Raw genomic sequence first — 144,179 nt, 5'->3', positions numbered from 1 at the left:
AGATGGTATATTGGAGTTGTGGCTGTGTTGAACATTCCCACTTGTGGCCATGCCAGGCGATCTGGTGAAGCAAGAGTTGTTCATGTTTGAACATATGCATTTATAAGCACTAGGTATGCTCCCATGCCTTTTAAAAACATGCTTGACAAGATTTGTGTGCTAATAAATGTAATCTGCATGATAACACATTTAAAATATTTTCTCTAAAGCCAGAGTGGCAATTTAATTTCTGAAGAAATAATAATCTTTCTAAACCCAGAACATGGACCTAAAGCATCTGCCTAGCTTGCTGTGGGAAGAGGACAAGGCCACTGCTCTGATGGCACCACCTCCCATTGCTTCACTGAAACGAGAGGGGACTATGAAGCACGCACTGCTTCTCAACCAATGAGAAGGGTCACAGACCTTGCACGCAGACCTTGCCTGGCTTTATATGGGTATGGACCTGGCTGATCATAGATCTAATCAGACTGTACCTACCAGGCATGTGTAAAATAAGGTGAAGTTGGCTGTGTATAAAGACTTTACATATTCATCCAATGAATGGGTGCTCTTAATGTGTGACTTTATGCTGGTGTGGCTTGATCTATCTGATTAGTAAAACATGAGTAAATATAAAGGGGCCCATTAAAAAGACTGGTTCAGCTGGGAACAAGAGTGTCTCATTTATTTAGTGTATTGGGAACATACAATGTAAGTAATGATCCTGTTTGTTTGTATTTCATCCCATACTTGCCATAACAGTACTTATGAACTGGTAACTCAGATCAAGGTGGTCTCTAGGACATATGGACAGTGTATATAAATCTAGAGGGGGATATATGCAGTGGAGAAAAGTGGAGGAAAGAAAAAAAAGTGTTACTTACACCTTCCTGTGAATGCAGGCCTTGGCTTTTTCTAAGAATAAGTTACATATGAACCATCCTTTCCTCCCATTAGTGTGTGGAGTGTGATGTATTTTCTGACAAACGTGAAACAAACTCATTTTTATTTAAGCGTTAGTTTCCTAATCCCAGCCCCAAACTCTGCTTATGGAAGTCCTTCTACAGACTGCAGGTCAGACTCCAAAAGAGGCAACTGCACTCCTGATAGCACAACTTGGTTGTCGTTATCTGCTAACAACAAACACTTCCCCCATGTTCCTTTAAGTCATTTTTCTGTGGTGAGGGCTAGTACTTTACTTATCCTGTGTCTGGACTTTTTTGCTGTTCTGCCTCATCCAGACCATTTGTCACATCTTAGTATTTTTGGTCAGACAAGCCAAGCCTCTTGTCATTAAGGGCTACAGTGCCAACTTTCTTCTAGTTTGGCCTAACCAAGAGAAGAAACCTCTTCAGCTTTGAAGAGGATTTTGCACCAACACTCAGCAATATTTCAACCCCCTCCCCCCCCCCCCAATTTATGTGGATGTATTTCCTCCTCAACCCTTGATTGTTATAGCAACCTATGGGTCAGAAATGAGGGACGGTTGGAAGACAGCATGAAGCAGTGTGCAGAAAGCTCCAGGCTCACTTTGTCTTAAACAAGGCCAAAAGAATTCATTTTAAAACCTTTACATGTTTATTCAACTTCACCTCCCCCAAAACAGAGAATTATTTACAGAAGTTATCCTGCTTCTTGTGAGAAAACCACACACTTATTCAGGACAAGGGTAAAGCCTAAATCTTTTCAGAAGATGATTCTCTCAATATGGGGATTATGTGCATGATTAACAGTTGATTAATTTCAACCATTAATCAATTTAATCGTTAATGGTGTAAGTAGTAGGAGGGGCAATATATTAGGACTATATTCTGAAGGAGAAGGAGTTAGGAGGGTAAGTAAGGGAAGAATGAGCAATGTATTCTTTCATTGTATGGTTAAATCAAAACCAAGCCTGTTTAGCTCTCTAAAATTTCAATCAAACTTTTTAAAAATATTTAGTCTATAAGAAACAATCATCCAATTATCTGCAAGACTCAATATAATATGTTCACAGGAGAAAAACTGGTGGAATTTGTATGAAGAATATTTCATCTTCAAGGGCTACCAATCGTTATTTGGTGAGAAGAATTTTCCCTTTTTTCCTTTAATGTCAGTACTGACTGCGACTTATTAAGCTACATTTCCTGGATAATGTGCTGAGATGCTGATTTTGTTGAAAGACCACAGTCAAAATTGCACCGAAATTTAATGCAGCAAGGGAATTATCACAATCAGAACTTCACCACTGAAGTCTAGGAACAATTTTGCAGAGGGTCATGTTGCGTCTTGTCAAGGGCTTTCACAAATTAAAAATCTATTTATATATGAATTTTAAATCAAAGCACAAGTATTCTGTGCTTTGATTTAAAGCACTTACATTTTTCTCTTCACCTCAAACATGGACTGTGTTCAGCATTCTCATTTGAATGTGCACCAGCATAAGTCCTGGGAAAGACGCTTCTTCAGCAATCAAAAAGCTCTCTATTCACGCTGCTAGATTTCTGACATGAGAAACCAGATAAGATGTGAGGATGGCAAAGTGGCAAATTGTTGCCATTGTAATTGCTGCTAGAGGGAACCAAGGCAGTCTGGGACTGAAGAATTTGGTTCTGGTTGATTTGTATCTCAGAAACACTAAAATCACTCATTTTATTTTTTCAGGCCCACTAAGCAAGTTGGTTTGCAAGCACCCTTGATGGTAAGTGGGGCTGTGCACTGCAACAGCCTGTGCAATTTCTTTGCTTATAAAGCCAAGATGCATCATTTCATTTGGGAACTCTGACCAGTGGCACGTTGAATGTTATCCAGGTGTTGCAGTCTTGAGTAACAATCTCATTAACTGCTCATTTATAGTGCTCATTAGCCTGAAGGTAGCAAGGGAAAGGACAGAGTGAGTGGTTGCCCTTGTAGCTCAGGAGCCTCTTTTGGCATGTATGAATCTGTTCTGGCTTGGGTCCTACTCAGTCCTGAAAACTATGTGGTCTTATTGTCACCGTTTCTTTAATATAAAAATATGTATGAATATGACTTCCAGATCTTTTCTGGAGAATTTTAGAATCGTTATTCAAATTTTATAGATATAGGAACCTTGTTTGTGGCTTATCCCCAGCAATGAATTAATTATTCCAGAATCTCAAGATATTGGGTCTCCTGCCTTGATTCCTTTCTCTTTTCAAATACTTATCTTATTTGGTAGCCAACTGGCTGTACTCTGGAAATTTGTGCTGGGCTGCATGTCTATAGACCCAACATACCCTCTTTGCATGCCTTCTTTACTCCCTGATTCAATTCTGAGAACAGTAATGACCTTCATTTCAACAGTGAATGTAGTCTTGGGACCAAATTCAACATCTGTAGATAAAGCAACGGTCAGGAAAAGTACTACTGTATTGACAGATTTCCACAGTTATCCATCAGCAGGGTCCAGTGCAGAGTTTAGCACTTACAAAGGAAGTAATTCCTATCTATAATGAGACAAAAGTCACCCATGAATAGAGAAATAATATGAAAAATTTGTATCAGTAGGTAGACTCAAAGTTTATGGCTTTCCTACGTATCTATCGTGTCAGAGCTCATCAGATTTGGTACCTTCATAGCATTCTGGCATGAGCTAATGTTTAACTGAACAGCCTTTCTGATGCTGTGGATGCTAGGAAAGCTTATTGATATTCGATGATACATTATATTAGTAATATATATTTGTATGTGAATGTGTTGTGATGTTGCTCAGCAGAAGGGCTGTTTGGGTAAAAGGAGAGGTAAGACTAATTTCTAACTTTTTTTTTTTTTTTTAGTGCCTCTGCCAAACTTCCATAACTGGCTCACTCTGACTGGGTAGGATTTGTTATTTTGTAGAGCAGTGGCTGCCTGGAGAAATGCTGTAACAGGGAGCTTAACCTGTGTGTCTACAAGCAGCCTTTATTAATTGCAGCAGTGGGTGGAAAATGCATTAGCCTCATATATTACTGTTGGGAGGGTTGGCAGGATCCACTCTCCCAGGGTTGCTACATATTTCTAAAACTATATCTATATGGTATTAGAAGCACTTCATACTCTTTTTCCTTGCTTTCTCTTGAGACGTTCAGCATTGCATGTGGTACACTCATTCCCTGCATCTTGTTAGCAAAGGTAGGGGATGGCAGAGCCCTGGCAGCAGCCTGAAGTCCTTCACGATGCAACTGAGCGGAGGGCTAGAGCTTTTCTGTACTTGTTCAGCTACACTTTTCTGGTTTCAGGAAAAAAATGAAGGAAAAAAATATATAGTAAGAAGAAAACATTATTCTCAACAGAATATTCTCAGAGCTTTCCACCTTTCATCATCTTGCCCTCCTCTGAGATGTCTAGAAACCTCTCATTTTCAGTCCTGCCTGAGCAATTCTGCAGAGGTGTCTGCTCACAGCAGATGTGGGAAACAGCATAACCTGCCAGTACCTTTCTTATGTAGTTGCCTATATCTACCCTGAGCAGAAATGTTGGTGGCCAATGTGTGCTAGCATTCTCCTGGGGACTGCAAATGTGACTGCGCAGGTGATGCTGTGTTGGAGGGAGGGGTAGGAGAAGGAGTAATTTAAAGAAATAATTTGGGCAGCCCCAGCTGGCTGTGTGGTAAAGCCTGCTGCTCCAGCACAGCTCCCCTGGCAGGGTGGGAACCAGCCTCATAAGAGCAATGCTCAGCACTAACGTCCCAGGGGAGAAGCCATTTACTCTAGATACCTGTGAGGCGTTCGTACAGCACCATCCTGTGCATAGGACGTCCTCCTGCTGCCTGGTGCTCTCAGTAACAGGGAAATACTGACATAGGCATACTGCGGGCAAGATCACACCCTACTGGATTTGAAGGCAAAAATGTCCTCTGCTCTGCCATGTGTAAGCCTGCAAAGATGGTGTGTCAAGATGTATAGCTGAGCTCGTATTGCCTTTGCAGGTAAGGACCAACATTTTTATTCATTATCTCCAAAAACCCACAGGGATAACACCAGGACCCACAAAACATGCAAAGCTGAAGAAGCTTTGCCTCAGTGTCTTTAGCAGTTCTCCAGACTACAACAAATTTGCAACAACCAGCACTCTCCCTGCAAGCATAGGTAGCTGTTGTGTTTGAGGGGCAGATCGTAACTTCTGCATGCAAGCAAACTGAAAAAATTTCTAGTGTTTCTTGTTTGGAAGAGAAAACTGAACATGTCAGTTTTAAGCTTCTAAGTTCTGGGAGAGAATTCCCAAATTATTAATTGTGAAATCTTACAACTTCCACATCTGTCTCATGAGGGAACTGTGCATGGATTGTCAATAAAACTTTCAAATCAAAAACATGCACAATGTGCATAATTTGAAAACATATCCTTCCTCTTTAGATGTTGGACTCTGATGTGAACTGATACAATAATTCTGGTAAAGAAAGAGTCCCCTTCAGTCAATATGGGGAAGTGTTTGCAGAGCATTAGTTTGTAGCTTGAGAACCCAAATAATATCTAGCCTTACTTTCAGTGGTGCTATGTGTTGTTTTTTTTAAACATAAGAGGAAGCCTAATTCAGGCCTTATCTTCAGAGGCTTAATCAGGAATTTGGTCTAAGAGAAGACTGTGCAGGTTCCCTTGCCAGCTTTATTTGCTCTGTTTTATGAGTGCATGTGATGACCTGTGTGTCTTCATAGGGGCTGTTTACAGCATGATTGCAAAGATAAATGGAATATGGTTAATGCTGCTAAATTCCTGTATCCCCTCATTGCACAGTAAGTCATGAACTCTACTGGAGGAAATAGATTTGGAAAGAGAAGTGATCTAAAATGCATCCCTTCTAATAAGGGAATATCATAATTTCAAGACACATTTTCCGTTATGAGCTTATGGTACTACGTCAGTTTATGAAAACTGAACTGAAACTGCGAATCACTATAAATGCTAACTGAAACAAGATGGCTCAGTTTTAAACATTTATGGCTTCTGTCTCATTGGGTTTCAGATCATCGAAAGCTTTATTTCATGAGATTGAGAATTAAAGTAAAACAAAAACAAAAAACAACAACAAAAAACAAAACAAAACCCTCCTCTAAAACTTCTTTTTCATATCTCTGTCCCTTAGTTTTGGGAAAGGAAACTCAGCAAACTGAATCTCAGATCAGGAAAGGGAGGTATTAGCAAACTTGCTGTGCCAAAGGAGAACACAAAAGGCAAAATGTAGCATCATCCAGAAGACACTGGCCTCAGTCACACTGGAGAAGCTCCTCTGAATGGTGCAGTGCTCCTCCAGATCACAGCAGTGTAACTGGATGCACAGCACTTGGACCAGAGCAGCAATTATTAGGAACTTTTACAGGAGAGCATTTAAAAAACTGCCAATATGAAATGTTCTCTTTGTAACAAAGCATCAGTGGGTGGAGTATTTCCTTTGCGTTTTCACAGAAAAAGTATTTGTTTCTTGTGGTGACTCACTCTGATATTAGCATCTCAACAACTGAGCCAAGGTGAAAGGGTTTGTTCTGCCTTTTCTCATTCATCTGCTAAACATGTTTGTTGCTAGACAATTTACACACTGAGTAGCATTTACTGTACTTTATTACTATATTTTACTTGTTGGTCGTCTTTTTTTTAGCTCAGCCACTGGCAAGTGTTTTAAAAGTTTTAAGTGACACCTAATGCTCTGTTAAGCTGTTATGTCCAGCAATAGCATCTGGAAGTGATATGTCTCTTTAGGTAGACTCTTGGAAGAGAATATTTAACTGCAACTCCACCTTTACCTTTCTTCACAGGTTTTTGTCCCTTCCCCCAAAAGTTAACAGGGAGAAATAAAGACAAGGTGAGGTATAATTGATACAAAACCTGTGAACATGCAGATCAAGGTTACGGCATATGAAAGGCAGAAAAAAACAAAACTGGAACAGTACTAGGAGTCAAGTGATGGGAAATCTGGAAGGTTTTTGTTCCATCTTGCATTTGAAGCATGGAATGAGAAAATTGCCAGTATCAAGGTTTTTATCACCTGCAATGAGAATCGGTAATGTACAGCTCTGGAGAGAAGAGCCAGACTGAAACTGGTGAATAATTTTACTGCCTTGAAAGGAGGTTAACTTGATTAACATGATAGAGACAAAGGTTATTACAGCTAGCATGGGTCAATCTATAGACAAAAGCTTCACAAGGAGTTAATCGTATACAAAAGACATGCATAAATCTTAGCATTAAAATAACACTTCCATTTTTATACTTAAGAGTTCTCATTAAAGGTTGTCAATGTGTTTTGCATGGGTTGGGAATAATTTTTGCAAGACTGTTATAGTCTAGCTGGGAAAAAAAATAGTGCTTCTAATGTGAGTTTTGTCATTTTTAGACTTACACAACTGAGACTGTCTGGAGAAATTATTAGCTGTAGATAGCTATATTTGGTCATTTGGGCTGGTTAAGAAAAGGTTTAATAATTCATATTTTCTTTGTAATATATTTGCTATACATTAAGCACACACAAAGGTAGAACAGCTGACATGGCTGGAAGCCATTTGGATTCCAGCTCTGGAGCTGGGGTAAGGATCTGTACCTAATCTCCCACATTCTAAACAGAAAACATATGACTTCAAATCGGGACTTGGGTCAGCTGCTCCCTGGTCACTGTGGAGGAAGCTGGTGCATAATGGTGTTTGAGTATTTTGTTGTGATGTTGCAGGGAACAAGTCCAGGCTGCTTTCAACTTCTTGCTCTGTATCCAAATTGTCCTTCAGTCTTACAGCCTGCCCTGTCTAACTACAGGGAGTGTAAAATACCAAACAAGCAGACCCCAGTATTAGCATAGCCAAACTCCATGTAAAAACTCAAAGTAAATCAGCCTCACCGCAGCCAAACCACATGTAAAAGCAAGCTGTGAAATGCTCAATGTTGCCAAGCCACATGTAAAAGCATGCTGAAAACCACCCTCTGCACAGCCAAATTCTATATAAATCAGTGATGGAGAACAGTTGAGGTCTGTATGTTTACTGGAATAACTCAAGGCCACCGAGAAGCGCGTCGCACAATTCGCCCTCTGTCCCGCCCAAATGTCCAAACAGCTCCATCAAACAACGCACCAGATGACAGATAGACCCGCTCCCAAGTGCTTAGTCATCAGGTAGGAAAACTGGTTCCGGTAGGAATAAATCCAGCATGCTGGATTCTGGATCAACCCGCTCCATATTTGAAAGTAGTGAGCAAAAGAATCAAGCCCAGAAACAGCAAAGGGATTATTTTCTTGTCTGATTTGGACAGAACTGATATTGCTGCATTATTCCCACTAATACATCCTATTAAGCTTACTGACCACATAGGGAGAGTAAGTCATTCAATCATCCGGCTCTTGTGATTAATCTTCCCTGCTAGAAATGAAGGGGTGAGATACAATTAGTTACCCCACTTTCAGTTGTCCTAACTTCAAAAAGTTGTCTTAGAAGTTTTATTAGAGAAGAGAAAAATGTAAGAATTTAGCTTCCAGTTCACTAATACTGGAAGTAGTAGTGACCATAAGCTGAAACATAGATTTTTAAATGGCTTTTAGTTGCACATATCTCGTGCAGTATTATCATTGCAGTTAGTTATCAATGAAATAGTATTGGGGTTTTTACAGCCTTTTTCTTGCAGTAGATCTCAAAGTACTTTAAAAAGGAGCTCCATATCATTAGCTCCATTATACAGATGTAGAAACTGTAACAGGGCAACTTGAAATGACTTGCCCAGCACTGCCCGGGAGGTCAGCAGCAGCCCTCAGAGGAGAACCCGGTTCTTCCGAATCCACGTTTCCAGCTACTGAATATTATTCTCAGTTATCTGTTGTAGCAGGTAGTCCTGGTAATGACTGATGTTTCTTGCTCTATTAACAGAAAGCTGGCAAATAAACACAGTTCCTAGTACCATGTTTGTTATATTGGTGTGAGACAATTCTCTGAGATATGAAGGAGGCTTACATTGGAAAAGGCTGCTTACAGGAGCTGGTAGAAATGCATTTAAGGGTGTGTTCAACCAACGAGACTTGTAGTTTTGCTTTTCTTTTGCACTGTTTTGTTTGAACATGATGATGTTTAATATGCCATTAGGGAGTTTGGAAACTGACTTCTGTGAGATAACGCAGGATTCCTGGCCTTTGACAGGCAGTGCAGTTGCTGAAATTGGGGGCTGCAACTTTCCGCTGGTGTAAAGCAGGAAGGCTTGACTGACCTAAGAGGAGAAATTTCAGTATATGTCAGCTGAGGATTTACCTAAGGGACCAAACTCAGATTCAGTGCAAGTAGGCCTTAATATATTAATGCCAGACTTGCATTTAAAAATTAAATTACTTGATTAATAGATTTTTTTTTCTGTTTTAGGCACCCAAGTTGAATAGTCTGTGACGATATCACTACCATAACTTTACACATTCTATTAAGTTCTCTAAATAGCACACTGGATGAGTTGTTTTTCCTCTGTTACTCATTCCAGGCTCATCTTCACAGTCGTGCCAGCTTGAACATTACCAACAAATACGGAAGGGTGGAGCTGGACTGGTACAGAGCAGTAGTGGGTTATGGCAGGTTGCATGGTTTCTTGCCCACTGCATGGTCATGACTGATACTCACCCTGCTCTAGTCCCAAATGTTAGCTATTGCCAGGTGAAAAGGGCCAAAGGGCCTCGGGAGCAGGTCTTTTGGCATGTTTAGCTCTGTCCTCTACATGGCTGGCTTTTTAGCTGATGCCTTTTAGCTCAGCTCAGAGGATATATGATGTGCTTGGGAGGAGAGGTGAGCATAGGACAGTTGTTGAAGAACTGTGCTGGACTGCAAGAGGCTGGGCCAACTAACCACAGCTTGGCTTCAGTCTACAACTGATTTGTGCATGTGTGTGATTGGTCGGGGATCTGTGAGTCCAGACTTCATAACAGGTTCAGGCCTGTCAGTGGCTGACAGACTGACTATACCCTTATGTTCCCAGCTGATGTTATTTAGCTTATGTCCCTCTTTCAGTCCTTAATGCAATGACCAAAATGGCAGCAGCCACTTTGTCAGGTGTGGACCCAGTCAGTGTTACCTGGGTGTCTCCCATGGAGCAATACCACGCCAAAGGAGAAGAAGACACAACTGTGGTGGAGTCAGCTCTCTACACTGCATCTCTTCAGCAGCAGAAGCTGGTGCACTCAGGGACCTGAGTGTCTAACTGTCATTAATAGATGAATCACAGACTCTTAAAAGCAGAACATAAATTTTCTGCAATATGTTAAAAAGTTCAATATTGCCCCTAAGAAGTGCCAGCTGGTGTATTTACGGCTGAGTACTGGCTACCCCTAACATGCAGCATACTGGCACAAAAAATTTTTCCCAGGAAAACACTGATTATGATGATAGTGAAAATGTACCTAGTAATACATGCCATAGAACAGCCCCAGGTCTCAGTAGTGATCTTACAAAGTTCAGTGACATTACAGTCATTTAGCACAGCAGCAAGTCTGTCTAGAGGAAAGAAAGAGAACAGAGCAACAAATGAGAGGACCTACTGCTATACAGAATGGAGATCCAGGGTAAAATCCTGTATGGGAGTTTTGCCATTGATTTGCATTGATTTTTAATTTTTAAGAGCAAGAATAAATGAATAGATAAAGAGGAAAAAAATGCACAAAAATGTTAAATGCAGTGTGTGGAAGGCTTGCTTTTGCTATCTGGGATTATGCATTTATATTCTGTTCATTGCTTCTAGGCTCTGCTGCTCCCTAATGTTATATCCCTATATATGGTTTTACATCTCATTATCTGATGTACTTTTACAAAATATGTGAAGCTAAGAACACGAAGCCAAACAAAGCCCACATTTTCTCATGCCAAATCTTATCTCTTTAAGATAGAAGGTTAATCGTGCACACAATTTGGAAATCTATGCACACACACCAGTGTGGTTTAAAAATATTCCCTCTGTCTCTGTGAAAATTATACTTATAATCAGCTTTTAACTAGCTCCACCACCACCAAATCAAAATGTATATGTGTATTCTTGTTTATAAAGCTAGAGGCTCTGCAGATCATGAGGTAGATTCATATCTTCCTAAATACTTGTCATTTCAATACTGCATCAAATCACTGTGGATAGAATTAGTTTTTCCCACTTGGAATTCAGTGGGAAAATCTTTCCTGGATCTCAGCAAATGCTCTAAGCCAGGGACTAATTTGGCAAGGTCAGACTGAAAACATCTCTCCACACTTAAAGTAAGGCATGGCTCAAAACCTGCTTTGTCCAGCTGTCAAAAGTCTGAAGTGGGAAGTTAGTTCAGCCACAGAGAAATGGAGATTGATTAACTAGAAAAATATCCATCGGAACTTAGGAACTGAGTCTTGAGATCCTTTTTTCTAGACTTTTCAGCAACCATCCCTGCCAAAAACATAGCAAACACCCCTTCTTTTGCGAGGCCCCTTGGTATCTATACCCCCCTTGGTATAAGACTAGGTTTGACAGCTCCAGCTTCTGGATTCCTCCTGCAGCAGCCTACTCCTGCTTGTACGCTCTTAAGATAGGAGTCAGTGGGGGCAGGACCCATGTCATGCAGGGACACTGAGAGAAATGAGTTCAGAAATGTTTCGTCTTCACTGGGAGCTGGGAAAGAAAACTTAATTGAACTACTCTACCCCTCTCATGAGGCCATGAAAGAAAACCCGTGAGGATTATTTACAGCATCAGAGCCAGATAATTGAGGAGTTCAGAGCCTCTATGTCTGTGAAAGAGCAAGGCCACTTCTGCCCTGCTCACCTTTAACAGACTCTGTAATTAAGCCCAAACCCCTGAATCCTCCATGGTGGGAGTGAAGTCTGAAGCAGAAGGAACACAGCTTCATCTTCTGTGCTTGGGCAGGATTTGTAGAGCCAGCACTGAGGAAATCACATCTTCTGATTTGTGAGCTGGAAAGATATGAGGTAGGGATAAAATAATATAGGAAACCCCATGAAAACCTTTATGTGGGCAATTTTCTAACCAGTTGCAGGAGGCTATCAAAATGAGAGTGATTTCCCATTTCCATCTAGCTCCTCCTAAAACCTACAAGCTCTAGCATAATTCAGACCTCTGTTTAGTGGAGAGACTTGCCGAATTTGTCCTGTTTTGAATCAGGCACTAGAAAAAGTTGCAAAACACTTAGTCAGTATCCCCTCCTCCCCCCAATTTAAAGTATCCTAACCTCAACAATGACCTTGATACGGAGAATTTCTTTCACCTTGAGCCCGCCAGTTTCTCAGTCAGTCATTAATCCTTAGGATGTGCCCTTTGCCTTCGTCCTTATTTCTTAGACAGTCCAACCTCTTTCTGCCTGCCTTTGGGGCAGATAACCTCAAAATATTTAGCATTCAGGAAAATCAGATGGATTGCTTCAAGAAGGGAAGATACTTAAATAAAAAAAGTGCTTATTTAATGTACTAACTTTAATTACCTCATTTCTTTTTTGAATGTTTTCCATTGTTTCATATTGAATTATCACATTTCCAGAAATATTTAACGACCTTATTCTTATTCTTGAATAGCTTTATCTCTAGGTCCATAATTTGCATTCTGGGCACTTCTGAAAACAATTGGACCCCAGGCTACCGGTTCCTTGGAGAGTGCTTGTTTTGTGTGCCTTACCATCATATATTCTGGAAAGATCACCACTGGACCCATGATAGATAGGGGAAGGCTTGGAAGTAGTACTTCATAGTGGTAATTTTATAGTATTCCCCAGTGTTTTTTTCTTTCTTTTTTTTTCATCTGTAAAAAAGTAATAAAATTTACATCAATCAAAGCAGCTAATCAGAACAAAGTGCTGTTTTTTCTCTCCTGTTCTGTTTCTTTCTGGATGGAGTATAGTTGCTGATATGTATGCTAGTCTTCTAATCCTTTAATGGGGGCACAGGCTTTTGAAGACTCCCTCTCAGAGGTGCTATTACCAAATATATGCTTCTAATTTAACTTCTCAAGCCATATTACAGTAGCCTGAAGCAATTGTAGGTGTTGGGTTTGTGAGAAAAGCCCAATGCTGATGTTTATCAGATGACCTTTTAAAGAATAATGTGGGGGTTATCCACTGGCATGATTAAGACCACATGTAGGTCACTTTTCCCAGGCACTTCTTACCGCTTTTCCAAATCCCATTTACTTTTACCCATATACAGCCAGGTACCTTTCATCTCTGGTATGTTTGTGGGCATTACAATATTGGACCCAACCGAAATGTTTACTCCTTTGGAATTGTTCCCATTTGAAAATTCAAGAAAACTTGCATGCATAAATATATAGCGTCAACTCATTGCTATTGCAGATACAAAAACATGAGTGCTTTCTTTTATTTTTGAACATTTTAAATGCATACAGCAGTTTGTTCTTTTTCCTGTCCCCTCAGTTCTCTCTCCAGACCAGCAAGTGTTTGAAGGAGACCCTGTCCCTCCAGAAGATGGGCTTAATGGGTAGGGAATGTGCTGAGCACCTGATGTGACTGGGTCCTGTTTGACTGCCAGATGCATCAGGGCCTGGCAGATGCTGGGTGCTTGGGGTGCCCGTAGGCATGCAGTGAGCTGCAGGGTCTTCACCCTGCTGCTGCCTTCTGCAGAAATCTTCTCATCAGCAGCTTTTTAGTAAGAATGTTTCTTCTGCACAGTCCCTGTTCTAATTATATGTTTTACGAGTTAAGAAAGAAATTAGTATCAGTAGATGAAAGTGAGGATGGGGAAAACTAATCAGAGCTGTTTGTTGGTCTTTCTCAGATGTGAATATGGAAGCAGTGTAGTTCCTCAGAGTATTTAGTCATCTTATTGATTATATTTATACTATTTTTTACTGAAGGTACCTATTCCTTGAAGCATCTTTCTTCTACACCAGGACATGCTTGGGGGATGTTAGCAGTAAAATGTTAATTATGTCTACTGTTATACTTCCCGTTAACAGACAGTTATGGCTTTACAGCGTCACCCAAACATAGCCTCCCATGGATTGGTCTTGTTCCCTAGGAAAACAGATGAAGGACCTGCTCCAATGTTGTGACTGTGAAATTATCTCTGAGCCTTTTTGGCTGCCTTGGAAATTCAATATTTCCCTGGATAGGAAATAATATTATTATACTAAATATTTTTTCTGTCCTTTTGTTTTTTCAGGCATAAGTGTATGAGCATAAGATCTTTGTGTTAGTGGGTCACTGCACCATTAAGTAGGGATGAAGAAAGAAATGGCTTGGTAAGTTTTACCGCAAAGCAGAGTTCGATACAGGCAGAGACATAAAACCCAATATGGTGCTTAGAGGTAGCCCAAGGAAGTAGGCAGTGAGGCGGGCATTGTTCACAATAACTATGAATCTTTTTTGAAGAGGAAATGTTGCAAGTACATCATGAAGTCTTTGGGAGTAAAGACTAGACTTTAACAGACCTTTTCAGTGGATTGTGACCTTACTTAAGTAAGTATTTGTTATGACCCAGTATTTTAAGGTAAGTTTGTAGCATTAATTCCTGCTTGTCTAAAATATGTGCACCTCAGTGTTAGTAATATTGAGCATCTGGTGATGTTCTAATTTTTTTTTTATGCCTCAGATCTGTAGTTCATTACTGGGAAGACCTGCCATCAGCCTTCCTAGTGTTGTGACAGGTTTAGGAGATACAGGAGAGCATGAGCTGAAGAAATTCTGATCCAAAGTTTGTGTATGTGCTGCCATCACTAAAGAATTAAGGGAGAAGCAGGTACCACCACAGCTACCACAGAAGGAGAAAAGCTTTTCATTCTGTTGGCTTATTTCAGATTTTTTTCTAAGTATCAGATGCTTTTTAAAGCTTGGTTTATATGAAGGTGTATTAGAGTCAGACTCGAATTAGTGGACTCAATATGAGGATACACAGTGAAATGTTTGGCCTGTGACATAAGGTGTCGGAATAAGGAGAGCTTGTGGCTCACGTTTGACTATGAACTGGTGATGTCTTTACACCCCAAAATTAAGCATTTGTTTCACAGGATTAAGATACCTGTGTTGGGCACACTCACACACACACACACACACACACACACACACAGGAGCAGTTCCCACAGCTCAGCCAACCTGCACTTATGAATTAAGCCACAGGAATCTGACTGCAAAGAAGAGCTTTTCATTGGCATCTACTGCAAAGGCGAAGTGCTGCCCCCACTGAAGGTAGTAGCAAAACTCCTGCTGGCTTTGCTACAGCCAATGTTTCGCCCCTCTCAGTCTGCAAGCCTGGGGGCAGATGTCTGCTGAAGATGCAGCTTGATTTCCTCAGTCCGGAGAAATGGGGAACTTGAAGATTTTTCAAGACTTTGTGGCAGTGCAATAACCATGGAAGCCAGCAGTCACTTCAATGTTTCTGCGTTTTCCATTGCAGTCACAATAGCTACTTATTTTAGAAAGTGTTGCAAACGTAGGGTGTTTTACTGGAGAACATTTATGGTTTCCCTTTACTCCAAATGTATGAATTATGCCCAAATAGCATGGGAATAGGCTGTCCATAAATTCTAGTAATAACAGCCATGAATAATATCATACAGCCAGTTTTGCTGTGCTCTCTGCTTTAGTTCCCCAGTAGCTTGCAAAAGCAATCAATGTGAAATTTAGGGTGGGATTTATCAAGGGGATTTGGACTTCTTAATGTGAAAAACAGCTTTGAAAAACTCAGTTTTAGCAAACAACAGCTAATAATAATGATAATAAAGACAAGCTGATTCATATCTCCCCCCAAAATATTTATATAATAATTAGTTAATTGTATTTTATCTCCTTCTGATGGGTGGGTTACTAGCCTTTGCATCGCAGCAGACCCAGGGGAGCTCTTGCGTAGTCTGATGCCAAGAAAATGTGTTATTTCATATTCTGTTATTTGCTTTGAGTTTAATGTGGTGAGAGAAAATTTCCCTGCAATCAGCCATAAGTGGTTTTGCAGTGAGCAAGTCTTTCACTGTATGAACATCTCTCATTAAAGGTTAAAAAAAAAAAAATCCTTTATCATCTGCTTTTTGTAATTTAGTTATTTACCATATATCTAGATGGAAGCATTTGAAAGAAAAAAAAACAACAGACCAAACATTAGAGCTTACAAGAATTAATTCCTGTGCCATTTTATCTGCCTAATTGGGCCTAAAAATAGCCTGTGGGAAGGAGGACCAGAAGCCTTGAGTGTCTGAGGCAATTTGTATCAATCGTTTCCCAATGCACCAGTCACGAGTCAGAACCCTTCCCGAGTGACTTCATCAGCCAGGTGTCGGGGTGCACTCTGTTTTCATTTCGGGCTTTCTGCTGGGAACAGGGTGTGTGTGCAGAAAAGTGCTGAGGAGGAGCAGAGGCCATGGCCGCTCCCGGAGGCTGCCCGGAGTGTGGCTCCGCCAGCGGAGTTGGTGCCTTCACATCTCCATCGTCGCCAGGCCCCGGGAGCAATCACCACCCACCAGCCGTTCCTCGAGATAAGGCTGAGCCAGCTGGGAGGGGAAAGCCTTTGATATTTCCCTGCCTCGCTGAGTAAGTATGCCATAACAATAATACTTTGAACTTTTACAGCACCTTTTCATACCAGGGTCTGAGTGCTCTACAAACATTCATTCCCAAAGCCTCATACCACCCATTTGAGGAAGGAATTTTTTATTGTGTCACCCTTACAGCCCAGATGCTCCAAAGAGCTCTGGAGCCCGTGTGCTTACACTAAGGAACTTGCTTTCTTTGAGTGCAGGAACTTCAGTATCTAGGTCACCACTTTAGACACCCCGAGGTCTGCATAGCCCCTGCCCAGATATGTCCTGAATTTCTGCTGATGTGCACATCCAAAGGCCCAAACACTTATAAACTGCTTGTCTCCTGCTTGTAAACCACAGGGACCCTCTGGAGCCCCAGTGAGAATTTTTTCTGACAAAGCAAAGTTTTATCTAAACAACACAAGTTTTAGAGTCAGAAATGTTTCATATAGGAGGTCTTTCTGTTATGTAACCATGTTATTGGCTAACGTTAAATTTTACATGTAAAGTAGAGATATTTGTTTTGTTCATCATCAGAACTATTTTCTGTGATGCTGTTGTATCTGGCAACAGAGCAGCAATGTACTCCTCACAGTTACATACAAGCATACAGTAGGTAGATTAATAAAAGGAGAGATGCTAGATCCCAGATACGCACTGTATTTTGCTTTACAGAGCAGGCAACAGGATTCAGCTTTGATATTCATCTCCTGCCTGCTTTCTCAGTGAAATAAATACAGTCAAGGCCAGTTTCTGGAGTTGATCTACCCATATGGAAAGTTGTTTTCAAAGTGCTACCAAGTGTCACTGAAGAGTCACAGTTAAGGAATCGCACCAATAACAACACTATCTCATCAGGAGGGTGGGCTAAGAGTGCACCCTGCAGCCCAGAGGACATTATACATGGCTTTGAGGTACTGATCCCTTCAGGGAGTATGCACATTTTCATTCCTACAAGGTCACCATCTATATTGCACTCACGCTTCAGTCCTACCCCTACCACATGGCTTGCCAAAGCATCCAGAGCAGAAAGCATTCGAAACTTTACATCGATTTACATTGGATTGAGCATTTGAGTCCTGCTCTGTGAGAACAACAACCCACTGATGCCTTCAGCTCTCATTTCTCCTTATGCTCCTGAAAACTGATGAACTCCCTTTGACTGTTTAATTTTAGGGCAAGGTAACTATGTTGGTTGCTCCAGGGAAATGCAGTTGTCAGCTGTTCCTATGGCTGAGGAATGTCAAAGCCTTCGGTCATTCAAATCCCATGCACTCAAGGCACACAATTCATGTGCTTCTTGCAGTGAACCTAATATCTTAAAATTGAAGAGTAAACTTCAAACATACAGTTGCATATCCAAGCCAAACTTCTAGTTTTTTGAGATTTGCCCACTGCAAGTCATAAGTGCAGAGCTACAAAAAGGGGAAATTCAGAGTAATAGAGCCAAGCTAAAACTTGTCAAGTATGTTATCTCTTCAAGTAAGGCTGGACTAGAATGGAAAACAGGAGACAGGCTGATGACTTGTAGAACTTCCTTTAATGTGTGCTTCTGCGAAAGGAGAAGGAGACACCAAAGACTGATAGAAAACAGTATTAAAACTGTTCGAACTGCTTTGACCTGAAAGACTCAAAGAGCTGCTGGAAAGATGTGCCCTCCAAATCACTTTCTTACCTTTTCCTTTGATTCAACACCTACATTTCTCACAGCTCATGTCTCAGAGTGGACCAGCAAAGGTGCCTAAGCAGATAAGAATAACACTGGACAAGAAGGTATGCATGCAAGATGCTAATCTTTTGCCATGTGTTTAGGCATGCAACCACTTAGCAGATAATAGTCTCTCATTTTGAAAAGACAGTCTTCCATTTTACAACAACGTAAATGTAACAACAACAAAGTAAAAGTAAATGAAGCTCTGACCAGTTTACCGTCTAGTTCTAGCTCTCAAAAGAAACCCCCTTAATTAAGATGAAAGGTGCTCAACTCATGTAAATCAGCATGACCCCAGCTTCCCTGAAACTCAGGCTGCAGCTGAGCATGAGGTACTCAAGGATACGTGAATCAGCTTTGTCTAACTGAGCTTCCCTGCCACTGCATCAATAAGGCAGCTGAAGGTGAAATGATATAAATCATTTGCCCTTCATTAGCGAGAGGAATAGAAGTATGCCAGGGAGAGGCATCAATGAGAGGGTGGGGAGATGTGTTAAGGACTGATTAAAAGAGGGGTTGAAGGGAGAAGTTAATACTTTTTCAGATATTTAGAATAAACTTTAAAGTATTTTGGATAACAATGTCTCACGTGAACAGTGTTAACATACATTCTGAGTATACACACCTCCAGATAAAACAAGTTCAGAGAGGATTTCTCATGACAGATGCTTAGGCAAGGCAGGTGCTTTTATGATTTTAGAAACTTGGTAAAAAAAAATTTAAAATAATAACCATACATATTTCATATAATGAGCATCTGAGTATATAGCTGTACAGAAATTGAGCCCACTAAGCATGCACAGTCATACTTTTTGTTATATACATAAATATATGTGTTTTCATACTCTGTTGCATGCAGATATATGCAAGCACGCACAAATAGCATGTATATAATTGCATGAGAGCAGTTTACAAGTACTTATTTACCTTTTTACTCCTAGCTAACATCTTCCCATATTTCTAGTTCAAACTGCTTGCTAGGAACAAAAAGTGATTTATCTATAAGCATAAATAAAAAGAGACAAGGAAAATTTTCTCTCCAGCCACAAAGAAGTATGTTATTGAAGTAGTTCTGGAACAGCTAGTGTGGACACCAGAAACAGGATGGCTGTGCTGAGGAACCACTTTTCTTAGGCGAAGCACATTGCATTTTTCAAAACACAAATATGGCGCTGCTGCTTCTGGGACATGGGCCAGCTCATTTAAAAGCTGTGTTCAAGAGATGGAGAAAAGGCAATTTGCCACAACACCTTTTCCATCTTGCTGCCTAGCTCACTGATGCTAGCAGTTACAGATGGCCAACATAAACATTTCTCTTGCAAAATACAGACTTTTATATAAAAAGTATTTACTGCTGCAAAATATTTCTCTTGAATTTAATTTTTCATTGTGTTTCAATTTTTAGAAAATGTTTTGAAATTTCAGATGTTGTTTTTTCTTCTTTTTTTGTCACCTTCCTTCTGTCTTACACTCTGCTTCTGAATACAGTAGGAAGTATGCCAAAGTTAGAGGATTCTGGGGGGTTTCATTTTCTCTTTTCTGCACTTCATAATTATTTAAAGTTTCACCTATACATTTAGTAGACTGCATTCAGACTTTGACCAACAGAGGCTCTCATCCTCCTGACACAACTCACCATGAAATAAGTACTCGGCAATTAAATGGTTACGTTTGAATCAGCTTCTTTTTCATTTACCTGTTCTGTGAAGCTTGCAAAATTACAAAATGGATGTAAATATAACATGAACAAAAGGTAAGTATTTCTTAAATTTGGGCACTGGGTTTTTTCTGGCGTTCAATGGCATATGGAATGACTAGCAGGAAAGAAACATAAGTGACGAATTTTACAAATATTTTGGGCAAAAGAATACATTTTGTCCCAGTTTGAACTCTGTGAAATATAAACGACTTCAAAATGCAATGATTCCTTAGAAGACTCCGCTAATTATCTCTGTGCCTCGGACATGCAAGTTGAGAGCTGGGTCTTAACAGGCTCTGGCTGAAAAGCAGGGTTTCAAGTTCACAAGAAACCTTGTCTTTTCACAGTTGGGTTACATCCTGAGTCAGATTAAAATGAATAGCTTTCAAATTCCCTGTGAACTAGAAATTCTAAGAATATTTTATTATTGATACACCAGAACGTGTTGCTTCTAAAACAAAGTATGTTTCCTGGGAGCTCCAGATTCCTAGGCCTGCAGCAGTCTCAAAGAATCAAAATGTAAACGTTTTGCTGTTAAATATATTTGAGATGTACCAGTTCATTTTTTGATCGAATTCATTGCCAGGTTCAGTAGCAGCATATAGAATTCAAGATGATGAGCTCATTCAGCAAAGTAAATCAGTAGTTTACAGTTTAACTTTGCTTTCTCAGAAAATGCTAGTTCACATGTCCTAGAGTGGCTGGACTGTGCTCCTTTCCACTTAGCAAAGCAATTTGTTTTCAAAGACAGTATTGGAATTTTTGATTAATTGCAAGACTTGCAATGGAACCTAGATGTCTCCTGTGCTTTTGCTTCTTGTGAGGGTTCATTATTGTATAGTGACACAAACTAGTTCATGTCCTGCAGAGATACTGTGAGAAAAAAGATTTATGCCGTGTGTCCTTCCAGAAGGTCAGTAATATTTAGGAAAAGCCTTGCTAATAGAGAAAGAGCTTGCATCTGATGACAAATATTTATTCCAATCAGTAGATTTTCAGAAAAGTGCATCAGCTGTTTAGCCACACAAGTAAAGGTCAGGTTTTTATATAGGTATCACTACGACACTTATGAATAAAGAGATCTGAGCTGAGAGCACTTCTAGAAAACTGGTCTTGCATTTCTTAGCATCCGAATGATAGCTATGCACCCTGTACAAGGTGCCTAACAACTGCATATGACAGGTTTTTATGATTTGCAGCTCTTATAAGCAACTGCCACTTTCCTGGCCATACGTGCTGCTCTGCGAAAGGCGACTTGACCCTTTCCACGGTTACACACAGCTATCCGAGAGTGCGCCTGGGCTTTGCGCCGGTTTGGTTACAAGCGCGGGGTGGCCGACCTGCCTGGGGTGCCGGCAGCAGGCTCGCCGCGGGGCTGCGCCGGAGGAAGTGCAGAACAATCGGCAGGAAAATACAACCCAAAATAACACGCTGGCCTCCACAAAAAAAGGTCACTGCTTGAAAGCCGCTATTTGAGAGGTGGGGAGGGGGGGAAAGAGTGAGCAAGCGAGGAAGACTCAATGCCTCTGTGGTTCCAAAGAATTCCTTTTTGTAAGCAAAACAATGCAAGAGAACAATACAAATACTCGCAGTGCTTTCGAGGCAGTAGATTAATTTTTTTTCTTATAGAAAGTAAATTGGTACTGCTTCCATAAACAATAGGCATTGGCTGCAGAAGAAAGTGTGAGCTTTTGCAGAGATTTAAAAATAACCCAAAGTAAGGAGCATATTGGCAAAGTGTTCTGTTTTCTTAGAATAGTAGAGAAAATGCAATGCAGCCTCAACACTTGAGGAAGAAAAAGGCTAAGAAAGCAGATTGGGAGACATAATGTGGTAAACTTCAAACATGCCAGATTTTGTTTTAGAAGGCAGTGTTTGATGATAGGTTACCTCATGATGAGAACAGTGAGATGGATCGCAGGCTTTGCCAGCTCTTTTCTCAAATATTTAAAATCGTTCAAAATATTGTTCTCCAGCAGACCACTTTATTCCAACTAATTATACTGACATGTATTATGTCCCAATTCAGTTTGGTGCTTAAAGCTGCCCATAACTGAATATTCACAAAATTTCAGGTAGAAATCACTGTTTGCTCTGTGTTCACACAGCACCTGGCACAAGGTGGAAGAGCACAGCACTAATATAAGCAATAAGAATAATAACTAATGCATCAACCCCAGCAGCTTTAACTTTTTAAAGGCATGTACTTTGCTTCTTCTAACGCTAGGGAAGTTATCTTGGTGGTGTTACCTGATTCTTGACCTCTCTAATTACACTGGTACTAACGTTACCGCAGCTGCAGGTCTGTTGCTGCAGAGGGTTCTTGTATTGACTTAGCATTTTCAATTTTCTGAGTGAAAATAAGCTGCTCCAGTCTGCCCCAATACATAGCAGTAGAACTCTGGTCACAGTAAAAGAGGATTTGGTGCTTTAAAGCAAAAATTTTTTTAGCATAGGCGAGTCTCCGATGAGGTAATAGCCACAAAAATGTCAATGTTAACGGCCAAAAGGCCTTTATCAGATATATGTTGAGAAATAAGACACTGATATTTCTGTGCTGGCTATCTGATGTGATATATTCGTGTTTAATTACTACATACAGGCTTCATTTGGAATGAGTGGCTGTATGTTTCTTTCATTCTCCCACTAGAAATGCAACATTGAGAAAACCACTGAACTTTATTATTGAATATTAGTGTTCCCCTTTCTGTTACTTGCTTTTTCGCATCAATATGTGTATCTTAGTTTTTCTTTGGCTTTTGAAGCTGAACTTCTCTGAATCCTAGAACAACTTTTTGGATATGTTTTTTTTGTTTTGTAAAGTTCCCTGGCAAACCACTACTCTGCACCAACAAAACCTCACTGTAACTAGCCACTTAACCCTATCAAGTGTTAACCAGAACAGGGAAGACTGTAACTAGGTTTCTTTAACTCAAGCATCAGGGAACCTTCTCCCTCCGAAGGTATGTTTACATGGTCTGACCAACATGGGTCCCGGGCCAGGCCCCGCCTGGTTGCTACAGCTGTACCCATGCACACAGCCTGCCTCCTTGGGGAAGAGCTGAGAGGCTGGACCACATTGCTGTTAGCAGACTTGCACCTGTGGCCTTTGGGTACAATTCCTGTGTCAAAATTGAGGATTCAAGTGCAGACTTCAGCGGCAATGCAAACGCAGTGTAAATGGTCCACTCAAATCAGTCCCAGGTTGGTGTGGTGTCAAAGACGCCCCTTGCTGGTGGATGGATATGTGCAAGCCTCTACGGACCAGGATGGTGGTACCAGCCCAGAATCAAGATGAGTGTCTTTTTACAGTTTTGATGGAGACTGGACCAGCTCCCAGTCCATGGAAATGCCCTCTCCAGCTTCACAGTGAGGTAAACTGGCCAGAAGCTAGTGGGCTTGACATAATCAAAAGGCTTTCAAGCCTTTAGGACAAACAGTCTTGCACCTTCAGAGATATAATACAACTCAACCTTTTTCTCAGAGATATTACAGTATCTCAAACAGACAACATACCTCTTAGACATCCCTGTCCTGCTATGCCATGTGCATTAGAAGATCTAGCACATAATCAGTAGATTTGAATAGGGCTGGAAGTAGCTAGTCATCAAGAGAGCATGAAGGTTGCAATTGTTTCTAAAGTCTGAGGAATGGAAAGGGGTCCCTGCTCTGAGCTAAACAAAAGCCAGCACAGTTACAGACACCTTGCTGTTACAACTTAAGTACCTTTGGTGATTAACTGTAAAAGCGGGGAACAGAGTACTGTGTAGGAGATAAATAAGTCTATATGTGAGATGTGACCCAGGGCACCTTGCCAGACTATCACTGCCAGATCTGGAAGTATTCAGTGTTTTATATGCCATGATGGAAACTTCTGAGGAATAGGTTCCCTCCTCAGTACATGTGAGTGACACCTGGCAATTTGTATACTGTTGTCATATTAACCCCTACTTCTTTCCTTTCCCAACTACTTCTCTCCTTTCCTCCCTACTTCTGTGTGCATGACTCCTTCACTGAAACAGCAGTACGGGCAAGCTGGTTTGTCCCAGGGGAGGTCTGGCAGCTTGCATGGATATCCCAGCAACCAGACGGAAGCTCTTACAGAAGTCAAGGTCTGTATGCACCGGACTGTTGGACAGAGCCTCTCAAAAATATGTGCTGTGATGATTAAGACCTAAGGACCCAGCAGTGTCGGCTTTGAGAACAGCAGTAATTTTCAAGGATCTGTTCTGTCTGCAGTTCCAATGCCCAATCAAGCTAATTACTTCTGGGTTCTTGCCCATTGAGTTATGAAATGCTTCAGAGATTAAAAAAAATAATAATCAAACCATAGTGTAAACCTCAGGAGGAAGAAGGCATCTGTCAGGACAAGCTCTTAACGGGAATGGTGTAAAGAATCCTTGTTTACTAAAACTTTCAAGTCTGTAACTAGTTCAAAGACACCTCACAGTCCTCCTCATTAGGAGAGCAAGAGAACTCCTGAAAAGCCCTCAGTTTAACTAATTAAAAGCAGTAACTTTGTGTGCTGTGTGGCACACATTAGTACGTTTCGAATTTTTTGCACCTACCAATAGTAGGAGGGAGTTCCTTCCAAGGTGACAATTCTGCCCCCATAATGAAATGTGAGCGAAGGGAAATGTTCTCCATTGGGTTTGGATTTACTCCCATCATTTGTAAACAGTGTTAACATAAAGATAATTCATGACACATTCACCTACTACATGTGTTACCGTGAGTGATAAATGATCTTAAGAGCTCCTGGAAGTCAGTTTGATCTTCAACATAATGCAATTTCTTGAAAGTATATTCTTGAAGAGTGTGTGAGGGTAGAAGAGATAAAATGGCATTGCAGTCCCTTGTACATGAATAGCAAATACACAAGGAAATGAAACAGCTGAATTGTGGCATTGGCCTGCAACGCAACTGAGAGTGTCAGTAAAGTGAGGAGGAAGGAGCATTATGGCAGCTCTTGCCTTTAGCAAACAAGGTAATACCTTAAAACCTACAGGAGCCCATATCACCCTTTTCTTGAGAACAAGATGGGAGAACTGCTGAGAACTGAGATAAGATGGGAGACAATAGCCTGCTGGTTGCCAAGCAGGGGCTTGACATTTCTTAAAGCCATGTGTTCTCCTGAGCCAGAGCTGATCTGATGCCTACACAGGGATGGCTCTCTGCTCATCGATTTTGATGAAAAATGAATTATGTACTACTGTATTGCAAAATTGCTAGCTTAGATCCCACTGAAGCATAGTTTTTGCTATTGCTCTCAGGCCTTTCTCTTACCTCCCCCCACCTTGTAAAATCTCCACAGGAGATTCCTTGCAAATTAATTCTTTCCACTTCTTTATTCCCAAAGAATATCAGTTGACATGCACAGCCATTTACAGCCTCTCCTGTGCTCTGCAAGCTTCATATTACTCCCAAACGGTCATTTTCACCTGAATCTGGCCTGTGCTTCAGCATAAAGAAAAACCTAAAGCCTGGAGCCTTCAGCTATCAATTTTTCTTGCGTTGTTTCTCTTCAAGGTCCATTCATATTCTACTTTGCAAATGCAAAGAACAGCACTGCTATTTATTAAAAACAATAGCGCTCTTATGATTTTTATTGAAAAACAATGGCACAGAGATGATTATTCCTAAATATAACTCCCACGTGTTCCCAAGGGCCTGGGCAGAGCGAGGTGGAGCTCAGCGGTGGAATCTCTGTGTCATCGTCTCCCTGATCCATCTGTGGATATCAGCATCGGCAGCACCTGCGAGCCACTGCAAAACGCTTTCCTCCAGAGGCCAAGAGCTGAGTCTACAGTTTCAAGTCGAGTAATTACCTTTCAGAGGCAATAACAAGCACTTCCTAAGAGCAGCTGTTTCGGATGGCTCAGAAGCAATGAAAAGAATGTGGTTAAAGCTTGGCCCACATGTCCGGGTTTGCTCATTGCTGGGAAGAGCTGCTTTTTGATAAAACGCTGGCCAGTCGCTCCATATTTCGCGGGATCTGTGTTTATGGCATTCCAAATCCAATTGCCCCTTGCACTGTTTTTTCTTTTTTTTTTTTTCCCCAGTAGGAAATATTGTAGTTAAGCTATGCTCATTTGGAGAAAGCTGTATATTTAAAGATTTTAAATTGCAGAGGATATGTTTTAATGCCTGAAAACAATCAGATCAGAAACTGAGAGCTCTAGTGTTTGCACTGCAGTTGTCTGCAGCGCTGATTTCTTCTGTGTTTGTGGCTGCGGTGAACTGTGTGCGAAGGTGCTAAGCTGGCACGTTGCAGGGATGGCACAAGGACATCCAAGGAAAGTGTCCTGAGCGCGGCACAACACAGCGTGGCAAGGGCTTCTCCAGCAAATGCTCCCCTTGCGATACAGACCGGTCTGCTGTTGCCATCTGCTGGATAAATCCTCAGGTATTTAAGTCCGATGAGAAGGAACTTGTCTGTTCTTGTGGAGGACATACACGTGCCTTTTCGTGCTTTGTAAGACAGGCTTTTTCACTGCAGGTTCTGGGTGATCTGTCAAAGCAGTGAACACACACGTGGCACTTCTGGCCCATTTCATTTATTGCGTGCTCTTACTGCTAACTGCTGTAGCCAAGCCCAAAGTAAAATCAGCAACATTCCTCCCTGAAGTGCCCGCCTCCACAAAATTAAAAAATCATCCTTCCCTCTGTGCTGTCCTGCACCTACAGGCCTGTTACCAGGGCTGTAATGTCCATTCTGCTTGTGTTCACGCAAGGGCCAGAACAAGCACTTTCACACAAGCAGGAGACCCAAGGACCCTATCCATCCCGAGCAGTAAGTCTAGAATTTATTTCTATTTCTACATTACATATAAAATATATATAAATATATTGCATATATTTACAATATATATGCAATATATATTATAGATATATCTGTGTTATATACATACATTACACACACACATATAATATAAATATATTGCATGTATTTATTTCTAAACTATCATGCCTGGCAAAATATATCTGCAGTCCTCTAGTCCAGGATTTTAAGAGGTATTGGATATAATTTTCCTCTTCCTTGGGTAGCTTTTACTCACAGTAAGAGTCTTTTCAAAAATCATTCCTTTTCTTAAAAACTCTGTGGCTAATCATTTTATAAAAGGTAAGAGCACACAATATTGTGGGACAGGCTAAAACTCTTCTTGTTTACAACACTGGGAGCCTTAAGACAGACAGGTTGCTGGTTGCCACAGGCATTTTTAACACTGTGTCTTCAGGCCCCAATCTAATCTACAAGATGTAATTGCCATGGTGTTAAATCCCTTGCTGGTAGCTGATCACCTCTAGCTTGCAAGACTGTTAACGTGAACCTGAGCTGGTGGTACCAATGGCAGGAAGGTTTTAACAAATGTCTCTGCTGTTGACAGGGCTTTAAAATCTTGTACTCAAAGTAGAAGTCAATGGGGTGTGAATCCACCCATCCCACAGCTGAGAATAACAGGACCCATAACTGCTCTCTCTTTAAACTCCACTTACACTACATATAAACAGTCCTGTAATGCGCCTTTGAGTGCCAGAACAAGAGACATCCACAGTTTGTAACCTTGTCAGAGGTGATGTGGCCTTTTCTGGATGATACAGGGAATTGTCACTGCCGCTTTCCTGTCAGAGAAGTTATTTACTCTCCTGATCCCCAGCTCAGAAGACTGCTACAACTAGGAGGCTCCTTCTGCTCTGTGCAGACTGGCCAGGCGGAGGAGGTACGAAGGCAAGGTTTATTAGCCCAGACTCAAGCCAGCACTGACTATGTTCATTGGCCTCTAGCTGGCTCAGCATGGGGCAGAGGGAGCTCCTGTCTCCTCCCAGGCTATTAATTAAACACCCTCTATTAACCTGTGTGCTGAGTTTCACTGGCAGAGCTAAGTGTCTTTAATTAAGCTGATCCACTGATTTCAAACTAGCACAGACAGACCCCCAAGCAGCTACTGTGGCTTGTAGAACTTCTTGTATGAAACAGCAGAGACTGCAACCTCTCTGTGTCTTGCCCTTCTTTTGATCCCCATTCCCTTTTTCTCTTTTGCTGCTACTTTTCCTATAGATATCAAACACTGCATCAACACTTTTGTTATTTGATCCTGCCAAGAAATCTAATGAATGGGTACTCGCTGCTCAGTTCAGAAGAACCTCCTGTGACCTGCTTTTGCCCTCCGTGCAAGGACTATTTTAATCAATTATCCAGTCAAAGAGCTCTTGAACTACATCTTCAGGGCATACGTATTTCTCCTCAGATGCCTATCTTGACATAGCTAAGATGCATAGGGAATGCTTAGAAGTATCAGTCTGTCTGCTGTTTTCCACCTCCTACTTTGTGCTGGGATAGCAATGTGTTCAAATGGATTCTGACAGGCTTTCAAACATCATCTCTCCAAGCAGGTCCTTTTCTTCTGGTTAAAGGTTAAAGAAAGCTTTCAACAGTACTCCCAGCACAGAGTTACTTAAAAGTTTAAGTGGAAAGTGGCCTGACAGCTTCTATGAGTGGAAAGTCTCTCTGGAGTTCATTGTACCTCTCTTTTAAATCTTGGTGCTGCTGTGTTTGCTGAATATGAATAGGCAGTCTAAAAATGTGCTTAAAGCTAATTGAGTCCCTGCTTTGATACATCAGAATGTTACTGCAATGATGTTAGGGGGTACAAAGCTACAAGAGCAAATTAATGCTGGACAGACTTTAGAAGGACTAATTCTTTCCCAGGCACTGTTTTCTATGCTGATTTATCCACCTACATTTTTGTCATATAGATAAACTTCACCTGGCGTTTTGATTCCTTTACAGCAAATCTAACTGTTCTTGTGCATAACCAACAGCAGTAAATCCATAGGTGAGGATTTAGGTGTGCAATCAAATATCTTTTCCACTATCCAAGATTTAGCTGTTTCATCAAGCAAGCTGTCCAGAGAGAGAGAGACTGCAGAGCCAAATAAAAAATTTCACATAAGATGTTCAGTGGGTCTGCACTTTAAGCATGCTGTTTTTATTGCCTGGTATACTTCCATCCTTGTTGTGACGGAAAGAGCTTCTGCATGCACGATTTCCAACAAATCTACCTATCTCTAGTCTTAGCACTGATTAGTTGTTTTGGCTGTCTCAAGATGACCTCTGAGGAGATATAATCTTTGTACCTTTGTTTGATTCTCTACAAAAGACATCTATCATCTAAAAGATGAGTATGTTAAAGGAAAAATAATTCTAGTTTTGTTTCTCTACATGTCCCCCTCCCAGCCCCTCAAACAAAATCCTACTTTCCAGCCTGGCAGTGCTGCCCAGCTAAATGAAAGAGCTGCAGACCCCACGTTTCTTGAGGTTCTCATTTCCTTCAGATTCTTACACTGGAAGTCTTGGTGGTTGAAGTGTGCAGGCGTAAAACAACTTGGCAAAGGGTCAGTAAACAGTTGTAAGACCGCATTTCCTTCTAGGATTTGATCCAAAACCCACTGACTACATGAAAATGCCATTGTCCAAGACAACTGTGATTCAAGTGTGATAAGCAATACACAGCTAAATAAAACATCTGACATGTTTTTATTCTTTGGCTCTTTTTAAAATATTCAACTAATTTATTTTGTATTTTATGTTACTGAATTTCTATATTCATATGCCTTATCTGGAATCTCAGTCAGGCTCTATTCACTCTCAGGGTCCAATTTCCCTGTCCAGATTATGTCTCCAATAATACACCCAAAATCTGGTGACTCTTGTTATGTACCTGATCAGACAGGAAATCCACATTGTATATATACAGGAATATATATATATAGGAATATAACTTTCCATGGAATCTGCCCCACTGAAAAGTGCAGGGACAGGTCACCTTTTTTTACCCTCTTTGTCCTTCCTTAGTCTCTGATGTAGAGGACATTCAGCAATGTCGGCCAAATACTTTGGTCCTGTCCTGTTCTGTTTAAGCTTTTGATTGCCATGTTGTAAGATCTGGACAACTTATCTGTTGTTCTGTGTAATGTTTTTTAAGGTTATTACATGATGCGAAAGTTGCATTGCATTCTTAAGGCATGTCCTCTGTGTGTCTCTTATTATCTTGCCATTCACAATGCCTGAGGTTGGTTTGTCCTAGTTAGATTTCTGATGTAGAAGAGCTGAATTGCCGGCTCATATGGAAGTTGACACTCACTTTGGAGTGACTTTTCTTATCAAATTGCTGTTGTAGGTTTCCATATCTTGGCTGAATATAGAGAGACTGACATGGCTCTATCATTGGCAGCTCTTATTTTTACATGAGCAAAAAAATACTACTCTTTTAAACTTTGAAAGGTATTTAAAATCATTTATTTGGTTTTGGTGTTTTGCTGCTTGATATTCATTGCTTCATAGTCATTCCAGCCCAGTATTATCGCAGTATTTCTCACTGCGTAAATAAGAGCATGGTGGAAGGTGAGAACAGCCACAGTGGGTCACATCAAAGGTCCACCTAACCCAGAGCCTTGTTTACAACACTAGCCATAAGCAGGTGCCTGAAGGAGAGAAAGAAAAGGACAAATATAGATGATACTGCTCCTCCTCTGACTCTACAATTATTTTCAGTTCAGGGTTTTCCTGATCTGGATGCAGTTTATATGTTTATTGACCTTTAGTGGGTTTCTTTTCCATGTACTTCCAGTCTCCCTCGAACCTGTGCAAACTGTTAGCATCGTCCAGCAATGAGTGCCACAGGCCTATGACCCATTTCATGACAAACTGTCTCCTTTCGTTGTTTTGAACTCTAATACCCTAATTTGCTACCCCTTGTTCTTGCGTTAGCAATGATGGTGGATCTATTCACTTTCTTGTTTCTTCCTTTATTCAGCAGGTTACTTCTAGGGCAATATAATCACCCATTTTGTCTTCTCATTGATGATGAAACCAGCCTGTTACAATATATCTGTGGAAAGCTTAACATTGTGTTGTTGAGCAGAGCTAATTCTTTCAACAGTGTTTTACCATTTGTCCTTGAAATTTGCCAGGTCTCTTCTGTGGTATTTTTTCCTATGTTCTTGCCAATGTCCGATGGAGCCAGCCAATGCCCTATCCAAGGAAAGGTGGTGGATTAATGCTCTACCTTAATTTGGCCTTAGCCAGTATGCCTTTGATACTCTGATTTCCTTTGCTGATATTTTGTAGCATACCATTACCATTGGAAAATTATTGCAATGAAAAAAATCTTCTGTCAAATGTTTGCACCTCTACAAAGCAAAGATTAAAAAAGAAATAACAATGCACCTATCTCCCAAAGGTGACCTCCTGTCATTTACAGTGAAAGAGAGAGAGGTGAAAATGTGTTTGTGTGTCCAGCTCTATTGGGGTCCAGTGGGAGCTGAGACGGGTGTCTAAATGCCATGCAAAAACTGGATGTAAGCCGTGAGTGACAGTGATGGCTGCTCCCCAGAATGTGTGCAGTGGCCAGCACAGGGAAGCAGGGATTTCCTTTGGGACAGCCAAGCCCCAGTGGGAGAAGAAACCACTCCCCAGTTGGAAAGTAGGCTGCTGTAGCTTATGAAACCTGTCACATAGCGTTTGAGGCGGGAAGGGCCTTTCCATCAAAGGGCAAACGGCTCTGCAAGAGCCTTTGCAGGAAAACTGGAACAATGGAAAAGCAAAGCAACCTTGGTTCTCCAGGCAGATTCGGGGACGAAACAGAGGAGGAGCAGTGCTGGCTCACTGCCACATCCTCTGCATGCAGTAGAGATGGAGAAGTCGAGATAACGTGTCTCTCTGGCTGAGGCTTTAAAAATAAGACTCTCACTTTTTTTTCTGTTTTTCAATCATTACACAAAAATTTCCCTTAGAAGGCCAAAGGCAGCTGTTTTCTTAGGCCAAGGAAGTCAGGAAGAGGCAAAGCAGGCAAAAACATCAGATAAGTCTGGAAAAAAAAACTTGGCTAACCTATTTTTCCCCCCTCTCAAGCAGCCAAGCACTCTGCCGGGTCCCATCTAGGAGGAAATGCAGAGCCAACCGCCAAAAAACGATATCGACGCTTCAGTGGGGACTGCTGCTCTCACTGCATCCTAGGGGTGACTTTGGCGTTCTCATCCCGCATGATGGTCACATTTCCCCGCTCAGCTGGAGATCTGCAAAATGCCATGGCACCTACCGGGGTGCCTGGCTGTGGGCGGCAAGGCGCCCCAGCCCGCGCGGTGGTGACGGTGGAGTTGGCAGTGATCTGGGATTTGGGGGGTTTGCAGTTGTAGCACCTTGTCGCAAGGTGGCGGGAACGTGACGCTCTGGCAGGCTACAGGCATCCTGTTCAAAGCCTCACTGCTTGCCTTCTTTTTATCTAAAAATATACGGATCTGGGAGTTATCAGCAATCCCCTGTCATTTTCTTTGAAACTGTCCTTGGGATAGCTCAAAGGCAGGATAATTAGTTATTTCAAAGCTTAGATATTTTACCTATTCACGCTAGAAAAGAAAAGCAACTGCTTTATGTTCTTCTACCTGAAAGCCATGCTGACATTGGGAAGTGAGGAAGGGGCTAGGTTGGCCTGGCCTGTGTTGAGGCATCTTCACCCTGCTCAGCACGGGCTGCTGCTGCTTTCTTGGGAAACCCCAAAACTGTGATGATTAAAAAGCAGTCAGCCCTCCTGTCCCAGTTTGAAGACTCAGCCATGGCACAGAGTAGATTTCTCCCTAAATGACTGAAGATAGGAAATCATTTATTTTTTAACTTAAAAAGAATATATATTTATTTATCTATCTATCTATCTATATATTTCCTGTAATACAAAGGAAAGTCTCAGGAATAACTGTGTTAGTTCTGACTCCCTAGAGTGGATGTACAGCTTTAGACTGCTGGAAGCAAATGTCTGCACATGTATAGCACCGTTTCCCTACTTTTATGTGCTTCCCACGGTTATCTCTTACCCTTTCACATGCCAGAAGTTTTTGTGATTTTTATTGCTACAGTATCTCATGTATGTTGCAGGCTACCATGGCAGAGAGCGAAATCTTTGTCACTGTTCGTTAAACATTTTCATACAAAATTCCACCAGCAATGAGAAAATCAGATTTCTGTACTAGTAAGTTACTAATAACTGACAGGTAAATATTTAGTTTATCACTAGAGTTCAAGCTGATCGTTGTCTCCTTGCACTTGTTTGCCTGGCAGTCTTTAGAGACAGGATATTTTCAGGGTTTTAATCTGAGGTACATGCAGTGAGAGATTACTTAGCTGTCATTCTATAGAAAATGTCCGTATCGTGCAGTGGGAGGTAACAATAACGAACTGCTGACATACAAATTCAGCTTTGCACAAATAGCTGTGAGAGATTCCTCCTACTCCCTAAATAGCAACCAGACCGCTGAGAATCAGAGGAATTTTTACAGTAGAAGGAAACAAACAGAAAATGCGCCCAAGTAGAGCAGATAAAATATTAGAAAATAATTGTCTCTGAGCCGCTGTTCACTGAAAAACATTTCACTTGCTGAACACAATGCAGTGTACCAAAAAGGTGTTTTTGTGGGTCAGATGACTGTACTTCCTGCTTCACGCAGAGCCTTTGAGATTTGTGTTTTCTCTTTGAGCTGAGGTTCAAATTTCAATTTATGTGAACAAAGAGTAATTAGAAGAAGTTTTGCCAGCTATCTAAATCATAGATGCACAGGACCAAGGAAGCTTGAGCTCTTACATCCTTCTGATGCATGTTGAGCTAAATGATAAGCAGAAATATTCTCCTGCAGGCTTGCAGTTTATCTATACACACTAAGGAAACCTCCTTTGAAGTTCAAGGAAGGCTCTTGGTTTCAAATGATAGAGGAGAATTGAGCTGGGGATCTAACTGCTGTAGGGTTTCATTAAGACCAAAAATGTCATAAGACATTGGACATTGATCTGCTGGCCAAAGTGGAAAATAGATTAAAAAAAAGTCTTGGTCTAAACTAAATGTTTATGGAATTTGGGAATGAGATGGAGAAAGGCTATTTATCTTTTAAAGTTAAATGTAGGTAAACCTCATGATGAAATGACTTCACAATAGCAAGTCAAAGTGTGTTATTTCAAGTTTCAGCAGAGGACTACCTCCTTTGCCGTTTTGTGCTTTTCTCCTAACCAAGGAATCTGGTGTGGGCTTGCCCACTGTTTCATTCAAAGTAAATCAACATTTTTGAGGGGATACAATATCAGCCTGAAAAGTTTCATTCATCTTTAATACAGTTTTATAACATGCAAGGGGAAAATACAGAAAAGCAAGGGCTGTTGGATTGCATCAGAGCTTAATATGGGCTTTCACAATTGGGAATTAGAGCAGAGTAGAGTAAACGCATACAGGAATGCATTAACTCAGTCTCAGGAAAATGTCTGTCATCTCTCTCTAAAGCTGACTACTGCCAGAAACAGGGAATTGGGTCTAAAATGTCATTGTGGGCCATTCCAAACTGCCAACTCTCGTGTCACCTGAGGCTGCACCATAGCATTTCTTGCGGACGAGTGAGGTATATCCCAGATCTCTTTCATTGGGGGCCTTGTGTTGGCAGGTTGTGGCCACAGCTTTCAAGAGAGTCCCCAGGTTGAATTCAGGTGTTTAACATCAAAATGAACTTCCTTGAGAAAATCCACACCAGTTCTGAATCTGTTGCTGGGGAACAGCCTCCAGATCTCAGAAAGGGCTCATGAAAGTGATTCAAGTTCCTGGCAAATATAAATTTGGGCAGAATGATCCACCACACCTCCTGGAAGAACATCAAAGAAATTGTCAAGAAAAAGCAAAGATCTGCAAAATTCCCCATTTTCTGTGATGTTTTGTTTCTTAGTTTTGAGCATGAAGAATGTCTTCAAATCACAGCTTTCTGACCAGCCTGGACACACTGAGGTATTTATTTCCACCCACATCCTGGAGAAAATTTCCCTTTTACCAAATTCCAGCTATTTGCAGCCATACTTGAAGTCTGAGACCTGAAATTTATGTGATAGCCTGTGTGATCAGAACAATTCAGAACAATTGATTTACTCCTCTGAAACACTATGCTAAGCTATCACCAAATGCAGTTGTATCTGGTTCCTGGGAGCTCTGCTTCTCTGGCTGTTCATGGCCATAGTGACTAAAAACAGGCTCTGTGGGAGAAAAAGCATCAAAGAATCCCCAGTAAATGGGGAAAAAACAATTTGACACCCAAAAGCCAGGAGCTATGCAGGGCTAGGCCCAAATCCAATTTTTAGAGAGAGATTTTCCACTAGAGGACAGAGATAGGCTAGGGTAAGAGTAACAGCAAAGTCAGTAATGTGATTTGCCTTAGTGCTGTGTGACACGAGCCTTTTTTTCCACACTTATCTCCCACCCGCAATTTCACACGTCAGATTTTTGCAGGTACTGGTGCCGCTGAGAATCCCTCTGGTAAGCTTGGTGACCTGGACAGACAGACAGCTGAGCTGTGTGTGTTTATTTCTACATAACAGGTTGTCAGTTTAACAAAGACAGCACTGTAAAATCACAGCAAAAATGTCATATCTGGGCAGTGTGTATATATATTGCATTGGGAAGGAATTTATTGCTCTTTTTCTTTGACAGTGTAGGCTTAGTCCACAGCTCTATTTTCACACTGCTAAAGCTATGTTAAAATCATTGAGGGGTCAGATACGAACCAACAATACTAAGGCAGTTCACCTTTAAATACAGGCTGTCGGCTCTTCTCAGTTACATAAGGATGGAAAAGCATCTCTAACAGCAGACTGCTGTTTTTTACGTATTCTTATTACAAAAATGGGCACAAAAAAAAGGCTCAGAAAATAAAAATGCACTTTTTGTCTCAGATCATGCTGCCAAGTTCCAGCCTACAGCTATTTGCAGCTGAGAAATAAAGCTCTAACTATACGGTTTATAATGAAAAAGCTGACAGACCTTCAATTTTAGCCACTTTTGTTCACTGTATACCAAATGCATTAATATGTCTAGTCCATTTACAGAAGGCATTTCCTAAGCCATTTTCTTTCACATTTTAAAAGTGAAAATGTGAGTCTGTGGGGCCTGGCTCATGAGAATCTTAGACTTTATGGAACTGTTATTCAACATATTACCAGATGGCAAAGGCACTGTGTTGAAACCAGCATGGCTGGGGTTGGAGTTTGGGCTTCAGCGTTTGGGGGTAGGCGAAGGGGGAGGAGAGAGGGATGGATGGTGAGGCGCAGGAGGGCCAGGTCGGGTCAAGTCTGCCAGAGGCACAGGGATGCCAGCGCAAGTGGCCCCAGCCTTGGTGCAGAGGAGCACAGTGGCAGCAGGGGCCAGTAATCTTTGGAGCAATGCTCTGCTGTCCCCACTAGCCGGGCAGGTCCCTCCAACTTTACAGAGGGGGTTACAAAGTTTAATTAGTGTTTTGGTGTGCTAAGAGATCTCCTATGGAGAGGGGCAGGAGAAGTGGGAGCGATTAGTAGTGCAAATATTATAGAATAGTTCTCACCTTCCTGTTTGCTTGTGAGCAATGCCAGGCAAAAGCTGTGAGGTCCAAATCCCTCCCTGTGGCTGCAAGTGCAAAGGCTCAGGAGAAGCAACAGCAGCTGCCTGGCTTCATTAGGCCCCTGCTGTTAGCAGCAGGTTACAAGCCAGAAAGGTCCAGGTTAGGCTTTGTGCACACCATAGCTAAAGGATGCTTCTTCCCCCAAAGAAGAAAGTGCTCCTCTTACACATAGAAAGTGAATAAACTCCCCAAAGTCCAGAAAGGGTCAGGAAAGAGATTTCCCCTCCCACCCATCCCTCCCCAAACAGGGATGGTAGGGGTTTTGCCTGTTTCCAGGATGTCTTTCTAAAGAGCACCTTTATTGCAGCTGAGCCCCTTCTCCCCTTTATTACACTGGGTCTTCACAGCCCACTGGGAGGTGGAGAGGTGTTATCTCTGTTTCACAGCTGGAGAAACTGAGGTGTGGGGATTAATCTAATTGCCAAAGTCACCTGAGGAACTTATATCAGAGGAGCTTCATAACATGGTTACCTGCCTGCTCTGAAGCAACTGCTTTGCCTCACCTGAGTCCCTGTTGGGAGGTGCTGTTTTTGTTTGGTGTTCGCTTGTTTGGTTTGTACCTGGAGTGGAGTAGGCTGTCCCCTAACCAGGATCAGTGCTGTAGGAATAAATAGCCTAAAGAGGCGATAGTCCAAAAGGCGGGGCACCCTGCGTAGCTGAGGAACAAGTGAGTCAGAGGCTGTGGTGAATGTGCTGCTTGGTCACAAGAGGTGAGCATGCACATGGGTTAGCTAAATGTTTTTTTTCATGTCCTACAGCAGTGCTGCACTGAAACAAAGCTATTAAAATTGCTTGATCCAAAGTGGACACCAGAAACCTCCAGCTTTCCATGTAAATACCTGCACTGCCATCCCCATCTGTCCAGGCCGGGCAGTGCCAGGGTCTCGGCAGCTGGGTCTTGTCCCCCTTCTGCTGCAGTCTGGGCATTCCTGGGTACCGCAGCCTCACCGGTAATGCGGGACTGGCAGGGACCCAGGACCAGCCAGCAGCCCCCCAACTGCTGCAGCCAGGTGCAGCGTGTGGGCATCCACACGCCCTGCTGCGGGGTGGGATCGGCTCCGTGTGCCAATCCCGGGCTTCTGGTGCCCAGTGAGCTTGGAGGCAGGTGGAGCCAGCATGCAGCACTCAACTCTGCAAAAGCAGGTGCTCGGCACCGCTTGTAGCATGCAAGTGTTTCCTCTGTGAAGTTTGGCTTTTGCTGAATTGGTCTTTTTGTTTTTTTTTTTAACTAATATAGAGATATAAAATATATAGATATATAAAAAATGTCTGGTGGAAAATCTGGGCACTGGCTCTATGCGACTTGTCATTGGCCATTCAGGGAGAGCTGCAGGATGGCTGGGAGCAGGAGCTGTTGGGATTTTTCCTTGGGGGCCTGCTCTTTTCCAGGCTGTAGTTAAGCCAGCAAACAAAAGATAAAGGTTGTTATTTTGCCACTTTTGCTGTTCTGAGTAATCCTAGGCCTGTAGATGAGAAAAGCTATGTAAGGAAATAAAATAAAACAAGGCAATTTCCTCCTCTCTCCACCCCCCCCCCCAAAAATGTATGTGTGGCAGCTAGCACAGACCTCTCCTTGCCTTTTGCTAGGTGGCTGTACTGGTGCTCTGCTGTGTGTGCTGGGTGTTGCTGCATGGGAAGGTCCGGCTGTGCTCAGCACCCCAGGATACTTCAGTGCTGTTTGTCTAGCAGCTGAAATGTGCAGGGTTTGCACCGACCGGAGCCTGCATGGCTTCACCATTGCTTCTGCATATGAGGTTTGTGGTGGCTTTCCTCCCAAACACCCCGCTGCTGTCACTGCTCGGCATTTGCCATATGTTGCAGTTGAATGCTTGAAGGTACGTTTTTCTCAGGTTGCCTTAGAATAAGACTTTGTTTTACTCTGTTTTGGAGGCTTGCCTGTCTTTCCACGTGATGGGGTTTGGTTGTTCTGTCCATGGTATGTAGGTGAATTTAGGGTGCTTGCCCTCTGAGGGACGTTATGACACCTAACACTTAGTAAAGTAATAATATTAGTCCAATTTTTATTGACTGTGCTTGCATGGTAAACTAACGTCCACCCGAGGAGCACAAAATTTCACTGAGCATATGGTGTCATCTCACCTCTGAAGAGTAACCCTATTGCTAGAACTGTCCCTAGTGCTTTTTTGGCTCTTGGTGAGCCCCTAACCCCTGCTCCAGGGCTGACAGGCTATGCTGCAGCCTGGTGTCCCCACCGCCCAGGGCAGCCCCTCGGGAGCCTGGCTGCCACAGGAACATTTATTTGCCTCTCATCCAGGGGTGGTCGGCTCAGTGCTCATGAGAAAACCCCTGGGCTAGGACTCCCTTTTCCAGCTGATAAATGCGTTCCCAAGGATCATGAGTTCAAAATGGAAAGAAGCGGCAGCTTTATTTCCAGATGATGTTTACATATTAGAGAGAGACTTACCTAGGATAAAGACTGGACAGAACTCAATAAAAGACTACTTCCCCTCCTGAAATCCGCCAAGCACTGCAGAAGTACCACTGCAGCAAACAAGAAGCTGTGGACCTGCACATCCCTCTCTTTCCCTGCAGCCACATGTTTTACAAACCACTTGCTTCAGAAGAAGCTTGTATTTGATGTAAGGAAAATCACATCAGCCTCAGGTCAGCAAAATACTTACTTCATAACTTGAAGCATACAGAATGCCCAATGAGGTTACTTTCTTTTGTCCTTAATCTTTAAGTTGTAGATATGATGTAGTGCTTCACAAAGGGACCTCGGTCTTGCTAATCTTGTTTTACAGTTAGGCAAAGTGAGACATGGAGAGGTGAAGCAATTTGCCCCCAAAACCTCTCACTGGCTGCACCAAGGTTATCCCCATACCTGTGGGATCTGAGACTGCTCCTCCTCTGTTCACGTGCTATTGCCTTTTGTAGGAGGAAATACTATCTTGTGGTTAAAAGACATGAGACTCTATCATGTCTTTCAGCAGCATCAAGCTACAAAAAATGCTTACAGCAGAATCTGAGATGACAGTATGAAACCCAATGTGGTCTGAGTCTACCACTAATTTGAAGCTCAGGTCTGCGGATGTAAAGCAGGCTTCATGGAAGAACACTTCTAAGTGTTTTTTTCCCTCCTAAAAAAGTTCCCTAGGAAACAGCTACAGCCAGTTTTGATAGGCGAATAATCTTACATGGTGGATGGCCAAGATGTCTTTTATTTTTTGAATGGTACATCTTTCATTTTCTGAATTGTAATTCCAAGTGTCAGAAAAGCAGCAAAAGCAGTTCTTCAGGAAATGCTGATTTAGGAATTGGTTTGCAAAAGCAGCTGGTTACTATTGTCACTTTTCTTAAAGTTCGTTGCAAAAAACAAACAAACAAACAAACATGTAATTTCCAAACAGACCTAAGTAAAGAAAAACTATCTCAAAGCAGTTCACTAGCCTTCTAAGTATATCTGGGCTTGTGTATACCTTTATCTCCATAATTATGTACGCTTTTAATACAAAAGGTGAAATTGAACAGTTTGACTGAATTCTGCATGGAGTTTTGGGATTGGTTTGAGCAACTCATCCAAAGTTAAGCTCAGCAAATCTTTGTGGATCTGGAGGAAAAGCAGTGCTTGTGTGAGTGGCAAACAGGCAAAATCTGTGCGTGTGCTTTTGTGGTCAGTAGCTTGTCTGCACATAATCTACATAGATACTTCAAAAACACAGTATTTTTAACAGTGTCTCTGGAGAATAAATGATACAAAGGACCAGAGGAAAAAACAGTGGAGACTGCTCTTTCAGTCCTTGCAAATCGTAGTGTGGCTGCTGGGTGCGTAAGAGACCTATAGTTTTCTTTGGCACATATAGTGTGCTGCAGACAGCCATCCTGTTTACTTTTACATTGGCAGAGGGCAAGACAGCACAGAGCTATTTTGCTGTGGGAGGTGCAGCTTCCTCCAAGAGACTGCTTGAACTGAAAGCCTGGGTTTTAATTTTTCAGGAGCTTATTATAAGTGCCTGTGACTTACAGACATGTTTTCAACCTAGTGATGGGTGAATATGCTTTGAGCACACTTTGCCCCATGACTTCCCATCTTCCGCCTTTCCACCCTCCAAGCTGCTTTGCAATTGGAGCAAAACCTGGACATGGTTATCTTCTAGCTCATTGCGAAGATGTTTTGCAAGGAACGAGGAGGGGGAAGGCAGAAGAAGCGACTCTGCTGTGGCTGAGATGCTCCCTAATGCATCATGATGTGTTGATACTGCCATCAGCATTGGTGGCAATGCAAGTAAACAAGCACCAAGGTATTAATTCTCGTGCCAGACTTCATTGCACAAATGACTTAATCTGTCACTGAAATACAGGCCTGGAAATGCTGCCCACATCAAAAGAAATGTACACTTTGATGGGTTTGGGGGGGCTATTTTTCCTTCAGAAAGCAGCATGTGGTAAGTGAGCTACTGACATGCTGGTAATTCAAAGGAGAGTTTTGCATCCCTGCTGTGAGGCTGAATGACAACATAATACAGTTATTAAGGGGAAAAAAACGTCTCTGTCCCAGGTCTTCTGTGCTTTATGCTTTGTAACAACAAAAAGCAATAACAAAGACTTGCATCAAGCAATCTTGAATTTCTACTGCAGTTCTCAATAAGAAATGAAAGGCAGTGACTGAAAGATTTTTAAGTGTGATTTGACTGGGTTTAGCTAGCCAAACTTTTTGAAATGTGTATTTGGTTAAAAAGAGACAAACAAACAAAAACTTTAATCTTTTTTATTCAGCCTTATTAAAAATCTCCACTTTTAAATCACTGGAAGAGTAGACTTTGAACCTCTTTATGCCATACTCCTTCCCCCCTCCCCCATCACCTTTTTCCATGTAAGCATAGGAACAGAGGAGTAGAAGGGGGGGGGGGACCACAAGCAGTCAAATAGTGTTTTTGAAACAGTATAAACTTTTAATTCAAAAAGCTATTGAAAAGAATAATTTTATTCTAAACTTTTCAACATACTTTATTGAACAAAGTCTTAAATGCTTGATATGGAATGCAGGTGCACAAGTAGGATGAGGATAAACTGCACCTAAAATGCATCAGGCCACACCATCACCCAAGAGATACAGAAAAGCAGCATCTTGGTTGGCTCTGACTGCTGTGAAGGCCAGCTTCAGCCCACTGCTCTCATTTTCAGTAACTTCAGAGAACATGCTGATGAAGGAGGCATGAATGAAATCCATTCAGTCTCCCCAGGCACTGGGGAATAGCCCAATAACCCTGGCATGCATTTATAATCTGTCACTGGTTATCAAATTGCAACACCCAAAGGAAAGATAGATGTATAATTTGTTGCTTTAATCAGATCTTTACTGAAGTTCAAGTATGTTGAGTTATATTCCCCCTCATACATGTGAGGACACAAAAATGAGCAGTAGTGGTACAAGAATAGCTCCACATTCCTGTGCCACTTCTTCTGTCAGGCAAAGTAGCGTTAGGAAGCAGCAATGAATTTCAGGGCAAAAAGAAAGCGCTCTTTGTTCTTTCTGAAGAATTGAAATAAAATTTCATGATTTTTTTTTTTGTCAAGAAATTTGTCAAATTTAAAACCTAATACTTAAATTAAATTTAAAATAATGTGGTATCTCTGCTTTTGCTGCAATTGTCTCTTTATTGGAGCAACTGGGTTGGTGTCCGTCTTTATTCAAAATGCCAGACAGCAACTAAACCAACAACTTTGAAAAAGCATCAACACTTACAAAATGGCAGCCCGCCCTATGTCTATATGATTGCAGTTGACATATGGGATAGGTCCTCCAGGTTTTCCCAGAGAACATGTTGTCTTGTGGTATTTCTTGCCTAACCAGAAACAGTAATGGAAACATCGTGAGGAAAAGCTGTTCAGATAAGTGTTTGCCAACCGTCTAGTTTTATGGTTTCTTGCAGCAATCTGCTATCTATTCCTCTTCATGAATTATGTTTGGTTAAAGCAAATAAAATTACATTCTGATTCAGCCCTATGCATGCATGCCTGGAACAAGATGCGAGTTCTCTTTGAATGAGAGAGGGTCTAATTTCTCATCAGCTTTACTGAGAAGATCTTTTTTTGTATGGTTTCATCAGAACTGGATAATGGCTGCATGCTGACAGAAGTCATAACCCAAATGACGACATTGTATAGGGCTCCAAGCCACAACTATTTGAAGAAAACAATCCCAAACTACTAGACATGCGTCTGGAACCACGAATGCCCATGTTCAGATGTACTAATCTCATAACTGCATGTAATAACACCAGCCAACAGCAAATCCCCTCCCAGAAGAGAACAGCCATGTAATTGACTAAACATGGAAATCACAGGTTCAGATGTCTCTGTTTACTAGAGACCTTGACTTGCAGTTTGGCCTTGGAAATCTGTTTCCCTCTCTGACCACTAGCACCAGATTGACCTCAAAAAGAAGAAGAGAGGGGAGGATGGCTGAGCTGGGTGAGGGAGCGCTGCCCAAAATCAAACACATTGCTGAGAGGCAGGAAAGTCAGGGTTGTCTTCTGTGGTGCTTGCATGTTGCCAGGGAGGACAGCCCGTTGAGTTAGAGTTTTACAGGGCTTTAGAAATGTGCATCAGCCAACAAAATTAAACCAGAAGGTGTTATGACCTCTGTTTGAGCTGAAGGTGGGGGGAGTGATTGTAGTGCACCGTGAGTGTTGGTTTACAAGTATGGATGGGAAGACCAGTAAGACGTAATCCCATGGTCGCAGTTTGTCACAGCTACTCTGAAACAGTGCCCTAAGACATTCCTGATCATATGCAGCTCTGCTTGGTATCAGTTCCTGCAATACTGGCGAGGAAGTACTTTCCTTTTTTTTTTCTTTTTTTTTTCTTTTTTTTTTTTTCTCAGTTCACAACTGTAGTTTTAGAGCAATCAAAACACCTGAACTTCCAGGTGGGTTTGTGTATGTTGCTTTGCTTGCGGAAAGAACAAAACTGAAGAAATATTTAATTTCAGTGCCTTCAAAATGCAACTTTCCATTTTCTTCAAGTGAAATGTACTTTTATTTAAAAACTTACCTCTATTTTAACTTAGATCCCCCTCCCTCCAAAACAAAATATTTAGTTTGGACTCCGATGCTTTTGTGTGTTTGTTTGTTTTTAAATCTCGATTCTCAAAGATTCCTGACACATTGCTTTCAAGGTGAGCTTGAGGCATCGGCCATCCTGGACTCTGGTTTCAGAGAGCAGTTAGTAGCTGGAACTATTTACTGCTGTGAAACTTCACATTTTAAAGACCCTCAGAGGAGTACTGATATCACCAGCTGGCTGAGAGTCCTGGGCAATGTAATGCTGATTCAACTTCTCATTGGATTCCAGATGTTGCCAGGCCTAGGAGGACATAATGGTGCAGAACATACACGACTTGGTTTTAAACATGCCATATAGAGAGAAAATGAACAAAGCAACTGCTGTTTAATTTCACCTCAGTAAGCAGTAAATGTCATACCTTCACAAAGTAATAATTGCCTGGTTGTGGCTGTCGTGTACACCGTAGTATTATCAAGAGATAGAAATGCTTCAAGAAATATGTGGCAAATTCAAGTATGACTGACAGTATTTTGCAGAAATTCTGGTATGTTTACATGGAATGCACCAGTGAGGGCTACTTTTATGATATACATGGTGGAACTGCGATATACAGATGTTTACATTTTTAATTAGAGTGATTCAAGGAAACCATATTCTTCTGACTTAGGGATAGATTGTTATTTTTATAAACACTTTTTGCTGACAGCAGGGAAAGAAAATGGGAGTACTGCTTCCTGGTCTGAGCATTAGATGGGGGGAAACTTGAGATCAGGTTTGTGCTGTGCCATTTGTTTTCATGCAGTCTTGAGCAAATGACTTTGTGAAAGGGTCAGGGGAGAGCACTGCATGGAAGCGAGGGCAAAGAGGGAGCTGGCTGTCTAGGGGCTGAGTTTTGAGCATTGCCTAAGCTGACTGGTGTGTGCTCACATGCATGGGATCTTGCTTAAAGATCAGCCTCTGAACCTATGTTTCCAAGTCTGTTGTCTCTGGTATCTGGGTGTGGGTGATCTCTCAAAATTATGTCACATAGTGACTGTGCATGCATAAAATTATGTACATGTGTAGGCACTGAGCTGCAAGTCCTTGGCTGAAGAGCCTGGTTTGTGCAATGATGTGGCTTAGCTGGTCCACTACAACTGCATTCTCCTTTTATTTTTGAATGCTACTTAAAACTCTAAGGGAAAATTCCATTATATGACCTCGCAGCTTGCAGAATGTTCTCTGTCTCATTCCTTTCAAGAACATTGACAAAAACTGATGGTTTTGGAATTAAACCATGACACTTGTACAGTATTCAGGTAACTGAAACAAGTAGCACTGTTCTTCAGAGGTACTTCTGTTGGTGGGGGTTTATTTGGGGGGGTTAGATTCTTATTTTTCCTGGCAATATAATGTCCATAATTAACAGCAGAGCCCATTTTTTTATGCATAACCAGAAGCTGTTAATTAGACAACCATAGTACAACAATAGTTGAAAGTGTAGGAGGGAAGCAAAAGAATCAGTACTCATCATTTGTTGTATCTGGGCACCTTTCAGTAAATAGGTGGAAAGAGAAAGACAACTGTCTGAAAATGGCATGGTAGTTTGGTTTCCAGTGTCTGTGTTTGGCTCTATTAAATAGAAGGATTTTTTTGTACTCTTAGGAATGCCACAATAACAACTGTCCTCCTTTTTCAGCACTGTTAATCATGCTAAATATTGTAACGCCTAAGGGAAAAGAAGAATAAGGTGTCCTGCTGTCGGCTGCTATACAGACACTGCCCCAGTGTGCAAGGCAGACAGTGGGAGAGGGAAATGAATTTAATACACTTCCTGCTGTTAGGAGGCAGTGAGAAAACTTCTGTTGCTGGATGGTAGCAGGGTGATTGAGGCATTCTGGAGCAGGCTGGCGGGGGGGAGATCTAAATGGAATTACTGTTTTTATTTACTTTTTTTAACACAAAAAGCCCTTTGGAGACTGATACCAGTCAGAAATTGACATCAAAGTCTTTAAGTTGTTTTAAAGGGGTGAAAAAACCCTCAGAAAAGTTGAAACATCCCACTTGGACATTTTCAAGGCACAATGTTTCAACCTTTTCCTGTTGAAGCAATATTTTCTTTAGAAATTGGGCTAAATTGAATTATTTTAGAAAGCTACAATGAAGCCATTTATTTTGGGTCAAACAAACCATTTTGTTCAAACAAATTTTTCCACTTTTGTTTTTCTTAAAAAAAACCAACAACTTTCCTTTGTTCCCTGTTTGCTTTCATTTGGAGTTGATTCAAAACAACTTTTTGTTTCAGACTATTTGGTTTATGCCGTGCTTCAGAAACTTCAGAGCTATTTATTTCCGTAGTTCTGCTTTCCTCAGGAGACCTAGTTCAGTTCCCAGCTGAATATCCGTCAAACTGGAAATCTCAGTGGTCCCTCTCTGTTGTGTCAGCCATGGCACAGAGACCTCCTTTAGCCTAAAAGAGGCTCCTGGCTGGTGCCCTGTGCCCTGCCTGGGAGCTGCTCTTGGTGGCAAGAGCTCTCAGCTCCCCATGATTGCGTAGTTGTTTCAGCCCCGTGTGTGTATGTGCATGAGCAAAATGTACCTTCCTTCAGATAGGAAGAACATTTCATTTTACCTTTAGTTTAGTGTAATCTTTGGTTGCAAACTAAAATCTCTCATGAGATTGATGATTGATGATTCAGATGAAAATAAAACCATTGGCTTCAATTTACACAACAGCCGTGTTAGAGAAAGCTTTTATCCATAACACAGTAATGGATGACACAGACTCTTCAAAGAAAGTAAGAGAATCAAATGCATTTTCTCCACTGTTGTAGTGGGTTTGCAATGGAAGTTTAGAGGCTCACTAATGAAGCATAATTGATGTGATGGAATATGTGGAAAAAGTGTTGGGAAAAAATTGCTTGGCTGACAGGAACAAGGGCTTTGGAAACTGGGTTAATAATACTTGATTGCATTCAGAGGTGTTTTGAAATCTCACTTCTGTTTGTAAAATGCTCTGCAGTTCTCAGCTAAAAGCATGAGGTATTATCAATAAAAGAATATTGAGAAGATTATCCTCTGGCAATGTGCCATCAGAAGCATCTCGGCAGGTTAGATGGTTGTTGTTATTGGTGAGACAAAGTTTATCTTGCAATCACAGGAGCTGGTACCAGTAAAAGTATGACCTGTCCTAGGCCAGCTGGTACCCTCTCCTGCACTGTTGACACAGTAGCTCTGGTAGGTTTGGTTGGATCCTGTTCCAGTTTATCTCTACTGGTTGCTGCAGAGCAGGGGTAGTGCAACTCTTGTCTCCTGTGAGGGCAATTGGTAGGTATTCGCTTTGCTTTGCATAGTATCCCAGCTTGAGATTGGGAGTGTTGGACTGAGGTTCAAAACAGGGCCAAAGAATGATGTGAAGCTCGTTCCTCCTTGGCAAAGATTTCTCCGAGGACAGAGTTGGTTGGGCTCCTCGCTGGAGTGCCCTGCTGGCTGGATTGGTGTGCCCCAAAATGTGGCTTGGCTTCTGTGGACTGCTAAACCTCTTGCTTTGCCACCCACCCTTCCCCAGCAGCATACTTCTTGCCAGCCACTCTTGAAACAAGCATGATTCTACCAATGAGGTATTTTACAGTCACTTTGGCTTTTGCCCTTGTGGAACGTTTCTCATGACCCTGCAGCCTAGTTCAATATCTTCATGGCTACACAGGAGTAAGTTAAATAGTGCCAGAAGTCTCCTGGGATAGTAACTGTTAGTAACTGGGATATAAGCTGTTGTCCAGTGTTGCATTTAGACCCAGACTGAACTCAAGAAATCATTTATCAATATCAAGGGCCACCTTGTTTGACAAATTAATCTGGTAACTGTGAAGATGGACCAAGTAACCTGCAGATTAGGCCAGCAACTGTCAAGTATGCAGGCAGAAGAGTTCCTACTCAAGCAGACTGCAAATCAGTGTAATGGAGACTGGGGGGACTTGATTCATTGGGAAGAGTCTGGATCAGTGACCTTGGGGGCGTGGCTAAAAAACCCCACCCCTAATAGGCCTAACATAAGATTTTCATCAGAAAAAACACTCTGGGATGAGGACTAGGGTAAGAAGTTGTACTGCTGACTGATCTTGTGTTGCATCTTCCCCTGTTTTTCACCAGACTTACTCTTACCAGACCATTCTGCAGGATATATATATCCTCAGTTCTACAGCACGTGTCTAGGCAACTTTATCAGATAACAGAACTAACCTGGTGTCTTGACCTTGTTTGAACTTCTTGACACACACAGCAGGGACCAGGTAGCAATCAAAACAGAGTTTGCATTGATGCAGATACATTGACTGTATATAATCACACAGCTAACAGCTTGTTTTTTCTGGAGACATCTGCTCAGTGCTTTGTTTACCTAGTCAGGCACTAGGCTAGAGATTAGGAAAATGTGCAGGGGCCAAGGGTATCTTCAGACTCGGCAATAATTCTGTGATCTTTTTCAGTTTGGTTTATTTGCTTGTGTTTTCCTTTTAAGAAAAACAACAACAACAACAACAAAAAAGATCATTATGATTTCTCTCAAAGAAGGTGAAGTACGTACCTTAATGTGGCAAGTGACTCCCTCTGTACTTTTATGGCTGATTCACCAGATGGTGTGGCCACACCTGGTCTTACAAGTTTAGATGTTGTTGTTGTTGTTTGCAGTGTGGGAACAAATGTTCACTCTTTAGACATCTTTATTATTGTTTCTCTCTTACATAATCATTGGAAAGAAGCTGTGACAAATAATCTTCCCTCTGCTTTATTCCCTACACATGGAACTGATTTTTGGGAAACACAGTGTTTTCTCAGGACTTGGTATCCTGTACTGCCTGATATTTCTGGAAGAAGGGCTTGCCTCCCTGCGTGCAACTGCCTTTGTTCTGGGGTGGACTTGTATGTGTAAATGATGCTGCTTGCATGTGAATATACACAGACTCCATGCCACTGATTTATTTTCCCCTGGAATGTCTTTAGTTTATCTTTTGTCTTTTAAATAAAGTGCACACACAATATATGTATTGATATGCAGTGTTGCTTCTACTAATTTCTTTATAGCATTGCCTAGGGGTTTCTGCCAAGATTTGGACTCCGCTGTTCTGGGCTCTGCTCTAAGCCAAAGCTTGTGCCAGACAGTACCTAGGCAGCCAAAGGATAAGAAAAAAAATCTCAGAGTTTTGAAGGACAATCCCTAAAGTCACTCAGCAAACATTGGCTTAACACATTAGCAATCCCAGGTATTAATTCTCAGAGGTAATGATGGACATAGTAACTCAGCCAGTCTATAACAGCAAGCAAATGTCCAATCACAAAACTGCATCTACTTCACAGAAATTTGTGTGAGCAGTGTGAAGAAAATGCACAGTTTTGGAGATGGCAGGAGACCTTTATGCTTCCCCTGGCCATTTAAAATGCTCCATCTTGCTCTGCATTGCAGCTGCCTTCTCTGCATCTCGCTGGAAATGAGAAGGCAAACAATCATGAATGGCAGCTCAAGTTTTGGTGCTATTCAGATACATCCCGCCAGTATGACCTGCCCGCTCTGGAGTGGGCTGGGCAGTCAGCCAGGCAGAGCTGCTGTTCAAGTGTATTCTCCATAATAAGTGTGCTCTGGCAGTGCACCAAATGCCTTATCTGCTTATAATGACAGAATTCCTTGGAGAGCTGGTCTCCAGGCCCAGCTGGGATTATGCAAACTTCTCCTGGCAAATGGAGCTAGCTGTGCCACATGACGCACTATCTTTGCCTTTCTCAGTCTCACTCGCTTTGAAATAGAGAGCATGTGAGCAAGTTGGGGAGCAAATTAGCCAAGAGAAGTCTTCTTCTATCTGTCTTAATTAAGCATTAATGAAATCTGTCATTGGCACTCCCCTGCAGTTATCAGTCAGTCAATGGTATATAGCATTTCAGTCAATCATCTTCCTTTCAGGGTCACTGAAGGACTGCAAGCCTGCCCCAGGCATTCTGAAGGCAATGAGAACTGTTTCATTGGCCTCAGTTGGGCCCTATTTGGTGCTGTCTAGTATGCCAAAGCGCTTTATGATGAACAAAGGCAGAACAGTTACCGAGGAGTAAATCCCCCTATGTGCTAAGATTAATCAAAAGAAAGTTTGCATGCATCTGGCCATCCACATATGAAGGGGCATCTGTGCCCAGAAGTCAATTAACTGCACCTCTGTCTAGATAAATGGACCTTTAATTTGGTTTGTTGGTCCTACGCTAAGGAAGATTGTTCTCCTCCCCCTGGAAAACATGGCTAGATAAGGGTTAAATGAAGTGTGAACATATTCCTACAAGAGCCAGAGTGAAGCTCGTGTTGTGTCAATTCTGGCACCGGACAGTTAAGTGCAGACTTGGAGCTTTGGGGTGGGGAGTTGGGAATGGAAAAACAAACAGAAGTGAAACAAACCTTCACAGGCCTGGAGACTTCCAAATCTTGGGAATTAATGTATTTGGATTGCAGCTCCAGGTCAAAAGGTTGAGGTGTGTGGCCATTTCCATGGCAGATTTCTGTGTTACAGACCTTAGCCTGTTCTGAACCAACTTAGAGAGGCAAAACTGTGTGCAGAAAGAGTTGGGTGACTGCGATCCCATTTTTCTGCCTGGGAAGATGCATGGTAACAATTAAAAATACACTGAATATTCCTAGTTATGCAATTCAGCCAATATGTAGCCATATGAATAAATATGAACCTAAAGTCCAAGGTTCAGTGCCATTTGAAAAGAGAGTTTTGTATAGCGTAAGCTTTGTGCAAATGTATTTCTGCACATCCTTGTACCAGTTACATAAAGGTATTGTGTGATCTGGGGAAACAAAGCTACTATTGAGTAGATACCAGCATGTGTTTTTTGCTACATATAGAGCATTTGCAAGACAGTAACTGGAGCAGCATGTCTGCTTTTGGTTTCCAGAAAAAATGAGAGCTTGAAGAAGTTCAATCTATTCAGTTGCCCACCCTGCAGAGACTAAGAGGTAACTTGATCTTGCAAAAAAAAAAAAAAAAAAGATGCAGCAGAAAAAGATGGTAAAAGATGTTTTCACGTAGGCGAGAAAGTTCAAGCAGCGCATGTTCTGCATCATGTAGCAGGAAAGGCTGTGCTAATCCCCATTGCCCCACACCGCCTAGGTCTGTGCACTGGGAAATGCAGCAACGAGCAGCCTCGTCTCCAGGTGAGCGCAGAAGCAGACAAGGGCTGAAACTCGTGTTTTAGTGGAGACTTTCAAATGAGTACCCCTTCTTAGCCACAGGAATGAGCACATAAATCACCCCCACAATTGACAGCCTGTCGCTGCTTTCTGCATCCCCTATTTGTAAAGCACCTTGGCTATCCCAAGAGCTGTACATAATCAAGCTCTGTTTGATTTTGCATGGTCAGCGTTCCTGGTAGATAATGCTACTGTATGTGTGATAACAGACCTGCTTCCATTTGCAGTTTTGTTCAAAACTGAAGCTAAAATCCATTCCATTACTCTGTTTAATTTTCCCTATTACTTAATGCTCTATTAAAAGTCTCACTTCTTAAATGCTTATTGAAGCAAGCCAAAAGTGCCCAAAACTGCTAATGTAATTAGCAATAAAAATAATTCCAAAAAACAATTACTTCATTAATATGGAATGAAGTGCAAATTACACAGGAGCAAATTTGCTTACAGGTACAAAGCTGGTGCAGCAAAATTAATAGTATTCAGCAACCTTTACGGTAATGAACTGTTATGACCAGGGACGAGGAGTCTTATTTCTAAAATAGGGCCACTTCAGCAGAAATTCATTCAGCTTCTGAGAGGGTGGTTTTTGTAGAAGTACATTCAGTTTCTGGGAGAGTGTGGGGGTGGGGGAAGGGTTGTTATTGTTCTTTTTTGTTTGTTTTTTGTTCAGGACTGGTGACATTGCAAGGTCCAAGACTTCTTATTTTTTAAATCAAATCTAGAACAGCAAAATGTCTGTAGTACCTTCCCTTGCTGTTACCACATCCTTCCCACCACTTTATTGCCTGCTTTGTACCAGAAATGTCTCCAGCAGATAATTCCTGTCCCCCCTTCTCCCCCTGAAGAAGCAATTCCTCCCTGTCAATACCGGAAGCAGCACTTTTGGGCTGTGGCAGCATCCAGTAACTAAGCACAAATGCCATTGCCAAAAAAGAGTCCAAGGTATAGAGGAGAAAAACTCTGTTGCATGGGTTATAGTGCAATCCAGTGAAAACTGCTGCATCGTCATTACTTCTGTCACCTGGCACAAAGAGCCATCGTTGGCCAAATCTGGGGACCAGCCCTGCTCCCCAGCGTGCTGGGAGATTGCTCTGTCCATTTGTGCTGGCCACCAGTGCAGTCTTGGCCCTCGCTTGGTCCAGATGGTCCCTTCTGGGTACACCAAGCCAATGTGGTCACTCCGATCCCCATCTGCTGCTGGTAGCACAGGAGAAAATTAGGACATGAGCGGAAATACCTTTTGCGTTGCCACCTCATTGGTGCTGGGGTTCAGCCCCACCTTGCTGAGTCCTGGGCAGTGGTGGGAGAGACCAAGGCTGGGGGACCTCGGCACCCCTGGCCAGAGCAGCGCTGAGCACTGACACGGCTCATGACTGGGGTTTCTCCCAAATACTGGGATCTTCTGTGTAAGAAAAAGTTGCTATGATGCTTGCAATTGTGGGTGCTGCTGGGCTTTTTTGATCCCTGCGTTACAGTGCGCTCTGCGCGTCCTTTGGTTAAAGCCAAGTGCCAAAGCCAGTCTGTGCAACTGTGTCTTACATGTCCCCTTCCACATTTCCTTTTCCTGCTCCTGTTTTCTTTTCTGTCTCCCACATACCCTGCTTTGACTGAATGGAGTTGAGAACAATTTCTTTTTAATAAGTAAATGACTTTTAGCTGGTGCTGAGTTGTGGCCTAACATGTATTTCATTATACAAGTTGTAATAACCATTCTACCTTTTCTTCTTAATACACTTATAAATGAGGAAACAAAGTTCATCATGTTAACAGAGTAAAAGCACCTAATGGGCAGAATAACTTGCATAAGTAACTGGATTGATAGCTCAGCAATGCTGCTGTAACTAGCAAATAATAAATGTATAATGAGCTCTTTCTGTATCTTGGATCAGGCTTGTTTGACTCACTGTGGAGAAGATATTCAGATTATTTATTAGTACAAGCTTGGAACAAGACTATATAAAAGGCAATTAGTACTGAGCAGCATTCTGTAGAGTTATGTTTAGAAATTCACTTGGAGTATATTATTGACTACAATTGAAAAACAGGATGACCAATAAGTCAGCAACGTTTAAAGAGGATGTTTTGGATCAACAAATAGGCTTTGCAGCCAGCCAGGGATTGCTCATTCAGTTGTGAACTGGAGACCGGGAACAAAAATCTTTGCTAAGAAACATGCTTGGGGTGAAACTCAGCCAACAGAGCGCGTTCCATACCGATGCTCGCCCAGAAAATGAATCAAAGCAGTGTCATATGAAAAATTGCATTGATACCACTGGGCAGGGGATAGAAAGTGCCTGATGCCTGCCGAATGCAGTGCTGTTGTGCTGCCAGGTGCTGCTCCCTCCCGCAGCACCATGGGGAGGGGGAGAAACAATTTCCAGGGTATAAAAGCAGGGGAGCAAGGGCCAGGCGGCATGTCCCTCCTGCTCTGGCGTGATCATCCTCTTAAATTCAGAGGCAGCCAAGCTCTGGTCCTTCAAAGGCCAGGACATGCCCTGGGGACCATGCGGCACAGTGACCCCCCCCCCCCCCCCCCCCGCGTGACTCCTGAACCAAGGGAGAGAGGTGATGCTTTGGACCACCAGACAGGGAGCATGCCAGGCATCGTCGCTTCGTCTAAGGAGGCCGGCGGCGCCTGGCCAGGTGGGAGAGGCTCCTTGAGGGCTGCACCCCAGTTTCTACCTGGTTTCTGGGGATCAGCCGTGGTGCTGAAGTGCAGCTTGTGAGTTGTGTCCGTAAGAAGTGGGGAGGGTAGCAGAGCAGTCAGGTGACCCGAGACGTGAGTCCTGCACAAAAGGCACAAGATGCAACAAGACCGCCGCCATGGCAGCACAAAATGAAGCACAACTGCTGCTTTTCTGGATCATCCTTCTCTACTCTTCTGCCCAAGCAGGCTGCAATGCTGAATTCAGTCCTTGCTTGAAAGAGGTAGAAGAAAAAGTGGCAGAAAAAGCCTTATTGATAGAATTATACATGCTCATACCTTCCAAGCTGCTGCTGCTGATAATCCGTAGCTCCATTCAAGAGCTACAAGGGTCATAGCAAAAGTAAACGGACCTTCAGGGAAGGAAGCCTCATCCCAGATTTTGGTTCTGATAGCAAACAAGCCCTTTCCATACCCTTGAGCACCAGCCAGGCCCCTGCCGTCCACCTCCTGCTTCCCAAAACATGCTGCGTTTCTGTGCTCCAGGCTGCTGGTCAAGGCAGGTCCTGGAACCATGTTACCCCCCCTCCCAAAGGGTCATGGGCAACTGTTTTTTCCTATGTGAGTTCGGTGCAATTTTGTTGTGGCAATGCAGATTCCTCTCATGTGTTTGCATCCTGTTCTGCATTCGCTGGTTCTTACAGAGCTGCCTTGTCCGTTGAATCTTGAAATCATTATTACTAACAGTAATAAGAGAAATGCCTGGCAACCTTGCTGTGCGGATCCCACATCACATCTGATGTGTCATGTCCTCTGGCACTTGAGGAAGTTCAAATTATTAAGCGAGCTGGCTGCCCTTACTTTCCTGGCTAAGGTGTACTGTGTCTGAAAGCAGGTTAAAGTGTTTTGTTGCTCTAAGAATTGACTTCCACTCTTTTTTCAGGTTCAGATGCTGTGCTGGCACCAGCCAATTCCTCGTCAGTGGGACCATGCTGATTTGTGCCAGTTGATCATCTGGCTCCTATATAGGAAATTCTTAAGAAAAAAAAACAAAACAGTTTCACCTTTTTTGTCTTTACTTCAGGCTTTTCCTTAGCTCTGGGCAGCTGCCCTTTCTGACTTTCTCTGGTTCTCATTAGAGAAATTAGCTCGTCCCTCACTTGCTGAGGTGCTAAGCAGTTTGTTACAGCAATACCATGGAAACTGTAAATCCTATGTGCTGCTGGGCTGTTTGGAAGGCCGTCTGGGATGGGCCGACAGCCGCATGGATGGCCACCTTCGTGGGTCAATAAATTCTCTCCACCAGCTCAATGTTCTTTGTGACTCGTGCTGAACGATGTGATTGGTGCCCCAGGCCTGATGCATTGCTTTCTTACAGTGTTTTTTTGAGGCTTTGGTGCTGGTACTTTGTAACTCTACAGTCAGTATTACTGCTTGGAGTTAAAAAGCACAGTGTTAATCCGGCATATGACAGTACAAAGATAAAATCCACAAAAACTACAATTGTCACTATACTTATGCAATGGTGAAGGAATACTTGCTTATTTACATTTTTACTGTGCTACCTAAAGCTTGAGTGAAGCTGCTTTTCCTGTTCATGCACACACTGATCCCTTTGATTTCTATTACACTGTGATTTCATTGCTTTGCTCCTTCAGACGCTTGTTCCGTAATTGTTCCCTGCAGCTTAGCAACCTGAAATCACCTGCGTAACACAGCTCTGTCTCACCTGGGTAGTTCTTCCCCCTCCTTCCTTGACCTTTTTTAATTCATAATTGACTGTGTTTTAAGCTTTAGTGCTGACCACTCCTTGGGCTAGTCTGAAAATGACTGCCTTTGGATTTGCTCAGGACTCAAAGCATCCTAGAGGTTCAGATGGGAGGATATACAGTGTATGGCTTTCTGTGGGGACACGATTCATTGGTGTCGGTAGTCTCAGGTGGATCAGGCAGCTGGGGTGGGAGCAGCATTGCTTGCAGCAAGTTAGCAGCCAACTGTCCACTCGCTCAGAGATGCTTGCTTTAGGTAGGACAGAGGAATTGCCTTCGAGGAGTCCCGGTGTCTCTGTACTGACCACAGTGGGATCCCAGACCGGGCACCTTGTTCCCAGATGGCTAAATGGGGCAAAAGACATCCTGTTGCGAGCACCGCCACGGCTTGGGCTCAGCAAGGCAGCTGGCAGCCGGCCCACTGCGGCATGTGGAGAGTCCCGCTGGCCCCAGTGCCATGCCCTCCCTGTGCCCTTGGTGGGAGGGCCAGAAGGAAAGCAGAAAGAGATTTAGGCCAACAGGCTCCAAATTGCAGGCCTGAAATTAGGGGGTTACATACTGCTGCTTCAAAACAGTGGCTGGGGGCCATGCAGGCAGTGGGATGGGGTGAGCGGGGAGGCAAGGATGATCACAGAGCAGGGCCTCCCACGGCCTCTCCAGATCCTGCAGGAGCACTGGGCTGTGAGGGACTGACCTCATTTCTAGCACACCTTGATGATCAGACTAGCAGTGCTCTCTGGAGCTTTCTGCAGCAAATCTCTTGCTTTTTTTCAAAATTATAGTAAGAGCATAACTTGCTTCCAATAGTGCCTGATGCAGCTGTATATACTGCTCGCCCCTAAAACTGCCCTGAGTCTTGAGAGTTGCTGTTGGCAGGGTGACATATGGAGGAATTGTGCCAAGAACAGATTGTTTTCTCTCGGATATTGTCTTGCTGACCATTTCACTGTCTACTGGAGAGTGTGTGTATATGGGGAGGGAAGGGAGAGCTGCTGATTCCCTTTTCACCATGGTAACAATCAGGTATTTGTATGTGCTGGGGGTGGGAAGGCTTGTAATATTTTATAGTGGGGTTTTAGAGACTTTTCCTAGAGGAAATTCTTTGGCTGAGGGGAACATAGGAGGAAATTGCCTTTTGGGTAGATCCTTGCATTTTTTGCTTAGTAGACCCAGAATCTTATTTTCCTCAGCAGGTGCAGGGTCCTGACTGCCAGCGGTGACAGTCAGCATTAAAATAACAACTTGGAGAAAGCTGCTGCTTCTGTGAGCAATGGGAAATTCCCTTCTTCCTCCTAATTTGCTCTTTTTAAATTCTTCCAAAAGAGCTCACAGGTGCATAGGACCAGTGCAGTCAGATCCTATTTGCTTGCTAGCCTGGTTTTCACCCTCTTTCCACTCTGTTTGTTCTCCCCATGTTGTAGACCTTCACCACCACCCTGTTTGTTTTCCTTCTTACTTTGTAGCCTGTTCTCAAGCCCATTTGCCTCATTGGCAGATGAGGTTTGCCATCTGGAAAGCCTGTCAGGGCAGCAGTGGGCTCCCTTCTTCCTGGGAGCGCGGCAGGTCAGGCCAGAGATGGTGCGGTGGGACCTGGCCACCCTCCCAGGCAGCTGTCCCCTTGGAGGAAAGAGGCCGGTGGCTCGCTGTGCCCTTGGACTGGTGGGACTGGGAGCCATGGGCTGGGAAAGCTGCAGGAGGAGCTGGGAGCGAGGCGCGAGCCAAGTTCCCAGGTGAATGCCATGCTGCGGGCTCAAGGCACGGCTGCTTTGGCTTCGGTTGCAGCACTAAGAAATGATGTGCCCCTGGGAAGGAAGGGTTAACAGTGAAATAAGTAATGCTTGGTGATGATCATCCCACTGGATTCTTCCAAAAACAAGGTTGCTGGAGCATTGCTCATGCAGTACCAAGGCCAGAACCGCTCCATAGTTGTCCTTCAAAACATTATTGCCATCACCTGGCCAGCCTCCCAGCAACGAAGCGTGCTGCTTCCACTGAATTTATTGCCAGACCAACTGTCCCGAGTGACTTTATTGCAGAATAATCACACCTTCTTTTTGAGAAACCCTTTCTTCCCCTTTGTCCCCCGGATTGCGTCCTGTGCAGCCTGCACTCAGCTGTGTTCTCCTGCACCGGCGAAGGAGAATATCCAACTGTAAAGATTTACTAGCACAAGCACTTTCCACTGTTAAAAATGGTTCATTGACCAGGACAGGACAATGTGTTTTGGGGTGAACACTGCCAAGCAGTTAAACATGTTGTTCTACAAAATCAGTTCTAAAATATGAAGCAATTTAGGTTTTTACCACTCAACTGTAATCTCCACTTTATGCTATTTGTCCTTTGGAGCTGGATAGCAACCGACTCTCTCCCTGGTCTGCAGCCATTCTTTTGTGTTGGCAGCAGCTCTAATTATGCACCAATTAACCTTAATTAAACCAATTTCTGTGTAACTGCACATGCAGACAATGCTCTGAACAAACAGCCTGACAAATATTGTCACTTAAAAGGCATAAAAACATGTCAAATCCTTAATTGGAAAGTCAGATTCTCAATTGCTGCGTATTTATAGTGCTTTGTTCTTAAAATGATAGAATGGGAGTAGTGGCCAAACACCCTGAATGCTCCCAAAACCTTGGCTGCAATTAATTAGTTCAGGCTGCTCAGATTATTCCCATAGGAAAATAGGGTATATGGAATATACTTAACTGTAGCAACTGGCAGACTGCTCTAGAGGCCATCAGAATCATGATCCCAGGCAAACAGCCAGCAAACTCCTGTTCTAGGTCCTGGGTGACTTGGGACAAATTGCTTTGTTATTTCGTTATCCCCACTGACCTCTGCCTAGCCTGCTTGTGCAGAATAAGCTCCCAGATGCCAGGCCCATCCCTTGTGTTGTTCAACGAAGCTTCAGTCCTGTTGGAAGTAGGATGCATTTTGCACCCCGTAAGCAACAGTGCAACCAATAGATGGTGCTCTTACATACAGTTACTCTGGGTTTCTTCCTAAAATACCACGCAGGCTTTCTTAATTTTGTGATGCAAATGTCTTTCTGAGGGAGCTGCTGCAAACAGCATAGGGTCTATCTTAAGTTCTCCAAGTAGAGCCAGCTCCTGAGACAACTGGAAGAGTGTACTGGTGTTTGGACAGAGAGCCCTTGCCAAAGGGATTACATGTCTGCCGTTTGGCTGCCCTTTTCCAAGGCTTGATATAAAAACAAAAAGTTACATGCTCTGGTTTACTTATTTATCCTCCAGTGAAAAAAGTAGATTGCAAGACCCGGAGATTTGTTTGCAGCTGAGCAGCAAGAAAAAAAATCATAACTAGGGCTGAATTCAGAATTTTACCTTCCCTGCTGTTCTTAAAACATGTTTAGTTACAGAAAAAAGAAGTCCCTCAAATCCTTTAATGTGTATTGACTTTATGGTAGCTCAGTTTTATGCTACTGGATGCGCTCCTTTCTGTAGTTAATCAAACAGACTCTTGGCATAGTACTTTGTAGTGAAATATTCTGCCTTGTGAATACTGCAATTAAAAGCAAACCTAATTAAGCATGTAAATCATGCCCATATAAATTAGTTACTAGTGTGTTCATTTGGACACTCGCTTGTGCTGATTGCAGAGGTAAGGAGAATATGTAGCAATCTCTGTACCTGTGCAATGAACCTGCTGCGAGGAATTGTTAGGTCAATGAGTGCATGCGCCCTTGGACAGATGCAGAGCAATGTGTGAGATGATGGCCTCTCACAGTCGGACACGGCACCGTTGATCATGAGGATGGATAATGGTGGATGGTAAAGCAACTCAAGTCAGTGATGGGGGCAGAGATTAACAAGCCACTGAGCAGCTCCATTTTATGAAGTGATTAGACCTCATTCACAGCTCACTGAAATAGATGGAAACTCTTCTCTTGACTGTAATAGGTCTGAGGATTGTGTCCAGAGCAAGTAGCCAGTAAAGGAGTCAAGCTGCAGATTAAAATCTCTCTCAGAAGAAGCATTAAAAGCAGTCCCTCTTGCATTTTGCTGGCTGTGCTCAGCACAACAGCTGCCCTCAGCACCTAGCAGAAGTACAGGGAACTCAGGAGTGTGCAATAAATGTCTGTAGAAATGTTCGGTGGAGATTTCATAGCAGGTGTGGGAAAAAAAGCTGCCTTGCATCTAACCCCTTGCAGCCTAGACAAAGAAAAATGGAAGATGTTGCATCTGGGAACAGAGGTAGGAGCAAATGGGTTTGTGAGGAGAACTGAGAAAAACAATGAAAAACCTTTTGCAAATAAGGCAACAATGACAAATGTGTCTTGGCAGTTGGAAAGGCACATAAAAGCCTAGGTAAAATAAGTAAGGGTTAAAGTTGCTCCAGGTTTTTAGGATAGTGCTGTTCCCAGATTTGCATGCAGAACCAAGATTTTTCCCTCCAGGAGCATAATATTTTTCTTCGCAGACATTTATCAGCTTGCACTTTGTGTTGAGGAGTCCCCACCATCTGCAGGCAGGGCACAGAGTAGGTCCCAGTAGCTGCTCTGTAGGTGGCTCTCCCTCTCACAGATGTGAAGCACACCCTGGAGAGGCATGTCAAGATCAGGAAAAGCACTTGAGGGCTTCCAACTCGCATTTCATTAAATATAAAAAGTAGGCACCTGAATTGCACTCAGCGAGGCCAAAGGAACAGAGGCAGATGGCCAGATGCTCTCTGGACACAGCAGAGACAGGAAGGTGTTTCTGAAGAGCAGAGGAGAGAAGCCACTAGGCTGAGTGGGAAGCCACTGTGAGCTAGCCTCCAAAATGATGAGCACTGAGCTATTCCTAATCTTTTCTTTTCTTTTTTTTTTTTTTAAGGTTTAAAATTTTTTTTATCCCCCTCTTGCCAGAGCTGGGGCCCTGAAATCAGGACTGCACACTTTATCACTCCTGTTAGTTTAAAAGTGAGAACCTGGATGTGTCTTCTAGGAGTAGGATTCACTTTTCCTAACATACCAAGCTGACCTTTTGTGGATCAAGCCCAGGAATCACCTGCTCACCAGGACCCGGGCTCCAAGTCCTTTTTGGCTTGAGAGGAGCTGGTGCCATGTGCTCTTCTCACCAGAAAGCACCTGGTCACCAGACTCTAGGGAGTAGGAATGACTCCTCCTTCTTCTTGGAGCTGGACTGGGGTGCAACCACAAACAAGAGGAGCCAGAAGATCAGGAAGATCAAGCTGCCTGTAATCAAATGGTTAGGCCTTTCCCCTGACAGAGTTCAGTCTCTACTTCCTGGACACTTCATTTGTATTTTACACTACACGGGCAATGGATGAAAGTTAATGGTCCCTGCTGGTAGGTCTGTGTGAACATCGGGGACAGAATATGCACTAGGAATCCAACGCTGTGTGTAGCAAACATGGTAAGTGCACAGCTAGCACCTTGGCTGCAGGTATAAAAACTGGATTTTGTCTCTTTTCCTACAGCAAGCTCTTGGGCACCAACAGACTGCCTAGTAACAGTGAGAAGAAAAGCAGTGTAATTTTCAGTAGCTCTGGGCAAATTCACTTATACTAAATTCAAATAGCTACAGCTGCTATTTCACACATTTTTGCTAGCTCAAGCTCAGAAGGTACAAGGAGGAGGCTCCCCAGAAGCCTATTTAAACCAGAGACTCTGACTGCTGGCTGGTTAGGACCTGGTTCTCTGCAATGAGAGCCATATGAAGAGATCCTTGTGTCTATGTGGGATTCAAATGGAGTCAACTGCAAATCAAAATGTTACACAAGTCCCCCAGCATCTCTTTTCCTCCCACAGCAGTCTCAGTCCTGTCATTACTGCAGTCAGCTGTACCATTTGCAACTCCTGCTGCAATCATTAGAAGAGTTACAAGCATGCCAACCCAAATGTGTCAGCCAAATTCTGCGCCTGTTGATGGCACGAAAGAAATTCCTGTTGCCTTCAGCAAAAGCACGTAGCTAGCAGAGATGAGGAGCCTGGGAAAGACTCTGGTGCTGGCTAGGGGCTGTGTTTGGTGATGTGTACTGTTCCAGTGATCTGTGGTCCAGAATTACAAGCTGGAGAAAAAGGCTGAATAGCGAATGCCTCCCCAAAATTTATACGCAGTGTTCACAGAGCAGAGAGGAGCAATGATCCCCTGGCTGTGCTGAGCCCTGAAATTTCTGATTTAATTTCCCTGTCTTGGAACAGACTTTTTGGGTCACCTTGAGCAAGATACTTAATCTCCCTGTGTTTCCATTCCCCAAGTGAAAGATAGAAATAACAGCACTGCCTTTCTTACAGCAGAGTAAGTGCATTAAGGATTGCAAGGGGATGGGAGCCCTGGAAGTGCCTAGATGGAAGAGATTCATTTGAATACATTTGTTGCACATTACTCACTCAGCCCTGAGTTTTAATCTTCTCCTCCTCTCCATCATTGTAATCTAAATTTCCTTGAGCTTTCTCACTAGAGCGCTGTCCTAGTTTAATCCCTGCCTCGTTTGAGTGATTTCTCCAATTTCTCTGTTAGCAAATGGCAAGGCATATGTTAGCCCTCATCTCTCCTCTAAGTCTATCACAAGAGAGCTGCTAGCACTCCCTTTCCAGGGAGTAACAGTGGTTTATTGAGCAACTTCTTCCAATAATTTATTTTCTGCTTTTCCAGTCCGGTAACTCATGTTTTACAGTCTTTCGAGACCTGCTGAACCATCTCATGTCTGGGAGGTCCGCTTTACATAAAAGCAGAGACAGCCCTCCCTTCTTTTGATCTCCGGCAGTACGTTTCAGCCGCAGTTCATGCGTGCGTGGCGCTCCTTCCTCGCACTGACATAAATGCTCTGTTTTTCATTGATGCAGCTGGCAAGTTCGGAAGCCAGCAAAAAACAGACCCCGGGGCTGTGCATTGCATGCTGCATTGCATGTGAGAGCCAAAGCCTTTCTGCTTTTCACACCATTAGAAATTCAGCAAGGATGAGTGCACAGGAGGCTCCTGGCAGGCAGCAAGTCTGCATTTTGTTTCTGGAGGTTTGTTCCTGTCCCCGGGGCTGGGGCAGAGGTTCTGCTTTACAGCTGGCTTTGCAAGAGGTGACTTTTACATATCTTGAGTATCATGCCTACATTTGAAGCAACTATGCAGAAGTTCTTTTCCTCCCTTGGCAGGTGCTATGTCTAGAGGTTTTTTGGTTGGTTCACTTTCAGCCTGCCTGACTGTTTTTCCAACAGGATTATTTGTTACTCTATTAGCAAACAAACCCTGTCCCACATAAACAGAAAAGGGCAAGAGACATATAATTCCCAATTTATTAGCTTGGTTCACATGATGTTGTCAAGAATTGATTATAATGCTTAGTGGCATTAGCAGTATCTTCCTATCATAACAATGGTATTTACTGTCAGGAAGGCTATTTGTGCAGCAGTTGTGTTACACCACAAATAATTGTATTACTTACATTCAATCTGTATCATTACATATAACGTAAGTATGCCTGCTGTATAGCATCATACCTCATTAATGCCCTAGGCACAAGAATATCACATAAATACCCTTCTTGGCACTTTTCATTTGAAAAAAATATTCTACTGATGATTAAACTGTAGATCAAAAATGACACATCCCAACTATTAAGAATATAGAAAGAAAAATCTCCACCATGTTAATAGAGTAAGAAACTAATTAAAATTCATTGCTCTGAAAATGATCACTCTGCAAATTTAAGGAGATGCTGTCAAGTTTGGTAAATGCCAGAAAATGACAACCCTTATTCTCCTGCATCTCTTCACAAATTCCCTGTAATTCTGTGCGTCTTTATCATGATAAAATGCTTACGCGAGTTTTAGAAAGAAGTGAAGATTCCATTATTTATACACAGCCCTACAATCTGAGAAGGGTGCAAGGTAACCAGTACCTCTGCCAAGAGCAGAGCTGGAGGTGGTGGGTGCTCTTTGCTATTACCCTCATGTAGTCGTTGCATCTGATGGGCAGGTCGTGAGAAATGCTTCTGCAGGGAGGGCACAGTGTCTTGCAGGAGTTTGGCTGACAGCCTTGTTGCCCATGACGGGAGGGCAGCCGCGAGAGGCTCCTGGGCTCCCCAGAAATCACACAGGAGAGCTCCGCACCCCTCCGCTCATGTGAGGATTGTTGGGTGGCACAGGAGAGCCCGTAACTGCTCGGGTGGCTTTCCTCTATTCCGGCTCCCGGCATATCTGTCCTAGCAGAAAAGATGCATTTGTTACCTCCTGGGGTCAGGGCAGTTACCTCTGAACCCAGCCCCAGCCGAAAGATGGAGGTAGGTCTGTCCAGCTGGAATGCAACTCCCACTTCCAGGAACCTACCAGCATAAGGAAAAGTCATCTCAAGGAGCTGGCAAGAGGAATGTGGTGTGCATGGTTAGGGATAGTGTCAAAGAAATCTGCTCTGTAGGAGGATAAATTCGGATTCAGTAATTTCCTGCTTCTGGGAGCACTTGCTGCACAGGTATAATCAAAATTCCCTTTCAGAGCTCCTCTGGCTATGCATGGCTCTTCACAAAGGCTGTTTAGTAAAGGACATGTCTAGCCCAAACTCCATACATGACAAGAGGAGCAGGCAGTAACAGCTAGGGCTGTGAGGCAGTTCACCTTCAGAGCATTAAGTTTCTTTCCCTTTTGTAAGTTTTCTGCTTGGAGTCATCTACAGTAACACAGCATAGCCCTTGTAACTTTGTAGGAACCACCAAGACAGTCTAGAAGGACTTGCCAAGATCTCCTTAAAAAATAAAAAAAATCCACACATTGACCCACACAGCCAAACCTTGTTTGAGAAGATACAGTTATTTTGAAAGTTGTCATTGACATACCAAATGGGTTTTAATCACAAGAACACCTAGCAAATGGTTATGAGTGTGCCAGGCACACATGTTTAAATTCAGTAGAAGGTGTTTGTGAACATCTTTGCCTATCAAATGTTCTGGGAACCTGTATATTAGTTGCAGAAAATGGACAGTGCAGATGGAGCTGGAGGAACCACAGGTGTGCTCCTAGCGGGAACAGAGAGATGCTGGGTTAAGAGCACACTGCTCAGGAGAAACTGTATGAGATTGTTTCTGCTGTGTTCAAGGAAAAGAAGATCTTGCAAAATTGCTTGTAACATCACTGGATTTCTCTGTCCTTGTCAAAGCAAATGCGGGAAGTGCCAAGTTTCAGTGAACTTCTCGTGGAACCATTTAAGGGCACATCATGTCACCCGCCATGCTGGGATGAGGAAGTCATTTCCAAAGAGGCTATTTGCAAAGTAAGCTACCAGTAGCTGCTAGAGGTAGATTGTCACCCCAGCTCATGGTGATGAACTACTCTTAGAGTCAGCAAGTGAATACAGGTATCACAGTCTCACCCACACCAAGGGCTCAGAGCCAAGTCTTAGTCTTGTGAGGCAGCTGTAGCTGGAAGGTTTGGGTGATTTAAAGATCAATACTGTTCTTGAATAGAAGTGAGATGCATTTAATTAAATTCAAAAACTTTTGAACATCCCCAGAAAACAGGAGCATGTTCAGCTCTTCAGTATAGGAAGAAGTGAACAAGGCAGAATCCATATGGAAAATAATTGCATATATAATGTCAAAGCATACATGAATTTTCTTTTTTGCAAGACAGATACCAAGTACACAAAGATAAGGCATGACCCATCTCTAACTTAGCTATAACATAGTTTAAAAATGACAAAGATTTTACCATATTCCTCCCAGAACTCTGTAAAGCAAATGATAATTGAAAGGTAGCTGAAGTAGCTATTCCACCTGTTAAGCTTCCGTTTGAAATTTCCTGCTGATGCTGACTCAGAGGGGTGGAGATTTGAGGGGAAAGAACAAAATGCAATAGGGTTTTATTGGATGAGCCTTGAAAGATTTCTGCAAGCTTCTATCACAGGACTTAGGAAACTTAGGCTTGTTAACTTAAATGCAATTTTGTTCAGTGTTTTAACCCTGCTGTATTTCCTGTGTTCAGATGACTATTTACTCATCTTCAAAACAGTTAGTGAGATACTCCTCAAGCAAAGTGTGACTCTGCACAAGTAAGAACAGAAACTTGATGCATTTACCTCAACATATAAAAGTTTGTGACTATCACTGTATGAAGTACTCTTTTCTTGAAATATCTTCTTTGGTTAGATCATGCAAATTCAGTGCTGTCTATTGCAGACAGATGAAAAGTATGAACAACTCATGAAAATTTCAACATTTGTTTCTGCACTGGTCAGAAATGGTAATTTGAGCCCCAGACTGCACAGATTTAGCAGAAAGAACTAGAAAGAGGATAAAGTCAGAAAGCAGCACTTCAGAGAGGATGTTTCCCTGTCAGTGATGGTATGTAGTCAAGTTCCCTAAAGGGACATGAACTTGGGATTATCTCTCCAGGGCATGTATTTGGTCTGTGCTACTGAAGCAATTTTTGATTTGCCATGCATTTATCATTAGAGCATTTTCTTTTTTTTACCTCGGGGGGGGGGGGGCTGGTTCTTGGAGAAAGACTGAAAGCACTGTGTCACCCAGGATCACAGGCAAAGTCTTGGACAGGGTCTTTGATAATCTCAAGCTTGCAGTGCCCTAACTTTTCCCTCAGGACCCAAGCACTGCCATGATAAGGCTGGGAAGGGGGAAAGTATTAGCAACAGCGCTGGATTTAAAGGTGCAACTTCCTTGTCTCCTACTAAGACTTCCTTGCCCTTTACTGTAATGTCTGTAATACGCTAGCTTGCTCTCTTATACACAGTTGATTGTCCTATGAGAGCCCCCAGGGGCTAAAATTTGAAAGCAACATCATTTTTTATAACCAATTTGAACTAATAAGTTGTATGCCAGCTTCAACCTTTCCTGAATATTAAGGTATCTGTTTTTGAGGCCACATTATTTTGTGAGTGGGAAATGTCATTGCCCTCTGACATATTATTAGCACCTAGCAGACATTTTTGTTTCAGTACTGAGGAATTTGGGCTTTCGCTCTTTTTTTCACACACTCTTTTTTTCATGCTCTTTTGTGCACTCCTTTTTCTCTCTTTTTCTTTCTTATTGATGTAAATTCTGTCCCACTATTCGCTCAAATCTCAAGTTTACAAAAATGTTTTGAGTTTCCAAAAAGAGAAATAGTTTCTTTTTTTTAATGAAAATTTCTCCAAATTTCCAACTGTCTTCCTTTCCCTGGTATATTCCTCTAACAAGACGAGGGGAAGAGATCCTGCCATAAGCAGATGAAACCTCTTTTTCAGTGGTTCAGAGGAGTCTCTTCACTTCTTCCAGATCTAGAGCAGCCCGTCTGCAGTGGACTGAAAGTTGTCACATCAGGCTCACATTGCAGTTGCTGCCTGATGTGTTAAGACAATCTTTTAACTTTTAAATAGTGGCAGATGGGAACGCGCCACTGCTTTGTGATCAGAACATTGCAGGCTGCCAAAAATAGTTCATATTAAACAGGAGCCAGCATCTCCAGGGCAAGCACCCGTCCCAGACTTACTGCTCAATGAGTGAACAAGCCAGGACATTTCAGGTGCCCTAAATGGACCTGAGTCAAGTTATTTAGTGCATGAACTAAAACAAGTAAGAGGGTGGGCACTGAGGAGGGAAGCAGGTAGACATTTTCCAAGAAGTAGGTGTATATGGGTTTGCAGTACAAGACTGTGCAAGAACACTTAAACTGAACATCAGAACTGGAAGTTTCCCATGCAGGCCAGTTTGTTACTGGAGGCTTGCATATGTCCTGCTGGTTCCTCTGCGCTTATAGCTACTGGTGGCGGAGGCATCCATGAACCAAACTGCTGCAGAAAAAGCAGAGGTGAGCTCTGCAGGAGCCTGGGGTATGCTGCGGTGCTCTCACAGCTCTGTCGGGCCCTCTGACAACAGTCGGCTCCGAAAGAGCCAGTTTCTGAGGCCACTGCTTGGCTGAGCACCCCTCGGTGCTGGGCCCTTCTTGCTCACCCCAATCACTGCTTCCTCACTGAAAGAAGTGATCAGACCAGCTAGGCAGCCCCTTAACCACTTCCAGAAGTTAGCACTTGACGGATGCCTATGACTTTGTCAGAGGCATGCAAATCTTTCAATACCCCATCTCAAGCGGCGCTGAACAGTTGAAGTTCCCATCCATTTTCTCTGGAGTAACGAGCACTCAGTCCTTCTGAAAGCCTGGACTAATTAGCCTGTCTGACATTTTAAACAGACACTGCATTGACCTGAGATGACAGCTATACCAGTAAATATGATGGGCTAGGTCTGTCTGCTATCCGGGAGGGCCAGCAGCATGGCCTAGCCTGGATCCAGATGGCTACGACCTCTTCCCACACAGGGTGGCCCTGCCCATGTTCGAGTGCTATCTGGCACAAGCCCAGGCACAGTTTTGGTTTGTGCCCCCGCTGTTGGGGGCCAAGGGCTTTGGCATGTCTCCTCTGGCTGCCCTGCTCCCACCCACCTGGGGCTTTCTCCTGCCCGCCTGGCTCCTTGTTGCTCCTTCCCCCAGGCCACGAGGAGGGGGCAGCTGCCCTAGCTGGGTCTGATGCACACAGGTGGGCATTGGGAGCCACGGCCAGTGTCACCGTGGGGCAAAAGTCGTGCGAATAAAAGGCAGAACGAACGCCTGTTCCCTCAGCTGCCCCCAGACCAGCCTGCAGCACAGGCTGTGTTGGTGCAACATTGCTGGCTTTCTTGGAGCCACATACCAGCAACTGAATCATTTTCCTTATTTTTCACATGATGGGCTTTTCTGTGATTATATTGTTTTTATTGAGTATTCCTTGGGTCCAGTTCAATTTTATACCAACATCAGTCCCAGGCTGGGCCTTAGAGTCTTCTAATGAGGTCAAGAGCTACTGCAAAATTCAGAGCAAGTGGGAGGGAAAAAAATACCTTGGTGACAGGTCACCTACAGTTTTAAAGAGCAAGAGCCATCCGCCCTGGCAGGCTGCCCTTTTCTATCTGTAATCTTTGCTGCAAAATGCATGGAAGATAACTCACCAGCAGATCCCTCCCCTGCACTGACAAAAAGGCTTTTAATTTACCAGCGTGTTAGCTTGGCACTGCTGAACAATGTTAGAATGATGACTCCCATCGTGCTCAATGCACTTCCAAGCCCTATTTATAAACTTTAAAAAGGGAATGGAGCTGGCAAGTCATTGTCCTTTGGATGAACAGTAAGAAAAAAAATGGTACGTACTTCTTAAATAGTCCCTCATTTAATAGCAACAGAATTTTGTTTTGATGTGCTACCTTCCATCAAAAAATTTTGTGGTATGCCTGAGCTTACCGTTGTGTCCTCTGAGAGGAAAAAAGTAAAATTACCCTCTCTGTAGATAGGAAAGCAAAGGTTCAAAGAGGGCAAGAGACCTGTTCTGTAGAACTGGAAAAAAGATCACATTACTAATTATTACAGTAACAATTTGATCGCAAGTCCATTAACTTTGAGGTCTGATTAGCTAATGATGCAATTAAAAAGGAAAATGTCCATTTTGCCACTTGTAACATGCTGGGCTAATCTCTTGCTTATTTTGTTATAGATCTGTTTACCTACAGTAGAAATCAACAAAGAAAATCTTTTTTGTATGATCATATCCTTTGAAGTTCATTGGCTCTTTCCCTGAGCCCCGACATTCAGGGCAGGCAGGATGGAATTTTGTTCTAATCAGTAGGGTAGTGTTGAACACATATGTTAGAAAAATAGACATTTTTTAGTCTTATTTCCTGAAAAAAGCCAATTGTTTCTTATAAGGTTGTCCTGCCTTCCCGCCTGTCAGGTCCTCCTTAATATAACTTCTGAATCTGTTGGCTGATTTTAACCACGTTTGCTGGAAGCGTTGATGTTTCAGCAGTAGTTACAGTCTTATGAGTTTCACATAGTTCAGCTACAAAGAGAACAGAGGTACAATAGTGCCTCCTGGAAGGAAAACTGAGCAAAACTCAGCTACGCAGCCCTTCTGGCATCACAAAAAATACAGAAAGAAGCAGACAGCAGGGCAACACACACTCGGTCTGGGGAAGCACAGCTTGGATGGCGTCCATTAGGCAAGCGCATCTGAGCAGATGCAGAGCTTGGGGGCTGGGTGGGCAGTCCTTTAAATAGCACCTGCTCCAACCTTCAGCACTGCAGTAGCATAAATAGATGTATATAGTTGGGGAAGTGTGTGTGTGTGGGGGAGAAATAGTCCTAAAAATATTCTGAGAGGGTTACTTTATGTCCTGCCCCTAAAAGAAGAGGTAAAGATGCAGCTGCTACAAATCAGCGACATTCCTTCAGTGGCCTATCCCAGTTTATAGCAGCTGGTGATCCAGCTTAAATCTGCTGACTTCTGGTGAAACTCTCCTCATTGCCTTCAGTTAAGTGCATCAATTTACTCTTTCCATCATATTAAAGTTAAGAACTCACCAATGCTGGAAGGGAGACAAACTATAAAAAAAAAAAAAAAAAAAAAGTGGACATTTTGTGTGGCTCTCTGAGAGCTCCAATCACAGATTTAGAAAAAGATTTTTTTTATTTTTGGCAAAAACCTTCCCCATACTTCTATTCTGAGGCCAGAGGCAGGGCTGGAGGTCAGGCGCTGTGTCCTGCTGGACAGAGGGGCTGGAGAGAGGCAAGGAGTGGGTTTTAGTCTTAATGTTTTGGATTTAATCATAATGGTAGGTGAGACTATCAGGGTGGAGGCTTTCTGGTTGTGATTGAAGCTCTCTGAAGAGAGCTAAAACAAAAAATAGTTGGGGTTTCTAATTGGACCCGTAAAACAAATGCAGTGTGCTAATTCTATGAGAGAGCTAGGCTTAAGCCTGGGTATCAGTCAGCATGAATCTGTTCCCCTAGGCCTTGGTAGAGTGCTCTTAGTAGGTGCCGCTAACTATCAACATTGACTGTTTTTCATACCGACGGGCCTTGATGACTATCGATTCCCCTACGTATCGCTAGGGCACTGCATCCAGAGCTATCAATCCCTCTCAGTATGCAGCGATCCCTCTCGATCTTGAGAGACCTCGAGGCCTGTGGATTTCCATACCTACTTACAGGGATCCATAGCACTAGTTGCCAATAGTTATTGGGAACTGTTGAGATCGATCCCTGCTGATAGCCATCGATACCGCTCACTCCCAACAGGCATCTGTGGCTTTCGCTCACGGGCCAATTTTGCTCTTGGGAGCCATCGAACAGAATTGACATCGATCGCTCTCCATCTTGAGCAGCATCGATGCCTGTCGAATTCCAGACCTATTGATAGGGTTCCATATTGATATTGATATCGAAATCGAACTCTACCGATAGGCCCCAAAACCACTTGTTCTCTGCAGGCATGCATAGCTTTTGCTCTGTTTTAGCAGAAGCTTCCTGCTGTTTATAAAATATCATATCATTAGATGTATGAGTAAGAAAGGCCACGTTAGCTTTTCCCATGGTGCTGTCTAGACCCTCTCTGAGCAACAGGAGGTGACATGATGGCAAACGCAGCCTTGGCTAATCTGTGCTGGTGTCTCATCGCTGCCAGCCCAAATATTTGTTCAGCGAGGGGAGAGCTTCACCACATCCTCACTGTAGCCCTGCCTCATAATTTGACACAGAAATCAAGCTGTATCAAAGTCTCTGCCCTCCGTGCCTGCGATAGACGGGAGCTGCTTGCAAGCAACCAGGACGTATGGCTTTTGGGGCAAGGGGGACAGTCTCTGCCCTCAGAGCAAGGCACTGGGACATAAGACTGCACCAGCATATCTGCGTGAAATTACAGAGAGGAAATGAAAACACATTGAGGAAACCAGTCTCCTGCTGTAAACTTTTCTCTGGAAGCAGGTGCGCTGGCAGCCAGCATGGGAAGCGATGCGCTCCTGCAGTTTATGTGCTTTTAAATGCGAAGAATTTGGGCTGATCCTGAGCAGAGCAGCACAAAGAGAAAGGCAGAAAGTACCCTGTGCTGCAGACCAGATGGAACCAGGAAATTTGCTTTAAGAGCAGGCATGTCTGATAGCGACATTTTATTTTCTATTACTATAATTGTATGGCAACAGATTTCAAATGTCTTTCTAAGTCCCAGCAGTCTGACTGAAAGTGGCATGCTTTTGTCAGACCAGTTATGTCCCTTCTGAAGCGGGACTCTCAATAGCTGGATCCAAACCTTGCGTTTTCAGTGCGTTCCTCATTAAAGTTGATTGGTCCATTGGGGAGGGAGGGGCTGCAAACCAATTACTAAACCAATTTCCACAGGAATTTCATTTCAAGAAAATATGCCTGAAGGATGATGCAGCAAATGGGATGGCAAACTTTGAGTCTGGCAAGTTGATCACACAGCCTGTTTTTGTGGGAAAGTAGGAAATGCAGAAAACCATCAAGTGAGCCCAAGATAGCCTTAAGGATTTGACACAGACGTTTCAGTGAGGTAAACATAAGGCGCAAACTTAAAGTCATTGTTAAGTTGCTGATATACTCTTTTTCCTTTAGAAAGGCCTTAGAGCTGTTTTTTTTCAGTTGTTTTTGAATGCAATCTGAAAAAAAAAGCCATTCTGGCTAAAACCAAAAGGTAAATTGTCTATTTCCCCAGTGTAATAGTACCTGTTCAAACACAAATGAAATCATCCCAGTGCAGCTCTCTCATCAGACATTCCTGTAAGACAGACTCCTAAGAGGACAACACTGATAGACTTACTGCTGCTGCCTACACAAGAAACCATCAGGCGGAAAATAAGAACACAAAAAACAGGTTTCTGCAGTAGTAAAGCAGAGCTGGTTTGGTGGCTACGCAGGATGATGCAAACATGAGCTATAAGGAGGAAAGTGTATGATGCACCTGAATCACCTTCCTGCCAGCACCATCCATCTTAGTTTAAGCATAAAAAAGTCATTTCACAGTTGCTATTTTCCACTGCTAGAACTCCTTTTCTGTGGAGATCTGGACACGCTTCATGTGTAAATGATACCAGCTGGGTTCTCCCTCCTGCTTGGTAAAGCACATCCCCACCTGCCTCCCGGTGAGTAGTTTGTCTGGCCCAGCTGCTGCTGCCAAATACCTGAAGAGGGGATGTAAAGGCTTTCCCAGCAGCTCAGCTGGAGGCACAGCATGGCACATCCCCTCCCAGTGCTGCCTGCTTCCTAAAAAGTTACAGAGAATTTGTTTACTGTTACTCCCCCAATCAGCTCCAGCAATGCTGGAAAACTTCCCATGATCTCTGTACCAGGCTTTAGGGCTTCCGCTCTGTCTCCAGGAGGCTTCTGAAGCCCAAGGTGATGCCCTGCCACTTTCATTGCCAGTTTCATGCATGACAGGTGAAGGAGAGCAAGGGCTGCAAACCCCAGTGGTGGCTGGATAAGTGCTGTCTTCTCCTCTCCTCACCCTCTAGTCTGTTGGACTCACCCAAAGCACAGAATCACAGAATCACAGAATGGTTGAGGTTGGAAGGGACTTCTGGAGATCATCTAGTCCAACCCCCCTGCTCAAGCAGGGTCACCTAAAGCATGTTGCACAGGATCACATCCAGGAGGGTTTTGAATATCTCTAGAGAAGGAGACTCCACAACCTCTCTGGGTAACCTGTTCCAGTGCTCTGTCACCCTCACAGTGAAGAAGTTTTTCCTCATGTTCAGATGGAATTGTCTGTGTTTCAGTTTGTGCCCATTGCCTCACATCCTGTCACTGGGCACCACTGAAAAGAGTCTGGCCCCATCCTCTCGACACCCTCCCTTCAGATATTTGGAGACAATGATAAGATCCCCCCCACAGTCTTCTCTTCTCCAGGCTAAACAGGCCCAGCTCTCATAAGAGAAACGCTCCAGTCCCCTAATCATCTTTGTAGCCCTCCGCTGGACTCGCTCCAGTAGTGCCACATCCCTCTTGTACTGGGGAGCCCAGAACTGGACACAGCACTCCAGGTGTGGCCTCACCAGGGCTGAGGAGAGGGGGAGGATCACCTCCCTCGACCTGCTGGCAACACTCTTCCTGATGCACCCCAGGATACCATTGACTTTCTTGGCCACAAGGGCACATTGCTGGCTCATAGTTAACTTGGTGTCCACCAGCACTCCCAGGTCCTTCTCAGCAGAGCTGCTTTCCAGCAGGTCAACCCCCAACCTGTACTGGTGCCGGGGGTTGTTCCTCCCCAGGTGCATGACCCTGCACTTGCCTTTGTTGAACTTCATGAGGTTCCTCTCCGCCCACCTCTCCAGCCTGTCCAGGTCCCTCTGAAACGCAGCACAGCCTTCTGGGGTATCGGCCACTCCTCCCAGTTTGGTATCATCAGTGAACTTGCTGAGGGTGCACTCTGTCCCTTCATCCAGGTCATTCACTGATGAAGAAGTTGAACAGGACTGGACCCAGTACTGACCCCTGGGGGACACCGCTAGCTACAGGCCTCCAACTAGACTCCGCGCCGCTGATCACAACCCTCGGAGCTCTGCCATTCAGCCAGTTCTCAATCCACCTCACTGGCCACTCATCTAACCCCCACTTCCTGAGCTTGTCTATGAGGATGTTATGGGAGACAGTGTCAAAAGCCTTGCTGAAGTCAAGGGAGACAACATCCACTGCTCTCCCCTCATCTACCCAGCCAGTCATTCCATCAGAGAAGGCTATCAGATTGGTTAGGCATGATTTCCCCTTGGTGAAGCCATGCTGACTACTCCTGATCACTATCTTGTCCTCCACATGCTTGGAGATGGCCTCCAGGATGAGCTGCTCCATCACCTTTCCAGGGATAGAGGTGTGGCTGATTGGCCTGTAGTTTCTCCGGTCCTCCTTCTTGCCCTTTTTGAAGACTGGGGTGACACTGGCTTTCTTCCAGTCTTCAGGCACCTCTCCTGTTCTCCATGACCTTTCAAAGATGATGGAGAGTGGCCTAGCAATAATGTCCGCCAGCTCCCTCAGCACTCATGGGCGCATCCCATTGGGGCCCATGGATTTGTGGGTGTCAACCTTGACTAAATGATCTCTAACCCGATCCGCCTCAACCAAGGGAAAATCTCATGGTCACTGCAGCCAAGGCTGCCCCCAACCTTCACATCTCCAACCAGTCCTTCTTTGTTTGTTAGTACGAGGTCCAGCAGCACACCTCTCCCCATTGGCTCCTCCACCACCTGTGTCAAGAAGTGATCATCAATGCCCTGCAGGAACCTCCTGGATTGTTTGTGCCTAGCTGTGTTGTCTCTCCAGCAGATATCAGGGTGGTTGAAGTCCCCCATGAGAACCAGGGCCTGTGATTGTGAGGCTACTTCCAGTTGTCTGTAGAAGGCCTCATCGACTTCCTCTTCCTGATCAGCTGGCCTGTAGTAAACACCCACAACAGTGTCACCCATGCTAGCCTGCCCTTTAATCCTTATCCATAAGCTCTCGACTCGCTCTTCATCCACCCCTAGGCACAGCTCCATACATTCCTGTTGCTCGCTAACATAAATAGCAATTCCACCACCTCATTTCTGGCCTGTCTTTCCTAAAAAGCACGTAGCCATCCATGACAGCACTCCAGTCATGCGAGCTATCCCACCATGTCTCTGTAATTGCAATGAGGTCATGGCCCTGCGACCGCACACACATCTCTAGTTCTTCCTGTTTGTTCCCCATGCTGCGTGCATTGGTGTACAGGCACTTCAGAGAGGTGATCGAGCATGCAGGTTTCCCAGGAGGGATACAAGAGGATTCTCCATAGCCACGTCCCATGCGCACTTCCCTGGCTGCATTCACCTGCTGGAGGCATCCCAACTTGAGCTGTCTTTTGCCAAGTACCCTGGCACTATAATTCTCCCCTTCCCCCATCTTTCCTAGTTTAAAGCCCTCCTTACCAGGTTGGCCAACCTGTTAGCAGACACACATGCCCTGCTTAGTGAGGTGGATCCCATGTCTCCCCAGCAGTTGTCGATCTTCAAACAGGTCCCATGGTCGTATTAACCAAAATCCCGTTGTCAACACCAGCGGCACAGCCAGTTGTTAACTTGGAAAATCTATCTCCTCCTCCTCCCATCCACCCCCCTCACTGGCAGGATTGAGGAGAAGATGACCTGGGCTCCCAGACCCTTGACCACCATCCCCAGAGCTCTGAAATCCTGTTTGATGGTCCCCAGTTTGCCCTTGGTGTCATTAGTGCCCACATGGAAGAGCAGCAGAGGGTAATAGTCTGAAGCGTGGACAAGCCTTGGCAGTCTTTCTATGACATCTTGTATTTGAGCCCTTGGCAGGCAACAAACCTCTCTAGACAAGAGGTCAGCTCAGCAGATAGGTGCCTCCGTCCCCTGCAGCAGGGAGTCACCCACAACAATCACTTGCCTCTTCTTCTGGGTGTTCCCGCAAGGCACAGGGTCTGTCAGCCCAGTTGCTTCCCTTGCAGCCACATCCAGCTCATCCTCATCCTGGAGGGCACTAAACCTATTCCTCAAATGCAAGTCTTCAGGAGGAGTAGGAGCCTTTCTCCTCCTACGAGCAGTGACCAGTTTCCAGCCTTCTTCTACAGTGTTATGATGCACCATTTCACATGGCACAGAGCCCTCCGGCAACTCCACTGCCGTGGGGGGTTGAGACTCCTGGAGCTGTACAGTCTCCAAGAATACCCTGTCTATCTCTTGCTTATCTTCTCAGATGCTACACAGCCTACTGATTTCCTTCCGTAACTCCCTTATCTGATGACACAATTCATCAACAGCAGCACACCTCCTGCAGGAGAGCTGACTGCCAGCCCAGGCCTCATGGAGAGGCCCCAAGCACTCCCTGCAGCCTGAGACCTGTAGAGCTGCATCCACTGTCAGAGGGCCTGTCTGGGTTGAAGCTTGTGACACAGCTGATGCAGTGACTCCAACAGCTACTGGGAAATGTGCTCTGTGGGGTGTCATGACCATACCTGAGGAAGCATACACTGCTGGGATTGGAAATGGAGGTGCCTTCTTGCACCCTTCTGCACAAACTGCTGCGCAAACTGCTGCACCTGTTTGCTGTGTCTGTTAGCTGTGCTCAAAGCAATGCAAAATAAATCCACAGTGCCAGTTCTACCTCCCTTTTGCCCCTCAGCACCTTTTCCTACATAACAGCAATCTTGATAAACCATCTTTCCACTGCTTTGGGCCAGAAGTGAAAGGAAACTAGATGGTGTTTGTGGAGAGGAGGGGAAGGGTGGGGATGGGGCACAGACAGCACTCCTGTTTCTTCTCACCGATATACCTGAAAAACAAGGGGGACCTACTGAACCAGTTTAGCTACACTGAGTGGGTGATTAGGTCTAGCTGAGTGCAGAAGGCAATAGGGAAGTCTCTCTCAAATAGTCGTTAGGATAAAACCTCGGCCCAGTAAAATATTTGTCTGATTGTTTAAGGGTGGAGAATTTGCATGGAAAACCTAAAACAATGTGCTAATTATGTTTTTGGCTGAGCTGAGTGACTAAGACTCAGAGGAGGTGGTGTAACAAGGTAGAGAATGTAATGCTTATTTGCACCTGCTGTGGATTTGGCCCATTGCAGTGATAATGGAAAGGATGAAAAGTGGTTTTCTGTACTTGTCTCACCCCCACAGCTTATAAACGCTTCATGTACAGTGAACAGCTGCAAAGCAAAGCATGTTTGTACCTGCCAGGAGCAGTAGCAAATTCCTGAAGTTACTGTTTTATGAATGCCAAATTACCCTGAATTCAGAGAATCTGCAGATATGGAGAAGAGTACAGCAGACAGAGAAGACCATGAGGCTTGAGGGTGAACTACCAGATTCAATAGTAATAAATATTGAAGCCAGTTCAAATCATTCTCCAGCTCGCTTCTTGTATCTTAGCTTTCCTGATATTGCATGCACCATGAACCAATCGCACTGGTGACAATGTAATGGGATGTAGATGGAGGGAAGGTTGAATCTTTGAAGACTCTGCTTTATCTATTGCACAGAAAATAAAAAATGTATCTTAAGCAGGGGCAAGCAGAAGTTAATTGGAACAACACTTTTAAAATGCACCATTCTGCTTGCAGACTATAACTCACATCAAGTGCTATCTCCTGTGGTCACTTTAAAGTGTGTGCTGTGCTAAGCAGATTAGGATATAATACTTACTCTGTAAGGGGGAGAGTTTAACAAAGGATTTTCATCATGAAATGAATTTTTCATCTCCAATGAACATATCCGGTGACAAGAGAAATATAATCATCCATGGCATCAACTGTCTCTCTCTACTGCTGGCAATCTGACTCATGCCTTTCATGTGTGATACTTTCTCCCATGCTTTTCCTCTCAGGAGGAAGAAAAATGTGTGTGATGTAGTGTTTTATTTCGTCAGTGAAGTTTTTCTTTGGGTTTTAAATAGTACATCATTGGTATGTTTCATTGGCTTGGGAGCCCTAACTTTAATTGTAGAGCTAGAAATGTGGACATGTGGGGCGTATCTCTGCCATACTAACTTGGAGTTGCTCTGCAAATAACTGAGCTCCTTTTCAATAAGAGTGCTAGCTGAGGTGAATGCTGTTTCAGTTGAATGAAGATGGTGTGATGATATATTTTTGGCTAAAACTGTATTTTGGGATCCGGTATTTTGGTAGAAGATAAATGAGGCCATACCATCCGTATCTGTGTCTAGATTGCAGCTCTGCTGTGATCTTCCTACCTCAGACCAAACGGCGGTCTGTGTAGAGCTGTACAGTATGGGAAGATGTAGGGAAGGAGTGCTTTGGTGGGTGGTGCTTGTTATTCAGGTAAATTGTTCTTGCTGTGTGTAAGCTGTACCTTAGGATGGAGCACCATGCGCTGTTCCTGGATGTGCCAAACCCTGGATGAAACAGCTGTTAATACCTCTGCCTTCTGTTGGGGTTGCTGGTATTTCTCACTGCAGTGTTCTGCAGTGTGGATGCTGAGCATGAAATTGTCTCCATAGATAGCATCCGGCTTCGTCAGGCTGATGCAGCTCCCCAGACTGAAGCTCTTCAGTGGCAGCAGCTCTCCAAAGGAGAGAGCTGGCCAGGAGGTTTCTGTTGCAGTTCAGCCTGGGACTTGGCTCCTGCACGCAAGTGGCCTAAGAGACCTTCATCTTCTGCAAATGGGTGGCCAAGGACCTAGTCAGGGGCTAGTCAGGCTGAGAGCTAGAGCATGTGTTTTTACACACCTGGGAGATGACTGCCTTGGTCCTCTGACCCCAGGACCAGGAGCACCTGGAGGAAGGTCACCGTTGCAGAGAGCTGCCAGTCTCACTGGCTACCAAGCTGAGACTGCCCGGTTGAGGTGAACATGTGTTCAGTGCACAGCAACTGGAGAATGGCGACTGCTGTAGGAGCTAAAGAGCCATGCTCCATGATGATAGGTGTGCCGAACTCAAGTGATTTGAAGATCTGCAAAGGAGAACGGCAAGAACCCCTTCAGGTTTTCTAAAGTCATGGGCTGGCTGGCTGCTCTCTGACTTGCAAGAGGTGACTTTTTCCCTGCCCTTCCTGGATGCTAGTTGTCCCCAGGCTGCTCTTCATCCAGCCTCGAGAGCCTTCTAGACTCGTGCAGCATTTAGCTGATTATAAAGCCTCGTGCTCCCAAAAGTGGCACATCTCTCACTTTGGGCAGACTTGGGATGACACAAACCTGGCTGTGCCATCTCCTGCTCTCATAAATATGTAACAGCTGAGTCCATAAACCATCTTCCTCTGCTGGGTTAGGGCAGATGAGCTAGTATCTGTTTTAAAAGTAGGAAACAATCCAGAAACCATGAGGCTGCCTGCCTGCTGATATCCCTCCTTGGCCAGTTGTTTTTCAGAAGTCAGTTGCTGGGATATCTTCCGTGTGTGCTCAGGATGAAAATGGGGGCATGATTCTTTCCCAGCATCTTCTTTAAAGAGGTTCAAAACTGCATCCAGGCTCTGCCCGTGCCTTGGGATAACCTCCCTGGTGAAAGCAGGTTGTTGAAGCACGCAGCACATCTTCCTGTGGCACAACGGAGCGATACTGCCTGCTACAGGTTCTGCGCTCTGGGTCTCTCTGGGGTTTTGTGGCTCTCATAGACCGAGTCTTTGCCCCTTCCCATGTCTTTTCAGAGCTGCCTTCTCCTTTTTCTGTGCTTGCTGTTTGTGAGAAGCAGTAGCTGAATTTCTCGCCCAGCAGCCGACTTTTGCTCTCCCAGCAGCCATGGGAAGCCAGTTCTGAGTCCCCAGGATGGTGTCTCATGGGGCAGGTCTGCTCTAGCCAGGCCAGACTCCTGAGCACTCGCACCTTCCTTCACCCAACCCTAAAATAGCAGCCACTACCCACCAGGCAAACAAATCATCTCCCATTGTGTGCCTAACTGAAACGAACTGTTCAGCAGCACTGTGCTCTGGGGATGCACGTTGATCCCATTTCTTGCACCCTGGATCTCCTGTAAGGTCCCTCTCAGTCTGACCGTTCACTCTGGCAAATGTCAAGCTAATTTGAAAAATCCTGGCTTCTTAACAAGCTAAGCATGCAGCGTCTAGATGGAAATTTAATGAGAGGAGGCTGAGCAGCAAAGCTGACAAAGCAGTGACCTTTCATCTATGGTAAACCAGACCGAGTCCATCCTGAGCTGCTGAGATTAATGAATGTGTTGGTTTCAGCCAAAAGTAAATGGGCATTATTTATATCATAGCACTGTTTTACTGGGATGCAAATTTCATGGCACTGAACTCTTTGCTTCAACAGAAGCCTTGAGCTGAGCCAGCACAAGGAATCATTGAATTATCTGCAGGTCCTAAGGTGAACAGGCCCTTGAGGTCATGGCTAGAACAATATATCTGACTCTCAGGTTGGCCATTTGATATGATTTAACAAACAACTCGTTGAAGAGGAGTCCCTTGTGTTTATGTCAGTCTGCAATATGGAGTAATCTATATACATTTTAACCAAAAAGAAAATTGTAGAGCTATATAAACAAAGAAGAGCTCTTAATGTCAGGAATTCTCAGCCATCCATGTCCTGAAAACTAAAATCTTCCTACTGTAAGATCCTTTTGCCACTGTTTATAAGTTGCCTGAGTTTAGCCTTTTGGTCTGCAATTTCCACTGCTGTTTTGTTTTGTTTTGAAAAGAATGGGTCTTTTTCTTTCTTCTCTTTTTTTTTTTTTTTTTTAGCAGCCTGGCAGCTAAATTACTTGACAAAACATGCTGTAACCCAGGAAGCAAAAAACCTGTATAAGCTTTTCTTGATGCACCTATTCATTGCAATGTACCTCTGGGCTTAACAGTGGAAGGTGAGAGCAGGGAACTCCTCTGGTAGTTTCCAAGGTCCCTTGCTGGCAGTCAGGATCTCTGCAAGAGGAAGCAATACCTTGAACCCAAGGGCTGGAAGCAGAGGGGCCTCACATGGCAAAAAATGAAGATAAAAAATCCCAACTTAGGCCATGAAAATGGGCTGAGAGGGCAACACTGAAAACAAGAGGTGAGATTAGAAGCAAGGAGTCAAGGTGTGGTGCAAAGGTGGAAAGACAGAAGAGGGAAAGCAACGTAGAAGCTGGTCTTCACATGCTGAGTTAGACTGGAAAACTAGTACGGAGACAGAAATGCTGGAGCTGCAGGGATGGTATGGTATTTGCCAGAGTGTTCCTGTAATAGCTGCTGGAACAGGAGCTGTGCGGGCACCTCAGAGAGTAATCCATGCTGGGAGGCTGAACGTAGTACACATCAAGTGTTGGCCTTTTTAAGCCTACAAATGTAAAACAATCAGCAGCAGGGAGACTGCTTGCTTGGCATTGATGTCCATCCTCGCTGATGTGTGCATCCCAGGATAGACTGACCTGCATGTGCAGTGGGGCACCTGTGTCAGAAAACAGGTGACTGCTAGTCAAGACCCTGTCTTATTGGGGTCAGAATTTGCTAGTAGATCAAGACCAGGCTTTATTTACTACAGATTGTTCAAACCTTGTTGGGAGATGGCAGGAGATCAGACATGAGGATCAGAACAGTCCCCTTTGGCCTATTCATCTTCCCATATGAGCAGGCAGTAATTATCTCCTCCACCAGACTCTCTTGGCTTTAGACTTCGTTTAAAAAAAAAAAAATCCCCCAAATGTCAAAGTTAATGAAATTACTAAAGCATTTAAGAAACAGAATTATTTGACATGGGGTCAAATGAGTCGGTATGCTGTGTCCCGGTGGATGAGGAGGGCAGGTGGGGGAGTGATGCTCTGGCACACTCTTTTCTGTGTAATGCCTATCCACAAAAATTACTTCAGTATTTCTTAAAGGCACCAAAGTGTGTCTTGTACATTGTTGCATGTTCTAAATGCCTAATTAAGCACAAGGTCCACAGTTCTGTGGCGATGATCTATGGGGGGGGGAGGGGGGAGTCACTCTGTGTGTCCATTTTTAACAGGTTTTAGTTTCATAAATTAAGTCACTTGTTTCATACATTTTAAAGCAAGTCATTTAGGTGTAGCAGGTCATTTCCAGAAACAGTGGTTTCTGTGTCAGGAGTTTGATTGGGGGGGGTGGTTCTCACAAAGATTAATCTGTTCTTTTAGAGTGCTAATCCTTCCCTCCGAGCTGATGTGAGAACCCTAACCACCTTCCTATTACACCCCATTACCCAGAAACATAACTCTGGTCAGGAAAAATCAGCTTCCAGCAGCTAGAAGTGATTCATTTTTGATGCTACCAGGGTCCATGCTTCTTCTGAGCAAGTTTGATGCAAGGTTTCAGCAAGGTAACAGGAATTAAAGGGCACATCTCAAGCTGACAAAACAACCAGATACCAGGATCCTTAATGTTACGGCATAAATAATCTCTTACCACTCCATTAAATGAGTGGCTTTCAGGGCATCCAGCTATTGTTAATGATTGCTTTCCAATCCTGACATTCACGGTGCGCTAATCCAAGGTCTTGTAGCACGTTTTGCAGAATACAACTGTCTTTGAGTTGAGACTGGATGGAAAAAGTGGTACTAGACTGAAATGCAAAAGGAGAGGCTGGTGTGTACAGTGGATCCGAGTTGGCACGCTCTCCTAATGCTTATTTACGCTACTTGGAGATAGAAAGCACTGTGTGTGGGGGAAGAGAAAAAGTCCTCTCACAGCTTTCGCGAGAAAAGAACAGGACAGCATATTGTTCGCAGATAGAAATGTTGCTGCTGTAATTTCCTGAGAGATGCTATGACTGAAAGCAGTGCAACACTGGAAGAAAGCTAATAAATAAATGCTGATAAAATTCCTTTTTTTGGCCTGGCACAAGCGCTAGTGCCAAGCTAGTCCAAGTTTCCTCTGGCAGGTACTGCAGCCTCTGCCAGTGGCAGGCTCCCACTGAGCCAAGCCACCCCTCTGTGGGCGCTCGGTATTTACAGGCTTGCCATGGGTACAGGTGAAGCCAACTAAAGCAAACAAGCTGCAAATGTCTCCTTTGGGAGAGCAGTGCGGGGCTGATTACTTGGGCTGCCCCCAAAGGGTATTGGCTCCTGGGAGTGACTTGCTTGGCACAGCACGTGCGAGCACCTTGCACGGGGAGCAGAACTGGAGCTCGGTGGCAGCGACTATTTTCCTGGCTCTGTGAGCAAGACGAACAGGCTGGCACTGCAGGTGGCACAGACAGCCAGGCTCAACCTGACTGGCGGAGAACCCAGGCTAGCACCTTGCTTCTGGCAAGGGCTCTCGCCCCAGGCTAAGCACCAAAGCCAGGTAGTGGTGTGCCCTCTGAAGCCCTTTAGGTTATTGGCCGCTTCTCTGTGCTGTGCGAGTTGATTGCCTCTATTTTAAGCAGAATCCAAGGTAGATACAACTCTGCTCTGCAAAGCCTGATGTATGATTTTTGCCCTGACTCTGTGCAGACAGGCTGGTGGGAAAGAGGAGAACAGGATAGAAGTGAAATTCAGATGCATCTGCAGCCAGGCAGTGGGACTGCACTAAAATATTCACAGAATTATTGAATCTGGGAATAAAGCAGAAGGAAAAAGGCTCTGAGATCTCTTTGGATAAAGATGCAAAACCCATCCCTATTTTGCATGCCCTGAAGGAATGGAAGTCTCCTAGCTACATCTGCAAAATTGTACATTGCCAAGTATAAAAAAAAAGCTTATTCAGGCTGCTGTCCTTAGAGGGCATTAGCCTGAGAGAAATCTTATCAAAGCTGACCATTACCACTCAGGAATGTGATTTTGGGGCTGTAATCCATGCTTCCATGAAAACATCAGTCCATCCCAGCTTGTCTGCAGCCCACAAGTCTTGCTCGGCGTTTGCAAACCCTCTTCTGCTTTTCTCTGGCTCCACCCTGGCTGGGGCCACGTCTTGCATGTGCCTCCTCATTCCCCTTGGGGAGCTACAGATTTGACCTTTGACTGTATGGCAGCATGGGAGAGTGAGCAGAGGCTCCTTCTAGTACTAGACCTCTCAGGGACCAGAGGGCAGGTTCAACGCGGAAGGACATGGCTCTTCCAAGAGCCTGTAGCACTGCAGGATGGTGGGACCCGTGGCTCAGGAGGCTCTGGGTGCCAGAAGCTCGCATGCTCTCAGAGGATGCCGGGCAGGTTCTTGGAGGAGAAAACTCTTCCGAGTTACCAGTTATGTGGCAACACCTTCCTCTCAGGAGCTCCCTAAACAGGAAATAGTTGGATACTGGAGGGGTATTTGGAAGAAGCATCGCTATACTTTTGCTCTAGTCTTTTTTTTTTCTCTAGGCATCTGCTTTTGGCTTCTGTTAAAAGTGGGTTATAGGGCTACAAGGATGTTTGGGCTGCTACAGCTCTTACAGCCTCTGGTAAGAGTCTGTCTTCCCAAACAGAACAAGTAGAGCTCTTTCTGCCTCGTGCCAGCTGGGAACTCGATATCCTCCCAGAGTCACCTCGTAAACTGAACTCAGCTGCTTCAGTGTTGCTCCAATGGTCATGAACGGACCTAGTGCCTTGTTTTTTGTTCACTAACCAGAAAACAGCTGCACATAAGTTCCTAGATCCCTCCGTAAATAAATGCTTACTGAGATCCTGTCCTTCGCTGTTTGGGGGGAGGAGGTGGCCAGGGGGGCTGAAAGGAAATAACTTTGAAACAGATAAGCTAGCCTCTTGCCCATTGAGGAGTTGGATAAAGCCAAGTCATGGCTAAACCTTAGCCAATAACCTTAACTTAGTTGTATTTAGTGTATTGTACGTACAGATTTTGTTATGTTTATTAGTCTAACCTATGTTTGTGTGTGCATATATGTAGTTTGGCCAAACTCTGATCCCTTTGGTGGGGGAAGAAAATAGATCCAACAAGACTCTGTTCAGGTACCACGTCAGTCTTTTTGGACAGCACAGGAGCTCTGGCACTCCTCCTCTGTCTGTCTTCTGCCCTAATGGGAAAGCCTGCATCAGGGACCAAAGGGATTCCCTGAAAGCACAGCAGGATGAATCCTCCCAATGAAAATAAGTGGGAACCAAGTAACAGCAACCTGAGTGGCCGTAAAATGCATACGTAATTTGTTATAAAAATCTGAAAGCAGATGGACAAGCAGAAAGCCTAAGGTGTAAAGCAAAGATGTTCACGGACACAATCTACTGTCAGTTCAAGGCATACCATTATTATTCATGGACAAGCATCCCCATTTAATAACATCAAGGTTGTGACATGAAGCACTTTAAACCAGAAAGCTCATAGCTGAGGTTGGCACTCTAGCCTGGCTTGATTTTTTGGGGTAATGTAACTACAGAAGTGGAGATCAACAGCAACTATCTCAGCCTTGACTGTCCTGAGTGCTGTCAGTCTGCTTTGTCCTCTGCAGCCTAGACTGAGGGCCACAGTGGGATGCGCATGGCCTGAAAGATGCATCCTCGCGGGAAAGAGCAAAGGGAGCTGCAAGCACATGCTGGCAGACACAGGCATGGGAGGCACATGTGCCCCTTGGGAAAGGGCATACCAGACTGCTTTGATTTTGCGCTCTTGCTTGCACCTGCCAGGTACAGAATTGGTGCCAGGGGAGCACTAATACTCTGTACTAGCAAGGGCTTTCCATCAAGCTTAGGATTTGCTCACCTGTAGCTGCAGTGTCACCGGGCTGGGACAGTGTCATACCTATACCATGCAGGCAGCGTGCAGATCCATGCAGCAGTCAGGGCACCTAAAACTCGGGAGGCCTTGCAGTCTGGTGCAGTGTGGAAGATGTCCCTGTATATCTGAAAATCTGCATGGTTCGAGGTTTTAGAACAGCCATGGGAACTTTAGTCAAAGCCATCATTAAATTTGCAGGAAACAGCCTGAAGAATGGAGGGGGGGTGATCATGTCTTGTATTGGGACAGCACCAAATGACTGTATCCACAACGATTTTTTTAAATCCAAATTTATGACAGTGTCTTTACAATAGCTGCTGTTTAAGGGAAGCTGCCCTTTAGGCTGTGAGGAGCTGTGGGGGCCTGTTTGCCTTGTTCAGAGGTGATGCAGAGCAGGGCCATGTCGACGCAATGCAAATCAGAACAGGGCACCAAGGAAAGGTCTGCAGGAGCCCTCAGTGCCCATGACACCTGATCAGCAGCGAGGTCCTGGTTCTCCAGGGGGTGGAGCGGAACCGTTTGTGGCCTGCATGATGAGCCCGTTGGCACATCACTTGGTTAAGAAAGTGTCTGATGTCTCTTTAGATGTCTATATCACCTGGAGTATGCAACTTCTGGGTTTCCTCAGAGAGCTGTCGGAAGAGGAGTTCAGCCTCATGTTAATGCGTGTGGTTGGTGAGACAGGGTGTATCATGATCAAAATTTGTAGACTGGTTTAAACCCACAGCTGATGCTCGCTTCCCATGTCTTCTCATCCCCCCGTTAAGGCTGTGAACTAACAGGACTCTGTGCATTAAAACAGGCAGACTTGGCAAACCTTACAATATGGCTTTGTTTTTATTCTAAAAATGTATAACATCACGCTGCACAGAAGGCCTGCCTGAATCCATTTCTTGCTGTCCACATTTGTTTGAACCAGACCAGAGGTATCAGAGTCCTGGGCTAGCAGCAAGCCTGGTGTTTCCATCCTGCATGTACAATTCTGAGTCAAAACTGCTACATAAGAATACTCAATACACAAATACAGTAGGATAAAACCCTGCTGACCAGTTTCTTTGCCTTAGTGATGTGCATCTGGAGTGAACAAGAAGTCCCAAATCAATAAAAAGCTTTCTTTAGAAAGCTGAGGCCAGAGGAGAAACAGCAAGTGTTCTGCAAAAGGCAGAAAGGTTTAGACAGAGCCATTATGAAATGCAGAAAATATTACGCATAACCTTTAAAGATATAAATGCAGTGCTATGTCAGCATTTTAATTATCGATCTTATTTTCAGCATTGTGTTTGGATAAAAACTCCCTCAATACGATGTCCTGGGTAAATAGGAAGGGCATGTTTTAGCTCTGTGAGTGCATTAAATATAGAAGCTTGTTTTTTACCTTTTGGAGAGAGCCTGGCCAGCGGCGGGAGGCTCGGATAGAGCCTGTTGCACCGTGCAGAGCGCACAGCCCCCGTCACTCAAGTGCTCTGTTTGTTCCCAAAGGGGAAGCTCAATACTTGCTATACTTGTGCATTTCTTCACTCGAGGCTTTTTTCCTCAGAGCTATAAAGCACAGCATTCTCACTGCCTTTTTTTTTTTCCCTCCCCCAAAGGATTTTTGAACTCTTCTCTGCCAAAGCCATGCTTCTCCAGATCTCTTTTCATTAGGTGCCGTGAACGAGACAGGGCTGTGCGGTAGCCTCAAGCTCCTGTGACAGATTGGATAAATTATTGTTGCATACAGAAGGCAAAGATCACATAAGACTTGTGGGCTTCTAAAATCAGTGGTGAAACACTTCTTCTTCCCCTCACCTTGCAAAATGGCCTTGGGTTTTCACTTTAATAAAAGAAGGCAAGAATGTTTTCCTGTAATGGGGCACTGTGCAATATCTTCAGGAAAAAACACTTAAGCTGAGAGAGGAGCCAAGCATCACCCTGTAAAAGTTGTCCCATATGCAGGTGCAACTTTTTATATGTAAAAGCAAGGAGCAAAATCCTTCATGCTTAAATCTTCAGCAATTTAATATGCTGCCTCAAAATCTGAAACTGCCATTCTCCAGCTCTTAGTGGTATGTATCAAATAAAAATGCAGTGTATCAAACAGAGATTTCAAGGTCAATAGTCGGAGTTCTAGACTATCATCTTTATAACTACAGGATGAGGCAGTTTTGGTTTTAATTGTACATGTGATGCTCCAGTAATAACAAGTCAGTCAGCAATCTTGGGCGGGGGGGGCAGCACACCTCAGTGTTGGCTCAGGGAGAACATAAGTGATGTGACTTCTTGAAAATTACTTTTCTCTTTAGGCTGCCTTAAAGCCTGTGTGTATTAGTTCTGCTTACAAGCAGTATAGCTCATGAAGCTAACCACAGAAATGCAGCAAATATAAAAACTTAGAAACTTGCCGTTCACTGGCAACCAGCCTTGATTCAAGAGCAGAGGCTTTTTCCTCTTGTAGCCCTACCTAGGGCTCTGTCCCTGCTTTATCACAGAATCACAGAATCACTGAGGTTGGAAGGGACCTCTGGAGATCATCTAGTCCAACCCCCCTGCTCAAGCAGGGTCACCTAGAGCACATTGCACAGGATTGCATCCAGGCGGCTTTTGAATATCTCCAGAGAAGGAGACTCCACCACCTCTCGTGGCAACCTGTTCCAGTGCTCTGTCACCCTCACAGTGAAAAAGTTTTTCCTCATGTTAAGATGGAAGTGTCTGTGTTTCAGTTTGTGCCCATTGCCTCGCGTCCTGTCGCTCGGCACCACTGAAAAGAGTCTGGCCCCATCCTCTCGACACCCTCCCTTCAGATACTTGTACACATTGATAAGATCTCCTCTCAGCCTTCTCTTCTCCAAGCTAAACAGGCCAAGCTCTCTCAGCCTTTCCTCATAAGAGAGATGCTCCAGTCCCCTAATCATCTTTGTGGCCCTTCGCTGGACTTGCTCCAGTAGTGCCACATCCCTCTTGTACTGGGGAGACCAGAACTGGACGCAGTACTCCAGATGTGGCCTCACCAGGGCTGAGTAGAGGGGGAGAATCACCTCCCTCGACCTGCTGGCAACACTCTTCCTCATGCACCCCAGGATACCATTGGCCTTCCTGGCCACAAGGGCACATTGCTGCCTCATAGTTAACTTGGTGTCCACCAGCACTCCCAGGTCCTTCTCAGCAGAGCTGCTTTCCAGCAGGTCAACCCCCAGCCTGTACTGGTGCATGGGGTTATTCCTCCCCAGGTGCAGGACCCTGCACTTCCCTTTGTTGAATTTCATGAGGTTCCTCTCTGCCCACCTCTCCAGCCTGTCCAAGTCTCTTTGAATGGCAGCACAGCCCTCTGGCGTATCGGCCACTCCTCCCAGTTTTGTATCATCAGCAAACTTGCTGAGTGTGCACTCTGTGCCTTCATCCAGGTCATTGATGAAGAAGTTGAACAAGACTGGAGCCAGTACTGACCCCTGGGGGACACCGCTAGCTACAGGCCTCCAACTAGACTCTGTGCCACTGATCACAACTCTCTGAGCTCTGCCATTCAGCCAGGTCTCAATCCACCTCACTGTCCACTCATCTAACCCACACTTCCTGAGCTTGTCTATGAGGATGTTATGGGAGACAGTGTCAAAAGCCTTGCTGAAGTCTAGGTAGACAACATCCACTGCTCTCCCCTCATCTACCCAGCCAGTCATTCCATCATAGAAGGCTATCAGATTGGTTAGGCATGATTTCCCCTTGGTGAAGCCATGCTGACTACTCCTGATCACCTTCTTTTCCTCCACATGCGTGGAGATGGCTTCCAGGATGAGCTGCTCCATCACCTTTCCAGGGATGGAGGTGAGGCTGACTGGCCTGTAGTTCCCTGGGTCCTCCTTCTTGCCCTTTTTGAAGACTGGGGTGACATTGGCTTTCTTCCAGTCCTCGGGCACCTCTCCTGTTCTCCATGACCTTTCAAAGATGATGGAGAGTGGCTTAGCAATAACATCCGCCAGCTCCCTCAGCACTCGTGGGTGCATCCCATTGGGGCCCATGGATTTGTGGGTGTCAAGTTTGCTTAAATGATCTCTAACCCACTCCTCCTCCACCAAGGGAAAGTCTTCCTCTCTCCAGACTTTCTCTCTTGCCTCCAGGGTCTGGGGTTCCTGAGGGCTGGCCTGACCAGTAAAGACTGAAGCAAAGAAGGCATTCAGTAACTCTGCCTTCTCTGCATCCTTCGTCACCAGGGCACCCACTCCATTCAGCAAAGGGCCCACATTTTCCCTAGTCTTCCTCTTGCTGCTGATGTATTTGAAGAAGCCCTTCTTGTTGTCCTTGACATCTCTCGCCAGATTTAATTCCAAACGGGCCTTAGCCTTCCTCGTCGCATCCCTGCATACTCTGACAACATTCCTATATTCCTCCCAAGTGGCCTGTCTCCCTTTCCACTTTCTGTATACTTCCTTCTTCTGGTTGAGTTTTGCCAGGAGCTCCTTGCTCATCCATGCAGGTCTCCTACCTCCTTTGCTTGACTTCCTACTCATAGGGATGCACCGCTCTTGAGCCTGGAGGAAGTGATGTTTGAATATTAACCAACTCTCTTGAACACTCCTTCCTTCCAGGGCCCTCACCCATGGGATTCCTCCAAGTAGGTCCCTGAAGAGGCCAAAGTTTGCTCTCCTGAAGTCCAGGGCTGCGATCCTACTTGGTGCCCTGCTGCCTCCTCGCAGGATCCTGAACTCCACCATCTCATGGTCACTGCAGCCAAGGCAGCCCCCAACCTTCACATCTTCCACCAGTCCTTCTTTGTTTGTTAGTACGAGGTCCAGCAGCACACCTCTCCTTGTTGGCTCCTCCACCACCTGGGTCAAGAAGTTGTCACCAATGCTCTGCAGGAATCTCCAGGACTGTTTGTGCCTAGCTGTGTTGTCTTTCCAGCAGATATCGGGGTGGTTGAAGTCCCCCATGAGAACCAGGGCCTGGGATTGTGAGGCTACTTCCAGTTGTCTGTAGAAGGCCTCATCGACTTCCTCTTCCTGATCAGCTGGCCTGTAGTAAACACCCACAACAGTGTCACCCATGCTAGCCTGCCCTTTAATCCTTATCCATAAGCTCTCGACTCGCTCTTCATCCACCCCTAGGCACAGCTCCATACATTCCTGTTGCTCGCTAACATAAATAGCAATTCCACCACCTCATTTCTGGCCTGTCTTTCCTAAAAAGCACGTAGCCATCCATGACAGCACTCCAGTCATGCGAGCTATCCCACCATGTCTCTGTAATGGCAATGAGATCATGGCCCTGCGACCGCACACACATCTCTAGTTCTTCCTGTTTGTTCCCCAAGCTGCGTGCATTGGTGTACAGGCATTTCAGGGAGGTCATCAAGCATGCAGGTTTCCCAGGAGGGATACAAGAGGGTCCTCCATAGCCACGTCCCATGCGCACTTCCCTGGCTGCATTCACCTGCTGGAGGCATCCTGACTTGAGCAGTCTTTTGCCAACTACCCTGTCACTATAACTCTCCCCTTCCCCCATCTTTCCTAGTTTAAAGCCCTCCTTACCAGGTTGGCCAACCTGTTGGCAAAGACCCGCGTGCCCCGCCTCGTGAGGTGGATCCCATCTCTCGCCATCAGTTGTCGATCTTCAAACAGGGTCCCATGGTCGTAGAAACCAAAACCCTGTTGCCAACACCAGCGGCGCAGCCAGTCGTTAACCTGGAAAGTCCGTCTCCTCCTCCTCTCATCCATCCCCCTCACTGGCAGGATTGAGGAGAAGATGACCTGGGCTCCCAGACCCTTGACCACCATCCCCAGAGCTCTGAAATCCTGCTTGATGGTCTGCAGTTTGCCCTTGGTGTCATTGGCGCCCACATGGAAGAGCAGCAGTGGGTAATAGTCCGAAGAATGGACGAGCCTTGGCAGTCTTTGCATGACATCTCTCACACGAGCCCCCGGCAGGCCACAAACCTCTCTAGACAAGAGGTCAGGTCGGCAGATAGATGCCTCCGTCCCCTGTAGCAGGGAGTCCCCCACAACAATCACCCGCCGCTTTTTCCGGGTGTTCCGGTAGGGCACAGGGTCTGTTGTCCCGGTTACTTCCCTGGCAGCCATGCCCATTTCCTCCTCATCCTGGAGGGCACTAAACCTGTTCTTCAGCTTCAGGTCTTCAGGAGGAGTAGGAGCCTTTCTCCTCCCATGAGCAGTGACCAGTTTCCAGCCTTCTTCTATGATGTTATGTTGTACCGTTTCACACGGCACAGAGCCCTCTGGCAACTCCACTGCTGTGGGGGGTTTGGACTCCTGGAGCTGTACAGTCTCCGAGAATACCCTGTCTATCTCTTGCTCTGCTTCTCGGATGCTGCGCAGCCTACTGACCTCCTCCCGTAACTCCCTTACCTGACGACACAACTCGTCAACAGCAGCACACCTCCTGCAGGAGAGCTGACTGCCAGCCCAGGCCTCCCGGAGAGGCCCCAAGCACTCCCTGCAGCCTGAGACCTGTAGAGCTGCATCTACTGTCAGAGGGCCAGTCTGGGTCCAAGCCTCTGACACAGCAACTCCAGCAGCCGCTGGGGAACGCGCTGTGCGGCGTGTCACGACCATACTTGAGGAAGTGTACACCACAGGGAACAGAAATGAAGGTCCCTTCGCACGTCCCTTCGCGCGCCCTTCTGCGCAAACTGCTACGTCTGTTCGCTGCCTCTGTTAGCTGCGCTCTATTTATGCTCTATTAAGGCCTGATCTGGCACTCCTAGAGTAGCACAAGGTTTTATTGTAGCCTTTATTGGCTAGAGTAAATCCTCCCCTACCCCGCAGACATATCCTAGATAAACCAAATGGAAATAGTGGATTTTGTTTAAATTAAATCTCACAAGTGACTTAAGCTGTCACTGAAATTGGGACCTGTTTTAATTGACATAAAATACCCATCAAAAGTTTCAGTGAATGAAAATTTAAGAAATGAAAAGCAGTTTGGCTTGAACGCCTTGAAAAGTAAATTTCAAAATAAATGTCTTTCAGTTCTTAATTAGCAGCTGCTGAGCGGAAAAAAAACATCAGGAGTCTGGACATACATAGACGATCAGCTCCTGAGCAAGATCCTCAGCGTTACTCTCACAGCACTTTACAGAAGGCCCGTGCACAGCTTTTTTCCCATTTTGCAGAGGGAGAAGTAGGGTGCAGAGTCCGGTGTGTCTTCCAGCTGAGAGGCAGAGCCAGGGGTAGCATCTGTCTTGCTAACCACCGTTCTGCTAAAGGCAACAGGCTTCCTAGAGTTAAAAACACAGCTCCAAAATGTGGAAGGGAAACATCTGAAGACCAGCTGGCTTTTTAACCTAATCTAGATCAACCAGGAGTATCTTGAGAAATTGCACTTCTGCACATGCTTGCTTGAATAAGGACCGAGCACTTAGCACTCAGCCTTTGGACTGGTGATAACCGTTTTTGCTGACTGATCCTCACGTAATTATGCTCTGCCAAAGTATATGTTTCCAGGATTTTGCCAGTCCAATAGCAACTGCTTAGCCACCACTGTATTGAACATGATGTTTTGCTAGTTATCTCCAACATCCTGTTGGCTGGAATATGGCAAAAAACAAGAGTTCAGGGCCTGAGCACTTCATATTATGAAAGATAGAAAGGAGAATTTAAGCAACTCTTGTTTCGAAATACCATACAAACTTATACCATATGTTCAAACAGGCCACAGCGAAACTTGTAAACTTGATTTCCATTTTCTAGTCATTCTCAGATTTTCTCTGTTTTGTCCTACTCTAGCTATGACATCTCAGAGAAAGTTGTGATGATTACAAAGTGCTTTTCAGATATTGTCAGTATTTGACAGTTGTGCAAAACAATAATACCTTAGAAAGAAACTAAAGAGTGGTACTAGTGGGCTCCATACTCTTTTTTTTTTTTTTCCCCTGCCACAGACTCCATGTAATGGCTACATGTGCTGACAAACATATAGAAAAACCTTGAATGATTCTGAAAATGGTGAGTTTGGCAACAAACAGATAAGAATGAGTATGCATAAGAACTCCATATAAAATACTCAATTTGAATGGATACAAGCTGGGCCAAGACTGTGGACTCTCAGACAAAGTAATTTAGACTGTGGTGTTTGGTGTTCTCTGAACTTTTCCTATCTCATCCATTACATTTATTTGCTCTGTTCCCTTTTGGCTGCTGTTTCACTTTTGATAAATACACAAGAAACTTTTTAATGCACAGAAGTAATTGTTGGAGACTAAGAATCCATAAACTGCACGCAAAGCCTGAACACTTAGGGAAATGCTCTCAGCACTCGTATGATTGATCAGAGGCTTGGATCACCCAAGGCTATTGGGCCTTGTTTGTTTTTTATTTCAGCCTTGCCTATGTATCCAGCAAGCATATGATTTCATTACCTTGTATTTTTCCACCTTATTATTTATAATAAATACCATTATAATTAAAGGAAATGTCAAAAAATCTTATCAAGTCAGATAAAGCTTTTCCACCTTATTGTTACAAATTATAGTCTTTTATACTACTTTGCGCCCAAATTAGTTTGATTATTAGATCTTCTGTGTTCCTGAACTTTTCAAATTTTCATATATACTATCAATTTTCCATTACAATAATAATTTAAAAAATCGAAATCACGGTCTATAATTGATAGGCCTTGTGTCCATAACTTTGTGGAGCCTGATTTATAACCTGAATTTAAAACACTACTATGGGTCTTTTTTTTTCTTGGCTGCTAAGTTAGAAGGTGACAAGAAGATTGCCAGCTCTTTGACAGATACTTAAGTTGTGTCTAGGCTACCTCAATTACTTCTCGAGGTGGGCAGGAGCACTGTGTGTTTCTGAACAAAACAGAAACAAGGTTAGCTGCAAATGTGGGTAAGGACCAAGTTGTGGCTGTATTTTGAGCGCTGGGGATCTCTGTGTAAAAAAATTACTACCAGGAAGGAGTATCCTTGATTCACACTGTTCCTGCAAAGCTGTTCTCCACTAGCTACCACAAACCTGCACAGGGCTCCTCTTGTACATCCCTGCCAAAGGGATGGGACCAAAGGCTGGTGGCATCAGATTGACCAGCACTTCTCCAGGCATCACAAGCTTATGCGATACTGCGGATCATATAACTCCTCAGCAGATTTTCCTCGTTCGTGGGTCCAAGGCAAATCCCGTGTTTCTTCCTGCATATCAGGGTTCAGCACTTCTGGATGGCGGGAAGTGCTCAGAAACGCAGGGTGAAAGGCAAACGCCTCCTCAAGGGAAGTAGTTTGGGCAGAAGCAGCTGGGTTTGAGTTGTGTCATCGTGTGATACAGCATGAAACTTGGCACTTCTAGCTAACTGCAGACATGAAAGCACTGTAACGAAGCTCTTCATTACGTTGGAGTTAGAGATTTGTAACCTTACTAGTTCCAGTACTTGTGCTCTTTTGTGAAGTATGTTCAGGCACCAAATTTGACAAAGAAGGGGGAAATATAAAACTCACAATTGGTATAAGGAAAGTTCTTTAATTATGAATTGAGGCTATAGTTTTTATGCACGTTATGCTTCAAGCTTACCACTTTGATCTGAGGGGGTCAGTGACTTCTGTAGTTGTGAGTTTAGCTTGGTGGTTGCTGTTGGCTTTTGGCTACCAACCTGAAGAACAGCAGGAGCACGAGCAAGCAGCACTATCCTGCTATCAAGAGCCTTTCTGAGCAATCCCCTTGCCTATCTCCAGCAGGTGAGCTGTGTTGGCAGCTGAAGAGGTCTAGGACACCTAGCTGAGATCAGACACCTCGTGTTTAGGCAGCAAAGGTTAAGGTGAGGTTAGTGGCTTGTTACCTGGGAGACCTGTTGGCCATAGATCTAGCATAACTTAGAAAAGTATCTTCTTGTAAATAGTTTTAACTATGAGGAAGCCATTTGTGCTTGTCTGCTTTTTAAACTAGCCGGTGTCTCCAGGAATTGCATTGCTGGCACGCACCTCCTGGTTAATAATCCCATGCGTTGAAATCACAGTTATGAACCCTCTTGACCTTGGGGGCAGGGGGGGGTGGATTTGGCTCAGCATGCAAAAGTGCCACAGCGTGAGGCTTCCTCTGCCTTGGGGACACTGCCACGGCAGCAGAGAGCTCTGGGGAGGGAGGCGGGCTGCTCCCGCGCTGGCCTGCAGCCACCCCAACACGACTCGCTCACGCGGGCTGGAGAAGGACACTCTCCAGGGAGGGAAAGCAAGCATGGAGTTTGAGGTGGAGGAAAGAGAGGAATTAAGGGACTGCCTGACCTGTGGCTTGCCTAACAAAAGCTCAGACCATGTTTTGGGTGCTAGCTGGAAGGAAGTTCCCTTCAAATCATTTTTACCTAACCAGATGCCTCTAGGACCCTAAGGGGGTAGAGTCTGAGCACAAGTTGTTAACAGTGGTTTGAGTAGCCAGCTGGAGACCAGAGCCCAGTTTCTCTCCTGTTTATAGGAACATGTCCTTAGGCAAGTCATCACGGATAAGGTGCATTAGTGTTTCCATTTCCAGCCTGTGCTGAGGTTAATACATTACTTCTCTTGCAAGAAATTCACTGGGTTAATGTGCTTTACTAGCTGTTCTCTGCCTGAATACCACAATGAGGAAATTATCCATTTACTACAGAAACCGCTTGAAAGTCTGGTGTTGAAAAGTAGCTGACTTGTGTGTGATTCTGAAAAATGCACTTTCATGAGACAAAATATTAGATTAGCGAAGCTGGTAGTGTTACAGGAGGGCACATGAAAAACTGTTTAATATCCAAAGGAAGTCTTGAGGTTGTCAACAGGGTTTTTTTTCTTACTTTCCCCACCCATTACCCCATTACAGTCCCCATATAAATGCATATATTCAGTAGAGCTACTGCAATGGGAAAAAAACATGAATGTGACTATGGTTCTGCAGACACTTGAAGTACGGTCACTAAAAATTTGTTTAGGAGAGAAACACAAAGGACGTCTTCCTGTAGTATTAACCCTTTGAACCTTCCCAGCCCTCACCTTGGTAGTCCGTAATCAGCATGGAGCAAAGACTGCTGGGGGGTCCCTGCTGAAATTTATGGCAGAGGTTGTACTGCAAATGGCGCAGAAGTTTGGCCAGGAATGAAAAAAAGCACAAGGGCCCTCCTGTGAGGAGCTGCTTGGTTCTGGCTCCACTGGCAGCCAGAGCTGTTAGAGGACTGCAGACTGCACGGGCAGTGCTGCAGGGCTGGGCACTGGAGGGAGACATCTCCTCTCCATCTTACAGAGGGCGAGGTGAAAAGAAAGAAAATGTTCAGGAAAACAGTTATTAGCTGGTGGAGAATTTAAGTGAGCTATAGCTTGTATTGTCAAAAGATGTGACTGTTAAGGAGATACAGTTGCTTCTGTGCTGCAGTCTCTCTTGGTGCCTGAGCTAGGCATCCCTCCTGCAGCACCTCGCCTGCCATGAGCATCTGTCCCCCCTGACGCTGCCTAGCCAGAGTCATTCCCCCTTCCCGGCCACAGTGTGATGTTAATTAGAAACTCGCCACGTAGCTGCAAACTCAAGCAGCACTAAGATTTCAAACTTGGCCATCACAGGCACCTAGAAGACACTGCGACGATGTATGGTAGTGTAGCAAGTCGCAGAACATCAACGGGTAGGGACTACCTTCACAGAGTGGTGCTAAGATATCATGTGCCTGCACGTGAATCACTTTATTAAAAGCATTTTTTCTTCCAGAGAGCACATCCTAAGTATTCAGCACACAATTCTTGCAATGAAAAACAACAACAAAGAATCTCAACAGCTGTTCCTTTGTCGTTCAATAATAATAAAAAATCTAAACTACAAAGCAGTTCTGCAAGGTCATGTTATTCATTTCGAAACAGAGGAAAAATGAGAGGCATGAAGCCTTTTAGCAAGCTTTAGAACCCATTGCTGTGCATTTCAGGACGTGAGCCTTCATCTCCCAAGACACAAAGAGCCTTGTGACACAAGAGTCTCGCTGAAGGACACTTAGCTGCACTGCTGTTGCTTGAACTTCTCCTCCATGGGAACCTGTAAGCTGTGGCCCCATTTGTCCAAACCACAGAGGGTCCCTGTATGCAGGCAGGATACTTAAGGGCACCTCGGAAAATGAGTGGCCTGCTGGAGTGCCCAGCCTGCTGGCCAAGGCTGGGCTGACACATCAGCTCCTGTGCTCTTGCTTTTCTCTCCACCAGAAGCTTACTCTAGAAGTGCACTCTCATTTAAGGGAAGCTGGATAAGCACAGCCTGCATGCTGCCCTCTGCTCTGTCGGCTGCTCTCTCCTAAAAAGCACAGGGGAGACATGACCTCTGCATGCCTCTGTACAGTAGCTGTGGGCATGGATGTGGTCAAATGTGGTATAAACAAAAGGGAATTCCCTCTCTGGAGACAGCAATAAGGGCTTGCCTTAATATCAGTCCTTCCTTTAAAAATCTTTCACAGCATGTTTTGCATACAAAGCAATTGTGGCTCTTTATCCCATCCTTGCAGGAAGGAAACTCAGCTTCCAGATTATGGGAGCAATGGTGTGTGCTCATCTAGACGTGCCTTTCTTCAGAGAGGTCCAGAAATGTTTCCCAGGTGTTTTAAAAACTTACCAACCTTTCACTGCTAATTCTGAAAGCTATTCAAGGGAGAAACTGCTCCAAGCAGTAGATTGCCAAGGTGACAACATGCGCAGCTGTGGATTTATTCAACTAATCAGGAGACGCTTCCTTGCAGCAAAATGGGGAAACTGCAATCTGCTGCTTAATAGGCGATGTGCAATTCTCCATCGTCAGTCTGCCTTCCTATAAGTGGGGAGGTGCTCCGAGAGGCATATCATCCTTGCATATCTCAGTTTGCTGTACCTGCACCTGCTTCCAGCAGGAAAGGGTCTGAGTCTGCTGCCACTTCTGCTGTGAACAAATGCTCCTCTCTCTAAATGATAATTTCCCTAAAGCTTCTGATTATTTATGTGTCTTATGGCTTTGGTTTTCAATGAAATGAGGGTATCAGGCTGCCTCTGAATCATTTTTATTCTGCGTATTTGCTGCCAACTCCTCCAGCTCATCGGGAAGCCAGCCCTCCTAAGATTCATTAGTAGCAGGGTAAAAACCTCTGCCCCTGCAGTCTTCTGTAGCTAACACAGTCTGACAAAAACACTACTTACTTGGTCTGGAGGAATCAGAAATTCCTTTTGACTGAGTCCTTTTGACTTGACAAATTCAGTGGTTTATCAAGGTCACAAAGTAAAAGTTGCCTTTGGGGTATAGGTATATTTGAAGCTGCAATGTGCCATGTCTGCAAAACTCAGTATTTAAAAGAAAGACATTCTTACACAGTCCTTTAATCCTCTTGGGTTTGAGATATTGCCCATCCAAGAAGCACTAAAAGTAAGTGATTAGTTGTTGTGGTTCAGTGCAGCAGAAACATCTGAGACGCTGGTTCTCTGGTTCTTGCCTCTCCATTATTCGAGTGTGCCCAGTGTCGGAGGCAGCTGCATAAAGCTGCAGCTCACCTTCGTGCTGAGTATAAAAATAGCTGGTACCATATCCAGCGCTCTTCAAATCTGGACTCTTGTGATTTCCAAAGTAATTTGGGCTCACCTGGGCCCCTTCTGACACAGAGCAGAGGCACCTTGCTTTTGCATTCTAGCTCCTGGACATCAATGGTATAGCCACATACATTGCTTGACGGCATGTGAAAAAAATGTGGTTGCGAATATAGCTGCAGCCAATGATCTCTGTGACCTCTGTGTGGTGATCTAAATATCTTGTGATGTAGGCTCAGAGTGACCCCAGATTTTGAGGGGTCCCTCAAAGCCCCCTGGATTTCAAAAGCTTTCTGGGTGAACCAGGCTGGTGCTGGAAGTGAGGATGGGCATCTCCTAGTAAATTTAACTGGGTAGCTCTGAATTTGCATGCAATGTTCACCATTAAAATAACTGCAGATACAGTTGCTACCATTGCTACCGTATTTGTATTGTCAGTGGTACTTTCTGAACATTGCTTGACAACTAGGCCTTTCACTCCAATGGATGAGAGTCTATAAAAGGAACCTGTTTCTATAGGGGACGTGAATGCAAAGTGATGGGGGAAAGTTAAACTGCATAGATAAATCAGGTCTCTGGATAGATGGTTGGAAGTGATATTTCTTCTATTTTGGTTGACTCTGAAATTTAGAGGGGCTTGGTGGGTAGAGTGAGAAGTGTTGGTGTACTATTAATCACCACTGCTGTGTAGCACCGGGCACGTGGCAGGAACCTGAATGCAAAGCAGGTCAACCACAGGCAGCCTGAAACCAACACGGAAAGCAGGGAACCACCTCAGCGGCAAAGACCGAGGAAAATTGCACATGTCCAGTTTTGGGTCTCACCACAGCTTTTGCTGCATTCTGCAGATTCTGTGTTTTTCATTTGAAAGCTTTTTTTCAGTTTCTTCATTCCTGTCCTCTCTAGCAATAGCCAGGTGCTGCTTCACTGGAGAAAGCTGTCTCTAGCCAGGTGGCAACCGTGGCAAAAATGGAATCTCAGCCTGTGCATGGCCTCTCTTAGCGTGGCACTGAGCTGTCTTAACACTGCGTTAATTGCTTTTCCCTTTGTGTGAGTAACTGAAACTCCTCTTGAAGAAGTTTATTAAAAATAATACGTTACTAAATGATCAAGTGAATAAAAGCCTGAAATATTCTTTCACTTGATTTACTAGTCACTGCCGAATGCCTATGGGTAGGTGTCCCAGATGCAGTGTGTACTCTCATCTTTTCCAGCAGTTTTGGCCCCAAGAAAGGCAAGGTAGGCATTGCAGCCTGAACAGATCCTGCCTGCTGGGTGCTGGGGTTTGCAGCTCCACCACATGCTTTTGGGCTCTCTGAGGTCCTGGGGATCCCCTGCTCCCTCCCCTGGGGCATGAGATCATGTCGTTGGTGTCCAAGCAGCACCGGCTGGTCCATGGGTCCTCTGGATGTCTTGCGGCTCGAGGCCAGGCAGTGGGTACCTGGGTTGCAGTGTGTCCAGGGATGCTCTCAGGGTCGCTGAAGGAAATGCACAGAGGCTTTGCGGAGGGTCTCTAAATATGATGGCTTTCCTTTGGGCAGCATGGCAGGAACACAGAGCCAAGCCAAATGGGTGAGCTTTTCATGTCTCTTCCTCTCTCTTTCTCTTCATCATTATTCAGTGTCTCCTTTAGATTCGGGTTGGTGTCATCAAAGCCCCAGTGTCTTCTCCCAGGCTTTGCTCCTGGTCCCTCCTGTTAACTTATTTTGAGGCTTAGCTGGCTTCACTGGCCAAAGATGCTGCTTTTGAGACACCTGCTCCTTTAATTTCTTCTCAGTCCCCTCAGGTTTCACAGCCTTAAATATTTTTAAATCCATCCTTTAACATTTCAAATTCTGTTTCCCTGCAAGGCCTCCTCTTAAATCCCTGCTCTTCTGAAAGCCGAGAGGGGACTGCTTTTGCCAAGGATGAGGCCTTTCTGGGTTTGTGGGCAAAACATCAGGTGTTAATAGGTTTTAATGAATAGTGTACTTAGAGACATACTCCACTGGCTGTCACAGAATCACAGAATCACAGAATGGTTGAGGTTGGAAGGGACCTCTGGAGATCATCTAAGTCCAACCCCCCCTGCTCAAGCAGGGTCACCTAGAGCACGTTGCACAGGATCACATCCAGGAGGGTTTTGAATATCTCCAGAGAAGGAGACTCCACAACCTCTCTGGGCAACCTGTTCCAGTGCTCTGTCACCCTCACAGTGAAGAAGTTTTTCCTCATATTCGGATGGAACTTCCTGTGTTTCAGTTTGTGCCCGTTGCTTTGCATCCTGTTGCTGGGCACCACTGAAAAGAGTCTGGCCCCATCCTCTTGACACCCTCCCTTAAGAGACTTGGAGACATTGATAAGATGCCCCCCACAGTCTTCTCTTCTCCAGGCTAAACAGGCCCAGCTCTCTCAGCCCTTCCTCATAAGAGAGGTGCTCCAGTCCCCTAATCACCTTTGTAGCCCTCCGCTGGACTCACTTTAGTAGTTTCATGTCTCTTTCGTACTGGGGAGCCCAGAACTGGACACAGTACTCCAGATGTGGCCTCACCAGGGCTGAGTAGCCCTGTCGCTTAGGCAGAGGAAGAATGAATCTGGATACAATTAATCACAGAGCTTTTATTTCCAAATTCTGCTTGGGATGTAAATGTTGTGCAAACCCTCCCCACCCCCTCTGAAATCACATTCCCTTTGTCCCCTCTATATTTCTTCCCTCAGACCAAACCACTGCTGGTCCAGAGTGCGACATTTTGCTCTCAGTAACTCAGTCTTGCTTTACTTGCATGTTTACGCTCACCCTTCCTTTACCTTTGGGGGGGGAGGGGAGCTTTGAATATTACTTCATTTCACTTGTGTTTATTTCTTGTTTAAAAACAAAAGAGGCAGGATGGCCACTTGAAGTTCACCCTGCCTGGAAAAGGAAAAGCCGCAGCCAGGGGGTCAGCATTTAAGGAGACTCTCAAAACCCTCAGCAGCAGGCTGGAAGGAGAGTCCAGTCCCCACCAACAGCTTTTGGCCGCTCAGCCAAATTGATGAGTTTAGTACTCGGAGTATCTGGAAACGGATTAAGACCCTGTTATTCTTAAAAATGTGTTATTTCATCTCTTTGAAGTACACTTCTAGATTTATCCTCACATCCTCCAGTTACCGTTCTAGCATGTTTTCCTTATTAGCCTCCCTTTCCTTTGCCTTTCCCCGGCCTTTCTCTGCTAACGTTGCCACACTGGTGTGACTGCTAAGTGCTGGAGGCGACATGGTTCAGGCACTCTTCACCCAGATCCAATTCTGACATTACAGCATTAAAACTGGCCACGTTTTCTCCTTCTGTGATCATGATGACGCAGAGCAACACGCGGGTGGAAAGGCATGGGGGAAGCAGATTTTATCTGCTAAGATAGTTTGATGTTTAATACATAAGACAGAACCCCAAGCGCTTGATTGTCATGTCAGGATGAGTCACAACAGAGCATGTTGACAGCAATGCAGTGACTACATAACAGCCAGAATCAATCTGATATATGGAAGGGTTTAATACCTCTAGCAGCCACACCGTGACAGAGCTGAGCCCCAGATTGTGCCTAACTTAACTCCTGGCTTGTGCAAAACATATACGTGCACCTTCCAGGAGCTGGGGCAGCCTGTCCTGTTGCTCTTGGTGGGCACGCAGGGAAGGCAGCACGTGATGGTGGCCGTGCACACAAATGCTCTCAGCTGTCTCCCCAGGAAGCAATCAGGAGCTGATGAGAGATTTAAAAGAAAAGTTATTACAATGTCTTGGTTAGCCTTATTTAAATAAATCCTGAGTGGTTTGCTTAAGCTGCCTATTGGTGATTTGTTTCTTTTAATAAAAAAGACAATGTTCTCGCTTTGTTTATAAATACACTAGTAAAGAGAGGAGTTCAGAGGATCAACAACTGATTAATAATTGACTAACTGTTGCTAAAATCATAGACAGAAGCTCCATATATGAATTTGTTTAACATCACTCCTACCTGATATAGATAGACCATTAATGAGCCATTTGGTATTCCTTTATCAGCCATCTATAGTAGGAGTGTATTTGATCAAATGACACTTGCAAAAGAACAAATGAGAAAAAGGGGTTAAACTGTAGGCAGGAAAGGGAAGACAAGAACAAAGCAGCAAACAATTGGCACCTGGACTCTATTGAAGACTAAAAGTGGAAAAAAATGGCTTAATTGAAAAATCTGCCCATTGTGTGCAATTGCTAGCCTCCAAAGGGAAACAAACAAACCCATTCAAAGAAATGAAGCAAAGAATTGGAAAATCCTGTGCTGTTGAACAGACATGGAATATTTAACTCTTCCCAGCCCAAAGCTCCAGATAGAAATATTTTTCATAACCAAACATTTTCTCCCTTGTTAAAACATCAGCCAGATGGTTGATTCCTTAACAATCCTCCCTAGCTTCTCCTGTTGTGAGCTGGGGCTACCTCCTTAGATGCTTTCACCAGGAAGGCAGAAATGTGGGAAATGAGGGCAGAATGGGAAATACCCTGCTAGGCTGGGTTCCCCCGGGGCTGTGCAGAGGCTTCTTTGGCAGCTGGAGCAAGCAGTGTAGAACTGCGTAGGTTTCTGGGACGGTGGTGAGGACTGACACCGAGATAAATCCTGGTGTGACTGCCTGCTCTGGGTTGCAATCCCAGGGGATTTCCTGGGGGGGGGGGGGTCTTGGGGCAGCCCTGGGCCTAAGGAAAATGAGTTTCAGACCTCAATCACAGTGGCATGAGGAGAGAGATGTTTCCTAATTTCTTTTCTGTCTTCTCAGGTGTTATAAAAATAGCAATCTCAGTCATCCTGCTCACCTCAATGTAGTTTGGGAGGACTCTGTAAGTTGTCTGGAATTATTTTCAATATATTTCTAGGTTAAAATAACATAATTTTAATAATAACTTTCTCTAGCATTTACAAACTGCAACAGCTTTCTGCTGCATAGCAGGGCAATGAAGGACAAGTTAGTTTGGTTTCCTGCTGTCAGGAACAGTCTTCTTCAGTGGAGACTTTCTAGAAATGTCCTTGAAGGCAGATTGGAAATCCTCACATATTACTCCTGAATCTGATTTGCAGCATACTGAGGATGGCTCACAGCAGCAAGTCTAGTGCTGTGTAGTATATGGCACATGTCACTTTTTTAGATAATCAGCTAAGAATTTAGGTGCTTATGAGCTGCTGCTTTTATAAATATTGGATAACAGGTCAGTTCTAGCGTCTTTGGACAAGCAGCTTTCACACAAAAGCTCCTAACAATTTTGGGTGAGCGCAGGGTGTAATTTCACTGAGTTACTGTGTCCAGTTGTATTTTGCAGAGCACACATGTGCTTTCTTAGCCAGCCAGCAGTCTGCTGTGTGACCGCAGGAGACCCAACAGCACTGCCGAGCGCCCCTGCCCTAGCAGCAAAACACCACATGCAATGATATCAGTCCCCTAAAGGGGCAGTTCTTTCCATAATGCTACACATGTCCCTTGTGCTGTTTATTCTGATGGTGAAGTTTCCATTTATCCAGTTGCTGAGCTGTTGCCCATGCATTTTTATAAAATTCTGTTTGAATATGACTGATTTGCAGGCTTTTTAAATGTGACTCTTGTGGGTGTCTTTCCTTGTACAAGCTTGCTGTTGAAAAAACTCTAATGTGGACAGTGTCAGACTCTAAGAATGGAGCTACTTTGGGGCTATTGGAGGGGAATGAGGTTGTGAGTTCCCACCTCACTATCAGGACCTGCCTCTCCTCATGGGCATGGAGCAGGAGGCTGTCTGAGGGGGATGCGGAGGACAGCCAGAAAGTGGAGGTTTGAGGGATTGCTGTTGGCTGATTTTCTTGACTGAAGTAGTTTTTTGCATCCTATCTGCAACTGGGGGACTATCAGATGTGTGTATTTGAGGCTACTATATAGCTGAACTTCAGGAGGCTCTGCACAGAGGGTTATGATTTCTAAGGACTGTAAGGAAGTCACTGAGTCACAGACTTGCTGTTAATATTTACCCTAAAGATACAGGCTTAATAATTTTTTTAACGGATTAGGCAAAGTCAGTCAAGATACAAATAAAGCCACTGCTTTCCCAATTAATAATTGGGATCCCATTTATCTTTTGCATATTAACAATATTTGGAGATAGGTATTGCCTTTCCGCTTGCTGTCTGGAGAGCCTTGTCTGTACAGAGGAGGAGGCGAACAGTGCCTCTGTGGAGCTGGTTTCCGCCAGTGACCTGCTGCAGGGCTCTGCACCAGCTGGGGACCCAGCCCCTCTCTGCCTCAGCTCAGCCTCAGTAAAGCCGGTCTCTGCTGCTTATTAAAGGCTTTGCAAGGAAAGTCTTGGTCATCTGATGGTCTGCTGCAGGCTATGCCCTGAAGGGCTTCTGTCCTTGCAGCACTAATAAGGGTCTGTCCTCTATCTGTGCCCCAACAGCATCTGCAGAGGGAACATCCCCTTGCTGGGGTGTGCTGCTGCTACGTCCTTTCTTCAGCTTGAGACCCCAGTGCTTTGAGCACTTACCAAAAAAGCAGAAGTCCTGGGTCTCAGCCTTGCTCCCTGCAAAGCATATTCATTTTATATTGTGCCATTATGTTTTAGACCGATCTCTCATACCCCAAAGCTGCAATATCTTCTCCATAGGTTTCCTCTCACTCTCTTTCTGAAACCTTTAATTATACCATAATGAGTGCAAAAGATTTAACAGGAGACCTGGCAAGTCTTCCCCTGCCCCAAATACGCTGCAGCTTGGGGTGGTGGATTTGAGTCCCCTCACCCAGGCCAGGGGCTTGCTCTGGTGTCCCTCATGCTCTGGTCTGTACCTCAAGAGCTGGGCTGCGTTGCTGGGAGCTTTCTGTCCTCTTCTAGAGGGGCTTCAAAAGGGGCCTTGCTCTGTCACTGGGGGAATGACTCTGGTGTCTTGTCTTGGAGATTTCCGTGCTGTCAGTCACAAAGGGAGGGGAATTCCTCTCCCCTGGAGAGAGGAAGGGAAGTCCATAGAGAAAAAATGTATTTTCCCTAGAGGGGAACCTAGCTAACTAGTCGGCTCCCCATTCAGAGAGCTGGTTTCTGGCAGTCCTCTTCTGAGGTGCCTTTTCTCATATATCTTAAATAGAAAGCACATGCAGCAGAAGTACGACTCACTACATTACAGAGATAAGTCACCTACAACTGATTCCAGTGCTCTTTTGCAGAGCTAGCCTTAGGCCCTGCTGTAGCATTATCATCTTTCACATTGTTAACAAAAATAATAGTGTTAGCGTGTCAGGAGTTCAACTGTTCGGCTAAAAGCAGCCCACAGAAACGTGGTATATGCCTTCCTTTTTATTGTAATGTGAGACACTTAGCAGCACTGAATTATGAAGCTACAACTGGCAGAAGTTACAATGCGGGAGAGTCACTGAGCTGGAATCGTTGCTTTTGTTTCCAGAGCCACGGATTTAATGCCTCTTTGTGTCTCACGGAAAGTGAATCCAAACTAATGCTTATAACTACATACCACCATCACAGAGTTGCTCTGTGTCTTGAAAAGTATTAGAGAAGCCTAGACATGGGAGACCAGGAGTGGTACAGATTAAGGTGCATTGGCAGAACTGGAAAGGAGAGGGGTTTTTTTGTTGTTGTTTGCTATAGGGTTTGCCTCTACTATGCTTTGTTCTAGTTTGTACTATCAGTCCCTCATCAATCAAGGTTTTACCTTGAACTTCCAGAAAGGCTACCCTACAGTATCCTGTCTGGAGGATAATGTTATTAGAAAGGCTTTTAACTAATTGTATTAAAGCGTTAAGATTCCACAAGACAAAAGGGCGTCAGTTCACATCTGCTTCTGCACCAGACACAGTTCACCTCTTGTGCCACTCTGTAATTGGGCTGCTGGACCTTCCGCGAAAAGGTGGGCCACCCACAACCCTTGGCAGCAAGAGGGTTGGTGGCAAAACTGAGCTTAGCATGGTGGAAGCAAAAGCACTGCCGCTGTAGCAGCTGTTTAAAATTTAAAAGGACATGAGTGAGTGGTGACTTTGTGGCAGACTAAACCCACCGGCATCCCACACGCTCCTGTAAATGCTCACGCATCTGCTTCTTTCATGTGCTGAAAAGGCAGTTCTAGCTCCACATTCTCCTCTAAACCAAAACAAATGGGAAAATGTATCAATTTGATATTGTACTTATTTGAATTAAAAGTAAAGGATTCTCTTTTAGGATGCACTGACGGCACACAGCCTGCAGTCTGAATATGTATTATTAACATGATTCATTCAACTATAGTTCTAGAAAACAACATGAAGAGGGAGTTACGGTTGAGTGTATGAGTAAAGCACACTACTGGGATGTTCTAACCCCAAGAAAATGCACACTAAAGAATTTAAATTCAAATCTAAATGTAAATTCCTTACATTTTGGAGAGAAATACAAAAATGTTAAGATGTAGAAATGCAAAAATAAACACCCAAGACACCTTAACTCTGCCCTGAAGTAATGTTATGTGCAGAAATGTTGATTTGGGCTTATTCTCGTTCAGTATCCATTCTCCAGCTAAACTGACTTAGTCATGGTTACTTGTCTAATTTGTGCTGAAGGAAGAATTAAAGACGTCGGCCGCAATTGCAAAATAAAAAAAAATTGTTTCCAGCCAGCACTATCTGAAAACCAGTTTACTTTCCAGATCTATCGTCTGAGACCTCAGCTCAGAAGGAAGCAGAGCTTGTGCTAGAAGGGGGTGAAAAAGATCAGAGATGCTAATAGCAGAGATGTATGTTGGATTATATAGGTAAAGGTAAACTGATGGGGCAAACTGATCCACAGCCACCAAAAGGCAGAACGTCCTCTGTCTGCTGGGGTCTCGGAAATTTCCCTGTAGGGAATCCTCACCGTCCTCTCTCACTCCACTTCCCAGGACAGCATTCAGGGCCAAAAATAGCCTGCCATGGTGTCAGATTAATCCCACCAGATCTGGTTTGCTTCTAAGAGAATGGATCTCCCTCTTAAGAGGAGCGATCATGCAGTAGCTTATTCCTCTCCTCAATATTATATTATCCCCTAGACTCTTTCTCTTTCATAACACTCTCTGACACTCTAATACTTGTTACTGGAGAAAAAATGATAAGTTCATATATAGAAGATTCTGAGATGTAATGATTATATGGATAATGGTGCAACGGCTGTCTCTTTTTTCTGTTCTTGGCTTTTTTTTTAACAACTAAAGGAAAATTTAGAGACCTCTTTTGTTTTTAGAGCATAGTTTAGATGGTCAGAAGATGCATATTGCTTGTGTTGCTTCATAGAGCCTTTCAGCTTGCTCTTTTGTTCTCTCAGGCTGAAATGAAGGTCTGTTTGCTCTGCAAGGCCACTGTCTGAAGAGTATCACTGAAAGGTGAACTGCCGTAATCCTCTCCAGGCAGGCTGCCAGGTGGCTTTCTCTGCTGAGGAATGGGAGCTGAGGGCAAATGATACCGTTGAAATTAAATTTTGTGGGGCTTAGGAAGTAGACAAAAGTCTGCTGTTGCTCCTCCCCTGCTGGTGTGGTCCTGGAGTGAGACAATCAATCTTCAAGATCCTTTTTCTTTCAATATTCATTACTTATAATTCAAGCTGTTGAGTAGGTAGAAAAGTCCCTTGATAGACCCCTCATTAGGGAACAGATGTGACTGGTTTTTGGATCAGGTGGGCAGTGTATATAACACAAGGTGGGTACTTGAAATTCACTTGGCACAATAACGTTCTGTGGTGTTCGTACGAGGCTCCTCCTTCCTGCAGAGGACCTCACTGATTGTCCCTGCATGGGAACCTGAGCTTGGAGGCACTTTTCTCCCGTGTCAGCATGAGCAGAGCTCTCTTCCACCTACCTCCATCTCCAACCTGATGTTCTCCCACCTAGCCCCTATATGTGTGGAAAGGAAAGGCAACAAGAAGAAAGACACAGAAAATAAAGTCTGTTTAAAATGCAAATGAATCCCCATGATGAGGCACTTGCAGTATTTGGTGGACTACATAAGAGCAAGCTTGGGCTGAGCCAGTAGGATCATCTACCCACTAGCCTATTCTAGCAACAGTCTTAAGTGAGCACACAGGCAAGAGCAAGAAAAGGGCGATCATTTATGATGTTTCTCCCAAAATCCATACAAGCCTCCACGTAGTTAAGTAGTTTGTCATAGCCTGAAGTGGCTTGTCTTTTCATTAACCCTCACAGGATTTCCCAGTGCTGATGCAGTCCAAGTGCTGCTCTTGAATCTGTGCATCTGCATTCACAGCATCCTTTGGCAAGGAGGCCCAAGATCTCCTACTTGTGTCACTAAACACCTTCTTGTGCCTGTTTTTGAACCTGGCTCTTACTTGTGTCATCTGAAGACACCTAGCTCTTGTATTGGAAGAGAGGGAACAACCGATCACTCTTGACCCGCTCTGTGCCACTCACAGTTGTGCTCTGCTATTGTAGTTGATGAGGTCTGGAGAAATCCTTAGACCTGGATGCAGGAAAATGGGCTGCCATCTCATTTGACCTTTCATTGTTCTCAAGGAGCTACAGCTGTGGAAGTGAAGAACAAGTACAGTTATTTCAACAGCTGCTGTTGGCAGGACTAGTAAACAAGATTTTTAAATGCTTCCTGGGAAAAGTAAAAATGTGTTTCATAGAGGATATGATGCACAATATCTGTTTTTTCCCTGAAAAAAAATGACCAAAAATTGAAATTTAAACCTATCAATGTAATTGAGAAGCAGAGGGATTTTACGCATGGCTTAAGTGCAAAACTTCAGTACAGAATTAACCAGGGCACTGCTACTAGTACCCCCCTGAAACTAGTTATTGAAATAAAGAAGACATCCAAGGAAAATTGTGAAATAGATTTTTAGGTATCTAATAACTTCTGAGCAAGAGTATAGTGTTTTTAATTCAAAAAGTTTATAAAGAGTCTAATGATAGTTCACATCTTCCTTAAAGTACAAGCCGCTGGAATTATAGGTTTCATGAGAATCTTAGCTTTCTGTTTCTTTTCCCTTTTTAAAGAAACACAAATTTCAGGACTCATGGAGAAAAGCTGAAAATGTGACCCGAATGTATGCTTAGAAGTTTTAAGCATGTCAGAACAAATAAAAGGAATCCCAAGTGGTTATTTCTGTTTAAGTCACTGCACTTTTGGAGGCTTGTTCTAGCACTATCAATTAGTTCCTCTGTGCTTTTTCACCTTCCAGAGAAGCAGTGGGAGCTTTAGAAGTACCATTTTGTAATCCTCAAACAACCTACTAATGCTTTTGTTTCCCATCTATTTGTTGCCAGGCACAAAGAGGTTTAATCACAAAATGATTGATAACTCTATTTAAATAGAACATTAGCCTAATGACGTATGAAACTGTAGCAGAGTTGTTAGCTTATGTACAAATGTATTCCTTAAAGAGCAACCAAAGTTGCCTTGTCTTGCGTCAGAAGTGGTTCACTAATCTCCCTGCAAATTTCTCCTTCTCATCAATCTTCTGATGATGATCCCTTATTAGACATATTCCAAGCTATTGCTCATTGCCCACTGTTGTTTGTAGTGTCTCGACTCCACAATATGTAGAAGATATTCAGCAGTGTAAAAAGAGACCCAGATGGTAAGAGAAAGCAGGATGTCTATGTTACGGCTAAGGAAAACTGCGTGTAGACTAGATCATCACCAGTGCAACCCATGTCACTCTATGCTTATTCTAATATGAGGCTGCTCCACCTCAGAGGTCATGAGGTGACTTCTTTGAAGTTTTTCTGAACACAGCTATGATCTGAATTCCATTGGGGGGGGGGGTTCCAGAAGAAGTGAATCTTTTAGCTACCTTATCCTTTGTTTTCTTCAGAACAGCAGTAATTAAAATTGAAAGCACAGTGCAAGCATTTAGGTATCTGGCCAGCAGCTATTTCTCCTACAGATGTCATGGCAGGCCTGTCTTACCCTGGTGCTTCCATTTGAACGAGCACCTTGGGGAGCAGGCTAAACTGCCTTGTTGCAGCTTTGCTGTCCTTGAGCACTGCAGAACATCCACATTATATCAAGGACTCAAGTCCTGGATTTTTTTTCTCACAAAACCTCGAGCTGACAAAAACCATGGAGGGTGAGCTCTTGTTCCGTAACAACACATGGAAATAAAGATGAGATAACAAGACACTAATATCAGCACTACAATGATTAAAATGTTTGGCAGTATGATGTCCTCCGCTTAGGAGCATGACTTCATGTTATAGCTGTATTTTAAATACTTGGGGCTAAGCAATACAATGAATGCCTGGCTCTCATAACTATTACCAGTCAGCAGTTTTTGGCGTTCAGCTTGAATCTGCATGAGGCTATGTTTTTCTAGCATTCCCAGGAATGCAGCTATTGTCTTGAGAAACAGCGGGATCTCGGTGCCACCTTTGACCCTTCCCACAACACCCCCAGTAGCAACTTGTTTCACAAAGGGCTCAGCCAACAGGTCAATGTAATTGCTACAGATGCATTTAGCGGTGTCTAATGGAAACCAGGCTCTGCGCTGTACACCTTGGCTAATATCAGAAGCAGCTGGGATGGCTGATGCTTCTGCTGAGCCCTGTGCTTGCCATTTTTAATGGCAAATATTTCATGAAAGGCCCCCTACTTTAATGGAGTTAACCTTTCCATGAACCAGAACTAACTTGACCTGCATTTGAAACTTCTAGTACTTTTCCATTACCGCATGCAAATCAGGTTTTTTTAGCTAATGTATTTATAAAGATTATGCAATCCATACCACCATTTAGAAAGACTTTTCACTGCACATTTATTTTTCTTCATTCCTTCTAATTAGTATTTGGCCAAGGGAAGCTACAGCTCCATTTCTAATGCTACTTGTCCCTGAGTGACCAGTTCAGAAATACTGCACGTCACTACGTGGTTAACCTCTTTTCACCCCAAATGTCTCACTTGTAGATGAAAGGGTCCATCCTGCTAACTGATTCCCATGCATCCTGCCAAGCCAGTCAGTCTTGCTTTGCAAAGCATATGTCCATGCCAGATTTCTGATGATAAATTAACTATGACTGATATTCCCTTTATACCCTGCAACAGCAGCCATTAGCCCTGCTGCAGTTGTTCTGTTGCACTGAAAGCTACTGAGAGGATGGTTTGCAAGTCTTTTATGTCCAAAACACAGCTATTTATATCTTGAATATTGTACAGGAATGATGGGAAGTGAATCATCAAAGATGCTTTGATTACATGAATAAGATTCAATTTCAGGTTTATCCTAATGATGCAAATATTCTTCCCTGGAAATGCATGCATGGAGTCTCTTGCTTGCTATGCTGGCAGCAGCATGAGTTAGGGCTTTGCCCCTTTCAGATCTGACTAATTAAACAGAAGGGACAGAAGCACCTGGTCAGTAATTAAGTGGGACACCTCCAAGGTAAATTTGGAATGAGAGAGAGAGTAGTGACTTTTATTCACTATGTTGCAGATTTTTTTATCTGAATTCATAATAAACTAGTGGTCCTGCAAGATGCACTGTTAAGGAAGGAAGTGAAGTCTAAGCTGGCTAGAGTTGTCACCCATGAGTAGAGATGGCTTATGTTGTCAAGGCTGCAGCACTTCCTTTTGCTCTGTCTTTTGCCCTGCTCCTGCTGTCTTTTATCATTTTCCACCTCTGTTTCAGGACTGGTTCAGGTGCTTGTGAAACATCAAGGGAACTGCTACAGTCCAGCCCAGTAAGGAAAACCAACAGTGACTTTGGCGTTGCTCTGCATTGCTAGGCCAGTATGCAAACAGCAGAGCCACCCTCCGGACCTGTGATCAGCTGGGACTGGAAGTCCTGGGCCATCGCAAGGTGAACCACACTGCCTCATGGCTCTGGCACTGGACACCAGCTGGGTTTTCTGCAAGGTGAGGATTCCCAACATGGATTCCCTCCCAGTCTAAGTTTTAATTTGGATGGTTATGTGCTGCCTCCCTCAGTTCCTGCTGTCACCTGGACAAAGTTTTTCTCCTCTTTCTGTGCTGCAGCAGAAGCTGATGAGAAGCTGAGATGTTTCAGCCTGGAGGTGTTGACTGGTGGGGTGACTGCTGTACAGCCAGGGTGATTTGCGTTGATTAAAGACAGCAGATCTAGTTAACTGCATTTGGTATGATTATTTACTATCTCCTTTATAACAAATTAATAAAACATTGCTATGAGAAGAGATCAAAAATAGGCTGCTTCAGCATCTGGTAGGATGAATACCTGTGGGAAAATCTTGAGGAAAGCAAAAGAGTGGGACAGGATGGTTAGAGGAGCTTCTCCTTCCCCCCAACATCTATAAGTAGCCTTACACTGGACATTTGATGAGGAGGTCTTTAATTAAACAGGTTATTTTATAAAATCATCCAAATACATATATTTGTAGATGCTGATGCCCTCATCTGGTATTTCCTGCCATTGTCCTGGAACTCTATCATCTTTAATCCTTATAATATTTAAGGTACTTTTGACAGAAATATAGAATGGCAGATAGCTCTCATTTTATGTGTATTCCCAGGTGGGGCACACGCATATCATGTAAATACAGCATGGAAACTAGCTTGAAACGCGGTCTCATTCATGCAGTCAAAACACCTATGATGAACCATTTCCTATCACTGCCATGCTACATTGAGGATAAAAATACTGGTGTTTGTACATAAGAGGCAACATTTCCATTGAATGTTTTTTTTTCTCTTAGTTTCACTCCTTTTGTCAGCACTCTTATCAATAGCAAATACTTAATTTTATTCTTATAAATAGTCACCATTGTCTTCAAGAGATATGGATGGTTGCTATAGCAGAGCAATCTGTTCCTTGCACCAGGCGGGTAGCAACACACTGTTTTTAACACAACTACAGCTGTGAGCATATAACACCTGAACTTGTACAGCTAGCACCCTCAGCCCCCTCCTTCCTCTCTTCCCTTAGCAAGTATCGACACCTTCTTTCACATCCACCTATTTTTTCCAAAATCAATTTTTCCAATTTGCCTCTCATTGTAGGTTAAGAAGTGTTACCTCAAAATCGGTGCCATACTCATGCGGCAATGACCTAGCGGTAAAGGGAAATGCAAAGGTTTGAAGACACATGCACCTGCTTGTGCTACTGCTGTGCGCGTGACTGGCAAGAGACACCAGAGAGACAAGGGCCACCTGGTTGGGGAGGATAACTCCCAAACTACCAACTTTCCTCTGTATTTATTTAGGACTTTAATCATCCTTCATTGTGTGTTTTTCCATTGTCTCTCTCCTACTATAAAACACCGGTTGTAAATAGTAATTAAAAAAATGAAGTAATACAAATACTAATTTCTGTGAAAGTGTGTTTTTTGCCATACAGGCTGCTCCAGGCTGATTAGCTCAGCTCCTGCTAAGAAAATCTGTTCTTCTGGTAATGTTCTTCCGCCTGCCTGCAGGAAAAAAGAAATCCATTTTTAACTTAGAGAATAGAAAATCAATGTTAGTTTTATCAGCTGCAGCTCCACTGGAGCTCAGCTATAGCAAGTCTTGGGCCAAAATCGCTGCAGGTGTAAAGTGGTACAGCTGCTCTGGCTTTAGTGTACTCATGCCAGCTGAGCTAAGTGTTTTTTATTGCTATTTTATCAGACTAAAGGTTGTTCACCTCTCTGCTTAATTCTGAAAAAGAGATTTGTGAACAGGAGCATTAAGGATGTGAATATGACCAGTTATTATCTGTGATGGTCAAAAAAAAAAAAAAGAACAGTGTTGCTTTTCCAGTACAACATTTGCATTCCTTTATTGACTCTAAGACCTACCCTACTTCCACTGAAGGCAAACAGGACCACTACCTGCTTGGTGCAAGCTGTGGACATCCTGGATGCTGAAGGGGACTTAACTGTTTGCACCAGCAAAGAACCCGCTCTGTAAAATCATGTGAGCACATTACTTATGAGGACCTGATAGCATAAGTGGTATGATACTATCCTGACAGAGGACGACAGTCACCTACATGTCCCAGTCCAGTCAAAGCCTGTGGGGATCCTCACTGATGCAGTTTCTGATGCCTCTGCAGAAAACCAGCTCAGTTTCTTCCAGCAAACACAGATGAGCAAATCAGACTTTTCAGGGTAACCTTCAGAAACAAAGAAAAATTTGAAGTGCATCTTCCTGCAGTGATGAGTACAACTATAACACTTCTTTTTCCTAAGGAAAAAACACCTTTCATGGAAGAAAATCTGCCCTTCATTCAGTGAAGCTGGAAGTTGATGGGAAAGGAAAGCTGCAGATTAACAGAAGAAAGAAACAGCAAAAGACTTCACAGGGCATTGTACAAAGATTTCAAGATGTAGATCTTGCACAGAAGTATAATCAGAGAAAAAACAGCAGTTTAATGTCTGTGTTATTCCCTAAGCTGGAGTGCTGTATACATTGTAAGGTATCTCAGTCCGAGACTGTGAAGCTCTACATCTCTTGTGTTTTTCCTCCTGAACAGAACATCTCACGTGTCTAGCAGTTGTCCCCTTACTTCTGAAACCACTTCATATTTTTTCAGTTTTCTTTCTTGATCATAGTACAGTCTAGTTTTGTTAAATTACTTCATGGTTTGTAATTTAAAAGGGCACTGACTTTTTTTTTAAATTGTGATCTGTGTGAGAAATAATATACTGTATCATTAAAACCCAAATCATTTAAAAAAAAGAATGTCTTCCTTCTCCTCCTCCCCTTGAGCTCATTTAGTCTTTGAATTTTTCCTCAGCTTTAATATTCTTTCTGTCTATAATCAACTTCACTTTCAGACCCTGCTGTTCAGCTGTTACTGAAATGTTGTCTTCAGAAAGACTGAGTGGGGAAAATGTTGATTTGTTTTGCTCTCAGGGGAAATAATGTAACTCAGTGACAAGCTCACCAGCAGTAACTCTTTAATACATATCAAGACAACTTGCATAAAATCACCTTGCTGTTAGGTTACATAGACATATTTAATTGCATTTAATTCTTGAATGCTCATTTCAATTGTACAGATAATGATGGTTTTTTGGGTTCATTGGCTGAACTGAAACAAACTAGAGAAAAAAACCTTCAAAACATATGGTTTTGTTTCCAGGTTCTTTAACCCTCTTCACCATGTGCCCTTCTAAAAATATTTCTGTGTTTTTATTTTGAAATGGACAAAAAATGTAGTTTCAAAATGAAAAGCTGAAACATTTAATGTATGTATTCCTAAAGATAATTTGTTTGAAAAAAAAGAGTTAAAGCATTTGGGTGCATGTCTAAAATTCTTTGCTGATTTCAGTCCAGGTTTTCAGGTATTTTTTATCCAAATCTGTGTCTTTTTGGCTATGAGTTTACTTTTTTGCTGTACAGAATCCAGGGAAGTCTACGAATGAGGATACAGCTCTGTAGCAAATTGATCTGAAGTGGGGCTACTACCCATCACAGTGGCAGCACAAATTAAGACCAGCACACGTAGGTAAGGGTGCATCTGTGCCACCGACTAGCGCGTTGTGAGGAGGGGAGGTTAGGGGCTTGGGTTTGGGTCTCTGTGGCTCACTGCACTCCAAGGACTGTGTGACCACCCTGTTTTTACCAGTGGTGCTGGACTCTGTACTGCAAGGCTGCAAGTGCAGGTGCAAGGCAAATTTGCACCAAAATGAACATCTCCTGCATGCTACTGTAGCTCGTGTGGAGCCCCCGTAACGAAGACACCCCTCCAACCACTTAGAGACCTCACCTCACCCTTACTGGCAGCTATCAGCGCATCCTTCCTACCTGGAGTTGCATCTAGACATCAGTGCACTAAATGGCTGATCAATAAGTGGAGAGACCATGAAAAACAAAGCCTAAGAAAGCATGCTGCTGCCTTTGCAGCTGAATTTGTCGCTCTGATGATTGTTCTAGCGGGGATCTGCTACTCTTAATCTCTCAGTCAAGAAGAGATTGGCAGGATTCTGCTATCTCATCACGAGGGCTGTCTGATGACCCATCATACTCAAAAGATTTTTTTTTCCATAACCACATTACATCTCTCATACTGTTTTTCTTACAAATGTTCAATTTTCTGACTCTGTGGACTCTCAGGGTACTAATGTGAACATGCTGGGAAGAAATTTCCTACCAGAGATGGCACTGGTCAGGCACTGCCTTTGAAAAGCACTCACAGGGACCTAGCACTTTCCAATTGCTTTGGAATTCTTTTTTCCCCAGAGAGATTTTGAAAGAAATAAAAATGTGCCTGCCCATGAATAATTTTTCTTTTTCCAAAATTCCAGCTTGGAATAATAGCTTCTCAAAAGCAGGAGCAAGGTGAAGTCTTTGAGTTTTGAGTTTGCAAGGCATAATTGAAATGCTGTTTTCTTAATTGGCTAGGGCAGCAGATTTTTTATACAGAGTTAGAGGCTAAACCTGCAATACTTACTCACAAAATGGGACTATTCTTCCCAGTACTAACTCTTCAGAAAAGAGCAGGCTGGTGGCCCAAATTCATACGCAGCCTAGCAGCTCTCTGCTCTCTTATGCAAGGCTTTCATGTTACTGCAGGAGGCTGTCTGAAATAAACCTAGGTAAGTAACAGGTGTCATTCTGAATCTGTCACTTCTGTACGATTTTAAGTTCTATGTCTTGCACTATTTTATAAAAGGAGATCAAATAACTCATAGTTCACACTGGACAGTGCACTCCTGCACTCCTAAAACAGCGATAGGATTATCTGGTGACCAGCCAGCTTCCATAATACAAAGCATTTATCCAGAAGAAAAGCATTTCAGAGGAAAACCTTTCAGACAATCAATGTGCATGCATGCCTTGTGTCATAGGTGGTCACCCATCTTCCTCCTGGACACCCAGCACGATCAGTCACGTGCTCATCCGCTTTCGAGCTGATGCTGAGCTATCATCCTATCAGTCTCTTTCAAGGTCTTTGCCATCTAGAGGCTTTCTGAATCAGGTCAATGCAGTCTGTGCATCCTCCCCTACAGCAGATTAAATCACTGAAGGGTTTGTTACTTGCATTATTTCTGCAATTGGTGAATTGTAGTAATTATCCTGCAGTATAGTTAGTTCCCATTTGAAGCTTCCTCTGGATTACCCATTGAGTTTGAAATATAGTCACTAGTCCACCCAGAGATACCTATAATGTCAGTTAATGTCACACTGACTGAATGGCTCATGCTTCTGCAGCATTTGGAATTGAAACATAGGTGTTTTGATACAATAATCCTTAAATACACCACAATTTGTGGGTCTTTCCTTAGCTAACCCCTGCACATTCTTGTCCCCATGCCTTTCCCTCTGCAGACAAACCCCAACTCTCTGGTAGATGGCTATGAGCTGTCAGACAGCAGGTGTGGAAGAACAGGAGTGCAGGGAAGGAGGAGAGGAGAGGGGGAGAAATCTAGTGTGAAAGAATTCAAGGGCTGTAGTACAGAGACATGAGCTGTCAGCCAGGTTCAGGGACCTTGGAGCAGCTTGCTACAAAATGAGAATAACAAATAAATAAACCCTAGATTTTAATTAACGTATTCTTTCATTCATGCACAAAATTAAAAACTCATTCATCCTCAATCATCATCATCCTTTTTTTTTTAATTAGGAGTTTTTGCTATACTAATTGTTACATTTGTCCAATTCCATCAAACCAAATCAAACTAATGACAGCCAGATGGTCACGTCTCTCAAGATTCCTTACTCAGGGCTAATTCGTGCCCTCTGCTGTGCAGAAGCAAGGAGCAGAGGGATTTTGTGCTCTTCCTCCAGGCAGCAAAAGGACGGGATTAAAAATACATACTTATTCAGCAGGAGGCAAATCTGGTTAGGATCGCTGTGACCAGCTCTCCCCCTAGACCTGAGGTGGTACAGCTGACCAGCCTGACTGATGGTTGGATTACTGACCCCTTTCATGCAATGTAGGCAAAAATATACAAAGGGATAAGTGGGGAAGAATAATCTAGTCTCTCTGGAGCAGAAACAAGGTGTGTTTGACCTCTTTAATCATTCTGAAAGACATGAAGATTTGCACACCTCCCCCTGCTTGTGCACTCCCATCATGCTGCATAGACTCTTTCACATCCTTGAGCTCCTTCTTGGTCCATAACCTATATGCATAAAATTAAGGCCAAGATTTGCATCCACATTTTTTGTTCAGCAATAACAGACTCAAGATGTTGTTCCTGGCAGCTCCTGATAATACATGCATATTAATAATTGCAGCAGTTTATTTAAGAAGCAGTGGGTCAAACCTGTTGTGATCAGTTGAATGATACTTGAAAATTATTACAGGGTGCACCCATTGTAAGTTATGATAATTAAGCCTGCTGTTATTAACACTCTGCCCTTCCTTATTGCCAGTTTAATTTCCCTGAACATTTTTACATCCCACTCCTCATTCTGCCTTGGGGGTTTGTAGTAAAATTCAATAACCATTTTCCTTTCTAATTTTCTACTAAAGCACCATTTTATTTTGCCATTACAGCTGAGAACCTAGTTAGGCCTCAGTGCTAACTCATCTGCTGCTGGAGTTTCTTTCTGCTCTGGGCTGATTGTCCATCCAGAAACTGGTGGAGCTTGCGCAACTCTTTCATCAAGTCCTGCAAGTAGCTTTCTTCAGAGACCATGCAGGTTAATAAGAGGCTCTCCAAAGACCTTGAGGCTTTGAGGCAGGCTTGGAGTTAACACCCACAGATTTTAGAAGGGCTGACTATTCAATCACTGTAGTAGACTTTTTGGAGTCATCTATTGCCCTATTAGTTTTGCCAGATTTTCCTGCTAACTTGATAATGGTAGATGCCTCAGGCACATGCTTCCAGAAGATAGATTGCCAGTCGAACATATTGCTGCTATACAAAACCAACAGTCTTGGCTATTTCTAGGGTGAAATTAAACATTTTTTACTTACATCAGAGTTCAGTATTTTTATTTTTTTTAATTCTCTTTATTTTCAAGGAGTGCAGGCTCAGGAAGAAAAATACCTGCTTCACTAACTACATCCTTTCTTTAAGTGGAAAACCTCAGCTGTTTTCCATCTTTCCTTTTTTTGATTGACAACCTAGAAAGAAAAGATATGGCCACAAACTGCGTTTCATAGTCCTTGGCTACAAAAATATGTGGGCTTCTTTTTTGGGGGGGGGGGGGCGTAGAGCAATAGCAAAAGCTTATTCATCAACAAAGATCTGGTATTCAGGCAACATTGTCCCTCTGTAATTTGAATGGTTGAGCCAAAGTTTCAATTTAAGGGAAGCTTTTTTCTGTTCCTTTCCATCTCAGCCGATAGTAAGACTCCTTGTAAGATGACCCTTAAGCTCTGCCTACAAAAGAGAATTCTGAAGAGCAGCTTTTCTGGTTTTGGAGTCCCTTGGATTGTGTCAAACAGCACATTTTTAAATGTTTCAGAAGAGCAGGTGCTCCTGCAGATACCACAGAGATTTCAACTCTCTCTCAAGCTCTGCTGATACAGCTAAAGAGAACAGGAACATATCTTCTGGCTGTTCAAAAAGAGATATTGCTATCAAGATTGTTCTTAGACTTTTTCTGAGTTCAGCTAGACTGACCACCTTTTCCAGCATGCTGGATTTCAGTTGGCATTGGGAAAGCTCACCACATCTGAAAAACTGGTCAACATGATGTGGTGCTTAGACTGCATACTGCAGCCCTCCTGGCTTTTATTGCTCCCCAAGAAATGGCATTGACCTCTTTACTTTCTGGATGACTGTTTCACAAACATTTTTCAATGTCTTAAACTGTTTTGCAGATGGTGACCAACGTTTTCAAATCTAGGCACCAAAACAAGTGGCATTGCACACAAAATAGCAAGAGAGTACCTGTGGCTGCCACTAATATTATTGGCTCTCATGAGACAGACCAGGAAGGGTTAAGAGGCATCCAGACAGCCCAGGATCAGTGCACCTGAGGCCTAACTGCTGGAAATGCAGATCTATAAAAGGCTGCAGAAAGACAGCAACCACCTTAAAAGGGAGAAGCTGGAGCTGGTTCCTAGTAGAGTCTGGAGGCAGAAGACACAGGTGGCTGATGGGAAAGGAGGTATGAGAACTGACTGTGTTGCTAAAAGTAAGTTATTTTCAGGGGAAAGAAGACTGAGGTGCTGAAGCTAGGCTACTGTGCCTGTGTGCTGGAGAATCTGAGCATCTGAAAAGTGCTTGCAAATTTGGTGAGAGGGGGCTGGACAGGCCAGAGTTATTGGTGTTGAGGTGCACTGGCTGTCTAATGTTGAAACTTGGGTAACTTGTACTTTGAAAAAGTGAAAAAGACCTCTGACTGATGTAACCCTTTCTTTCCAAAATTTGTAAGGGAGGAAGAAGGCTCAGTAGTTTCTTCTCTATGGTCTTGGTGCAGGACAATCTGTGTGCTGTCTTTTTGCAACCTGATAGTAGGCTGAACCAATAGCTGGTCCTGCAGGTGTGTCCTGTCAATGATGTTTGACCAATCTGTTCCTTAGGTGCAAAATAAGAAGACATAGTTATGTGACTTGTGTTGTAGAGGGAATGGTGTGAGGCAGTGTCTGGTGCTATCTATTAGCTTTCTTTTTGTGAGCAAATTGCCTGTATGCCATGACAAAAGACCTGCAAAGCCTATGTAGCCAGCACCTGAGTGCCTGCTAAACAGGTTTATTAGCTGGATGTTGTGGGATCCCTTCCTTTTTTTAGTAGGAAAACCTCCTACCTTTTAGTTGTCTTTTGGCCTTGTGGTATTGGCTTTCCCCTCTTCAAAAGCATTTGCTAACCTAGCTACCTTCTTGCCAGACTAGAGCAGCTATTTTTCAGCACATGTAAGCTTAGGGCTAGGTTTGGCCTCTCTCAGGAGATAAGGAGAAAGCTCATACCTCACTTGTACAATAGACTTTATACAATGAGAACATCCTGGTCACCTGCACGGCTGCTTAATTTGGCATGAGAGAGCTTGGGAGTGTCAGCAGTGAAGTCTGGCTATAAGGAAAGCTAGCGAAAGTGTGTGTAAGCTGTCTGGTAGAGACACTAGGCTAATCCTTGCTCCCCAAGCAGTGTGCACGTGTGGCCCTCATGCTGTGATGCTGGTGTCCTCTTGCTCTGTGACTCCCTGGTGCTTCTGGTCTGGCCTGTGTAGAAGGTGCATGCTTGGGATCCTGATTCTGAGAAAGATGAAGACTGGATGGCAGGTGAAAGCATGAAAACTGCAGCTGGATTTGAGCTGAGCTGCAATCTCTGCTCTAAGGTTTTCTGGGAGCTTAGTGGGGAAAGTTTCTTCAGCTGGACCCTACAGACTTCTGTGCTGTTTAATATCATCTCTGGAGTGCCTTTGCAATGAGTGAAGGTAGGCAAGCACGTAAGACAATTTGTATGCCTATGGGTCTTGGGTACCCACTTACCAATTTGAATTAGTACACTCTCGTCCTGCGAGATGCTGAGAGGGTGGTCAGACTAGGTGCTCCCCTCAAGTTTCATCAGTCTGGAGTAGCAGATGAGGAGGAACTGTAATGCTCTGGAGATGCTGCTGTTATTTTAGTGTAATAACCCTTTGCAATGAGCTCCATATTCTTGCTGACTTCCAGTACTGCTTTGCTTTGGCCTTGTAATGTACCTTTATATGGGCAGGGATAGGGGAGACAAAATGAGCTACTGCTTTTCTCCAGGTCTGGAAATATTGCCTCCTGAAATGACATACAGTTGCCTCATGGAGGTCCCTCTTTATCCCATGCCCTTCTCAAACAAGTTGATGTAGCTGAGTATTAAAGTAGCCTGGGCGTAAATGCTTTTCCTCTGGACTGAGGCCATAATTCACTTTGGGGGTTCTGGTATTTCCATGCTACTGGTTGAATGTACCTCTCACTTGTAATATTAGCAGAAGGTGTCAAGTGAATTGCTATTCTGTAATGAACACTGGTATCTTGTTAGTGCATGTATTTTCTTCAGAATGGTTAATGGACATTCAATTAAACCTGAAAGAGTTACTGTGATGACTGTTTCAGGGAGGGTAGAACTGGGGGAGATGAGAAATGGGCCAATCTACTAGACTAAAATCTCTGTTTTTAACTGAAGTTTCATAGCCTGTGTGGGCTGACCTTATGGGTCAAAAGGCAGACAAAATTCAACACCACCTGCTATTGGCTAGTTGATATTTAACTCAAAAGTTGGTGTCAGTAGCCTCAATGAGCTATAGTTCTGCTGAAGATAATGGCTCTAGCTTTCAGAGGCATTTGATGCCTAAATAAACACTGGGGACTTGGTACTGCACTGTGCACACTCAGCACCTTCCCAAGCTGCAGGCTCTGGCTGCTGTGGTTGGCTCCATTTCATGCAAATCTTTCGCAGCCTCAGGCTCTGGGAAAGTTGCCAATATGTCATCCCCCAGTTGGTCCAAGTTTGGATGCCTGCATTGTAGCCTGAATATCTGAAACACCTGGGCATTTAACTCTATGATCTTCTCTCCCTGCCTAAGTGAGGTTTATCCTGCTAGCATGCAGCAGCTGCACAGTTAACTTTACAAGTCAGGTGTTTGTCTCTGACAGGCAACTCTTCATATCTTTATGACTAGACATTATTATATTGTTCTTTCATTTGATAACTGTGCCAGTAATGGCTTGCATTTGCAGTAAATCTCTTGCGCCTTTCCCCCCTATTAAACATAAGATGATAACCTTTCCAGGAAGCTGTGCTCAGAAATTCATTGAAGCTTTAAGAGGTGGGGGGGAGGGGGAGGAAGGAGGAGTAGGAGGGAATATGGTCACTACTAGCAAAGTGCCTGGTGGGAAGATGCTTTTGGAGAAAGTGCAATTATACCCTGGAGCACTAGGAAAAACCTACCCAGCATGCAAGTTGAACTGGAAAATAAATATTTTAAAGGGCTCTTCAAGTTATAAGTCTCTGGAAAGCACTGCTCAATACCTGAAAACATGCCTGTCACACAAGAACAGATGCATCTGAAGGTGACTCAACACAAATACTTGGCTCCGTTTTTCCACCACCACCCTGTAGTAGAATCTATCCCAGTTCCCTTTCAGTAAAGCTATTTAATGGAATGGAAATACTTAATGAGATCTACTACATCAAGCTGGCACAGCTCTAACTTCCCCAGCAGTGGAGCCCTTAGCTGTTGCCTCCTCAGCAAACCTGTGTTTGCAGCAGACAAGGGGGTTGCTGAAGCTTGCCCAGAAACCTGGCTGCTACCTTGGTCTTGCATCTCACAATGGGCTCTTGGCCAGCCTTAGCAGGGATAAGCCTGCAGCATAGATCTGGTGGTGGGTTGCTCAGGAGCAGGCAGGACCCCTGAAGCCATCTCCATGAAGGAGCGCTCTGAAAGGCTTCGCTACAGCCAGGCTCAGGCTACCAGCACAACAGTATGGTCTGCCTGCACAAGTCCCTGTTTGCTATGCTGTTTTCACAGCTTAACTGAACTGCTGTGCTTTGACGCAGTGCAGGGGAGCGTACAATACCCCTTTCTCCTGACAAGGAAATAACTCATCCTACTTGAGAGCTACAGAATTACGATAGCTTCCACAGGAGGAGAAAGGAAGTAAACACCCTGCTGCCACGCAGCAGCACCAGAAGTGTTTGTGCTCTTCCCTCCTGTTACAAGCTGGTTTTAGTGGCAGAGTACTGGTGTAAGTGGTATGGCAGCTTTGGTCAGCTCTAGCTTGCAGCTCTTATTTGCCCTGGAGTTGGGCTGGAACTTGTCAGTGAGCTGAGTTAGATAACTAGGCTGATCCCTGAGAAATGCAGTGAGCTGCACAGATGTCTACTTAACAGGTAAGTAATCACTTACCAGTATGCTTCAAATCAGGTAACTATATAACTAATGTATTATGTATGGCAATTATAGGAGGAAGAGGAGAGACTAGAGTAGCTCTGAGGTTCAGTGTGAAGCAGCAAGCAATATGGTAAGTGTGTGTTTGACCTGGACCACACTAAAAGAGATGTGACTAGACTGCTGGCACCTGGAAGTCTCTGCAAGTGAGCAGAACCAGGGTGGAACCCAGTGCTCCAGCTCTACTAAGGAGCAGTGCTCCTGGGAGCATTGGCCATGTGGGTGGCCCCCTGACACCACAGCAGCAGTGCCCTGCCTGGATTTTTTTCTGAGCAACTGTAATTATAGCCTGGACTACTTGGAAGAACCTGCCCAGCTCCCAAACACTTTCTGCCAGACTACAAAGCAGTATTAGTGCTGCTCCTATCAGATTTAAGTCAGCAGTCAGGTGACTTGTGTGTGGTGACATGGGATGCAATGCTGCCCTTTGCCAGTATTGCTTCTAGTGTGGTGCACAGATCCACAAGCAGAGCTGTTGTGAGGAAAGGCCTGGAGGAGCCACCATCCAGGCAGGGTCCATGCATGCTCCTTTCCAATCTTCTAGCTGTAGCAGAGCAACTTCTCTGCTTGGTATACAAGGTCTATTCCTGGGTGGTGGTAACTGTTTTGGTTTTAATAATGGTATTAAACTTAAGCCCAAAGCTCTTCAGGGAATGCTTGATAGTTATGGTCCAATACCTGACACACATCTGAAAAGGCTGGGTTTCCCCAAAGGGTGAAGTAAGTTCTACTGCATGGAGCACCTAATCGGGAGGCTACCTAGTGCTTTCCTCGATCTTAAAGCTGTCTGCAGACACTGGATGTACTTCAAGCTGTCCTGTTAAGCTGAAATCAGGAGTATAATCTATACAACCTATAGGCAGTATCCAAAAGCCATTAAGTGATAAACTTCAACTGTTGGGTGCAGAGAGTTGAGGTCCTTCACTCAGGTGAATTTACTTATGGTGGAGTAGAAGAGCTTTAAAAGTGGTGATGGTGGTGGATCTGCTGTACTGTGAGGATCTGATAGGAGTCAAATGGTAACAGAAACCTGAACCAGAAACTGGAGATGCTGTTCTGGTTCCCTTTGCCAAGCCAGTTTTCAGCAGGCAGTTCACTAAGGCTGGCCAAGCAGCAAGGTTGGCTGCCCAGCTCGGGTCACCTCAGTGCTTCCATCCCAGGTCCGGCCCTGCGCCATGGAACCATCTCCCCCTCTCCAAAGGTGTGTGCTTAATGCAGCACAGGTCAAAATCAGGGCTGCTGACTTGCTCCGGATGGGACCTGCTCATGCTGCTTAAAACATGCACAAACACATAGACACCTTGCAGCAGCACCTTATAGCTTTTGACCAAAGCTATAACTATGCCCTAGAATGAATTATGCAGTTGTTGCTGCCACTGAATACCTGTATGTGGAAAAGCAGGCTTTCATACCAAATGGAAGAAACTAACTGTGATATTTGCCAGGGAATTCTTCTAGCCTATTTTTCACATGAAGCCCCCACTGCCTTTTAAGGAGAGATGCATGTGCCAAAATGTTGCTGCACTTGGTTCTGTAACTTTTTGATACACTATCTTAAATTATTACCAGAACATGTTTTTTTTCCCCCCCTATGTGATCACAAATTCAGGTTGCAAAATAATTTTTGCTAAATCAAAGGGCTTCTTTCCACCCTTTCCCATCTAAATTGCCTAAGTTGCAAAAGGGGCTTCTACCTTCAGTCAGGAAAATAGGATGGAAAATTACAGTGGTTATCTGGAGTTAAACACGCTGTTTAAATTCACTTCAAACAATGAATATTTTGTTAGCTTCCCAAGTCCTAATTAAATCATCATTTACACTATAATTTAAGGCATGTGCTCTGCTGGTAAAAATCCATAATAGTTATAAAATGTGTATATACTTATTGTTGCTGGTTAGTTTCTTATCTATTTTAATGGGTAAAATATTAAAATGGGAAAGCAAAGTACTGATTATCTAGATATGCATAATTTTACATTGCTAAGGTAACTGTTAAAATAACATGATGTAGGTAAATGAATGTTCATGAGACTCTAAAGCTAGTACACCATGTTGATTCCAGAAACAATTGCTGCTTCAAAAAGAAAAATCTGGAGCTTCAAATAAAAGGCTTTTGCTATGCTTTTAAAAATAAATGCTAGCAACTTGTTTTAATTTCCCATGTGGTTAGATGCCCAAGCATTATGGGAAATCCCTTATTTATGAAGATCTCGGATAAACCTGGGCACTGATCCTGGAAACACTTCTATTCATGTAGATTATTTCTCCAGTGGCTCAAAAATTAAAGTACTCTGCCTTCCTTTTTTTGAACTCTGCAGTCCTACAAGCATGAGTAAGAGCAACTCATGTAAGGAAGGATGTACGGAATTAATCCCTTGTTCTGTGATTGAGTTCATTTAAAAAAAGTCTGAGGGGGAAGAGTAGCTTAATCTCCATGTAGCCTGTTGCTGATGTCAGGATGAAAACGTGGAAGTTTGCTGCCAAAGCAGTTATTCCCTTAGGACTCTTTTTTGTTGTTGCTTAAAGGCGGGAGCAGTGAGACTAAACAAATGAATATACTTTCTTTTTAAATATGGAAAAATGGAAAAATATTAAATCACTTCAACTTTCCAGATAAAGCTGTTGTCAAAAGGAAATGGCAAATTCTTATTCTCACAAATAAATATCCATGTAAGGGGGGAGGGGAGGAATCCGTTTTCTAGACGACAATTCCTTAACTGGCTGGACACGACAAGCCAAGCGAGCGGTTCTGTCTGGGGCACTAATATGACAGAAGTAAGCGGCGAGTTTGCCTGCCCGGTCGTTCCCGGAGCGCTCCTGTTCTCCGGGGCTCCGGCCGGTGGCGGCAGCGGTTCCCGACGGCAGGAGCGCTGCTCCGGCTGAGGCCGCGGCCCCCTGCCCTTCCCGCCTGCCGCGTGGGCTGAGGGGCAGGGGGGTGATGGTGCTGCCCCACGCTGAGGGGGGGGGGAAAACGCTGCAAGGGACACCCCCCTCCGCACCCCTCCCCAGCTTCCCCCACGCACATGTCCTATCCCCGGGCTCTCCCTGCCCTGCGCCCTGCTCCTCCTGTGTAGCCCCCTTTGCTCCCCCCCTGGACCCCGTCCCCTCCCCCTATGCACCCCCTCACGTGATCCCCATCCGCCCCTGTCCCCATGCACCCCCTCACATGATCCCTATGCACCCTGCCCCCTGTGCGCCCCCTCCCTTGTCACCTTGTGCACCCCCAGCCCCCCCCATGCCTACCCTTCCCTGATTCCTATGCATCCCCTCCCATGATCCCCATGCACCCCCGCCCCCCCAATACATCCCGTTCCCTGACTCCTATGCACTCTGTTCCCTGTGCACCACCCAAGCCCCCCATACATCCCGCTCCCCGTGCACCCCCAGCCCTCCCACACATCCCCTTCCCCACTCCCCGTGCACCCCCTGGCCCCTGCGCACCCCTGCCCCGCTCCCCGCTGCTGCCCCAGCCCCGTCCCCCCACCCGCCCCATGCACGCGCCGCGCCGCGCCGCGCCGCGCCCCGCCCCGCCCCGCTGGGCTGCGCGCTCGTGCCCGCGGGGGGCCGTGCGCGGCGTGCGCGTGCGCGCGGGGCGAGCGGGCGCGTTCGCGAGGCGCGGGCTGCCCGGGCCGCTGCGAGGGGCCGCGCCGCCCCCGGGAGCGGCGGCGCCCACAGGTCAGTGCGGGGCGCGCGCCGCGCCCCTCTCACCCGGCGCCGCGCGCGCGCGAGGGGCGGCCTCGCGGGCGGCGGGAAAGGGATGACGGTTACAGCCGTTGCAGGGGCGGTCGGGGCGCGGCGCGGGGAGCGGCGCGGGTGCGTGGCCGGCCCCAGGGACCGTGGGGCCGCGGCGGGGCGGGGGCCGGGGCCGGGGCCGGCCGGTGTCCTGTGGGGAGCGAGGGCGATGCCGCCGCCGCCGCCAAAGCGCCGCGTGAAGAGGTTTCCTTCTCCTGAAGCGGGGGGCGCGCTGCGGGTGACCGCGCTCGGTTGCCCGAGTTGTGGTGGAAGAGATTGGTTGTTACGGAGAGGGGGCTGGGGCAGGGAAACGTCTGCTAATCCCCAGCTGTCCTGTCGGAAAGTCTGTGCGAAGGCAGAGGGAGGAGTGCGGGTACCTGGGGACAGATACAACGTGAGCTCCGGAGTTAAATGCTACAGGTAGTGTCCCGGGGGCGCTTGGCACCTTTGCCTAAAAGTTGGAGGAAGTGGGAGTTCACAAGAGTTTCTGAAGAAGCAGCTAATGCTCAGTGTACCTGCCAAGACTGCAGTTTAAGCTAGTGTGAAATGATTAGGTAATCTGATACAAAGAGCTCCTTGCAAAAATTAAGTTTAGTAAATCACAGTTATCACTTGTTTGTAGCTGTTTCAATGGTTTTATTTTTTTAGTCAAATGTATACAATTGTCTTTTGTATAAAAATGGATTGGCTGTGAGTGAACTGGTATTGATAAACTATTCTAATCAGCCCTTTAAAATCAAACAGGAAGTACAAGTAATAACAAACTTGGGATCTGGTTGTGCAAATGTCCATAATGTGGTTCCATTGAAGAGAAATTCAGGAAAGTGATTTATGCACGTAAACGTTTCTAGGCTAGAACTTTCATTTGAAAAAAATCATTTGAAATTATGTAAAGTTTAAGTTACGATGATAATATTTAAATGTTCGTAAAATGATGATTACTAGAACATCTAGTTAAAACAACAAAGGTTTTCTGTATCATATCTGAGGGGCACTGCTGGAGGGTTTTTTGTGCGGTTAGTAGTTTTCACCATACTTTATTTTCAGCATTTAATCTGTATGTTAAACTTTAATCTGCATCCCAAGCTTTTTGTCTGGTGTTTGTGGAGAAAGGTGGTGTTTAATTGTATATATCTAATACTATGTTTGATACTGCTTTAACTATTATGTGCTGGAGTCAAGCTTAAAATAGTTCTTTTGGTGGGAAAGAACTGGTCTCACTATTTACTGTAGAAAGTAAGTGCATTATGTCATAAAGCATAGTATCTCGTCTTCATTAGATAGTTTAACTTTGCAAATTAAATCTCTTATAACTTTATTCATTCCATGTTCTTAAACTAAGTTCTGCAGGATTGCTGAAGTTGAACTGTAGAGAGCAAGAACTGTAGGACTGGGAGGCTTCAATACTTTGTTTATCCCCAACAGTACACTGCAGCTAAACACACAGTAACTTTCCTTGCGTTTCCCCTTCGGTGTGCCTCAGCTCTCACCTGGGGAAACACCTTTCAGAAGCAATATGTAATTCTCTTAGTTTCTTCATTAAGTCTGAGAAAAAAATCCAGATTGCAATAGTAATTTTTATTCTGTGGTCACCTGTTTGTTAGAGCTTGTGAGCAAATAATTTTCCTGAAGTTACCAAACAGTTGTTAGGTTTCTGATGAAATCATCACTACTAGGGTAGGTTCAGTTAAAGCAGATGTCTGGTAATGATAGGCTATGCATTATGTTGTCATAAGAAATTTAGGTCGTGGTCTGTTATGTGAACTTGTGCAAATGACGCTAGTTCTGCAGCAAAATGTCTATCATGCCCAGCATTACCTTTCTCTGATAATTCAAAATAGTTCTCCAATGGTATTCTCTCCACTGACTCCTCAAACCTTGCAGGCTATTTTTTGTTTTACACAAGCATTTAGATATCTGACCTGGCATAACAGCCCCATTTTGTGAGGTACTTATAAACTGCTGCTTCTCACTTATTTATATATCTCAGAGAGCTAATAGATAAAGCAAAAGAAGAACATATGAGGTGGGAATCTTAGAAGAAAAAGATTGAAAGCCTTGTGTGGTGCAAGTTGTCTTCAGTTCTGTTTCCTGCCATAAACAAAGTTGAATTCCAATCCTGTGCCTTAATTGCAAACCCACCCTGTTTGTATCAGAAAACACACTTTCCCCTATCAAAAAGCCAGGGGGGACGGACAGGCGCAGCTTAGGTAAAATGCCACCTCACATTTGCAAACCTGCTGTTTTCCTGGGCCTGGTTTGTCTCTTTCCTGCTCTTACGGCCCCATCTGAGTTTGAGAACTCTGCAAGTTGGAGTAAAAGAGAACCAAATGAGTCCGATTGCATTTTAAAATGCCTGTAGACTGGTTGGTGATATGTGAATGGTGTGTTGACTGTCTTGGATATGTAGGACGTAGAAACAGAGAAAATGGATTTGGAAGGCACCTTCAGATATCGCCTTGTCCAGCCCAGTTGCCCAAATTATGAGGTTACCTTATATACTGAGTAAATATTTCAGTCTACAAGAGGATCATCTACCACTTCATTACAATCTCTGAATGACTTTTTGATAACATCCTTCAGAGACAGGATATTCAGGTACTGTGTTACACTGTATCCACCTTAGCTGCAGCTTCTTTTCTTCAGAATCTAAAGCAATTTAAAGGACTCATTTTGCTTCAAAAAATTACATTCTTTAGAATTAGAGCTTTGCTGTCTCCCCCTTACTCAAAGACTGCTTGCTTGCAGGGTTTTTCCTCAGAGTTTGAAAAGAAAATGACTCTTCAGTTGAGTAGAATGTTTGCTTGCACCTGATAGATGTGAGATTTTATATGTAGGCTTGTAATAGTTGGTGGAACAAAATCCTTTTAAAATCTAATCCATAACTTGCAATGTGCCAATTATGGTATGTCACCCTGCCCGCGTAGGGGTAGAGGGAAGCACAGACTATGCTCTTTAATATTGGGGAGGTGCTAAAGATAGCTGCATATTACTTATAACAGAAAGGTACACGGTGGCTTAAATTGTTCCTTTGTTGCAGTGTTTTGCCTTCTTTTAGAATCCTCGCATACAGTTTAATTCAGAGCTGAAAGCAATCATTGCACTCTTAGGCAGTTTGCTCAGTTTCTGTCAAGGCACATAGCTCAAAAGAATACCATGTTATGTTTGAATAATATAATGCACATAAATATGTACAAAGTACACCTTAGTACTATTTGCTTTTGTCTTCAGTAATACTCTCCTTTAAAATAAAGTTGATACTGCACCATGTGTACCAAAAAGAAGGAAAGACTTTCATGCTATATAAAACTTTGCAATATTTACAACTAATGTGCATGTACATTTACCTTGCACAATCCCTTAAAATAGCATTATGCTATTATGTTCGATTACTTGCTCTTTCCTTGCTTTTTATCTTTTCCTGTACTGCAGTTCTGACTCTAGGCTCTCTAAGACAGGGAGAACAGACATTTAGGATGTCTCAATGTCTCTAGACAAATACGTTTTAATGGCATAAATATATATATTTTTTCTGAAACTGTTATTTTAAGGAGCATATGTATGTTCATCTTGAAAACTCATTGTTGCAAAGAAGCTGCTATTCAATTGTAAAAAGGTGAAATTAATTGAAATACTAAAGCATAACTGATCTAATAGGTAAGAGTGACTGAAATATCTGCAGCATAGGAAGGTAAATCTGATTTTCTAAAACAGTTGATAAAGAAAAATGTTGCCAATTTTTAACCTTATCTGTGGGACCACCACTCTAAATCCAAACAGAAGATTCATGTGACCTGAGAGTCTGAAAACAAAGCTCTAAGCAAGTAACAAGATCCTCAGCTTCTAACGTGTCAAAAGAAAATTAATTCAGTACAGTGCAGTTGAATGGACGTAATGTTTGGTTCCATTCCTTGAATGTTGATCCTTGAACAGATGCAGCTCAGGTTAGCAGTGATCAGTCCCTCATATCTAAAAACAGGTGTTATTAAACAATTGTCAGAAATTTCCAAGAGTAGTTCTTCATGTGTTTTGATGATATTCACTTTTGAGAAATGATATGCCACCATGTTTAAGAATGTGTTTCTTATCAGATGCTTGATTTGCCAGTGGACTCACCTGTTCCTCACCTGTTAAAATGCACTGGAAAACAAGAAGCTGTACCATTTTTTCCACTTTTTTAGCTCATTTAAAGTTTTTCTTTTTCTTTTTCTTTTTCTTTCTTTTTTTTTTTTTTTTTTTTAACTGAATGCTGCCAGGTATGCTCTTCTACTATAAGGACAAGTGTGCCAAATCACTGGTCTACTGTGTGTTTCAAAAACAGACATTTTATGGCTAATGAAGTTTAGGGAGTTACTGCTTAAAACAAGACTGACATCAGGTGGTTTTCCAATGAGAGAGCATAATTACATTTGCATTACAGCACCTAACCAAAAAAAAGCCCCCTCTTCCTAACCTAGTTGGAAGTTGCTGGTAGCATGGGAGTCCCAGGAGGTTGATGTTTCTCAGCGTTGTTATTTGACACAGAGAAATTAGACTGGTCTGCACATGAAAAAGTGTAGTCCTTGAATTATACACCAACATAGCTACAGTAATGCAGTCTCCCCTGTGGATCCTCATGGGGTAGTTATTCTTTTAGAGCCATCAGTTCTCAAAAGTGGGGATTTATTGAGAAGTTGTCTTCTCTTTATCTGTGTTAGCATTTACATTTTACAGACTTACTGGCCTATGTATGAGAGGACAAAGAGGTTTGGGAACCACTGATGTAAAGGAACAGGACCTTTCAACCTGTCCTTTACAGAGCCTATATTAATTTAACTTTGGTTTTAAAAAATAGTTTCTGATTCAAGTTAAAATTAGTATGAAAGTTTGTCTGCATAGGTGAGATCTGACTCTCAGATAAGAATAGAAGTTCTGCCTGTAGTCATCCGATCCTGATCTCTCTGTTGAAATAGCCAGTATGTGAGTACTAATTGTAGTGGTGGTTTTTCTGAAGTGCACTAAGATCACTAGCCCTTTTCTCACAGGGCGCTGAACGATCATTAAATGCTAATGACTTTTGATTACTGTTGACCTCAGTCAATTTGGAATTAGTGACCTAGAGACGAAAACTACTGTATCTTATTACCAATTTCCTGAGCTATCTGATCTTTTCTTTGTACGTCGGTTTTGGTAAGAGGCAGAATAGAATTAAAGTTGACCTCCACCTTAGAGAAACGGTTGAATGCTTTCAGGTTTGCAATATCATGTTTAGAAGCAAAAAAATGTTAGTCACTGAGAAAGAGAACTTTTTTTTTTAATCCCACAGATTGTCAGGAACAAAACTCAATATTAAATGAAATGGACAACCTGAAGTATTAGCGATGGGGAAGAAAAGTAATATTTGCCACTTTTAAATTTGTAGAAAAACAGTTTATCTCCTATAACCTTGAACTGAGTTTCTCATTTTGTAGTTGCAGGTTTTCTCATCTCAGAGCTCATTTGTAATTCTTGCTTTTTCTTTGAACTATCAAGAAGCAAATTAATGTTTAGAAGATAAATTGTGAATTCTGCTCTAGGATATTTTCTACCTGCAGTTACCAAACTATGACATTAGGGGATATATATCAATAGACTGGCAAAATCATATATTTTGTGTTGTGGTAAAGCTTATCATGTTATTCTGTTCCATTTGCACAGGAGAGAATGTTTGTATGATAACTCACAGTAGCAGTATCAAATATGAGACTCCAGCACTGTAGGCTGTGTACACCTAAACCTTATCCTATATAGTTATGTTTTATATGGGCTATCATTCGTGCAGCAAGCATGTTATTGAAATTATAATGAAAATACAAGTGCAACTTTAAACATATTTTTCTTTCTCATTTTAATATGGTAGCTATATTTATTTTGGTCCAGCTCAGAACAAAATCTTTAATTTTAAAAGCAAAACTTAACAGTGTAGAAGTCTTTTTTTGTATTAGATTGGCATGTTTTCAGCCTAAATATGAAGTTACTGAATGGGATCAGTTCACACTGAGGTTAAATAGTGAACTTTAAGTAGGTGAGCCAGAAAGTATCACAAAATAGTGACAGCAGGAGAGGTGGCATTTGTTTTAAGAACAGGTTCATGGTAAGCCTGCTTTGTCCCAGTAGGCTTCCAGGGATTCTTCACAGGCACATCAGTTCCCTTAAACCTTCTGGGAGCAAAGTCTCTCTCTTTTTTTTTTTTAATTGGTCTTTAATTATTGAAATTGATGAACTGGATTCCTACTCAACTTACCATTGTGGGCCTGCACTGCATTTAAAACAATCAGTTGAAATCCACCCAGAGGGAAACTTTAACATTATGCAAACATAGGAATAAATGGTTTCCGTATTCTTAAATGCAATGTTTTGTTTTGATTGCTTTGTCTCCAAAAGGATATTGTTGTAAAAATCAGAAGGGGGTAACGAAAATGACTGCAGATGTAAAAAGGCTTTTTGTAAGGATAGAATAAAAAGATTAAGCTTGCTCTGGTAAGAAGACCAATGAGAAGTTACATGCAGAGATATAGCCTACATAATAGCAAATAATACAAGAACAAGAGAATAAAAGGAAACTAAATATTGATTTTATTTTTTAGCTGTATTTACCTGTTTACTTGGCAGCTCAGGACTTTGGTTTTGTTTTCTTTAAAGCATTAAGGGGATTTGGGTGGAGGAAGAAAATGTAAAAAGTATCTCTGTGGGTAAAATCTTGCAAAGTGATTAAATCCTCACACTGTAAAACATAAGACAATCACTAAGCAGAGTTAGGAAGAATATTTGCCAGCAAGCATGTTACTAGAATAGCACAAGACCTATAGCAAAATAGCATGTAGCTATTTTGGACATCAACTGGAAGCTTCTAGTGCTTCAAGATGCAGCACTAGAAGAACCACTGCCTTGACTTTAAATTATGATTCTATTCTGATGCTATTCTACTCTTTCCAGCTTTTGTCAATTCTGAGAAATGAACACTATTTTTTTTACCCTAAATTCTAGCTTCTCTGTGAGGCTTTACAATTTTACCCTTCTTTCTCTCTTCTTTTATTCTTTTTTTTCAGTAGAAGACCTTTCTAAGTAAGACTTCAAGTCCAGCTTTTCCATGCAGCAGGTAGAAGCTGATACAATTTGGGTGTAGTTTCAGTGCTGCCAATCAGAAACTCGTGAAAGAGCAAGGACATTGGAAGATTTTGTTGACTGTAGTGCATTTTTACATAAGGAAATCAAGTCACATTTCCAAGTGATCATTTTTACAAACAGAAGGGTTGGAAGGGCAGTCAGGAAGAATTCTTTAAAGTGACTAAATAATTCACAGCCCAGGCTTCCTCATAAATAGAATTGGGCTCCTTAGCAATTTTTTTTTTATTGTACATGTCATCATTAAATGACTGATTAAAGTCAACTTAAATTCAATGAAAAGTAGCAATGTACAGGTAGATTTGTTAAACATTGACGTTGTGTATTTGGTTAATCAAGATTTACTTTCTAAAATGTGCTTCATAATAAGGGGAATCCAGAATTTAAACAAAGACTTTTAATAATGCATAGACATAATAACTGCCAACGGAGAGACTTGGCAACTTTACAAAAGAGAAATATATGCGTTTTCTCATTGCCTACTTGGAATTCATTCTTCTATTCAGGAACTAGTTGTGACAGAAAACCGGGGATTTTGATGAAATCTTGTTTTTTATGGAATTGCCTGGTTCATGATACTACATGAAAAACTGAGCTGTAGATATGAGATATAGGAAAAAACACAACCTATTAGAAGAAAAAAAAAATTGGAGGGGGTAGACTTACTATTGCAGCATAAGAGACTGATGTAATATGAGGAAGAATACTTGTGTAAACCTGGAAATTAAATGATTTATCAATTGGAATTTATGTTTAGAAAGGTATAATCGCACTACTACCATGCTATTAAAAGTTGCACACCAAGTGTATGCCTCCTATGCCATCCTTCACAGTAGTCTCAAGGCACATTATGGTCTTAAAGGATAAAAAAAACAGGGTGGCAGAAATATTACACAGATTTTTATTTAAAGAACAAAAGTGATATTTTGATTTTTAAGAATATTTCTCTGGGAGCTGATTTCCAGAGACTTATAAATTGCTCCTAATAATTTGAAGGGGAATGAGACTTGAGGCATAGTATCTCAGGCTTAGAATGTATTCCTTTGCTTAGTTTTTCACATCCGACATTTTAGATTTTCATTATGCCTGTGTTTAAATGTGGAATTTCCTACACCCTTCAAGTTAAAATATTTCTGGTTTGACTACAGTTATTTATAAAATAAAGATTTAGGTATCTTTGTGAAGTATTTTTTCCTTTTTTTTTAAGTTGCATTTATAAAGTTCTGTTAATGTAGAATTGATGAAGAAAAATGAGAACGACTGAAAAGGGTTGAGAACATATCATAAGAAATTTTCGGAGAAATGAATAGAAGATCTTCCAGTGAGAAAAGATCAATTTCCTTGATCCTCTCACCAGACAGACTGATTCAAACTCTGGATTTTGACTAGGCTTTCGACAGGGAGTGTTTCGTGACTTACTTGTGCTGATTGCTAGCATATTGATTTGTAAAGAGAAAACCGTGTTATAGGAAAGTAGATGGAAATTGCCACGGAAGCAAAAAGAAGTGTTATGACTGGCACAAAGTCTTCAATTTTTTTTTGACTTAGTGTGTCTTATGATTGATGTATGACATCTTGTTTCTGAGTTAATAAAAAGTTTGGTGGAAGATATTTTTAAGAACTGTAAGAGGTTCATAATCTTTTGTAGGAACTTTTGGAGTCTATTGGGGGATCAACACCATCTATTTTCCTGTCATAGCAGACCAGGTTTTGCTGGGTGGTTTAAGAATAGGCAGAGAGAGCGGTTGGACTGACTTTTTATTTGCAGGGATAGACTTCTGTCCTGTCATATGGAAGTTATTTTCTTGTCTACTAGGTTCTGTGTGACTTCTGGATCCAGGCTGATCATCCTTCAGCTGTGGCTTGCTCTCTTCCTTCCCCAAGAAAGCAGAGTATGTTACATGTGCATTGTGTTTTACAGAGGTTGAAGGTATCGCTGGCTCCTACTGGTTCATGTTTACTTATTACTCTTTCCCAGACTGAGTTAACCAGTCGGTCTGTCTGTCATTCCATATTTCTTCTGAAGCCTCCCAGTGACCTTATCTGGTAATTAATCATGTATGTGTATAGTCTTTGGATTCGTATTGGTCAAAGGGTTTGAAAAAATTTTTATGTACTTTAGTAATATATGAAACGGATGTATGGAATTAAAATCAAATCTCCCATATGACTCTCCCAGCCCTTGGAACCTTTACCCTTGTGCCATCTGCAATGTTAAAAATCAGATTTTCTGAAGAACACTCTTTTTTTTCTTTCTTGTATCTTTAAAGATTTTTAAACTTCTTCCGTCGTTCCTATGCAGAGGCAAAAAGGTTATTCTTGTAACTAGAAGGGCTGGAAACTTACTTAAGGAGGAAGAAAAAAATCACTTACAAACCTAACAAACTGAAATTTCATGCTGAGAATACCTGCTCTGACCACATTATAAGCTCTCAACTGTGAGCAGTTACAAACATCCCATCTGGGGAGTTGAGTTTTTTTTTCTCCTTTACTCCTCCTTTTGCCTCCACATTTCAACATGATTTAGACTGTTCATTTCTCTCCTAAATCAATCCGTCACAGATTAAAAAAAGAGGGGAGGGGGGAAGAAGATCTTGTTAGAAAATATTTCTTTGAAAATTGCATAACCTAACTCTAACCAAAGGAGGGGTGTATCTCAGCTCTTCAGTCACACCAGGCACAATCCACCATCTTCTTTTAAATTACCAGTGAAAGTGATTTTGCGCTAAGATGTTAGATTGTGAAATGGAGCAGCTGAGGCATGGACACGTTTCCCTGTATTTGCCCCTTCCATGAGCAGTAACCTCAGAGAGAGGGGGTGCAGCTGGAAATAATACCAACTCAAACCTGTGCAGCAAAAGGCAGGGGTTGGCTACTGCCAGTGGTTTTAGTTAGTGCTTAATTTGAAGGGTACCTCAGGGAGACTAGATAATCTGTGAAATACATGCACTTAGGTTTTAGAGTTCTTGGGTTTAAAGACATTCTGAAATACGGTTATGGAGCCATACCTGTGATTCCAGCAGTCGCAATGGTGTTTCAGTAAATAGCCTGAATAACATTCCTATGCTTCAGTTTAGGTCAGTGGCAGGTTTTTGCCATGGATTTCAGCAAGGTCAGCCATTTTTCCACCCCTTCCTTCGCTTCTATTTCACTGCTGTACTCTTGTCCAGGAAAATCAATTAAGGCTAAATGGGGGTGTATTTATATTGACATCAAAGAGGATTTTTTCTTTAAAACTTGAAAAAAAGTATAGAATGATATTTGAACTATGGGTGATTAAAAAAAAATGATATTTTAAGGTTTGAAATGTTGCTATCTAATATTTTTTTCTTCTTTACTTTTTTTTTCTAAGCAGTTATGCATGCCAGTTTTTTAGACACTTGACCTACTACTAAGGAAATCCAATCTAAATTTAAGTCCTTAGTAAACTAATGACTGAAAATTAGGTTTCTTTCCAATTTAAATGGTTTGACTGGCTAAGCTTGTATCCTGTTTATTTCAAAAAGTAGTTACTAATGAAATCTGTGTGTGTTTGCATCTCAAGGAGTGATTTCTGCCTGAGACTCTCAAAGTCGTCTGGACTTTTTCATCTAACGCTTTGAAATATTGATTAAATATATTCACTCTGATTTGCTTGAAACTGATTTGCACATTTAGAAGTTCTCTTCTGAAGTGCTGCAGCCGTGTCTGGTGTAAGCCAGCCTAATTAACACTGCTTAGTGATTTGGGACCCCTGTCAAAGGCTGTTACGTTATCTAGAAACATAAGGAGTTAAAGCTAAAGCTGTGACCTCATCTCTATTCATGTTACACTGGAATATAAACTGCACTGAAAGGGATTGTTTAACTGAATCGTTCTCTCTTCTGCTGCTGGTTAATTTAGTTTAATTTGGTTCTGATATTTATAGCTCTCCTTGCTGAACAAGTGTTACGGTAGGGATTTGTGGGAATACTACAGAATCATGCTAATATCAACTACATGTGGAAATAGCTCCCACAGAAATATTTAGACTCAGATATGTCTTTCTACCTGATTCAGGCTTGCTATTATTTCTCTGTGAAAATTCAAGAAGCATCAAGGAGATCCTGAAACATGCTTGCTGCTGGCCAGTCATGCACTTATGTAACTGTGCATGCAATTTCCTTTATTACTTAGCTCTACATATTAAATGAAGAGTGCAACTGCTGTCGCTTTAATGTTAGAGCTGTGTATGTTACAATAGGTGTCACTGTGCTGCTGGGTCCAATCATTATCGGTGACTTCAGCTATTGGCTCCGAAGGCTGGCTGCCTCCATCTGCAGGGCTGTAATACCTACTCTGTTCGGATCCGCTCAACACACAAGTTCAGCTGGCTGAGCTGGCTAGCAGTGCTACAGCACATCTTGCTCCTCTCTTTCAAAACGCCAGCACTGTAGCTGCATGCCTACCCTCTTTGCAGGGGGTAGCACTTTCAAGTGATTCGATATCAGGAAATCTGGGAAGAAATAAAACTGGCAGGAATGATGGGGATGTATTTAACAATTCAAGTACTGGATCAAACTTAAAGCCAGTTTCTTATTCGGTACCCTGGAAAGGTCACCTTGCCTTGCTGGAAAAGAAACAAACTCTCACCTCTGCTGCTCTATGTTTAACAGCTTACACTTGCATTTCTTAATGTTTGTAGCTAGTTTGGCTATCTAGCTATACAGACAAGTATACTCATGGTAGATGAGAAGGGAAAGAACATGAAATGTCTCACCTTCTTCTTGATGCTTCCAGAGACGGTCAAGAACAGGTCCAAGAAAAGCTCTAAGAAGGGAAATAGCAGCAGCAGTAGTAGCAGCAAATTGCCTCCAGTTTGCTATGAAATCATTACCCTGAAGACCAAAAAGAAGAAGAAGATGGCTGCTGATATTTTTCCCCGAAAGAAGCCAGCCAACACTAATACAACTGCTGTCCAGCAGTACCACCAGCAAAATCTCAATAACAACAACACTATCCCAGCACCTAATTGGCAAGGACTTTATCCAACCATCAGAGAGAGGTAAGTTCAGGACAGTTTATTTTTGCTGCTTAAATAGAGTGGTGAAAAGTATCAAAATGTTTGTAATGCTTACATTTAGTTTTTTGTTTGTATGCTGAATAAAATACAGTTTCTTTATTTTTCATTAAGCAAATATTCCAGTAATGGAAAAAATTTAATGTCTCTTTTTCAGACAGTGCAGCAGTTTGTCTTGAGTAAATAAAAGTGTTGCTGCAACATACCAGTAAAGATTTGCTTTTAGACCTTAGTGGAGATTTTCAGTGATACATGCTTTTGATTTTGATTTTTACTTTCTGAAAAGTTTTCATAAGTTTGTTTTTTTATTATTCCCCCAACCTTGCTTTTTTCCCAGTATATTTGTGTGATGATGTGTAAAGTAGTTTAAAACAAAGTGTGACCTGCTTTTCTTTCTACTAACATGCAACTTTACGGTGTTAACGAGTTTATTCTCTTGGGTTTGGGGCAAGCATGGAGTTATTGGGCACCATAAATTAACACATTGCTTCTGTTTGTAGAAATGCAGTGATGTTCAACAATGATTTGATGGCAGATGTTCATTTTGTGGTCGGGCCACCAGGTGTGACCCAGCGGTTGCCAGGACACAAAGTAAGCAACAGCTGCATTTGCAGCTCGGACGGGAGGATAGCCAGGGAGCTCCCACGGTTACACCAGCACGTACCGTGGGAGACTCAGCTCTTCCGGGGCAGACGTAATTCTGTATTTTAGAAAGTTACATCCAGTGAAATACTCTGTCCTTTACCTTTCTTTGTATTTCCAGTTAAATACTATATTTGTCATGATAAGACATTCACTGTAAAGTTAAGAATACCACTTGTTCTGTTGATTAATATTACTCTTGAGAAGTTTTTCTGGAAATAGGAAACTTCCGTAATGGATGTGAGCGTTTTCCAGTAGCTAATGCATGTATGCCCAAGAGAAGTAAATGCAAAGAAAATATATGTCATTTTGTTCTTAAGTTTGACTTTCTCACATAAGCGTGTCTAGTGTCAGTTGGTGAAGCCAGTGTCAGAGTGGCTCTCCCACATTGTTTTTATTGGTAGTGCTTTCAGTTTAAAGCATGAAATAAGATTTCCCTCTTTCAACAGTATGTCCTAGCTGTTGGGAGCTCTGTATTCCATGCAATGTTTTATGGAGAGCTTGCTGAGGACAAAGATGAAATCCGTATACCAGATGTTGAGCCTGCTGCTTTTCTCGCTATGCTGAAGTAAGCATCATTCATCTGCTAGATATATATTTCTTTATGATGTATACATACACTAAAGTTAAAGTATTAGATGAGTATATGCAGACAGAAAGCAGTTGTTTAAAAATATTCTTCCTTTTGTGCTCCAAGTATTTCAAACTTCTGTTTTTACCTCATTTTGGTCTCCCCCTCTACTCCGAGGCATACATATATTAGGCTAATGTAGGCAGTTATAAATAATGACTTTGACAGGGGATCCTTGGGCACATTGTATACTGTAATGCCTATTGATTTGATTTGTCACTACACATGTTACACAAAGGAATGGAGTTACTAAAAAGAATTGTCAGCTGTAACAAAAAACCTGTTCTACTTTGCAAGCATAGTGAAAAGTTTAAAAAAAAAAATCAGAATGGCTGGGTTTGTATTTTGACATAATTCCAGCTCTTTTGTAAACTTGCTGTATGTAGGACTTGTCTTAGAAAAACAATCCTAAATTACAGAATACAGCTTCTGAAAATTAAATTTCTGCTCATATATCATATTGATGCGTTTGGAAAGTGATTTAAAGGGCTATTTAAATGAATGGGGTTTTATTTGACTCATGGGAAGGAAGACAGTTTACATAATCACTATTTTTCTGTGTATTTCATTCTTCCTGCAAACTGCATAGGAACTGTTATCTTTTTCTAAGTGAACACAATGAAACAGTTTCCCTGCTGAATTGCCCTTGAATGTATCTAGAAACTCCAATTTTTAAAGAGAAATTCCTTGTCACAGGAATGCTATGGCTTTTGAGATTTTTTTCTCTTCAGCTTTAGCAACTGTCATTGCTTTGAGCTGAAGAATATACATCAGTAGCTGATGGTAACCTTCTAATATACTGCAGATTTTATTGCATATAGTGGTGTAATCACTAGCTGACAATTTAATGTATTTCATAGACTGTTTTGACTAGCTTGCAACTGTGGAATAGTTTCCTTTTTTTTTCTTGTGTATTTCAGTGGCACTGTAGGTGAACGTTCAAAGTTGCATATAGAGTTTGTTGCATAGAGTTTTTAGAGGTCAACATGAACATCAGAAATGTTTTGAACATAGTAGCTGCCAGGAAAAGCTGAACTCGCACAGCTGTTGTATGGGTCTGGAATATAAAGTTAAGATATAATATTATGTAGGTAGGTGCATTACAGATCCCTGTTTTGGGCCTTTTCTGGTTTTGCGGGTGTTTTTTGCAGAGCTTAGACTTGTGCTTTACTTTCATACAGAATTCTAGAAGGCACAAATATGAGATGCTTGGGTTTCCCCCCCGTCGCCTTCCTTTTTGAACAGCAAATCTATTTCGCTGTGGCTAAATGTGATTTGTCATGTAAAAACTGAATGTTTTTTGAATTTGTCAGTGTTTTGAAGAAATGTGTTTAGAGAGCAAACCTAAAAAAGAGAACATCAATACCAACACCTAGGGCATGGCGAATGATTTTTCCTGTGGCAATTTAGGAAACTATCTTTGAGAGCATGGCCAGAACCATGGAATTCTTTATTCTTTAAGCTTTTATTTTAAAAAGCAAAAACCCACAAACTTTTTGTCTTTGTGGATGTTGAGATAACCTTCCCAGTGCAAACTTTGTGATGCGGTCTGCCTGTACCTGCAGAGTGCTCCAGTGTCTGCGGATGGCAGGGCTGCCTGCAGCCGTGGTGGTGCAGCAGAGGGGAAGGGATGCAGTGCAGCATTCCACTCATCTCATGATCTGGAGCATGTGCTGCACTGGGTGGAGCTTGTGGGGGAGCTACAGCCCCCTTCCCTCCTCTGCCCCCCCTGCCCCCGGCCCAGGAAATCCTCCCCATGAGTGCTCCTTGTAATGGCTGTGAGCAGTGGAAAGCAGAAGGCTGAAAACACTGAGGCTAAAAAGGAAAAGACTTTCACCCATCCCAAAGTAGTCCTCTCCTTTGCACACTCTTTTGCATAGTCAGGAGAGGTGCAGCGCAATCTGCATAAGAAAATACATACAAATAGAAAATACAAATTTTTTTCCTGGACAGTGAATTCTTATACCATAAATATTATTTGTCTTTAACTGTGTAGTGTGCATATTGATGACAAATATGAGTCAAAGTATTGCTTAGATATAACATATTATTTAATATAGTCTCTACTGATAGACAGTAATTATTCCTCCATTAAAATTGATTTGGCTGTTCTCTACAGTTTTAAAAATAGGGTTAAGAGGTTGTTAAATTCATACTCTGATCCACTGAATTGGTATTTTTAATGTATTATATTTTATCTTAATCTTGACTGTTAAAGTTAGAACCATGGTCTCATTTTTAACCCAGGATGGAGTGTATTACTAAAACATCAAACCCTGTGGTTTAGCTGCAGAATCCTCTTGTTCAAGAAAAGGTTGGAACTGGAATATCAGCAGTTGTAGTCCAGAATTGAGGTGCATTGGCAGAGTGAGAGGTGTGGAATATTGCTGATCTGTGCTATGTCTGTTGTTAATCAGTGATATTAGTTCTTCACTTTCATGAATATTAAACTAACAACTTTTGTACTATTTAAATTTAAAACAGATGTCATAATTCTCTGCAGTATTAGCAGGCAAAGAGAAGTAATAGAAGGGAGAAAAGAGCTGGAATCATAAAAACAAATGAATTGAAATACTGAACGTTTTTTGGACAGTAAAGGACCTAAGCCTGTAATCTGTGACCTCTAGTTGTGATCTTTGTTGGTACAAATAGCCCAGCTGAAACCAAGTAATAACGGCAGAAAGGGTTGGGCCTGTTAGCATTCTTTCTCTCTGTAACCACTTATATTTTGTTATATTGCTTGGGCAGTATCTACTCTAAGCGTATTTTCAAAGTATGACTTGGAGAAGAGCATTCTTACAAGTTCATTTTAACCACAGATCCAATTTTACCAGAATTTATTCTACCCTAGAAATCATAACTACTCTTTAGTATTTTCCTCATTACTATCTTTTTCATCACTAACTAGAAATGACTTGCAGGTCAGAATCTCAGTCAATCACACTATACCTGCAAAAATATAAATCAAGATATTTACAGCTATAATAAGATCAGTGTAAGTACTAATTCCATTTTATAAGCACATTCTGCTCTGCAAAATGCATTGTGTTGGGAAACTTGCTAACTGGAACATTTGAATTAGTACAGGGTTGCATTTAACTTCAG

At 43.4% G+C, this 144,179-nt stretch overlaps 1 protein-coding gene and 1 long non-coding RNA gene across 2 annotated transcripts in view; both read left to right on the top strand.

Moving 5' to 3' along the window:
• The first annotated feature begins 26,057 nt into the window (after positions 1-26,057).
• LOC106498790 (uncharacterized) lies at positions 26,058-113,280 on the top strand. Its single transcript, XR_001295043.2, has 4 exons — positions 26,058-26,213; positions 111,797-112,023; positions 112,144-112,262; positions 113,143-113,280. It is a non-coding gene; the product is annotated as an uncharacterized lncRNA (long non-coding RNA).
• A 26,157-nt stretch (positions 113,281-139,437) lies between these two features.
• BTBD3 (BTB domain containing 3) overlaps positions 139,438-144,179 on the top strand; it is a 10,108-nt gene continuing 5,366 nt past the window's right edge. The window contains exons 1-3 of the mRNA XM_013960121.2: positions 139,438-139,786; positions 140,302-140,392; positions 140,893-141,011. Coding sequence (XP_013815575.1) covers positions 139,464-139,786; positions 140,302-140,392; positions 140,893-141,011 — 533 coding nt within the window. The 5' untranslated portion in view covers positions 139,438-139,463. The remainder of the gene's footprint in view (positions 139,787-140,301; positions 140,393-140,892; positions 141,012-144,179) is intronic.

This window comes from Apteryx mantelli, chromosome 3 (assembly GCF_036417845.1).
Source record: "Apteryx mantelli isolate bAptMan1 chromosome 3, bAptMan1.hap1, whole genome shotgun sequence".
Classification (NCBI taxonomy): domain Eukaryota; kingdom Metazoa; phylum Chordata; class Aves; order Apterygiformes; family Apterygidae; genus Apteryx; species Apteryx mantelli.
This window is presented reverse-complemented; position numbering and strand designations above follow the sequence as displayed.